The sequence below is a fragment of the Polyodon spathula genome, chromosome 1, assembly GCF_017654505.1.
Source record: "Polyodon spathula isolate WHYD16114869_AA chromosome 1, ASM1765450v1, whole genome shotgun sequence".
NCBI classification, from domain to species: domain Eukaryota; kingdom Metazoa; phylum Chordata; class Actinopteri; order Acipenseriformes; family Polyodontidae; genus Polyodon; species Polyodon spathula.
Window position 1 is genome coordinate 16,906,547 of NC_054534.1, and position 138,984 is coordinate 17,045,530.

Here is a 138,984-nt window from a genome sequence, read left to right on the forward strand (position 1 = left end):
GTACTTTATTTAGCTAAGATCACACACAGATGAATGACACATTTACAGTAGCAATATGACATACATTCAAAACATTAAAAACAGAAACAACCAACATTAGCAAAAATCTCATGCATGTAGTGTTTTCAAAAACATCTTTCAGACCCTCCCTGAATAAGACTGTGTTCCCCTAAACTTCGAAAAGCCTCTATTGTGTTTCAATGCTTCATTGCTAACAGCAGCTGGTTATTGTTTGCTAGTTGCTGTTTTGCAAGTATTAAACAGATAACACAAAATCATAGGTAGGCAGCCACATAAACACACAGGCCTAACAAAATTAAAGCTTTATTAATATAAATTCAATACATATACATACACACACACACACACACACACACACACACACACACACACACACATATATATATATATATATATATATATATATTTATATATATATCAGTCACATCGTAAAACCACACAAACAGGCACGTGGTATTATGCAGCAATGCAGCGTCTTCTCTGGTTTCATATATTAGCCCTGTGACAGAGTACAAGTGCTGAAGATAAATGCAAATTCAAGACTTTAATTCATTTGCATTACTGCACAGCAACTAACCCTGAGATTACATTTGAATTATGGCACCACCATCATTACGGCAGCTTTTAAAAAAACACCAAATTACAAAATCTATGATGACTTGTGGGCAATTATTTAACACTAACACTTAAAAGTCTCTATTAGGATAGAGGCACCATAATTTAAATTGAATCCTGAAGTAAACTGTGATAGCTAAAATTGCAAGTGGAATACTAATTAATCTTCACTTGCTCTTGAACTAAAATTGTGTCTCACAGGGGCACCCTCTACCCCTTTTTGAGCTACAGTATGTGAAAAAATATATTTTTCATTGGTAAGAAGCTTCAATCATGTTCACGCCATTTTTGACTTTCATTGTGCTCTATCTGGATCCAGTCACTTGAAATAGCAATTCTGAATACCAGCATCGTGCCTGCAACTAAGTACATTTTTATTACAAAGTGACCTGTAAATGACCTACACTATCCAAAAATAACACATTGCTAACTGTTTATTGCAGGAGGAACAACAGTCCTGTAAATGATGTAATACCGTTGTTAAGCTAATTCATATAATGAACGCATTGATCCGTATGCGTGTTGGTCATCCAACTTGTATTTACATTTCTAAAAAGATACTTGGTCTATTTTAACAATCTAATCGGAGTTGAAGCTAAATAATGCTGCCTTAACTCTATATCAACCCTGCTGGGGTTTTTATGGATGATTTATTGACCACCATATAAACCGAACTAAAGACAATAACAAAAGTGGTTTAGAAAAAAAGGTTTATAGATTTTAGAGTAGCAGTATTCAACTCCGCTGTTGCTTTGTAATTTAAATAGACCCTACTGCAGCATTTAAAAAAAAAAAAAACACAAAAAAACTGCAACAAAACAATACAAAATGTTGAATATACGCCCTTTTAGATTGTATTTAAAACTCCCTCTTCATAACCCTTTAATGTTTGTTTGTTTTAGTTTTTTTAAAGAAAGATACAAGGCACAAATAGCGACTAATGTTTTGGCAACTGCAACCTCATGGAAGTACGTCTCTTTTTGGCCCATGTTGAGTCTTCAGTGGTGGGATCAGGTAATGACAGTAGGTCCTTTGCGGCCTGTTCGCTCATGGATCTCAGAAATTTTCAGTGCGATTGCTATTAGAGGGCCCAGCACAGCCTAAAGGAAATAAACAGACAGGTTAAGTTCTGCTTCAAAAGCATCAAACAGAGAGCTTGAGACACCATTCCTGTACAGTAAAACTTTCATTATTTTAATTTTAATTTTACAAACACCTCTGAACAGCCCCCTGGCAACCTGTTTTTTTTAGTTTTTTTTATCCATGTCCTCACAATTAGTCACTTTAGTAGATACATACACTTTAGTAGACACGTATGCATAGTTAAGAAAAAAATATACCACAGCCCCACACTCCCTTTCTATAGTGAAATGCAGAGTGTGCCTTATTCAAGCTGCCTTAAAAATGCTTAAAATACTAAAAATGAACAACATGTAGTTATTTCTCTGATTTATATAATTTTGTTCTATTTCAAATGAAGGGATTTTTTTTTTAAATTCTCTTTTGGAAAGTAGGATATCCGTATTGATATATAGATAAGATTTATAAAAGTACAAGGTTCAATATACTTGAACTTTGAGCTATCTGAAGAAAACCAGAAAATGATTGCACTAAGCTTATCAAATCCATGAAGCCTACTTTAAAGGTGCCTTAAACAGTGCTCAGTGCTACAATCTGAAGTTGTTGTAAAATATGAAGTTCATTCTGGAACAATCAGGGTTCAAACAGGATCAGGAGGGAATGTTTATTACTCTTTATTATTCCACCACAGTGTATGAAACATTTGCTGAAGCAGGTAACAATAAAACAATATTTTAAACCTGTCATAAAATATTTTTTGAGCAATCCTTGTTTGTAGAAAGAAGTCTGCAAATGACTAAAAAGGCTACACTACCACTGTTAGTATATATCTGATGAGCACACTAATCCTTTTAAACATGTCCTTAAACCAAGGATTGAAATCTATTTTGTTGATTTCCATGTTCACTATTGCATATATATATATATATATATATATATATATATATATATATATATATATATATATATATATATATAATATATAAATAAAATAATACAATATACATTTATCTACCAGTTAAAACCAGGCTGTGAGGGGCTTCCTAGAAAACATCACAACCCATTATTTCTCTTTAGATAATCTACCTTTGCTTCATGTTACTAAAAGACTTTTGCTTTCTGAAAAGCGAAACACTCTTGAGCTATCAAGTTTTCACACATATATATGTTTTTTAATTTCCCTCAAAGAGGTGAGCATGGAAATATGTGTAATTGGCTCTATAGTGAAGAGCATTGCTTCCGAGTAGGTAGCACTCCTGTTTTTTTTGTGTTTATTTGTGAGAAATGTTGAGTTTATTTTTGCAACATGTTGCAGGGGATTTATTACTTCACGTAACACCTCTCAATTCATTCTTTACCAGCTGAAACACTGTGAGTGGGGTCACGCTAACCTGGTGGTGTATCTGGTGTCTGTGTTCTGATGAGAAAAGGTCTGACTTGTCTGAAGGGTAGAGTAGCAAAAATGAGAAGGGTCAGGCAAACCCCAGATTTTAAACAAGGTAATATGCTTTCACTAGGCTTGATTGGTAAACTTTTAGAAAAGAAGAGTAAGGCTGGGGTTTCATTTTTTTTTATTATGGTGCCATCCTTGTTAAAATGTAAATTGCTAAATCTGGAGATGCAAAATGTTGAAATATAACCTTTTTTTTTTTTTTGTCTGATTATTCAAACAAGTCATTTTCTTCCAGTCACTACCGCATAATATATGAATCTGAGCAGGTCATCTCAAATTTAATTCCAGAGAATAAAAACTGGCAATTAAATCTATAACAAATAATAAATAATGGAAAAAATGAATATAAATATTGAAAAAATGGTACATGTACTGTATAAATGTAGACAGATAACTTTGTAACAATTTGTAGAATTCTTCAGTCCACACATTTACAAGCCAGCACAATGACTGAATTGACCACGCAATGCAGTATAATACCTGAGTCTGTCTATTGAGTTTTTCAGGGTCACGCTCATAGCTCTCTGCATAGATTCTGATGGTGGTGCCAGCACAGCCTGTTCTACTCAGTCTGAAAATAATTCTTGATCCGTCCGTAAAAATGATGCGCAGCCCCTGTAGGAAGATAAAGAAGGGTGGTTAAAAGAAAATGGCAGTGCCAAGGGTTCAAGACGGTCAGTGGGGAAGGGAATCAATGTAGTAAGCAAGTCATTTCTTGAAATTGCAAATCAATTCTGGCAATAACACTGAACATTGAGGCATTAGATTTTTGTTTGTAATTGCCTTTGTATTTAAACAGGTTATATATTTTACAAAGTGGAAAATAATTAAGATGACCATATTCACCCATATTTTGCATTTTTGTAACATATTATTTATTCCTGAAACAATACTGTATAGTACCTCACTTTAAATGTGAAAATAGGAATGTGACTATGAAAATGTTTCTTGCTTAATGAAATCGTTTATTTAAATAAACGTCTAATGTACCGGTAAATGACCCAATTGTTATTTTTTCAATACCTATTTGTTGCCAAGTATTTAAACATCAGTGAGATGAAATTTTAAATCTCATAATTCTGGTCCAAATCTAGGATATACCTGTACAGTAAGGGGAATTAGACAGCCATTCCATAACCCTGACACTCTACTTCATTCACAGCAATAAATAAAAGTACAACAGTGACCTCTGGCTCTGATTCCAGGTCCTGCTCCATTTGCCACTCATTAAAAGAGGTTGCACAATAGTAAGAATAAATCAGCACTTTATTGGTGGTGATTCTATCCATGTACCTCCACATTCTAATGGAGAAGACGTAGACCAAACCCTGAGTGGACCCTGACACAGCCCTGACTCTCATTCTAAGAAAGTGAACCTTAACTCAAAGCACAGTTTTATGCATTTCTTCACACCAAAGTAACAAATTCTTCTTCTTCTTCTTCTTCTTCTTCTTCTTCTTCTTCTTCTTCTTCTTCTTCTTCTTCTTCTTCTTCTTCTTCTTCTTCTTCTTCTTCTTCAGAAAACTAATATAATGTACATACATTCATTCATACATAAATATACTTTACATACGTAATGCTACTAATACTAGGATGAGTAAAAACAAGCTATTGCAATCAAGGGATGGGAAAATAGAGAACAACATCTAGCCATTTCTTTTCTGTTTTGGCTCATGTTTCTAATAATTACATGGTCACTTTTGCTTCATTAGAGCTTAATAAAATTGTTTCCAAATGTCTAATGAGATTAAAAATCACTTGCTGTACATTTAGCAGACACAAAAAAAAGTTTATTGAGTTGCACTCACTAAAACCAGGCACAAAGAAGGCAGGCATACATACAGTTCAGTATAACCCCTTTATCAAATGTACATTGCCAGCAATAGGTGTCACTGTGGTGTCAGTTAAAAGTACAGTCTGAATTTATTGTGGAAGCACCATCAAAAACATACCCTTGGAATATTCCTGCATCAGGCTAGATGTGATTTGTCCACTCTAAATCTAAACCTTGCTCCAGGGAGGAGATTGTATGAAACATAATAACAGTAACTAAAAGGTAACCACGTCAGCTTCTTGTTTGGAAGCATATGAGTCAATGTTCAAAAGAACTTCTGAGGCATGTTTCCGTAATCCTTTTGCCAACTACTCATGAGATTCAGCTCCAAGACCTATGGGATTGCCGGAGTCGAGGGCAGCTGCTGCCCCTCCAGACTGGCACTGGAGAAGGTACCATAGCTGACACAATCCCTACTGTCTAGAATTTCTGAACATTGTGGTATAGCTGAGAAAATATCGGACAAAAGTGCTTCCGGAGAGCAAAGCTACATTTTCAACTCAATACATGATTTGACTAAAATAATTTGAAGTTTAATGATTAAGACACATGTAAGCTGTACATGAGACAGTTAAATTTGGTGTGTAGCACCAGAGTGAAGTTGGGAGTTATCACTAGTGTGTATAGAGCGTGCACTAATGCATTTTCATGACAACCTTTTCATATGCCCTTTGTTTATTTCCTAATGGATTATGTTGTTTTTGTAATTTTTATTTCATTTTTTGCTTTGCCAAAAAAAAAAAAAAAAAAAAAAAAAGAAAATATGTCAGTCTTATCCATTGGAGCCAAGACATCATACATAATTAATCATCCTTACTTTAGATTTTAAATATAAGCAGTGAGACTGTACACTGCAAACCAGATGTTTGCATTGTTTGACCTCAAGCCATTATGACATACATATACTGTATATACAGTTTACAGTGCTGTTACGTCTTGCAACAAATGGGATCAATCTGCACAGCATCCTGCATCTAACACCTTTAGGGCTTACTCATAAAGCACAGGGTGGCTTTTATCAATGAGGCGCCTGCAGTGTCTATGTATTTAAAGAATTGTTTAACTGATTGTTGTTTTATTGTTTTGTACAGAGACACCTAGGTGTGAAAGACACTATAATAAATTAAAGTTATTATTATTATTATTATTATTATATTATTATTATTATTATTATTATTAATTTATATATTCCAAATGCTAATAAAGCTCAATTGATACCCCCCTATTCTAAAATATAGATTTTTGCAGTGCCGTAGTGTACCTGCGCAGTCAGTTGCTGGGAATATTTTGTAGAGAGTTATGGAAGTCTATCTGATATCAAATAACACATCTAATACATCTACAATTAACTGCATCATGCATGGCGACCTCATATGGGGACAGAGATATAAAAAAACTGTTCTAGATGCATATAAAGCAATGAAAGCATCTTCAATGAAAAATACATTTATTATCTATCCAGAAATTACTTATTGATGTATTTCTATATTACAGTATAATGAAGAAGGCCTACTTTGGGGGGGGTATCAAAACCACTTAGAGAGCCACAAACTTAACAGCATAAAAAACATTGAATGGAAACCGAAAAGGAAAAGGGAATGTGCTTCAGAGCCAGTGTCTCTGAAACTGCTGTCAGGTTTTTTTTTCACTTCTTCATTTAGTCAGCACTATATTTTGTATTAATTGTTGTTACAAAAAAGACTGCCGAGAGTTCAGTACTGTACTTGTGTTTTTCTGAGGTATTTAAAACAGAGGGGTTGTGATGATTCCAATCCATGTGATTGTCTCTGTTCTGCTTGTGGATTTTAGAAGTGGACACATGCATTAATAACCACTGAAGGACACCACCCAACTGGACTAAAATCAACACAGTATCTTTACTTGAGTGGGTCAGTGCCAATTGACTGTCCCAGCTCCCAGCAAACATTCTTCATATTGTGTTCATCGCTAAGATTTTAACCACTGATAGTCCGTGTTACGATTCAGTTTTAATGGTGACTTGATCCTTGTATTTAGAAAGTACTAAATAAGAGAAACTCTGAAAACCTGTACTTAAAGCTGTGTACAATTACTTAATGCTAACACTGCCTAAGATGCCAAAAACAATCAGTTATCTTTTGTTTTGTTATATGGTCCTTTTTTTTTTTAAAGCTGTTTGACTCTAATTAAGTTTTAGATTAAACACATTCAAATTTGACTCCATATCACCACTTGTGGTATTACTGATTAAAACCTTTTATATTATTATTATTGAAACAGGTAACTAGAAATGAACACTTCTTTTCTTATGGTTTTTCTTTTTTTTTAAATCAAATCATTCTTGCTCACTGTTATTGAGAAAAAAAAGATGAAACCAAAGGTAGCTGTAATTCTCAGAAAAAAATATAAATGCGTCATTAACCTGGAATGCTGTATTAACATTCTCCATCATGCTACTGGAAAAGTCTTGCGATAGAATTCAATAAAAGCCTTTGACTGTCTGACCTGGTTTTTGGTCACGCTGCCATCCACAGGGTCTGTGTACTCAAAGTTGTCTGTTTTCTCCACACTGTACACACTGTTCCCAACGGCGAACTTCTGACTAGTGAATGCCTTGTCAGTGATCATAGCTTCCAGGTCTCTCATCATGAAAAAGGCGGCTTTCTGGTCAACCCCTTCATAATCAAACCTGATACAGGACAGAGTATGAAACAAATACTGCTAAACAGTAGAACTCAAAGGGTTTATATATTTTAATGTACGTTCTGTAAGGGTATATATATATATATATATATATATATATATATATATATATATATATATATATATATATATATATTTTGTTATATAAAGATAATTGCTATTCATTTGAACTCTGCACATGATTAAATCAGAAAGCATATGAACTCCTTCAGCACTAAGTAACTTTATATATAGATTACAGTGAGGATAACTCATTTCAGTGTTAGGAATGCATTTATATGGACATACACAAGATTCATTTACTGGTCTATTACTGAGTGGTGCCTTTCCTAGAACATGCATCATGGGTATAAAATCCCAGAAAGAATATTTTTTATATGACTACCTGCAGTAGTAGTTGCGTCCCAGTCTTGCCCAGTGGTCCCTCACAATCTCCTCCACACTCTGCTTCCGTGCAGCCATTATAGACAGCCAGGTCAACACTGCCCAGAGTCCATCCTTCTCACGGATGTGATCCGAACCTAGAACAGAGAAAGCATAATACAGTTGCTGTATACAAAAGAAAATTACTTTGTCTGAGTACAGAGAATTTAAATCAGCGCATTTAGTAGTGTATGTTTGTGGGAACTATAAGAACAACCACAAGACCATTTTCAAAAATAAAGTCAGCCAGGACAGCAGATGCCTTGTTTCTCATAACACACAGGTTTTTTTTTTTGTTTTGTTTTTTAAGAACAAGTCCCATAATTGAGCCTTAATACATGAGGGGCGTTTTTCATACCACTGTAAAGGGGGCCTTTCAACATTAAAACCTTAATAACACTGATTTCAGAGGAGCCAGTGAGTTTGCCGACTACGTTTTTTTTCGGAGCTCAGTTTCCCTTGCAAAATTACATATGACAGTACATGGTTGGTAATGTCATGATTAAAGGTGATTACACTGATGTGAATCTAGAACCCCCCCCCCCCCCTCATTCCATGGACAGGCCAACTTGGCAAGCTGAGCATTAAGCACAGCACCAGCTCTTAAGGCATGCATCAGTTACAATCCACAAGCAATAAACATCAAGTAAATACTACCTTGTAAGGCCAATATGGAAAATGAACCCACTGAAGCAACAGGTCAATATTAAGGATCTAAACAGAAGGGGATCTAAACACCAAATTAATTCCACTGATGTTTTCACCCAGGAGTAATTTTTTGACCCTCATTATTAACACCACAAAGTGCAATAAAACGTTGAAAAGATGTCCTATGCTTAGGACACTGGTTTGAAGATTTGGTGTTGAAAGTTAGGCAGGGAGATGCATATAGAAGATTAAATGTCATGTTTAGTAGCATCACATCCAAATTATTGCTGTATAGGGAGCAGATCAAGTGGGTATTTCTCTCCTAGCATCAATTTTATTAAAGATTCCAGTTTAATTTCACTTACATTTTTATGATGTTTGCAATCATTCAGAGTGCTTCAAATTACAGTTTCTCATTAAGTTTGTGTAAGGTGCTTTGACCGGAGCTCAAGAGTTGCTCTTCAGGTATAGTTTCTTGGCAGAGATACATGTAGCATTGGCTAGATCAGTGTGTAGTGATCTGCTACTTTTAAAACATGTTTGTCTTTAGTTTTGCTGGCAATACACTGCTGTGCACTAGATGGTGCTGGTGACACTTTGGCTGATCTAGCCTACCATACATATGTCTAGGGCAGGCAACTAGAACTAAAGAGCAGGAACTAAATTCATGGTCAAATTCATGGTCCCCTAGTTGGGTAGTGCACTCAAAGCAAAGAAGACTAAGGAGCTTTCAAAACGTCTCTGGGATAAAGTTGTGGAAAGGCAGATTTCAAAAGCATTGAATATCCCTTGGTGCACAGTCACATTGATCATTAAGAAGTGGAAGGTATACAGCACCACCCAGAATCTGCTTAGAGCAGGCCGTCCTCCCAAACTGAGCAACCGGGTAAGAAGAGCATTGGTTAGAGAAGTCACCAAGAGGCCAATGACAACTGTGAAAGACTGTGGCAAAGTGCCCACCCCTGTGTATATTTTGTGTTATGTGTTGTGTTTTAATGTTGGTGTTTAGTCATCGGTACAAGGGATATAAACAGGTCTGTGTAACACGAGTGTTTAAAATGTATATTTGTATTTAGGCACGAGGATTGCACAGCACTTCACGTGCAAGTAAAAAGTAATAATATATGAGCACAGGGAATTGCACTTTATTAATTCACGTGCAGCTGTACCGCGACTCCAATTGAATGATTGATTAGCAATCGAGTCTTGGTACAGCTGCGCAAATGTGCCGTGTCCTGTTTTTGTTTGTTGCAACCGTTTATTTTCTGTGTCTGTTCATTCATTAAATGCTGAGCGTGACCATTCACTCGGCTCCACCAAACTCCACCTCTCTTGTTGTTTATTTCCTGTTTCTGGTCTGACGTCACCCACTCCGGCCGTCTTTGTGACAAAGACCTACAGCGTTCCATGGCTGAGATGGGAGAAACTGTCCATGTGTCAACAATAGCTCAGGTACTCCACAAATCTGGCCTGTATGGAAGAGTGGCAAGAAGGAAGCCATTTCTGAAAAAAACATGTAAAATCTTGCTTGCAAAAAGGCATGTGGGAGACTCTGAAAAGATGTGGCAAAAAGATCCTGTGGTCTGTTGAAACAAAAATTGAACTACTTGGCCTAAATGCAAAGTGTTATGTCTGGTGCAAAGCCAACACAGCACATCACCCAGATAACACCATCCCTACTGTGAAGCATGGTGGTGGCAGCATGCTATGGGGGTGCTTTTCATCGGCAGGGACTGGGAAGCTTGTCAGGGTAGAGGGCAAAATGGATGGAGCTAAATACAGGCAAATCCTTCAGGAAAACCTGCTTCAGTCTGCAAAAGACCTCAGACTGGGATGGAGATTCACCTTTCTGCATGACAATTAACCCAAGCACATAGCCAAAGCGACACTGGAGTGGCTTAAAAACAAGAAAGTGAATGTTGTGGCCTGATCATAGCCTGGACTTGAATCTTCTTTGGTCTTCTTTGCTTTGAATGCACTACCCAACTGTGGGACTTTACAGAGACAGGTGCATTTAATCTGAAATCATGTGAACCACTTTTATTGCACACAGATGGACTCCATTTAACTTATTGTGTGAATTCTGAAGGCAATTGGTTGCACCTGAGCTTATTTAGGAGTGTCACAGCAAAGGGGGTGAATACTTAACTAATGAAGACTTTTCAGGCTTTTATTTTTAATTGAAAGTGTTGAGTAGGTTGTGTAAATCAAAGAAAAAAAAAATCCAATTTAAATGCATCAAGATTTCAGGTTGTAACACAACAAATTGTGAAAACATCCAAGGGGGGTGAATACTTCCTACAGACACTGTGTGTGTATATATATATATATAATATATATATATATATATATATATATATATATATATATATATATATATATATAACTTCTAGATTATAATTGTAAAAGCACCATTAATCTCCATTTTCTACATTCCACTTTCAGCAGCCATGTATAATTACACCTCTTTCAATCAAATTTTAGGACAGAAAGAGCTGTACTTAATTAAATAATTCTGATTAAAGAAAAACAAAATCTTGTGTTTGACTGAGACTGTGAGTTCTGACATCTCTGCACACTGAACAGTCAAGTCTCATTTCCTATCATAATTAAAAGCACATGTTTTTTCACTTTTAACTAATTTGGCTAATTACAAGTAATATTCACGCAGGAGGGGGGTTGTTGTTTTTATAACGCTTGCTCGGAACTCCAACCCTCAGGATATGGAGAACTTGCTATTCCAGTCCCAGTGAGAGATGTAAGGTAATGGTAAATGTACAGTTACTCTTAATTCAAATCAAAGCTGCAGAAATTAACGTTAAGGATTCTGGCCACTGTTTTCCTGATGTTGTATCTATGAGGAAAACAATGGAAACTCCTGCCATACCACTGTCAACAGGATGAACTGTAGTGCTTTGACATGGATACAAGTAAGCAAGATGTTTAAATTGTTCCGGATGTGACCATTTCAAAAAACTTCTAATTCTGTCAAGGACATTTCATATCACAGTTCATTATTGATCCTGTGGACAAGTGTTATGCTCCTCGCACACCTAAACACAAACATGCATTTTTTTGGTGCAGCAAGAGGCTAGCATTTTATTCTTACAGTTTTGATCTTAACTGCTTTCCGCTGTACCATGCTGAGCTCTGCACACAATTTGGTTATTGTGGTTTTCCAATTTCATTTCCATGCTTTCATCACTTTTGAGGCAGACACCCTATAGCTATTACCTTTCATATTAAGTTATTTCTTTTTTTTTTACATTTTTCGGAATATGGTACACTTCTAAGGTTCAATATAGAATGTACTTATATTAAATGCTACTTGCTGTTTTTTTAATCAGTCTCTCCTACGAAACATTGTTCTGCTAGTTGCCGTGAAGGAGTTGCGTGGCATACAGATGACATTTTCCATAAAATCAACAGCATGCTATTTCCAATTGAGCACTGCTACGAAAATGGAAGGATTTTTAAACTGCGCCACTCCCATTCCTTGACCACCTGCCAAGAAATCAGTCTGGGATGTGGAGCCTTTCAAGGGACGTTCCACATGTTTTATCCTTTTATAGCAGAAGAATGGCTTTTATTTAGAATAGGGAGCTCGGATAAGACATGATACATGCTTTACAAAGCAAGGTAAGTGTACCATTTAAATAAGGGATGAGAAAAGGAGTACAAGTATGAACTTATTATTTACAATAGCATTGTTGTTGCACTTTATAGTAGTGTTATACACTTGACAGGATTCCGGCTGCCTGACAGTAAGCTCTGTTAAATTGTTGACAATTGTACTACTTGGCAGCCCAGAAAAGGGTAAGAACAACCTTAACGGGAACAGTAACTTCCAGATTTACCAAGGTAGGCCTACTGCAGCATATTAGCCTAGCCGGGTCGGGCTAGGGGGGAGGAGGGGGGGGGGGGGGGGGGGGGTTCAAACAATTATTACACATAGCGTCAATATGTAAAGATTACAATTTATGAAAGTAAAATAAAACTGCCAATGTTACTAAATTACTCTACGTATAATGGTGTTGGCAGAGCAGTATTAAATAAGCAATATTCAACCTTCCAGGAGGTAGTGGAGTGGTGAAGTATTTTCAGTGATGTGACGATTTAGCGGTCTGCCATTAGGTGGCAGCACTTAGCACTCCTATTAAAGTCGACGACCCATAGTCGATGTATGGATATTGGCGAGATGTGGATTTTAGTAATGGACCAAAATGAGTTAAGTAATTAGTTAATTAAATGGTTAAATGTGCAGTGCAATTGCTAGCTATCACACGGAACTGAAGCTAGGTCTTGGGATGGGTGTTATTTTGTGAACTGCTGTGTACAGTATGTGATCTCTGTATTGAGTGCCTTGCTCTAGTGCTGTCAATGCTGTCACCTGCCATGCTAATAAAGACAGCTGTTTCGACTGTGAGCTTTCCTAGTATTTTCTTTACCATAGAATTATAATGATTGTCAATTTTTATTTGTTCTGAATATTCCTAGATATATATTTTTTTTATGATTGATTTTAAAGAAAAATGAGCACATATTACAATTACTAAAAAAACTACAATTGCTTTTGAGAACTAGTTTTCAGGTGTACAACAGTGTGAAAGGAAATGTGTGTCTAACTTGCATTCAAACTTGTGGCCTCATAATAATAACATGCATTACATTACACTTATAATCAGATACCAGACTCAATTTAGAATTTTATCACCATATTTCTCAAACAAGTGAAACTGCTTCCTGATTTTCAGTCAGTACCTCAATACTTAAGGCTGCCACACACCCGACGTTTTAATTGACGACAATCGCACCGACATGACCACACACACCAGAAGCGACAGAGGTGATGAGACAGTTCTGACAACTGCCAGATCTATACAACTGTTAAAAATGGCTATATTCGTCAACACGATGTGGAAATTATGAGTGTCTTCTCTGATGGTATCTCAACACAAATGTCAATAAATCTTACATGCCAGGATTATCCAGTTTCTGTGTCACGATAATTATTGTATTAGCTGTTTATTGACTGAGATTATTGTTTTGGTCACCAGACCTGGATTATAATTAAACCTCCTTGCACTTGGATTTTTGTCTGCCTTTGCATTGATCACTCCTGCACACTGCAAGCCACTTTGCCACAGCGACAAATTGCAAAAAATAGGATTCAATCCTATTTATTTCTCGTCAATCCAGTGCCGCCTGTCACGTCGCCTATGGTGTGAAAGATCAGAAGTACATGTTCTATTCATTTTGACACATCACGTCTGGTGGGCAGCAGCCTTACAGACTCCAAGACTGTATTGCTTCTCGTGTTTTTAAATCCCAAATTTTTGATCCAATAAAAAGAACCATGCATATTATTTTTCTCATCCACTGCTCTTCAAACCATTTTAGTCAGTGGTTTTAGTCGAGGGTATTCACAGGTAAACAGTGTTTACCCACTTTTAATTTGGGCAATATAGCATTTATCCACTTCTTATATAACGGATACAGAATTTGCTCACTTGCACTTTCCTGTGATATGCAAATCCTTGGTTAAAGATATTTTTAACGGTGAGCGCCTGTGTTGTGTTGCTGCCCGCCACACTGACAGCTGAGAGCTTGTGTTCTGTGATTGGTTGTATATTTTGTTAATGTTCTGTTAGGCACACTGGACCTGCAGGGCGGTGCTAGCAGCCTTCGTCCTAGCCCTTGAACAGAACTGTTCATGTGAAGCGCACCATCGGGTCTGTGATTTCACACTTGAACAGAACCTGAGAGAAAAAATAACTGAATGGGCGGGCTCTGGCTGGCTGAGGGCCAATAACAATGTTATTGTTCTGTTCATATTTATCTGGAATTCAATCTGTTCATGTTTATCTGGTCAATCTATCTGTTCAACAGGGGAGTTTACCCACTTTCATATTTACCACAACATCACTGGTTTTAGTCACTCTGGGCTCCACTTTGCATATACAGTATGGAATTTAAACTCAAACCCAATTTCTGGCATAATTATCACATTAGTAATAATCATGGGGCTTTGATGAGCGGATCTGTTACTTTAGTAGTTGACATAATTATATTTCGATTTAAACTAAAAAAATTGTTGTCAGTAGTGAAAAACTCCTTTTGAACTGAATGCATTCCACCAGCTACTCCTTCAAAGCCAATGTGCACCAATATAAACCAATGTTATATGCACTTGTTATACTGCCCGCTATCTGCTGATGCACCAAACAAACCTTTGACACATTGTCATTCATGTTGTGCACGGCACTGTACACAACACACTAATGTAATTGTTGCACTGAAATGTAAAACACTTATGTTGCCATCGTAGCCATATTGTCAGTTTGGCATCTATCACTTATAACAAGGCAGCACTGCCATCTGAAACCCTGTTCCAGAATCATATTTTACACCATTTGGATCTGGTTAATTTTAAATGAAACACAAACACTATGGGACAGGTACATGAAAACCATATAGTCAATTCTACTAGCCACTAGACATAATTGTGCACAACCAGCGTTACTTACCAGCGCCAAAACTTTCTTCTCCACAAAGCGAGCATCTCCCAGAATCCATCAGATTCCCAAAGAATTTACAGCCGGTGGGGGTTTCATACAGTGTGACTTTCATTGCTTTTGCTACCCTGGGGAAACAGAAGAGAGATCGTATAAAAAAAAAAAAAAACAGATACAGCTCTCAGGTTTGATAACCTCAACAGGCTTTGCAAACAAAAACCTTCTGGAACTTTTCCCAGATTTAATGCTCATAATGAAGTATACTAAAGAAAAAATAATTACCAGCGCCAAGTGCTGTTTCCAGTTTTGAAAGCAGAGGGAGGTCATTAAACTTGTTTTGTCAAACAAAATGTGTTGATTTGTCTTTTATTGTGATTTTATAACTCGCCATTTGCAATGTATGAACAGACTTTGATGACAACCATCAATTAACTGAAAATTGTTATGCTTGTATGCTTACCTACAGTGGTATGTAATGATATTATTTTCTTCATTTAAAAATGCAGCCTGCAATTACTTTACATCAACCACGATCAAGCATTCCTAAAATTAGTAAAGCACAATTTCAAGGGTCTCTATCCCCAAAACTGGGTAAAAGTAATCAAACATTGAAAGGTAGTGTAGATATATAGTACATCGTGTATTTCTTTTTATCAAGCAGCAGCATTTTAATGAATTTTTCATTAAAATCGTTAATCGTTCCTTTATCGTTAATGCTGCTAACAATCACTCAGTGTGGTTCTGGCTCATTATAAATTTTCATTTTTTTACCTGTTTTTTCAGTTTGCTGGCTACACCTACTCTACATATTACAGCCAGCATACATTTAGATTGAGTTAGACTAGATGGGGATACCAAGGTTAAAAGGTTTGTCTCATTGTCACATGATAAAAATGGGATGTTAAAAAAGGATAAGGTACTGTAAATTGAATGGCTCTTTCCTTTTTAACATTGTTATTGACTAAATTGAACTTAATTTTTAAGTTAAAATAATTATAAAATTGGATTTAATCTTAAAAGACTGTGCTGTTTTTCTTCTGATTAATGTACTTAGTACATGTTCTTACTAAGATACCATGGAAACTACAATCCACTCTTCTGTTTTCGGAAAATCAGTATCAGTGCTTGCTCTATAAAGTATGAAGTGGTTTACCAAGAACAAATTGCACACTACAGCATGTGATATAATTCATTTTAAAAAGCCTATCAGATTTCTTCAAACCAACAGTAATGTTGCTGTGAAAGGTCACTTTTAGAGGGGAAATTTATACTTGCCACATTTGGCACCTTATTTGCACCAGAATGTTACAGGATCACTGCCAAAACTGATTTCAAGTTTTTATGTTTCGAGATACATTGGGCAGTGCCAAATTACAACAGTAATACAGATGAAGCAAAGAACATTAAGCATAGCTAATGCTACATTCCAGTCTAAAAAAGCTCATGGCACACACCACATTTCAACCAAATTCGCATCCCACATGGTATTCAAGCATACATGTGCTGTCCTATTTTTAAACAGATACTCTCTTTTTAAAAAGTTTAAAAAAAAAAAAAATCTGTGTACTGTAGCTATAGACATATTTGAACTGCCTGTGTACTGTAGCTATAGACATACTTGAACTATAGACATAAATGAACTGTCAGGCCAGCCCTTACAGATACTTCTCCTCCTGTTCTTTAGCGCCCTCACAGGTCTACAGGACTATTATTTCGGGACCAACCCGTGGATTACAACGGAGCAACACACTCCGCTGTATTACCTGTTCTCATTATTATTTACTGTGTTTTGTCATCAGATTTTGGAATATAAAACTAAAACATCATTGCACCTGGATTATCATTGTCTGTCTGTTTATTAATCACCGCAGCACTCCTGCATCTGCACATTGTTAAGCACTTTGCCACAGGGAGCCGTGAGTGATTTGGGTCTAACACAAAGCACAGTAGTAGTATCAAACCTTTTTCATATGGATAACGAATAATGCTCCATTAGCATTCATAGTACCCATAAAGTATAACATCAAAGATTTTACTGAGTTACAAATAGGAAATCAGTCATTAAACACATTCATTGAACAAAAATATGACCACCATTTGCCTCATGCAGCGTGACACATCTCCTTCGCATAGAGTTGATCAGGCTGTTGATTGTGGCCTGTGGAATGTTGTCCCACTCCTCTTCAATGGCTGTGCGAAGTTGCTGGATATTGGCGGGAACTGGAACAACTGTCGTACACGTCGATCCAGAGCATCCCAAACATGCTCAATGGGTGACATGTCTGGTGAGTATGCAGGCCATGGAAGAACTGGGACATTTTCAGCTTCCAGGAATTGTGTACAGATCCTTGCGACAAATGGCGGCGGATGAATGGCACGACAATGGGCCTCAGGATCTCGTCACGGTATCTCTGTGCATTCAAATTGCCATGTTGGTCCATACCATAACCCCACCGCCACCATCTCTTTCATGAGCTGCTGTCTGCCATCTGCCCGGTACAGTTGAAAAATTCATCCGTGAAGAGCAGTGACACAGAAGTCTGACATTTTGTGCAGAAATTCTTCGGTTGTGCAAACCCACAGTTTCATCAGTTGTCTGAGTAGCTGGTCTCAGATGATCCTGCAGGTGAAGAAGTTACACGTGGTCTGTGGTTGTGAGGCCGGTTGGATGTATTGCCAAATTCTCTAAACGACGTTGGAGGCGGCTTATGGTAGAGAAATGAACACTCAATTCTCTGGCAACAGCTCTGGTGGACATTCCTGCAGTCAGCATGCCAATTGCACGCTCCATCAAAACTTGAGACATCTGTGGCATTTTGTTGTGTGACAAAACTGCACATTTTAGAGTGGCCTTTTATTGTCCCCAGCACAAGGTACACCTGTGTAATGATCATACTATTTAATCAGCTTCTTGATATGCAACACCTGTCAGGTGGATGGCTTATCTTGGCAAAGGAGAAATGCTCACTAACAGCGATGTAAACAAATTTGTGCACAAAATTTGAGAGAAATAAGCTTTTTGTGTGCATGGAAAATTTCTGGGATCTTTTATTTCAGCTCATGAAAGATAGGACCAACATTTTACATGTTGCGTTTATATTTTTGTTCAGTGTATTTTATGTTCTTTATGGGTACTATGAATGCTAATGGAGCATTATTCGTTATCCATATGAAAAAGGTTTGATACTACTACTGTGCTTTGTGTTAGACCCAAATCACTCACGGCTCCCTGTGGCAAAGTGCTTAACAATGTGCAGATGCAGGAGTGCTGCGGTGATTAATAAACAGACAGACAATGATAATCCAGGTGCAATGATGTTTTAGTTTTATATTCCAAAATCTGATGACAAAACACAGTAAATAATAATGAGAACAGGTAATACAGCGGAGTGTGTTGCTCCGTTGTAATCCACGGGTTGGTCCCGAAATAATAGTCCTGATCTTTAAACACCCACACTTAACACAAAACACAATCACAAGTCCACAGTGAGTGCTATAGTGCTAAAGGAACAGATCACTTCGCTACGTCCCCTTTTGTACAGTCAGTCATGACCTCTTGGTTAACGAGTGCAACTGCTCCTGCAATCCGAGGCTGCCACAGTGTTTCTCTTCCAGGTTGATGATTTAGTGTACCGTAGCTCCACCCACTTTCCAGATGGCCATGGAATGAGTTGTCTGGCCATCCAGACCAGGGCACTCTGTTTCCTTTACACAGCACCCTCACAGGTCAGGAGGGGATTTATCACCAAGAATCCTTCTGTCTCTGTCACACTCTCTCACTTAACTCATTTTAGATCAACATGAGACATATGCATGACTCAGTGCCAGCTTCCAATCAGCAGAGTAGCTTCCTATCACCTCACACATTGTCTTTTATTCAGCTCTATGTCTTGTGTTTCTCAGTCTGACTTTCCAAAGCCTTTTAAACAGCCCAATACCAAAACTGTGTTCTGTACAATATACTAGAGTTAGCAGAATGAGCTTCCATAAACATTAATATATTAATATTCATATATTTAGAACATTAAGCTATTTCTTTCTTTACTATTTTTATTTATTTATTTATTTTTTGTAATGTTTCCACAGGAAAGTCTCTTGAGCTGCAGCTGTGCTGACAATTGGAAAACCCTTTAAAAAAAAACTCCTGGCACATATCAAGGATTATGAGAAGCCATGAATTGCATCTGTCAATGTGGACCACATAGGATTAGCAATCAAGAACAACAACAATTCAAATGTGATGGGGTTAAATGTTTGTGTTTGTGTGCGTGGGAGCGGGTGGGGTGGATGTGCCAGAAATTCTTACAAATTTTTTTTAAGACTTGTAAAGGTTACTAGTGAACAACTGATACTTAAATTGTACATGTCAAGCCTTCACTTTGATGTATGTTCAAAGTGGGATGTAGTCAATTTACTTGCAAAGACATTACTTGAAATATTTATTGATAGCTGTAGAGCCAGTCAGCTTAACTTTTAATGCTACTACACATTGTATTTTATACCTTTCCTTCCTTGGCGTGTTCAGTGCTTTTGCTACTACTTACTTCAGCAAAGTTAAACTAAAACCATAGAAGCAATCTCATTGGCACTCCCTTACAGTTTTGTAGCTGTTTTGTACCTAAGTGCATTATGTAGCAGGAGCTGCAGCAATCTTTAACATGCTTCGTGATGTTCTTAAGGAAACTGGCTGCAGTTGTTGGCAACTGAACTTGGATCTGAACTTTGTGATGCTATAGGTGATGATACGGGTGATGCTTAGAGACTTATGTTGCATTCTGACATTCCTTAGAACAGGAGACAAAATGAGTCAGCCATGGCATTTCATGCAGAGGTCAAAAAGTGAATGAACCATCTGAAACCAGTTCGAATGTATTTTCCGGCTTTGATTTTGGCAGCGCTGAGCATGGCAAAGAGGAGATTGTTAATGCCAGATTCCTGGCATTAACCAGATGAATCCACTAGTCCTGATCTAGTTGAATTGATTTATTTTAAGTTATTTCTTCAGGATTAGTCCACTGAGCTGTATGCAGCCTCACAAGGACACATGGATAACAACAGCAGCCAGACATGTTACACAAAAATAAATAAATAAATAAATAAAATAACAGGTATGCAGGCAAGTATTTTACACTTTTAAACTTGATGTCTCATGCTCAGAATAGGCCAGTTTAAACATTGCAGCATCAATGAAGTGGATCACAAGGGCAACCTAACACAAAGCAAGCTAAACTATTGCAATAGTAATAGAGCTATTTCCTTGGCAACGATGCAAACAGTATCACCATAAACCAATAGAAGAAACTAAATTTATAAGAACTTGGTAAAACATGATCTATACAGTATATGTACATTCAACTTATGTATGATTCTGACTGAGCTACACAAGTAGTGAAGCCATCAAACAGAGAACTTTTGGGAATTCAAGTACAACAAGACTATTCTTGCACAGCTTAGAGCAGGCCCAAAGGCATAGATAAGTAACCTAATTATTGTCTGATTAGATATGTCAACAGCACTGAATTTTATGTTTTTTTGTTTGTTTGCAACAGTAAGACAAATGTTACTTCAACTGACACTTCTTTTAACCATGGCCACATAAGTGGCATTAAGCAACATGCAAATAGTTTGGATAATGGCATATTCATTTTGAAGGCAGATGTAAGTGCTGCACTTGAGGGAGTAGATGGCAGAAACTGACAATTTTGTCAAACCGTGGGAACTTTTCAAATCCGAAGAAGCTATGATAAAGGCCAGTTCTGGAAAGGGGACAATGCCTTCTATGTCAGATGAGCAAGTCTCAGCAGACTCTCTAGCTGACATAGCTGATCTTTTCAATATGTTTTTTTTGTTTCTTGTTTTAATTGAGTTGATGCTCTATTTTATTCCAGTACACCTTTGCTAATATCTTTTATAGAGACTATTTACTGATCCCCAGCTGAGGTTATGGATATATTATTTAAACATTCAACCACTGGTCCAGGTGGCATCTCTGCTACAGTTTTAAGGCATACTGCTCAAACCCTTGCTCCACATCTGTCTTTGCTGTTTAATTTGTCCCTAAGTCAGGGAGTGGTTCCTCTGCAATGGAAATACTCATGGGTCACTCCGATTCACAAAGGAGGAGATTCAGGATAGGTTTCTAATTATAGTCCATTGTCCCTTTTACCTACTGTCTCTATGGTTCTGGAGAGGATATTGTACCCGTTCTTGTAAAAATTACCTTTCTTTTAACAAGATTTTAATGAAATTGCAGTTTGGCTTTCAAACTAATTCTGGAACAGGGGACGCACTTCTAACATTTCTTGGTCCGTGCTATAAAAGCTTGGATTCCAGTTACGGTACAGCTGCTGTATTTTCTGACCTCTGCAGAGCCTTCGACACAGTTCACATAAAGCTTTTTTTTATGAAAACTTTCTAAATATGGGTTTGGTGAAGGCCTTTTAGGCTGGTTTTCTTCTGACCTTATGGGGTGTTGTCAAAACGTTGTGGTCCAGGGACAACTTTCTTCTAAGCTACCAGTGCTATCTGGTGTTCCTCAGTGGTTTGTTTTGGGCCCTTTTTTGTTTAACTTGTGTGTCAATGACTTGGCAACTATGAATTCTTCAGAATATACCAGTATTATTGGGTTTGCAGAGGACACTATGTTATATAAACAATTATAAATCCAGAGACAGATACAATAGCTTTTTAACATGATATTAATCTTGTTTATTGTTTTTTTAATTAATTATTTGAAACTCCAATAAAAAGAAGCGAGACTCTGTTGTAAGACTGTATTGACCTGAAAGGTAAACGAGGGGCAGCTGCAAGTAATAAGGCAGCTGCAACCGTTTACCTAGATGTCATGTGGGATTATGTATAGGGGCCAGGGTAACGCTGATCTTTTCCTTTGTTTGGGTTAAACGGTTGGAGAGAGAAGGATTGAGAGAGGAGCTCTCAGTGTGTAAAAATAATGCGTGTTGTGTGTTATTGTGCCTGTCCTGTTAATTGTCTGTTTTCACTTTTAGACAGTTAAAGCACACCTCCGGTGCTGTCGCCAAGGGTCAGCACTATCCGGAGCACCACTACACCACATTACCTGTGTTTGCACTGAGCACCAGCACGACTGCTCTCACCCAGTACTGGTGACCGTGTGTTTGTTTTTGTTCGGGACTGTGCCCTGTTTTCGTTATCCCCTTGCTTTACACATAGTTGTGTATTGCCGGGGATTTATTATTTTACGGTCACCAGATCTGGAAAAGAAATAAAACACTTTTCACTGGATTACCGTTGTCTGCCTGTCACTCCTGCACCGCATCACCGCTACACCTGTTCCCCTTTCCAGCCACTTTGCCACAGACCCATTATAACTCAGGCTTCCAGAGAGGAAAAGGCATGATCAATTATTAAATTAGCTGTGGTACATGGAGAGCATTTAAGAGATTCCAAATGCTTTTCCTTTTAGTATTCAGCATAGAACAAAACAGAACAAAATGCTCTGTTTCAGTGCCAACTTCATAACATTTCTGTGAATACTTACTTTAATATGTAATAACTTCAACGATAACAACCACCTTGATCATTGAATGCCTTTTTAGGACATGGACTCTCTTAACCAAAAGCTGTGATAGATCTACAATGGTAATGTGTCCAGAACTGAAGGGGTCACTCTGTGTAGATTTGTGTGGATATTTTGAGTTAAATTCCAATTGCTGGGGTATCCTAAACATTCAGTTTAGCTACTTCACCATAACATGTTTTGTATTCTAAATTGAAACTTATAGAAACTATTTAATTTGTTCTCTGTATCTTCTACTAAATTAGGTACTATGTCTACATGTATATGTTATTTGTGCCCAATCAGCACACAGTCACAAAGTAGTAACCCTATTAGAAACGTATCTGCTGTGTTTTCCTTTATTGGAATTCTTTCTGTTTACAGTAAAATACACTTCTTTGGCCCACCTTCAGACATCAGATCAAATGTACTTTTTGTGCTTCACCAGTTTTTGAAGATGCTCATGGGCCAGTATTTTTATCTCTGGGCTCTGAATGACAATGGTATAATAGAGATATCACTTTTGATTATAGAAGCCTAATAAACAATATATTACTGCACTGAGCTCTGCAAAACTCCTCTCTGGCCCCGTGTTAACATACGTAGTAGATTTAATGATGTTTGCAATAAAATAAAATATAAAATCATATTTTTATTCTAACTTCAAAAAAGGCTGATAAACATTTTATAAACATTATATGTTCAATCACAAGTTACAAATGTGTTAATTGATTTTCGCAAACAATTATAAATGGCATAAGTCAAGGTTACATGTTTTCCCTCTAGGAGTCTGGGTGAGTAATTTGTGACAACTGACTGTTTTTGTAATGATGGATCACATATTACATGCACCCCTCCCCCACAACCACCACCACCCCTTTACAAAAAGTTGGACCCCTGACATTGCCAGGATGTAAAACACTTGCTGTACTCATATAATTACTTAATAAGGCAAAAGCAGAGAACAAAGGAAACTAACCATCACTGGGTTTGGCAAATGTTTCTGAGACAGTGCCACATACTCTAATGGAATTAACTAAAGCCAAGATTTAGTGTCTGTGATGCGGTCCATTCCTTGAATGTGGCGCAGCCAATATAGAACATGGTACAAAAACCTGTAGTACAGCAAGCAAAATAAAAAAGCATACTACAGTAAAAGCATAACGTTGTGTTTATGTTTTAATACAGAAGTATGCTTGGTAGATGGCTACAAACTGAACACCAAAGACAACCATCCAATACAGCACAGGGAAAATACAGGTATTAGCTTTGTTTTCCAGAATGATACAGCTTAAGAGACAACACAGAGAAAGCCTGGGAGGAATAATGTAGCCTACAGTATATGAACTTGCAGAAAATTAAGATTTAAAAAAAAAAAAAAACCCTTTAAAAAGCTTAAAAAGCAACACGATACTGGTATGAAATATCAAAGTTATCTTAATGTATTCATCTTCTTGTTTAGAATCACTTTGTATCTCATTTTCTGTTTCAGTCTGAGGGGATCAGTTGTATTTGAAATGATGAACAATCACTGGTTTGTCAATGCTGAGAACACCTTCTCAAAATTAGTATTAAATCATCTGACAACTTTGTATGGTGGCAACTGCTGTATGGCATGGCTATGTTGGTTCTACGCCTATTCAGGCCTATCAAGAAAACTAAAAGAATGACCTGGTTCCAATAAGTGTCTGAAACTAAAAGCTAAATGATTCAGATCATTATTTTCAGCCCATTACCAAATATGAATAGTTTGTGTGTGTGTGTGTTGTTACACATTAGGGGATGTGGTTCTGATGAATCTTGGCATATTAACAAGGAAATGGAAATTGTGACCTTAAGACATTTTGTTTATGTTTTCTGACTACAGGCCAAAATAAGTAATGGGCCAGCTAATCTCACACAAACAGAGTTCAGAACAGACCTTGAAGCATCGTTATTCCATGATTGGTAATGCTGTATAGTGCAATATCCTCTTTCATTATGACCTATTACATTTTGAAGACACGGAAATGTTATACACAGAATGCACAGGGGTTTGGTTTCTTCTTGGCGTTTCTTAGGATTCACAGTTTTTATGGAGCCACTTATCTGCATGTTAAATCAAATGTTCAGAGAAGGGTTCTATTCCCCAGCTCACAATGCAGGATTGTAAAGACTGAATGACATTAAGAATGGCTACACCTTTTTTAGTTTATCAAATATGAACTGATTCGGGTACATTTTGTGATCTCATTAATATATTAGATTTCCATTTGCTTAACATTTACAAACATAAAAAAAATATTAAACCTAGTGCCATGCCACTGAGAATCAAGTTAGTGCGACTACACGGTAGCAATGCACTAGATGACGCTATCACTAACCACTCTACTAAACCTTTTGTTGTCCTAGATCTTATTATTTGTAGGGTTACTCATTTTAGGTTTAATCAATATATACTGTTAAAACACCCTGAAAAGAGAATAAAGTAGAGACTACAGCTTATTTTGTGTTCTCTTAGGACTTTCATGCATGTTACAGAGGTATAGAACACACTGTAATTCCTATCTTTTTGGTTATTTGACTTGAGCAGCTCACAGGATGTCTCAACATGTAAAAACTAGAGAACAGCACAACACTTTGCAGTAGCAAAAAATAACTTTTTGTACAATATGAAAAAAATAAAAGCCCCAATGAACATAGAACTTTGGGCATCAAACAATTTTACATAAAAAAAAACCAAAACAAAACAAAACAAAAAAAAAAAACCACAGAAGACCTTAATATATGGCTATAGGGAGCAATAAGAAGAGGTGCAGTTATAACTAAACATCAATATCAGCTCAAAACATCTTAACAGAGCATATCCAAAAATGATTTAAGCTACTTTTCAATGAAGCCAACAACTGCAGAACCTCAGAAATACAGCTTTAGATCTGTTATACTAGTAGATATGATGGAACACCATATTCTGCACATAACTCATTTAATAGCGTCAGAAATCTAGTTTCAATTGCAACAACACTCCCTCATGGCTCTTGGCAGTAACGAAATGGCAGATATGTCCGTTTGGCGCAGACCACAGTATAAAGCAGCCCTGTGCAATAATGTTTCCAACAAACCAGCAAGAAGCTCTAATTGAAGTACACATCAAATATCATGATAATTTTACTTAATAATCAGTAATCTCACTGACACCGAAAAAGAGTTTAAAATTTACGGTCCTAAATAAAAAAAAATGGAACCTTAAGTAAATGTTTGAACTGTCTTCTACATACAGCAATAACAGGCAATGTAAAAGGCATTATATGGTAGACAATGGATCAGGCCTGTCATGCTCTGATGTACTTAGAACTTGGTTTGCTGAGCCAATCTATATTTTATTATACTTCGTGCCAAGTTCCTCAGCCAGTCAGCTTACAAATAGCAATGCTGTTCCCCACATCTTTTATGACGCCAAACAACTGTTTTATTTAGGCAGTTGTTAAGATGTGCAAATGACGTGCAGGGAAAGGATGCCTAGCAACTAGGTAAACACCCCATAGAAGGAAGCTGAATCTCCTGAAACAAGGGGAAGATAAAGGGTATTGATACCACTTAAAACATGTTCTGATCATTTATCCTCGGGTCAAACACAACGAACTTGCCTCGTTCACTTGCTAACCTCAGGGAAAATGATTTGCTGACAATGAAACCTTGGAGGGTTTTATCCTTTTAATAAACCATCAATAAACAATAATACCCATAGTTTTTTTGGAATTAGTATTTATTAAATACCAGTATTCTTTGCCGGAAAAACAAACCCTTAAAAGTATAAACCACAGGTACATTACATTCAAAACCATCAATCCTGTACATCTCATTCTACCAACTATGAGGTTTATAATATAACAATGCGAATAACTTTTTAACAGTATCCAACTGGGTCTTTGAAGCCGACGGGGGTTAACGACTTCATATGTTTTAACAATCGTGCAGCACAGCCAAAAGCAGTAATCTCGAGTCCTTCCTAATTGCAAACTGCGTTCTTGAGGGAGCTGATCAGGAGGATGTTTTCCAAGCATTGTGTTCCCAAAGGGCCTATTGCTGCATGTTGTTGCCTGGAGCTCCATATACACTGCATAGTTTCATATGTGCTTTAGAGGTTGTTTCTGTAATCAGTTGATCATTTTAAAATGTTCTTGCAGCTAAATTATGGGTTTACTAAGGACAATTTAACACTAATGATCTATTCCTAGCAGGAGCGATTGTTATGGGAGAAGTATACGTTTTGTGATACAGTAATTTATTGTATTGCTGTATGTGACTGTGCTATAAGGGAGTAACCATTGTTATCCAAGTTATGAAAAATGAATGTAATTATGCTAGAATGGAACAACTGACAGAAACAACTATTTTTCAACGCTGCTAAAAATAAAAAAATCTGTGTAACAGGGCGAGCAGCCCTGTTCAGTATTTATTTTAGAACAGGGTTTCCCCCTCCACCCCTGTACAGTATTTTGTTATTTGTTTTGGTTCATGAGTTATTGTATCTATGACGGCGAAGTGTTTTGTTATTGTTTTGGTGCAGGTTTTGTTTCTGCAGCGTGGATGGTAAGCCCCATCCACATTAAAAACTCGTGCAGTAGGTGGCCATCTCCCGAATTAATTAAATGATTAATTTGTTGCTAATCGGGAGATGGTCATAAATACCTCCAGCTCTCTGCACTGGGTGATGTGTTCTGAAGTAGAGAGTACGAGAGCGAGCGAGGAGCGAGAGAGATTAATTTAAAAACCAAAAAGGTCTAGGAACATTGAAGGCGATTTGCCCAGCCTGACCTGGACTGTATTTGTAGTATTTTGTGTTCGAGATTTGTTTTGTTTAATTATTTGTTTTGCTCTGTAAGCAGTGTTTATTTTTGTTTGAATATTTCATTTATTTTTGTTATTTAATAAACGGTGCACGTCACGCCTTTTGAACTGCAGTTACCTTGCCTTTGTTGTTCTTCCTTCTTCTGGCCTGACGTCACCGCAACGCCATTTCCTGCCACAATCTGTCATCAGAGCATTTGCTGAGACCATTACATTTTCACCTTGTCTCACATTAAAAAAAAAAAAATACAGTTTCACTACAGAAGAAAACTTAAACTTAAACTTTTCATATAAAAAACAAACAGAAAACCAGTTTACAAAAGTTTAGATTTTCATTTCTTAAATTCTGAGACGCAGTTTGCAAGACATAGGGAGCTATTAACTTTAAACACCTATGTATATAAATACAGAACTCTTTAGATTACAATTCTTTCACATGGTTAGGAAAATCCAACATTTAACCATTTTTGTACTGCATCTCTGTCTGAAATAAATATGTAAAACACTAGGGAAAGTTCTATTTAGGGATTACAAAAGGGTTTAGATTCAACACCATTTCAGACCAATTCAGACCCTGTTGTTTTCAATAGTGCAAATTTGCTAAAAAAAACAATAGTTTGGCACTGTTACCCACATAAGTAGGGTTGTGTTCTTATCCCACCTGAATATAAACATAACTACCCACTCTTGAAGCAGATGTTTCCTCCTCAATACTGTGCCACCCAAACAAGCTTTCTAGCCAGATCCATGCAATTCAGCAGCTGTCAGAACATTTCCCTCATACTGTTCTATTTCAGTTCTACAACAGCACTTTTTCTCTCTGTCTGACCATGCACATGACTACCCCCAACTTATTGATTTTCTTTATTTGTATTAAGCGTGTTGTAATCTTTTGCATATTACACAATTAGACTTTCACTAACTTGATTACGCTTTGACAACAAAGATTAGTCAAGAGAGAGATTCAACAGATGCTTAAACTTTATTCGAAAACATAGTCAGACAATAGCCAGGCCCAATGTATCAACAAAAGAAAACATGACTGTTTGCATAGTGCTGTTGAGGCTGCACTTAAATAAAAATACTTTTGTCAGGCCTTGGGATGAAATGAACAAAGTATCTGTAGTTTTTGTTTCCTGGTATAGAAATTTAAAAAAATCTGAGAAAAGGTAAATAGTAGAAATCCATCACAATGTGTCTTCACATAACACATTTTAAAAATTGCACCTTTAAAATATACTTTTTTTCAATTATGGTGTTTCACATGATTTCAGGTTAAATACACCTGTCTCTGGGAGGTCCCACAGTTGGTTAGTACATTTTCTAACAAAAACTACATCATGAAGACAAAGGAACATTCAAAGCAAATCCGGAATACGGCTCTTCAAAAGCACCAATCAGGGGTAGGAAATAAGAACATTTCCAAGGCACTGAATATCCCCCGGAGCACAGTAAAGTCCATTATTAAGAAATAGAACAGGAATTCCTCAAAAATTGAGTATCCGGGCAAGAAGGAAGTTACAGTTTTCCAAGGCTGAGCTGGGAGACACTGTGCATATGGCAACAATAGCTCAGGTGCTTCACAAAACTGGCCTTTATGGGAGAGTGGCAAAAAGAAAGCCATTGTTGAAAAAAACTCACATCAAATCTCAGCTAGAGTTTGCCAGAAGGCATGTGGGAGACACTGAGACCAAGTGGAAAAAGATTCTATGGTCTGATGAGACCAAAATATAGCTTTTTGGCCTCAACTCTAAGCGCTATGTTTGGCGCAAGAACACTATCCCTACCATGAACCATGGTGATGGCAGCATCATACTATGGGGATGCTTCTCTGCATCTGGGCCTGGAAAGCTCATGAAGATGAGGGCAAAATGGATGCATCAAAGTACAGAGAAATCCTGGAGGAAAACCTGCTGAAGTCTGCAAGAGACCTGGGACTTAGGAGAAGATTTATCTTCCAACAGGACAATGACCCCAAACATACAGCCAAAGCTACACTGGGGTGGCTTAAAAACAAAAAGGTCAATGACCTGGAGTGTCCCAGTCAAAGCCTGGACCTCAATCCAATTGAGAATATGTGGAAAGAGTTAAAAATTGCTGTTCACCAAAGGTCCCCATCCAACTTGACGGAGCTTGAGCAATTTTACAAAGAAGAATGGGCAAAAATTGCAGTGTCCAGATGTGCAAAGTTGGTAGAGACTTATTTAAATAGATTCATGGCTGTAATTGCTGCCAAAGGTGCCTCTAACAAATATTGACTCAAGGGGGTGAACACTTATGCAATCAATTATTTTCTGTATGGTATTTTTAACTAATTTAGAACAATTTGTAGATTTTATTTTTCACTTTGACATATGGACTTTTTTTGTGTTGATCAGTGGCAAAAACGCCTAATTAAATCCATTTTGATTCCATGTTGTAACACAATAAAATGTGGAAAAGTCCAAGGGGGGTGAATACTTTTGAGAGCCACTGTAAAGTGTTTCTATTGAAAGTTAACAGTACCTTAGTATTATTCCAATTCATTTTGACCTCAAAGGGATGCCAAAATCTTGTGATGTGCCAAAATCACTGAAGATTTTGGCATCACCAGTTCTGAATTAAAAAAAAAAAAGTAAAGTAACATTTACTAAACTTGATATGGATTGGCTTTATAATTGCTCTTATTTGAAATCATTCTCATCAATTTATCATACTTACTATCTGTTCTTACTGGACTTTACTCATTTAAGCAACTATTAACTATGTTTTAACTTCTCAGTCAAACTTGCTCTTACTTATAATTTAATGTATTCTATGTATTCTAACTGCTCTTATCTGTATTATGATATTCTGTACTGTGATATTTTATAATGTGATAACTTGTAATGTGATATTTTATAATGTGACACTTTGTACTATTTTACTTTGTAACAATTGTATGTTGCCCTGGATAAGGGTGACTGCTAAGAAATAAATAATAATAACCAACAAGACATGTTTTAAGTGGGGCTAACTAAAATGGATGGGTTTTAAGACTGTAAAGGTCCTACAAGATTCTACTGTATATTGTATCTGTACGTAAAATATTTGAATACTGTACATGGATAGTTGTACTGGTAATGGCAGCCTGGCCCATGCAAAAGTCAAAATCGTGATTCGAAATCGAAAAACCAGAGCAGACCTTTCTGGTATCTTTCCCTGTCACCAGCTGTCCCTTATCCTTCTGTGAGCTGGTAAATATGTATGGCTGTGGTGGGTGACGTATGTTGCTAGCATACTTGTTCTGCGTGTGTATAGGTACAGTTTTTTACATATTCCCAATACATCAAAAGGAGTCTTTTTTAAAAAACACTATGTAACCACTGTGTTATATTCCAACTGTGTTCCAGTCTTTTCAACTACTTTTACAACTGGCTCTATCCCAAATCCACCAGTGAGTGCAGATGTTTTCTATCAACACAAAGTTCAGGCATTGGTGGTCTCCTGTTATGCTGCGTTAGTATAGTACAATTTATCTAACCATAGATAGCAGATACATTATATTGGCTTATTTGCTGAAGGAGAGTCATATCACATTAATTCTGTGCACAAGAAAGCGATCTCCAGAACCCTGAGATGCAAGTTACACTCTAGAGTAATCATCATTTGTTATTCGTTTTTAGTATATAAAACAACTTTTGATTTTAAAAACAGAGTAAAATACCTGTTCTAGCTATAAGTACTCAAGGTGATGACAAAATAAGCATCAATTTCCGATGCAGTGGTCATTACGACTGAGATAACTGACCTTGGTAACAGTGATGCTACATTATAGAATTGTAACGCATTATACAAACAAGTAAATATTAGATTTACATTTAAATGACTTTACGCTATGTAAGTATGATTCCCCATCGTTTTCTTATATCGCAACATTTCTATTACACTTTCATCTTTCTTTTCACTATAAAGGTAAAGTAACAGCACATGTCTGTGTGCGACTCAGTTTAAACTGCTGGGAACATACAGTAAGAAACATGACATGACATAGAAAGCCTTTTCAGAAAGGCAGGTATTAGATCATTTCCTTAACCACTGCCAGCTTGAATATAAGCGGTGCAGTCTTTAATTACCACAACTTTCCTAGCAAAACTCTGTGCTGATAAACAGTTTTATTATAGGAAAACTGGATCGCAGTCCAGGGTCAGACTATAGCCTGAAAACACACATGGCATGGGGGTCATATGGGAGAACCAGCGATTATTCTAAGCACACATGCTTTTAAACAATTAAAGAGAGCCATATCCACTTAATCCATCGAAATCCACTGATACAAATAAAAGATATCTTCAAATATGTTGAGATATCTGGAAATTATTTAGAAATATCTTCAAATATTTAGAGATATCTATAAATTAATTTGAGATATCTCTAAATGATAATTTGGCTTGCCATAGATTTTGCCTGCCTAACCTGTGGGTCCAGCACAGCCAATGTGACTTCCTACAGATATGAGTTAGACCTAAACTCTCCTAACTGTATGACTCAACCTGCACACCATGAAACCATTTCACTGATTTGGGGCATCTTGGCTTTTAAAAGAAGGTACTGCATAATTGAATAATTATGAATAATATAATAATTCTAGAATAATATATTTAACCATAGGGTTAGAAAGCCACTTGTTCGATTCTACATAAGAATTTGTTTATGTGTTTCTATATGTTTAAGTACTCATAGGACCCATGTTTTTAACTGGGAGCCACATTATCAGATTCCACAGGCATGTGCTACAATACAGAAGGACCGAAGTTCTCATTTGCATTTACTAGAAGTTTGCTGGAAGCCATCCAAATAACGCTCTGTGTGTTATGCTATCTGACATTAAGGTGGAAAAAGATTAAAAACAATGAAAATAGCTCCATGTCAACTGACATTATTTTTTTAACTCTCTTAACTGACATGCCAAATTTCCTAAGCATTTACTCCCTAAGCAAAGTTTGTCCAAGTCATGACTGTAGCAAAACAACTGAGGTCTATTCATAACATTAACATTTTGCAACTTGAAGCTTCACACTGGAGTAAATGCTAAATGTACTGTATTAAATGTAATTTACAGCATTAAAGCCATGTCAGAGAGCTGTATGAAAATGTCATGGTACTCCTGTACAAAACTTGTACAGTACATCAGTGTTTATAATGTCCTTTATCACTGTTAAAAAGCTCAAAAGAGCTCCCGAGTGGCGCATCCAGTAAAGGCGCTCCATGTGGAGTGCAGGATGCACCCTATAGTCAGGACGTCACCGGTTCAAGTCCAGGCTATTTCTTTGCCGACTGAGGACTGGAGCTCCTAAGGGATGCTCCAAGCATCGCCCTGGGGGGTAGGGAGGGCTAGGTCAACCAGGGTGTCGTCATCTCGCATCAGCGACCCCTGTGGTCTAGTCGGGAGCCTGTGGGCTTGCCTGTAAGCTGCCCACGGCTGCGTTGTCTTCCAACAGTATAACATTACAATGCTACAGTGTTTTACTGTTGAAATATCTCAGATAGGCAGGGCAGTCCACACTTTACTTACTTGTCCAGGGCTGTACTGGTGGGCATACTCCTCGCAAATCCTCTAACCCCCATCTGCTGGAAGTAAGGAATGCATGGCAGATTGGCTGCAATAATGGCCACTGAGTCAGAGGGATTCACAAAAAATCCATTCTGGCCAAGGATCATGTACCGATCCTAAAAGAAAGAGAAAAATGCATATTAAATATAATATCTTTAAAGGCATGCATGGTTCACATGTGTGGTGCACTATTTTTTGTTCTAAAGGCAATCTACAGAGTCAATACAAAGCCTATTTTTTTTTGGACTGTGCAAACAAAGAACTGCAATCACCCAGCTTTCTGTACTGTTGATACACAGGGAATGAAAACCAACTGTATATCTGAATAAAGTAACTGCAAATTACATGAAATACAACTGCAGTAATACAGCAGGATTACAGCTAAAAAGATTTTATTTCACATGGTGAGATGAGTTTCCTTCTATCTGGAACCAGCGACGATGGTAAGTAATGTTTACCCCGTCTCCATCGAAAGCTGCTCCGAAGCCAAACTCCCCTCCCTTCATGGCCTCCACTAGAGAGGCAGCGTAGGTCAGGTTGGGATCAGGGTGCTGCCCTCCAAAGTCCTCCAGGGGGATGCAGTTAACAGCCGAGTTTGCAGGGGCTCCAAGCTCATCACACAGAATTCTTCTCACATAGGGACCCATCACTAAAACAACATGTCAAAGTATCAATGTCCAGTTACCTAAAAACACTTAATTTATCCTTTTCAAATACATATTACAATACAAGATTGTTTTCACTGTGATGGAATCCAAATAAAATGATTGCATTTTAATGTAAACCATTCCCAAAAATGTTTATATATTGATGTAGTTTTTTATCAGTAAAATGTATATTTTTGGAACACAAAATAAGTGATATTCTTTGGTGTTCTTCATTTTTTGGATATCAGTTTGCTTAAGTTCTAAAAATACAGTATATTAAAATGTATTGCATATTCCTGTGCTGTTTCTTATCTTCCTGAATCACTTGAAATAACTTCTAGTATTTTTTTGTAATTATGAACTGATTATAAACTGTACCCTTAAGCTTGGTGACATTATTTACATCTTTGGCTGCAGTCCTGGAATTAGTATCTTCATTCCTTCTGACAGGTAGCAATACAGCTAACCTTTACAAATGTTTAATCTATTGAAATATCAAACAACTCTGAAAAGTTCCCTAAACTTCTAGTAATCTTTCTGTATAGTGTGGCAGCAAGATATAGAACAAGAACATTTCACTTGAATGTCGTTCCACTGACAACGTGGCAGTATTTCAATGACTGGTGAAGCTCTTGAATTAAGTTCCAGATGAGCAGATGAATCTGGACTCCTGCAGTCTTTAGTTTGCAGACACAGCCCAACTCTTGCAGTTACTTTTTAAAACAAGTCACATTATTTCAAGTCGCACTTTGATGGCTGTAATTTTATTTAGTTTATTTTTATTTTTTAATTAATAAATACACAAACCACTCACACAGGTAACCCTGCAGAAGGCGGTCACGGTAAAATAGCAAAACAAGAGAACAGCAAACCAAAACATGAAAACTTTTTCAGGTTAGGTAAAATTGTTTATAATTTATGTATAATACTATGAAGGTTAAACTATGATACTGGGTCTTTAATCAGATTTACCAGTTAAAACCAAAAATCCTAAACATACAGTAAGTTGTACTTATAGTAAAACTTAACAAGATGTAAGAGATGACATTCTGCATAAAGTATTAATTATGCAATTGATTATAAGTTTCTTTACTTCTATGTTAAAGTTTTATTTTCATATTTTGATACAGCTTAAAGCACATGTATCTAGCTAAGCAAGACATTTGCAGTCTCTCTTATCTTGACATCTGGGCAGAGAGCCAAAGTTAGCAGGTGTCTAATTAAGATGTGTGGAGGAGTGGAAACACCAGGTGAAAACAGACCACCACAAACAAAAGACTAGTTTGAAACAGTTTCTAACAGATTAGGTTAAGAATGTTATAGATTTGGGCGAGTTTCCCCCCATACCAGGAGGTGTGTTGAAGGTGTGTGATAACAGGGTGGATCCGTACTAATTGGAAGAGAGTATAGGAAATGGGGTGGAAATGTTAATATATTCATAGTATTTAATGTAATGTTTTTGTTTGAATCATCAGTCAATTCTTTGATTTGACTCCACGGACGTCTGTCTGTGACCTGCGTGGCTTTGCTTACTTGTATCTAATGTTTATACAATTGTATTAACATTATTTTCTTTTATACACTTTATCTAAGTTAATACAATTTGTTAAAAAAATTGTTTCACATTTCATAAACACTAATTTTTTTTTTGTGTAAACAGTGTTAACACATTGTGTTTCCAGAACACGAAATATATATAATATATATCTATATATATATATATATATATATATATATATATATATATATATATATATATATATATATATATATATATTAACAGGCTCCCAGATTACCTCCATTCATGGCATCTATTCTTATTTTCAGTTGATTCGACCCAGTCAGGAGTCCCTTGATAGCGCTGAAATCAAAAATACTGCGAAGCAAGTTGAGGTAAACATCCACTGAATCCACAATTTCCACTGAAACCAAATAGATTGATATACATTTATTAGTTCCAAATCTGTTTAAGCTACAGAACTATATTGAATAAAACATTAGGTTTTTGTGGTGTTCCATTTTAATAAACATTTTTAGTAAACCTTTTTACTCTATGGTTCAATTTACTGGAACTGTTTTCATGAAAAAAAAAAAACTGGCAATGTTATAAAACTACAGTATGTTATTTACAGCCATCTAAACTAATTAGGGTTTCTTTCTTTCAAGGCAAACGTATCAGAGAGTTAATCTCTTTCAATTTCTGGAGTTCTTTCACAGGATCAGTAGAACTTCAATTACAAATACCTTGCGAATGGAGGTTGTTTGTAAGTCTGAAATAACCATAACTCTGAATATGAGTTTGAAATGGCTTTAATAAACATGTACACCTGCTATCTACACCCTTAATCTAGCAAATCATGTAAAGATATAACATAGTAATGCAATGCTCATATTGTTTGCGTTTGAAGGGCTTTAAAAATGTACTAAACCAGGAAAAAGACTAAATGCAACTTAGCAAAAACATAGATTTCAACATCCAGGAAAACATTAGTTAATGTAATGTTTGTTTTTAATGTAATGCAAAATGCATTTGTGCAGCTTGCCTAGTCATTCAGCCCCTTTGGATTGAAAAAAAAAAAAACTGAGTTTTGTTTAAACTAAAAAGTTCTTGGTAAAATTGCCAGTACTTGCATTGAAATCTGCCTCACTTTGTCTGGATACATTTGTTGGTTCAGTAATTTTGTCTTCTTCATGACCAGCCTCCCCCCCCCCCCCCCCCCCCCCCCCCCCATTTATAGGAATGTCTTTCTGGTTGCATTGTACACATAGTTGTATGACTGCTTACTTCTGGCTAAAAGTGGGGTGTTCGGTTGAGCGGTCAGTTTGTAATTCTAAGGTTCAACTGTACTGTGAAAACTACTCTACACATCCTTACATTTAGTATACATCCTTGATAAATGGGGGACCATGTGTCTCAGTTTGCAAAAAATAATCTAACATTACAATGCATTTGAAAATGTAGTGGAAATGTTTAAAGATAGAGTACCTCTGAAGGGTTTAAACTTGTTTTCCAGGTCAAAGTCCTGTCTGCCCAGCCTGGAGAGGTCTACTTGGAGGTCAGGGCAGATGGCAAACTCTTCCAGAGTCCTGCTGATCTGGTGGATCTTATCATTTACAATGTCTGGGGCTGGACCTGTCGGGTGGGAAATGTAGGCACAATTATTATTGTTATTGCCCCCGCTTACCTCGTGATACAGTGTCAATGCATTGACAGTGCATTGTAGTGGCAGCATTAAAGTAATTTGTTTAAACACGAAATAAAGGAATAGGATGATACATTGTATGCTTGCTCAAGGATTTCCTCATTGCTTACTGTGGTGGTTGGCAGGGATGGGGTTAATTCCTCCCTGTCAAAAATATGTGAGAATCTGGCACGAGCCTTAATTAGATAATCACTCATTATTGATTAATTAGGCTCCAGTCACATCCCATAAAAGGACAGTCCATTTAAAGAGAGGAGTTTGGTGAGTGAAGCTGTGTTTTTTTTTTTTTTTGTGGCTCTGTATTGTCTTTAAAAGTTCAGTGAAGATTCTGCCCAGCCTGAACAGTTTGTGCATGTTTGTTTAAATCTTTATTTTGCTTTTGTACTTGTAGTTTTATGTTATTTTTGTTTATTAAAGTGCTCTTTAGCGCTTGTACTTCAGTTTCCTGCCTCTGAGTCTCTGTCTCACCGCTACCCTGTCACACTTACATGAATCAGTTTTAAACAAGGGATTATTTCCAAAAATGTTTTATTTGGTTTGCAATTATGTGCTGATACTGTCTTTGAAACTACTGAATCTTTAGTGATTCCTAACAATTACAATTCCTGTTGTACTGCAGACTTTTTTGTATTAGGGTAAATATGCAGTAATATCTGGACCAATGGTTCAATATGAACCTCTATTTACATATGGCAATTTTAGAACATTGTTCTGCCCTCTGATTGGGTGCAGCTTGTGACTGAATTGAATCACAATACAAGGAGCTTCTAGCTGCATAAGTAATAAGATATGCATACTGACAACTAATCCTATTAATCACTGTAACAGCAGACAGGGTACAAAGATGGTGGTATCAGAAATCACTCTGTGATCAATGTTGCCTCTTTCTTAAAATACGTTTTAAACCCAAACCATGTCAACTTAAAGTGCTGGAAAGTTTATCAGAGGGATTTTTTCCCTTGCATTTAACAGACCCACAATGTCTGGTTACACAGTTTGTACTATGACACTGCTTTGGCTGAATTCATAAGCTAAAGTGTCAGCAGAATTTTTGGTCTACAGACTTTGTTGTAAATACATGAGGAGGTAAGCCTTAATCAAATAAGTAGGCAGGAGAGAGAGGGTAAATGATAGGCACATCCTAAATTGCTAATCAAAGTAAGATCACAACAAAATAAAGGCATTGTTTAAAAAAAAAAAAAGGTGGGAAATTCCTTACATACCAAAATATTTTAATGGCAGTCCTAAGTAACAGCCTGTAAAAGATTAGGTGATGAATGTCCTACTCCTGAAGATCAGAGAAGGTCACAACAGGTGTTTCTACAGTCTTGGCTGATGTGCGACCGAAGTGGGGTCTGGATAAATGTGCCCTCTGAGGGGTTTCTGGAGAATTCAGTCCCTCAGTCAAATGCTGCTGAGACTTAGAATAGCATGATCTGGACTTCAACCACTGAGCTAGATTTAGAATAAAATTAAAAGGACAAAGAACTAATAGTGCTTTAGTTTGGGTGTGATACTTGGTGTGCTTACATTGTTTATGTGAAAAACATCAGTTCAAATAAAAAAGGCCACCAGGAAACTGTGGAGTTGAGAATCACTAGGACTATATACTGTATAAGAATTCTTCAATTCCACAAATCCTACAAATACTGTTAGGACATAACTCAGAAGAACATAAGAACATAAGAAAGTTTACAAACGAGAAGAGGCCATTCAGTCCATCTTGCTCGTTTGGTTGTTAGAGCTTATTGATCCCAGAATCTCATCAAGCAGGTTCTTGAAGGATCCCAGGGTGTCAGCTTCAAAACAGCATTACTGGGGAGTTAATTCCAGACCCTCACGATTCTCTGTCTAAAAAAGTGCCTCCTATTTTCTGTTCTGAATGCCACCTAATCTCCGTTTTTGGCCCCTGGTCCTTGCTTTTTTTCAGGTCAAAAAAGTCCCCTGGGTTGACATTGTCAATACCTTTTAGAATTTTGAATGTTTGAATTAGGTCGCGGTGTAGTCTTCTTTGTTCAAGAAGGAATAGATTAAATACTTTTAGCCTGTTTGTATATGACATGCCTTTTAAATCCAGAATAATTCTGGTCGCTCTTCTTTGCACTCTTTCTAGAGCAGCAATATCTTTTTTGTAGTGAGGTGACCAGAACTGCACACAATGTTCAAGACAAGGTCTTACTAATGCATTGTACAGTTTTAACATTACTTTCCTTATTTAAATTCAACACTTTTCACAATATATCCGAGTATCTTTTTGGCCTTTTTATATAGCTTCCCCAAATTGTCTAGATAAAGACATTTCTGAGTCAACAACAAGACTCCTAGGTCTTTTTCATAGATTCCTTCTTCAATTTCTTCAATTTCTTCAATTTCAGTATCTCCCATATGATATTTAAAATGCACATTTTTATTTCCTGCATCAGTACCCTTACCATATGATATTCAATGGCAATGTAATAGACATGGTGGAAACATTTTGATTCACATACCAATGGTGTCACAATGGTATGAATGACCCCAGAATAGTAACCCATTCACCTATTTTATCAGTACTGGTATACTGCAATATTTCAGGGCTGCTGTGCAATGTGTGTTCCAAATCCCTTGCCTTTGCTGCAGTCAGCTAATGGTAATACTTCAATATAATATGCTGGTATTATACTTCTATCCCAGTGGTATTTTTAAAGCATTTCAGTAAAGTCAGACCTATGCTGTTTACCTGTCATTCTGATGACACTTGAATGAATGTAATGCATGTATCCTCTCAACACAGGCACCCACCTCCATTTGCCACGTTGAATTTGATCCCAAAATCCCCTCCTGGTCCCCCGGGGTTGTGACTGGCTGTGAGAATGATTCCACAGATGGCCTTTATCTTTCTAATAATACACGAGACAGCTGGAGTCGACAGAATCCCATTGTGTCCAATAACCAGACGGCCGATCTGAACGACAGCATTGAAAAGAGAGCATGTACAACTCAGTTTCCCTCTGTGTCCCTCACTGTGACTAGATACCTGCTGCAGCGCAAATACAGACTGCATTGAATCCATCTGACATATTCACAGGTTATATTATACCAGAGCAAAAGATTAGAAACATGAAGTAAAGCATATGAAATTATTGTGAAATCATGGTAAATCAAAGCATGGCAATTTACAAATACATGTACTGTAATGGTTGACCATGGTAAAGCACAGTAAACATGGGGAAAGCATGGGAAACTTCATAATCACAGGCAAATAAATTGCAGTAAACCTTTATAAGGAAGTCTCTGTTAAATTGGAATTATGGGAGTCACAGCAAGGACCCGTGGAGCACACAGGTCAGAATGACTCATGATGATGACATTGGAAAGTCAACGTCTGGTTTATAAAATGCAGACACTGACAGCTGTAAGCTGTGACAAATTTTTTTTTTCTTTAATAACCTACTCAAGCGAATGCCATATAACTTTACCTGTTATATATTAGGACTGATGATCAATTGTCAATGACATTCCATTATACTTTATTCTTATATTTCAGCTAGTAGTAAAAATAACTTGATGTCCAATGCAGCATTCATTACATGCTAGATAATTGACCGTGGCAACAGCTATGTGTCCTGAGTGTCCTGAGTCTAAGACCTTAAACAGAAACCCTGTCTGCTTTGTGAACTGGTTTGTGGAATTCCATGGAAGAAGAACAGGGGTTGAACCCAAGTGCATTGGTATCCATGGAAACAGTAAGTTACTTCACTGATTGATCCAAAAGCAATATCTTAACTTCAAAACCCCAACATATAAAACACAATATTAATTAATTATTATTATTATTATTATTATTATTATTATTATTATTATTATTATTATTATTATTATTATTATTATTATTACTTGTTTGAGACATTTTTTTAAATTGTTTAAAACAGCACTCACATACTGACCAGGTGCTGAATGTGTAACTTTCTTTTTTAAACCAAATCATGCTCATTGACAAAGAATGTTCAGGACTCTCCACTCATTTGCGATCCATTTCTCATTTCATTTACATGACTCATAAAGTTTGGTAAGTTTCATTCCTTTTTAATATCAGTATGTGCATTACTTCATCCCCCCTCCATCCTCACTTGGGCCAAATGATTACAAAAGCAGCACTCCTTCATTGTTGACATACTCTAACCATCTATAAAGAGTCATATACTTTACAATTAAACCATTACATTAACGCATAATACAGTATGAATACCATAGGGCCACTATGCTGAAAGCCATATTTAAAATGAAAAGGGTATTTGTGTGTGTGTGTGTGTGTGTGTGTGTGTGTGTGTGTGCATCTGTGTGGGGGGCAGTCTAATTGGATCAGTGAAATATCCTTATAAGGCTCCACAGATATCCTTTAGCAATCCTTATAAAGCATTCCTCAACTCCCTGGATCACTGTCCTGGTCCAGCTACTTAAGAAAACACCATCCAAACTTAATCTGTGTGAAAATGCAGACTAAACTTGATGGCAAAGTTCAGCAGCTACACTGGGAAGTCTCAAACGAGTTTACTTGTCATAGTTTAAGCAGTGCACATGCTTTGTCTTACGGCAATTTGCTAAAGAGAAAGAAAGCTTCCCAATAAACTGAGAATCAGGGTAGCTCTGATGTTCAGTCACAACTGCCAAAGTCAAGGTAACCGTTTTTAGATGAAATGCTATTAAGTCATTTCCTGTACCAGCTGCTACAAGTTGTTGACACTTTGGATAGCAAGTATTAACTCCTTCCACGTCATATGCTACATGTTTGCTTTGACTACTAGAAGATAATCTTACATAAGGGACAAACAACAATAAATGGTTAATTGAGGAAAATAATTCACTGTTTTATTTGTGGATTATTCGAGATGGAGATTCACCATTTTGAATGATTTATAAACTGATATTCATCCAAAAGGCCAGTGCCGAATACCACTGATAATATACAAAATATATTTAATATATCACAAAATAATTACGAAAAAAAGTATTGACTGCTACTTGTCACACATACATACTCAAAACGCTGGAGTTTGTAACAAGTGTTATAAAATGTGTTATGAATACAGTGCAATTTTTTACAGTGATTGACTGTCAAGAAATGAAGCCATTAAACACAGTTCTTTGTGTTCTCTGTCATGAATTCAGTTTTCAGTTTAATTGTAATGAATCAATTATACGATCAAAGGATGGTGTCATGTAAATGCTTTAAACTTGGATGAAGGCAATTGAAGTAGTATGGGTTACAGTATCTCCCAGCTCTCCAAACACATGGCAGCAGTCCTAAATGGACAATATATTATAATGTATCATATTTCCTTTATTATCTTATTATCTCTGCAGGGTTATAAAGACAAGTGGTGTATACTTTTTGTAAAATTTACTGGTCCAATTTTATTTTAGTTCATCCATTTTTTTTTTGTAATGCAGTTTGTAAAGCAGGAAATGTGGTGGTGAAATGTTATAACATAATTACATTTATTTATTTAACAATTTGCATCTATTGTATAAATGATTGGGAATAGTTATTGGCACTACATTATATAATACTATAAATATAAACTTGAAGGCCTCTGTGATTGGAACAGACCACACCATAACCTAGATGGGTTACCCTGTAATTGAATGTACTGATATTTAACAAATAAATATATAACTTCTTGTAGAAATACCTCACAATATGAAAATAATAATAATAATAATTTTGAAAGGTGCATGATTAACTGTAATTTTGTCTATGGCATGTCTATAGACATGCCATGCACTTTACATCACAGGCAATGTTTGAGATTCTCTGTTCTCCCTAGCCAATGTACAGTACCTCAGTCTCTATGTCAACCTACTGTAATTCGATGCCACTGGGATACTGCTTGTGCCAAATGTGATGGTGTTGTTGTGATTTGACACCTAACTACATGTAACTGGATTGAGACATTTCAACACATTTCACAAATGTCCTTAAAATGCCACCACATCAAAAAAACAAAAAAAAAACAAACATTAGAGCACTTTCAACTGGGCTCCTGTTGGGAGTTGTCCTGTAAAGAACCGAGCTAACAATATACCCTCTATGGCCAAAAGTTTTGCCTCACCTAGAATTATATAGGGTGATGAAAAACTTTTGGCCATAGCTGAAAAGTGATTGTATCTAATATTCCATAAATCTTACCACTGTGAACTTGTACTTGCTTTATAGGTTTCAAATAAGCAGTTTTTAAATAAACACAGGTTACAGTGCAGGTATTGTCCTGATGTCTGGTTCTACTTTAAATAACTTTTTTTTGTTGCTGTCAAGTACTTTTGTATTTCCACCAGGAGTGTGAAATTGTCCCCACACCAACACCTATTATCCTATCATTAACCAACCAGCTGCTTCCCCTATTGACTGACCTACAGCCAGCAACATACCTTGACCCCAAGACACTACTGAGGTGAAATAGCACAGGAAGTGGCTTCCTGAATGGAAGGAAAGCAATTGTTTTGTACCTTGTGCAGTACCAGATATCATGCTATAAAGTGAAATTAAATTTTTACTATAAAGTGCCATTTTTAAACTGCAAATTTTAGACCTATATACAAGAAATAGCAGTAAACCCACATCACATTTGACATATTGGGTTGGATTCACCCCGCGCACATTTTGAACGTTTTTTTTTTTCATAATTCGAATGGCATGAAACCTTAAAAAAAACTGAATCCAAACATGTATTTGGTTCATAATAGATACGTAACCTTAATCGATACCGCAAAAAGCGGGACAAATTTATTGTAAGAGAAGCTTTACAATAGCCACATGTCACACACACACACACACACACACACACACACACACACACACACACACACACACGAAACATTGAGACTAAAAAAACGTATAGATGCTTACCCCATTGGCAGCTGCCATTTGAACAATAACCTCAATTGCTGTCCGGCTGAAGTACCTCCCGTCGCTGCCTACCACCATAGTGCACCCCTGCCTGTCCCGGAGGTCGATGGACGAGAGAACACTTTGGATGAAATTCTGCAGGTAATTCCTCTTACTCTCAAAAACCATTGTCTTCATCCTCAACCCACTGGTGCCGGGTTTCTGGTCATCATAGGGCACAGTCTGGACCGTAACAACGGGTATAGGGCAAACCTCCATGATCTATCCTTAGAACCTACAACCTAATACAACTCACGGTTATCTAACGCCGGTAGCAAACAAGTATACTCTTCTTCGGTTACGTGTTAGCTTCAATATAATGTCGCGTGCAAATTTGTATCCTTCGGGTTAAAACGAAAAATCCCCAGTTCACGACCTATAGCGTTCGTTATTCAACAGACTTGAAACCCCTAGAAAAAAAAAGGAATCAGTGCAGCTATGCCAATCGCAGTGGTTTCTCAAGCAGTAGTAAATGTAATATAACTTTCCCTTGATCTCACTTGTTTATACAGTAATGCTCTGCGGTTAAACAAAGACGAAATTTTGTGGCAGAAACTTGTTCTTTTAATTATTATTGTTATTGCTGATGTAAATGATCCTGACAAGTCCTCGTTTTACAACTCCACTTCCTCAAATAAGTCTTTGAACAAGGGCAGGAGCCTGCCAGAAATTCTGGGAGGGCCAAAAAAACATTGCAATCAGCTGCAACTGATGTCAAAAATAGCCCAGTGGACAGAGACTTGTGTGTGTTCTTCCAGTGTTGTAATTGGACGCTTTTTGTACGCACCGACACTTGTTCCAGAGAATCAAATGCTGTCAGCATAAACAGTTACCTCTGCCTGCACTGGTTTCGGAACAGCACAAAGAACCTCAGATATTTATGTGGACTATTTTAGATTGGTGTTTTGGTGTTTATGGATTGATTATATAAGCCAAAACTACTCGAATGTATATCGAATTCATAAGTAAAATGCAATTAATAGTAAAACCTTTAACATTAATAACCAAGAACAAACACGTACTCATGTTAGTGGCACTTGAAAGCAAGCTAAGAGTGGGATGTAGCATATATTTAAGCTGCCTCATATCGAGTCAAGGGCATCATTATTTTAGTTCATAATTCCATTTTAATCATTGTCACATAATACAAAGTTATTACACATTCTAGAAGCACAATAGACTCGATTACTTTTATTTATAGAAGACATGTAATATATAAAAAAGCTTTCTCCCTGGTGCAAGTCAGTTTCAGTCATGATGGACAAGACAGCAACTATAACACACGTTGCATGAGGACTGATTGGCCTTAGCATCCTTATTCAAGACACAAATTATTGATTGACCACAAAAGAAAACAGTTTATTCAGGGTATTTCATGTAATTTTGCAGATGTATCGTCCCTAGCTTTCTTGAAGTAATTAGAGACTCTAACTATTGAGGAATTTTCAGGCACCCCCTGTTGACAGTGGTATGATAGGCGTTTCTAATACTTTTTTGTTATTAACATTAAGCAAAAAGTGATACAACTGTCACCATTACTCCAGTTTTAAATTAAACAAATTGCTGCATTTACACCCCTGAATTTTCACTGCTTTCACTGTTGTATGGTAATCGTTACATAATCACCATAGAAAACAAACCAACACTATGAACTAAGGATTACAGTAACGGTACAACTCCAGCAAGTCTGCTTCAGCTTGTTTCTTGAAAGTTATTAAAGCGTTGTGAAACAGCACCACCGTGTGTCATATAACACTATTGCAACTGGTATCACAGTACAGTGGAAAGTTAGGGTTGGAGACCCCGACTCTTGAGGGTCAAATTTCTATCCACCCTATATCCTTACAAATAGTTCCTTTGCCTCTGGTATAACACTGTCAAACATTTTTTCACTTGCATGATAATGGTATCTCACCAAAGCTTGCAAGGACAGTGAAATCATTGCAGGAAGCCAAAACAAGTTTTGCAACTTGTTCTTTCCCTTTCCTGAAAGGATAACTGACAGTGTCACAGCCAGCAAAAATGCAAGCACTAAGCAGCAGGACTGTTAGAGCGGATTCCGAAATCTTAAATTTAGAACTTAGTTGCTTGGAAATCAGATGGGCTGGACTATACCTTTCTTTCTTCTGAACCCATAATTCCTGTAGGCCAGGTATTCTTGATGAAAGATAAAGGCAGAGGAGGATTACGTCTGTGTCGTTTGTCTGCACAATTGCTCTCTCATAGCCCATTTCTGAAACAGCATGATTAATGTGAGCAATAATATTTCAGTTAAATATTTACTTAAGATTTTAATAATTATTTAGCAAAACACAGAATTAGGACTTAACGTATATTTCAGTTAAATATGTATTTAAAATCATAATCATTATTTTGGAAAACCCAGAATTAGGATTTAACTTAACTGTTTATTTAAAAGTTAAAAATTGTTAAATATTTTCAGATTTATAAATTATATCTGAAAGTATGCATTATTCACAAGATTTATTGGGGGGGGGGGGCATGGTTAAATCTGGGAATAAAGGGAACAAATATTTGTTCTATTGTCTACATTTGGCACCTCATATGGCACTGGCCTATACAGACTTTACTAAACAAACTGAATACTGGTATATAACTCTATGTAGTTTGATTCAGATAAAGAGAAGCCAATAGTATTCCAGTTAAGAACCAACACTGAAGTAGATCATCACAAGGGGTAACCCAAAGCCGCTGGTCTGCTTTGATATATAATTTATATTTAGATAATAAACACCCCCGAAAGAGCTCAGATCTGTCTGTCAATGAATCATTACACATGTTTTAAGTGACATTAGGAATTTGTAAATGCACATTAAACCTGGAAGAACTGCAAACAATGTACAACTGTATTCTTTTGTTAAAAAAAAAAAAAAAAAGTATAATTTTAAGAACTTTTGCAATCCATATTTTTGAGCAGACCTGTTATTTATTTCTGAGAAAAGTAGTTTACAGAAATGGATATTAAAATGTTTGTCACGTTAGGCACTATTAAGTCAATTTTTAGAGCACTTGTGCAATGTTGGCTCCCGGAGTAAATTATATGCACAGAGACACCATTACTTGTATGTGTGTGAGGTCGGTTTACAAATGAAATGTATTGTTGTTCTTTTACACACCTGTCATTTTCACAAACAAAGGTCATGCACTGCAGCACCCTGACTCCCCGCCCCCTTAATGGGGAGACGACCTTTGTTGATGGCTGTATACTTTAACCTGCCGGTGCATTTGAAAAGGTGTTAACAATATTTATGTTCGTCACAGTCTAATGCCTGTCCTGCTGTGCACTCGAAACATGAAATGAGCATTCTCTAGTCTTTCTAGCTCTTAGTCACCTATTCATTTTATTTTGGGGGGGGCAGGGTTTTTTTTTTATTTCTGGTGTTCCATGTTTACTGTTGATGTTCATATACATTTTCCCCAAATAAGAAGGTAAGTACATAACAATATTTATAAATGAGAGGAGGCCACTAAATCGTTCATCAACAGCATCACTTTGTAACCAACTATACACTGAATTGTTTCCTACGGTCCGTTCTAAGTCTAACTCCATTACCTGTCTTCTGGTCCTGGTTGACTAGTACCTCAGACTTGGTTCATATAATATGTCACAAACACTCGATTGTGGAACGTGATTCCTATTAGCCTTGCCAGCTCAATCTTACAGTTAAAGCACATTTGATTTTGAACTGACCTAGACTGTAGATAATTGTAGTGCTTTGGGATGTTAGCACGGAAGTTGCTTTAGAAATGCATATTATATTATGGTATTACTTGTGTTAATAAACGTAGTAGCGTAAATGTAAATCAGTGAATCAATCACCAATAATAAGAGGTTTTAGTGTTTTTAATTGATTAATCAAAGAACATGAATACATAATACATCAATTTATATTATAAACTTGAATTGGGTATTTCATAACCAAATTAGGTTAAAATTATACTGATTCAATAATAGATAAAAACAACCAAAATTCTTACACTGCACAGTAACGAGTAACTATTTGTTATAAAGAAGCAAATTTATATATAATCCTACTTACTGATATGCTTTGTAATCATTTAAAAACGAGTCCCTCAGAGCAATACCTTAAATGTTGCTTCTTCCTGCAAGTACCTGTATTGCCTCATACACTGTATTCTAATATAGATACCAAGCCCTTTTCCACTGTAATAACAGTTTCATTCAAGTTTTATTTAGAATTTTTTCAAACTTATGTAGCCCACCAATGTAAAGCATGCCAATTAGACAGGTATTCTTAAACATTTTCTAAACCCGATGTTTTTTTTGTTTTTGTTTTAATGTGTATCCGTAAACGTGGTTGATATTGAAATGCAACTGCTTTTTATTCTAAAAATGTACTTATTGCACTGCCTTAGGATTTGGAGTCCTTGGTGTTTAAACAAAACCGCTTAAACAATAGCATGCCTTAATGTGGAAATAAATAACATCTTGGAAAGTGTACACCTATTCTGTGCCTCAGAGAAACGAAACACACAAAATACGCCAAGGAGTCCTATAATGATCTTATATTGTCTTGAAAATAAAACACTCAAGTAAAATGTTTAAGAATTGACCATACATTTTATGGAACATCTTATAAACACAATGTTGTTTATTTTATTGTTTAGGGCTATTCTTTTTAAGCACACACACACACACACAAAAAAAAAAACAAGTGTTACAAAATTAATCATTACAGTGAATATAACTATTAAAATGTGTCCTTAAACGTATGTGTTTATTCTTAAACACTTGATTTACTGTGTATGTCATCAGATATAACAGCACATTTAATCACGTTAAAGTATTCCTTTTTTAAAATACAGTTTATATTATTAATTATAATATTGCCTAATTATGCATTTAATGTAGGTCTATGATACAAGGATAACAATTGAAATGCATGAAGATAGAGATTAATAATATTGTTTTAAATTAAATAAAAAATGTAAATGTATAAATATTTCAGTGTTTTTAAGAAGTAAACAATGAGCAATTAACAACTGTATTAACATCCATTGATAATGGGTAACATTTCTAATATGCGTAAGTAATAAAAAATAGTTTGACTAGACTTGGGTTTTCCAGTTGAATTTATGTTGAAGTCATATAGAATAATCATTTGTCTATATTGCATCTTGCCTATTGCTTAAAGGCATATTTGAATGTAACACATTTTACTCTAAATTAATTTGATGCAAATTGAATATGAAAACGTGTTCGTATATACATTTAAATTAATTTATGTATTTATTTATTTGCTCATGTTGCACCATGTTCTTTTAATTTTAAGATAAAAAACAAGTAATGTATTATATTTACATCCTTAAAATATGACCAAAGAAATAAGGCCAAGGCAGTTTTTAAGTGAGTTTTTATGTATTGAAACTCCATAAACCCAGAAAAGTACAGTATTTACGTCAGTTATATTTAGGATACTTTAAAATACATTCATATGGCTTAACCAAAAAGAACATTAGGGTAACAAAAAAAATTAAGGTTGTATACAAACTCAGTATTGCAACATTCAAAGATTAACAAGCAGTGTTTAAACAATACAGCTGGGTGGGGAACCTAACAGGATAGGTCTAACTGGTATGTCTGTTACTATAGAGCAAGGCTGTGTTTTTTTATTTTTTTATTTTTTTATTTAACCTTCCCTATTGAATTTACTAGAATTGTTTTTGTTTGTTTTAATAAAGAATACAACTTTTAAAGTACCCTTTATGAGATAAGGAATTTGGTAGTCAAACGAAATTAACCATTAGTTTCTTAAAATGACAATTCAAATTGTATGTCGTGATCTCACTGATAGATAGATAGATAGATAGATAGATAGATAGATAGATAGATAGATAGCTATGAATGACCCATTGTAAACATACAAATTAATGAAAAGACAGAACTGTTTCTTCCCAAATATATTTTAATTGGCACTGGCATTCTACAATACACCAGCAAACAAAAACAGTTTGTACATGAAACACGAAATACTTTTGTCAGTTCATATAACACACAGTACAAGTACTCTTGACGATTAATAAATATTTTAATAGACTATTTATTTACATCAAAAATGATATTCATAAAAACAAGCGACTGTTGTTTGAAACATAGTTTTTAGACAAATGCGCATTTGTGAGGTCCCTTTTGTACTCACATCCTTCTGTTCCACACTCCGTAAAGAACACAAATATATGCTAATAGATAGTTGTGATAAGCATTTTTAAGTTTTAAGAGTATTACTTTGTCCATATCCTCATCTGAAGCAACTTTGTACATTTTATGTTTGGAAAATTTGCTTCAGCTAATCCCTGTGTTGTTGTTGTTGTTGTTATTTACCAGTTTAGCAATTCGGGTACGAGAGTTGTACCTGGTCCCTGGACGGGATTGCGCCTATCACAGTAGCAGTGGGGTTAAACACAGTTCTTGGCGCGGGAGACAATATTGTTGGAAGGAAGCAACTCACAGATCTTTGCAGGAGATGGGAATAATTCAAAGACGCCTGCAAATGAGTAGTTTGCACGAAAGAGGGAGACGTCTTGCCTATTATACTGTCGATGCTGAAGGAGCATTTGGTTTGGGTGGTATTGGTCGGTTTAAGTTCCGACGCGGGCGCACCCAGCTGCAGGTGGAGTGCACTGGTGCTGGGCGCCCTTCTGAGGTTTAAATCCCGGTACGGCAATTGAGGGTGCGACAGCATGACTCTTTCTTGAAAGGGCAAATATTTCATTGAAGTTTGTTGAACTGGTGCTTGGGTGTTCTGTATAGCATATGGTCGTCCATATGGTCGATAACAACTAAAATTAGGATAAAACATAAGTCCGTCTTTGACAAACTCTGGCTGGTGCCTCTTAAATCGTTTTCTTCTCCTGAGAAAGCTACCGTTGTCAAACATGTCTTCTGATGCGGGGTCCAATGACCAGTAGTTGCCTTTACCTGGGTTGCCGGGTTCCCTTGGAATCTTTATGAAGCAGTCATTGAGTGATAAGTTGTGCCTGATTGAGTTTTGCCAAGCGGGGAACTTTTCCTTATAGTAAGGGAATTTGTTGCTGATAAAGTCACAGATTCCACTCAGTGTCAACTTCTTCTGTGGGCTTTGCAGGATAGCCATGGTTATCAAAGCGATGTACGAGTAGGGAGGCTTCACCAAGTTGTTTTTTACTCTGCTACCTGATTGGATTTCAACGCTAAAACTGCTCTCGCTTTCTCCAGAGGAATCGATCTCACAACCTTCCAACTCGCCGCTAAACTCCGCTGAAGCATTCTCCTCAGCGCAGCTCTGTTGAAGTAAGTATGCCTCCCGAAGCAGACAATTGTGCAGGTCATCTTCCCCGATAATGTCAATTTCATCCTCCACAAGAGGCATGAATTCTTGAGGTACGGAACAATCTTCTGACAGGGTCATGGTGGTGGCGCTTCACAGCTTTCTTGGATAAAACCAATAGCAAATAGCGGACCAAAACTGTCCTCTTGTAGTGCCTCTATAATTGTCTTTTTATAGCTGTTTCAGATCCAAAATAGAGAATGCCAGGTCCTTGCGTGGCACATGTTTTTTTATAAGGGGTTGGTCTTCAGTCCCTGCCTCTGCAAAGGTGTCCAGGGCCAATCAGACTGTAAACTCAGAAACGAAAAGGTAATGAGAGACGATGGGCAGCGTGAAGGAAACACCAACTCATCCGGTCACAAACTAGAAGGCGCTAAATACACATACTAATGATGGTGCTCCGTGTTTTCCATTTATGTTAAAATGGAAGGTCATTTTCGATATAATACCAATTAGATAGGAAATGTTACATTTCTAATTACATATTTAATTTAGAAAGGAGAGCAATATTACTCAACTCCAACGTGCTTTTTGAATGACCGTTTCATTAACGTTTGTTCTGTAACTACAGCATAGCCTACATGTTACACAACTAAAGTAGTGTGCGAGTCTGTATGTAGCCTGGCAGCCTATTATAATTGAATTATATCAGCTGTAAACCTATTTAAAAATAATAATAATAATAAAAAAAAAAAAAAAAACATTAATAGATTATTTTCAATTCACAGCAACAGCATCTTCATTAAAATGTAATAAATCAGTAAGAATGTGGGAAAAGTAATTTAGACATAACATTTACCATCTGCACTATCTTGCAATACATTGTGTGTGTGTGAGTTTACGTTACACTACATACACGTTTATCGTTATCATTAGAAAAATACAACATACAGTACTTGCTCTGTGGGCGCTTAACAACGGGACTCCATTGTGAATATGAACACCACTCCTACGATTAAAACTCTGTGTTGCTGTTTCTTTCCCTAGACCCCCTACTGTTCAGTTTAGCCTTCTATGTTTAGGTAGCTCGCAGGTGGTTTGGCCATGAAAATGGCCTTGGAACTCCCCGCTTGCATTAGAAAAAGGTGCTAGATAGCCCATTAACTAAAGCAATCGGCATCTGAATGAAATAGGAAATGTCACAGCAGCAACAGGCTTAAAAACACATTATGGGCATTTTTTTTTTTATTAAACCGCATGAATAGATATACAAATCCTCAAAGCAACCAGGGACTTGCATATTTATTTAAACAGTGCTACATCATGTTCATCTCAATTGCAAGGCATAGCCCTACCCCACTTCCCTATCCTGCTCATATAACCAGTTTAAAAGCTTGGATAATCCCTACCAGTTGTTCTGTACAATTCTCAAAAGCGCCAAAATACCCTTTGAGACAATCCGATTAAAAAAAAAAAATTAAAAACCATTCGGTTTGTAAACTTGACGGCTTCTGTTTTTTATAATAAGCGCCTTTAATCAAGTAGGATATTTTTTTTATTGTTTATTTGCTGTAAAAGCTATGCATTTTACAAAACTGTAGATAATTTAATATTTGTTTTAAGTTGACATTTTTCTAACGTTTGATGGTGTGAAATGTATTACACTTCAGATAGCTTATGTGTGAAGTAGGCTATGATTTACATTTTTTTTTTTAAATTATTTTGTATTAAAATAACGTAATTATTTACTTATTTTAATACACGTATTTTCTTTATTTAAGGTTAGTGGCACTACAGCGTTTATATAATGTATCTAAATCTTATTTCTCCTTCAAGTCTAAGTTTGATTTCTATAATACAATGTATTTAATTGCATGCAAGTCTCTCATCCAATGATAATTACCCCGAATCGTTTACAGCGCATACACTTCCTGGCCATTCAGAATAGGAATGACCACCAGAAGAGAATCCATCTACTTACCGAAACATAAACATATACGTGCTAATCTGCCGCGATTTAAAAGACAATTGTATTGTGAGAAAATATACCTGAGATGGTGAAATTTGGCATTCACTGACTGGTGTTAGTTAACATACAGGATGGGCAACTAAAACAACACCACTTCAACAATGTGCAGTGTCGCGATCGGCTTTTTCTCTGAGATCGAGTCGTGCTTTTTAAATAGCACCCAAATGTAAAACACGCTGCTTGCATTACAAAGATGTTAGAGCGAATATAATGTATTATATTTCAACATTACTTTTAAAATCATATTATTTCTTTTTTTTTTTTTTTTTTTTTTTTTTTTAGTTATCACCGAAAATTTTAAATAAGCTTTCCAGTGTTTATTTAACATCATGCAATATTAAAAAAAAAAAAAAAAAGAAAAAAAAATAATATCTCAAAATTCTACCGGAAGCCATAAAGATGTTCAAATATATAAGCATATGGAAAACTACAAAGTGGTATGTAATTCAATATGTTAACGTAACATTATTTAGGAGTTTTCATTCGACTTTATGAAGCAAAATTAGTTCATGTTATAGGGTTATGCAAAACCTTTGTCCATAGCTGTACATGCACATGTGCCATTAATTACACTAGATAAGACAACATCGTCAACCACTACTTTTAGGACAAAACAACAACATGAACCAAGGCAGGGCAATGGTTTTTATTTTTAATTTTTTTTTTTTTTAACGTCCTGGTAAGTGTAATTTAGGTGGTCTGGTCTGTTTTGCACAATCTTTAGGTGGCATGCACCCCCATCTCATTAAAAACATACTATAACGTCAGTCAGACGTCAGATGCTGTTATGCAATATAGATACAGAAACAAAAAGTCTGATAAATTCAGATTAAACCAAGGTCTTTCTCATCACTGGTTTACAGGGCAGCTTCGTTTGCAAGGCATTTAGCCAGGCATGCCATTATAATGATACTAATATGTCATACTGTGTGGGTCTTAATAGTGTCAGAATAGTAAGTGCATCACTACCGGTCCAGTCCTGTATTTCCAAGTTAAAACATGGATTTTAGTCAATTGTTTAAATATTCCCCCCACCCCTTCACAAGAGCGTACATGAAAAGCAAAAGATCATATTGGTATAATGGTATGCTTTTTGCAATGCTTAAACATATTGCAGCAATTCTCAATGTGTTCTTTCCAATGCCCTGAAATAATAAAAACAAACAAAAATAAATAAATAAATATACAAAACATTAAGATTACCAGCAGTTTGTATTTAAGCTGACAGTTTAGCAAACATTGGGTCTGTGAATGTGTGGTTTATATATTATATATATATATATATATATATTATATATATATATATATATATATATATATATATATATATATATATATATATATATATATATATATATATATATATATATATATATATATATATAGATATATATAATATATATATATCATGACAAAAGCTTTTTTTAAATTATTACTTAATCACTGTTTTAAGTTTTTTAGCATGTTAATTTTACAAAACTTGGACCAACTAAATGGAATTGTGAATGGGGAAAAAAACATGTGTGGTACTTAACTGGTAGTTATGGACATAATGAGATGGTTATAGAGCTCCAGGCATTCTATATGGAACTGTGACGGGTGGGTTTTTTTTGTTTTTGTTCACATTAGCAGACCTTTGTTAAAAGTTAGTGACTCATGAGGTTCTGTATGGATGTTAACTATGGCTTACAAGGATGCCTTATTATTTATTCCTGTAAACTGTAGTTCATTTGACAACCTATAATGAACAACTAAAAGAGACACTTTAAACGACTTATTCTTTACTGATTTAACTCCTGTATAATTTAAAATTAATTTCTTTAATGTATTACATATGAGGCAACATTCAATAGAAAACACATGTGTTTATTTTTTATTGGAATTTAAAATGAAAACTTAAAAATGAGAATCAACAGGGAATGTCTTTAAGCACTATTTTCTTGGTTTAGCACAGTTGCAATAAACAGTTGCTCCATGACATCTTTATCCAGATTTTTGCCTGAAAAAAAAAAAAAAAATTGCATTCTCAGATTTTAAACAGCCCTACTATATAACTCATTAAATAGTTTGTGTTTTATATTTAAATAACCACCCAAAGCCTACCTGTGAACTCAAGACGTACCTCTTCAACGCCTGGCACCTGCTAAACAAAAACAAGTCAACACATCTCCTGCTGTGAGGATCGACGCATCATTTGGGATAACAATTTGACTGTGAATATACATGCTAAGAAGTAGCAAGTACCCGTAAGCACCTGGAAGAACCAGAGTTGTGAAGAGGAGGACTGGCATAAAGAACTTTACAACGTATCTGAAGCAGCCATCTGTCTTGGGTGGAACTACTGTTCTAATCCTAGACAGCAGCCTAGGCCAACACCAGCGCAACCTGCCAGCGGAACTGAAGGAAGGACTGAGAATTCCCCCTGGACACAGCCAGTGGCAGTTCAAATTGGATTTTTTTTTTTAACTAGAAAATTGTCTAGGTTTTACGGTATGGTAAAGCAGAAACACAACTTGCTTATCTACAGTATGCTGTGATTGAGTATAATCATTCTGAGTACTGGTAATTACAACTACAAAAAGAAGGGTTGCAACGAGATCCGTTTAAACTTTTGCATTCTAGTTAATATTTACCTTTCCTGTTTCCTTTTTTCAGTGCAATACATTAGATACATCACCTTGTTGATGCTACACAGAAAACTTTGTAATAAATCAGTAATAATCTAAATATTTAAGACATTTACCTATAAATACCAGCCTGTTTGCTTTTTGTTCTCCAGCATCCCACACCACTCAAGTCTCCGAAAAGATCATACAGCTCAAGAACGCCCTGGATGATCATCTGCTGTGGTTTATCCTTTATTGATACTAGCCCCTGTTAAAGAAAGAGAAGGATTACAAATTCAGATTATTTTTAAAATGACCTATAAAATGTAAAAACCCATTATTTTCTCTTTCACTTTACTTTCAAGATTTAACTACCACAGACGATTTAACTATTTGATCTTCAAAAGTTTAAAAATGTGAGGAAGTCTACAGTAGAAAGAATAAAGAAACAGCTGCATTGCTCACTAAGACCAACAACAACTCTACTGAAACTACAGTACAGGGTGTAACTAATAATGCTACTTATCTTCTTAAAGACCACTACAATTCAAAAATATTTATGAAATTTACATTACAAATTAAACAAGTTCCTTAAACATATTTCTTAATACTCTTGTGCTCACAAATTAAAGCCATATTTTGGTATATTTGACTTAGGTTTTTACATTATTTGGTGTGTGGAAAATACAGTTTCCCCAATTTGAAGAACCACCTGGTACGTACTCACTAATCACAAGTGGTCCATGGGTTCCTATATGCTCATTAGATTTACCTTAAGTCGTATCACATTCATTGCGCTGCCTGTGTTGTCTTTAACATTCTTTTCCCACAGAAGGTTCTGTAAAGAAAGAAAATACATGTTCTTTTAGTTTAGTGCCGTAATTGCATAAGAGTGATTTACAAGGTAGAATAAATGACACACCTGAATAAACACATTTAAACATTCTTCTGAAATGCTCCCTGGTACTTCAAATGTAACAGTAACGATAATCTGAAAAACAGCAAATAAAGTCTGTCAGTGGGCACAAAAAATATGCTGCAAATATAACAACATTTTACATTAAACAAGCAAGCTGTGAATTCAAAGCCGTCAGTTACATGAGAAACTATTGCACTGACCTATATCCACCATGTAAGTGTGACATACAGGCAATGTAACAGATGACTCCAAATAACCCCAGATTCTGAAAATGCATACCCACATCGTTTAATGGCGTTGAGGTGGCATGAGATATGCTTTTCTTTATTGTTCTGAACAAGTACAGTATGTCAGGAACATACCTGCTAGTATGTAAAAAGCCACAGACATCAATAAAGGTGGCATTCACTCAGGCAGATGGTGCTTCTAGGATTCTGTATATGCAAAACATTTCTGGCAAAATGCCAAGGTGCTGTTTGTGAAGGTGTGTGGGATTTACTTGGGTTTATAATACAAAACAAAAACGTTGTAGAAAATACTTGAATACTGTAAAAACCGTCATTTGTCCATACATGAAAATCCATTATATCAACAATTACCACTGCTATAAAGTTGTTAAACTTGTAAGAGTCACCTTTATGTTTTCATCTACAGTTAAAAAATGAAGGTGGTTGGAAAATTCTTTGAGTGTGAAAGCCATCAAGGCTAACAAGAACCCATGATCTGGTGTGGAGGTGAGCAGGCTCTCGTTCGCTCCTCATCTGTCTGACCAGCATCACTCGACACACTGCAGCTACACAACTTGGTAGCATCAGTGCAAAAAGTAAACAAATAAGCAAGTAAAGGACTTTATATTGGAGTAAACAGTTCACGCAAATAATGGAATAGACTTCAATATCTGCTTAAATATAAAATGCGAGGTGTATGGAAATCCACATTATTTATGTATTCTTTCTGTTGTGAATACAATAATTTACAATTTACAAAAAAAAAAAAAAACACAGCAAGTTGTCTCTAATCTCATCACCAACCCAAATATTAGCAAAATAATAAACATGAGTTTCATTTTGCACATCTCCTTTTGACAATTAACATAAATCACTAATTTGACACTGTTATTCCTATTGCCTATTTGAACTTCACCCCCCCCCCCAAAAAAAAATCCCAAAACAAGCAAAACAAACAAAAAAAAAAAATCACTGTTTAACAGAATAATTTTTGCATGAATTCACTGTATCCAGTTGCTTTTTAAACTACTTGTGCTTGAATACTTGAAATGGAAACCTTTGTACTGTTAACAAAACACAGTTATTGATACACAACATAAAAGTATGATATTGTTAACAACAGCTTTACCTTTACAATAGGCCTTGTAAAAGGGCTAGGGAATGGGGGTACTAAAACTCAGCGATTAAAGCTTCTCACGTTTCATTTTGAATTGGTGTCGCCCCAATGGAGAACTTACAACTTACTAATTATCTCTGCACAACTTTCATGTGTGCAGCTTGTGCTGAGTATATGCAAAAACATTACATTGTGTGTCCATGCTACTTGCCTTTCTTTCCCTGTGACTTTGCACTCAGCTAGGAAAGGCATTTTGCAGGTATGAGGTATTGTGTGTAAGTGTTAAAGTTAAACACTTCCTTTTTATTTAGTATAACAACAGAAACTAGGAGAGCCATTTGCATGAAAAGAGCATCTGGCTCTGTCTCGGTAGGGGGTTCTTCTATTGCTAAAAGTGGCTGCAGAAAACAGATGACAATACAAACATTTAACCCCCTCCCATGAGTGTATTAAAGCTAACACAGAAGCAACTATCTTACTGGGGCACCCACCGCTCAGCAGAGAACAAAGTAATGAAAATAATTGTGGAACAACACTTCTTTCAGCAGAAACAGCAGGCAACAAGTGTGAGAGGAATTCAGTTAAAACAATATGCAGCACGTTTAAGACCTTGAAATGTGTCCTTATTAAGCTAACCTGACAGTAATTATAAACTGCCTGACAACAAACTTGGACAGTGGATTGGTTAAGCTAGCTCATTACTTAGTCATTTCCTTGTGTGGTCAGTTGTTGGTAAGTATTTCAGGTTCTGTAGCAACAGCCAACACAGATACTGATTTTACGAACCATTTCCTCTGGATCCCTTGAAATCACATAGAGCATATTTTAATGATTTCAAACTGTACATGGAAATGAATACAAGCCAAATAAAAGTTAATATGAATCTTTAGGGATTGACGCACAGTTAACTGTCCAAAGCACAACATCCTCTGTTCAGAAAACCAACTTTGAAAATGCGAATAAATGCACTTATCTTATTTCAATACCACACATTGCTTAAATGCGCTCTTGTCAGAGCCCTTAAGTCAACACAGTGCATCTGAGGACCAGGACCCAGGAGATCTTATGTTTGATTCTATCTTAACCATCTGACCTAGTGAATGAATGACCTTGGGCAAGTTACTGGACCTGCTTGTGTTTCAGTCCCACACAGGTGCAAAATCCTGCAAAACCAGGTCCCTCCTATGAGTGAGATGGCGCATCACAATTGAATCACATTAGAATATAAATGTAACAGTGACGTGTTATATTTTCAAGAGTCAAAGTTGCACATCTTGTTGAATAAAAAAAAAAAAAAAAAAAACATAATAAAAAAACATAATAAAAGCATAATAAAAGAGATTTTTTTTTTTTTTTTATAAAGGGTTGAATGACAAAACCCTGCTTCTACTGTGGAGATAAACTGGTTTTGACTCGGAAATATGTTCATGTTTTGAGGGTTTATTCCCGTAGTTTGAGTAGTACAGATGCGAATCTGAGACAACTGGCGTGAATATGAAAATTCAAGTCCAATGTCGGTTGCATGGGCAAATCAGGTTTCTTCCTTAACCTGATAACAACCAAATGTACGATGTTCGCAGATATTGAAAATAAACTAATTATATCAATTTACAAACATTTAGACAAGTACAGTCATTTGGTGTACAGTCACCTATTTTTTTTTTTTTTTAATTGATCGCATATTCATCTCAACACTACACAAATATCTACTTCTGTAGTAGATATAAAGTCACGATAAACTATTTTGTCCAAGAGACAAATCTAGGCAATTCATAAGGCAAACACACTATAATTAGGCTTGCTACTATTCAATGTATTTATTTTTTTTGCCAAATCCACAATTCTTCAGCACAGCTGGAGTCACAGGAAGGTAAGGCAGACCAGCCGCTTCGTCCTGCCGCGGGGACGTCGTCAGGGGGCTTGTGCTGGCAAATATAAAACCCGCTAATTTGCACAGTCTGTACAGGTCCTGATGATTGACAATCACTTAAGAGAATGAGAGCATTCTGGCGCTGTTACAGTCAACGAGATCTGGGTGAAATGACAGTGACAGTGAATCTACACTAACAGATCACGGAGATGATTGACAGCGACCCCTAGCTAGACAGTAAGTATAAAAACTAAAACAAACCATAGACGATTTCTAAATTGTTATTTTTTTTTATACGAAAATAAAAAAATGGGGAGCTTTACCGATGTTTAGCCTATATAAATATAATTCAGTGAACGCTCATTTTGGGGGAATTCGACGTTTAACGAGCTTTACGGATTAATATTGAAAAGTAGCAAGCCTAAATATAACACATCCCGGTACTATTACCATAGAATGCATTTTTTTAAATGTGTGGTTAATTATTACTGACACAATTCTGTCTAAACTACGATAGTTAAAAATTGCAGTGAGAACTACTGCAATTATACTCAGATTAAACCTCAAAAACTAATGTATCTTAATATTCTGTCCTAAAGGTGCACCCTTGTACTTAGTGTCGGAGCTCTGCTCCAAACTGTCAGCAATACCAAATTCTGTAGTGGTTTGATTACACGGGCTGCCGCCAACTTGAGATCCACACATGCAAATAATTATCTTGCAACTGACTGACCACATCACAAGAGCATACGCACCGAACAAAGACTTGAAACGCATCATTCCAGTGTTATCGGGCTAGGGGAGGTTTGCAGCAAGCTATTCTTATAATGCATATTTTAACATTACTTGGTTGTGGCCCTAATAAAACATTTAAAACTTAAGTATAACAGTAAAATGTTACTGAAGAACTGGAAATAAAATACATATAGCAATAAAAATAAAAATAATTAAGTTAGGCTGACACAAATATTCTCGTTTTCAAAGAAACCGTTTGAAATGTATCAAAATGATACCATGCAATGGAACGAATAGTCAGGCACATTACATGGGATAATGTGATTTTTTTTTTTTTTTTTACTGTAGTATGAAATATACTTCTGTTTTCAAGGTTATTCCCAATTTAAAAAACTGTCATAGTTTTGTAAAAGTTTAGTACAATATACAAACACTGAAAAACTGCGTTCGCCCCAGCGCTACAATGAAGTAACAGTGGTGTACATTAACTGGTTACCTTATTTAGATGCGGTCAAACTAGAAAACTAGAAAACTAGCATTGATCACATTTGAGCTCCAAAACACACTGTTACATGAAGCTTGTTTTCACGCTAAGACATTTTGACAATAGGCATGAAATTCCCAACACAGAATATCCATTCGCTTGAGACAAGGTGTTAGTCACTGAGATAATAGGTCAAATGCTATGAAAACAGTATAGCCCATAGATTCGTAAAAATAATTACTAAAACACATCGCAATGAAGCTAAAAATGAGACCAAGAGACAACCAGCTTTAAGTGACAAGAACAATTTCCCATTTTGCCATTTGTAGTTCTTTTATCTATATATATATATATATATATATATATATATATATATATATATATATATATATATATATATATATATATATATATAATGGAAGTAGAGAATCTAAATTCTACAAAGGAAAGGGATAAAAAAAAAGAACTACAAGTGGCAAAATGGGAAGGCATTTCACAACTCCTATGTTTAATCTGACATGCAGGGTGCTTAAATCGACTGCAAATGCAAGTCATCAACCCACCTCCCCCACCCCAAGCTCGCATATGTTTTGGTTTAGAAACTTCTTAGGAAAGTTTAACTTCTCTTCCTTAATCCAGACGCCAGTAGGCAAGGCTGAATAATAATAATAAAACACACACACAAGCTAGCAAGCATTTTGGTGCCAGTTAGCTGCAGTGTTCTGGCATGCTGAGAGATGACACGCAGGCAAACATTGTCCAGCAGATTACACGATTTACAATCGTGGCACAGTCAGTCACAGGGGGCAACTTCAAACAAACTGTCTGGATGGCTTAAAGAAGGGCTGCAAAGGGGGTAAATTGGTAACAGTAGGTTTAAAAGAAGGAACGGAAAGTGTCCATGTAGACAAGTTTGTAAAGAGAAGGCATCTCTTTGCTACCAAAAACAATAAACTTAATCCCTCGCAGCTGGTTGGCTTTTGAATAACCTAGAATTCCTTTCAGATTACCTGCCTATTCTGCGCTTGCATTATAAACCACAGTCAAGGAAGTCAATTTTAAAAATATTATTCTGAAAAATCAGCTGGGCAGAAGTTAATCTTTTTTTAATGCCCACTGTAAATGTGTTGCTTCTGTAAGACCAAAGCTTTCAATATAATACCTGGCTCCAGTTTTACTATCAAATGAGTGCAGATCTAATACATTGGGGTCAACCCTGGGGAGAAAATGAACACAGTATGACCAGAGCAACACATTAAAAACAGAGTTAAAAAGCTAAGCACTGTGTTTAACACCCCAAGAAAGTAGGTTAGCCTTGAAACTATTACTAGTGGAAACAACACCATTTTTATTTTAATTTTAAAAGAAAAACAAAATAAGAAAATTGCAGACCTTAGTATTCAGATTTTACACAAATGTACATCAATTTTTCATTATCACCCACCACAGTAACAAATTAAAAATTGTATTCTTTAAATTGACTCTGGTAAAAATTTGTATTTACAAAATGGGCATGCTCACTGCTGCATATCTGCATATTATCTGTTACTTGCACAAATCTGTTACTTCTACAACCTGACTAGAGAAATAAGTGTACTACATGTAAAACGGTAGATGCAGGGTCTTTCCAAAATAACTTTAAATCTTCTAGTGAAACCCCTTTTTATCAGTGTAAAGTTCTTATGGTACCGTGCATTGCACATAAATCCCACTTTTCCTTTGTAACAAGCTGTGCCTATATTGTCTGCTCTCAGCGGTCCACCAAAAACTCATACTTGGATTCAATAACAGACATATAGGTTTTGAAAGGCAGCTCTTAATAAAAAAAAATACTGACTGGCAGGGAACACCAGCAAATCTCTTATTTAATGAAAGAACCAAGCAGCAACAGAATCTCCAGTGTTTAAGCAATGACATCACACCTAGAATATATAATCCTTCAAACCTCTAAAGCTAAAGCTCATGGGGCTGTAACAACGATCAAAAGATCTTATAAATGTTAATATAGAAATAATAAAGTGTATAAAGCTTTGTATGTTCTCTCACACTTCCACTTCTATTGTATGATGTTTGTGAGTGGCTCTAGGTTTTGTTGCTCCAGTATTGAGTTATCAGTTCTCTAAATCTGCCTTGACCAATCTTTGAGCTTGTTTGTCTGGAGAATTCAAAGTGCCGGCACAGCACTGCAAAAAAGCAACCAAAAATACATTTGAAGCTGCTTTCTCTCTAAAGCAGACATAGGGTTGGACTAGAATGACACTTTAGTTCTTAATAAATCGAAGCTTATAAATTTAACAATAATTAATTGTAACTTTCTCCCTAATGGTTTTTAATTTCTTTCACATCTTTATTTTTCCTTTTTCTCTCTGTCAGAATCATCTTCATCATCAAGTTATTTGGCAAAGAGCAATTTGTTCAGCACTTTTTTTCTTTTCATCTTACACACGATTACAGATAATTATTTTTTTAGTACAATCAATAAATTGAGAAATAATAATAACCCTGTGTACATGATAAGGTAGGTCACCATGCTCAAACATACGTGGAATAAAATCTCATAAAAACACCCCTGCATAACAGACAGATAACACATCGACCAACCAGCTACCAGTAACATGAAAAAGCAGGTCACAATCACCTACAGCCATAAGTTTGTCATGTTTTTTTTGTTTGTTTGTTTCAACATCCCAACAAGTACATGCTTGACCACACACTAAATTACGACAACACAATTTTTTTTCTAATCCACAACTACCTTAGTGAATATGGTGGAGTTTCTTTTTGTAATGTAAACACTTCTTAACATGTTTGTGTGGAGGTGCTAGACTTCCACAATTCAGTTTTCAGACACCTGCAGGGCTCTCTAGAAATATAACCGGAGTGTCTTTCTAGCAACAGAATGAACATAGGAAGAATAAAAACTATCTGTCCAGTGGGAAAAGTATAATGGCAAAACTTGTTGTCCCTCACACAAATGTTGTTGCCCCGAGCGTCAGTCAATATGAATTGCACACTGCTGCATACTGATAGGACTGTACATAGGATAAATATACATCACAACCCATAAGCGCGGACATGCACACACTGTGCAGACCAACGGCAAGCTGTTGTTCTTGTCAAAAGTTGACACTGCCTTACAGAATGAGCAATGGTAAGCTCATTTAGGAGATTTTCTGTGTATCTACTTTTATCTTATTTCCAGTAAAAAAAAAAAAAAAAAAAAAAGCAAAAGGAAAACTAAACTACTGCAAGAGCGCAGTACATCTGACCCTGTGAGTGTTAAAGCCTTTGATTGTGCAAAAAACAAACAAAAAAGCACTCGAGCAAAAGTTGGGTCTTTCCAATGCATCTTAGTTCAAAGGTCTCTCTGTCCCCCCTGCTGCTCCCACCCACACACTTCAGAACAGAGCTCTGGTGGCTTTTGATGCGTTCGGATCGTAATCAATAATGATCACTTTCGACGGGCTGCAAATCAACCCTCAAGTGAAATATCTGACAGCTCTACAAAGCAGCTCTCAAAAATGACTTCTTGTTACGGATTTTTTTTTGTTTGTCATGCACTTGTATCCAATTGTAAACAGTGTTAGTTTTATCACTGTTTGATTCAGTGATTTCCAAGAGTGAAAGGGTTAAAAACGAACACTTATTTAAACAGGAACATTACAACTATTACCAGATTCTTTACATTCAATTCCATACGACTCGGTTATCACCACATACTCTTACTTTAATGATGTTACCACAGGTGAACCCAGTCACTTCCTTAAACGCACTAATTATTTCCAGGAAAATGCCGTGAAGGCAATCAGATAGCAGGATTGCCTGTTGCATTTAAGTCCAAGGAAGATTAATTTTTTTTACATAATTTTATCTCACTCAAAACTTCCGACTACAAATGGGAATTCAGGCTTTTTTGGGGCAAATTAAATATAGAAGACAGAAAAAAAATACCTCGACTTCTGCGTTTCTTGAATTCTGACAAGCCCATTTATTGATCTGCAAAATGACATGAAGCAAGTTATCTTTTAAAAACTGTGTGCAGTGTAACGTTCAAAATATGACATCACAAACCTTACCGGAAACTTCCTTCAGCTGATTCAGCACTTCCTCTTCCACCAAGTCTGTTTTATTGATGATAGCAAGATCTGCCAGTGCAACCTGCCTGTATACCAAATCAACATACTAAGAGGTTATTATATAAGTTACTTTAAATAAACTAGTCATGTATTCCAATATAAAAATCACTATATCACTGTTTACAAATCTGCACTGTAGCTTATATATATATAGCTATATATATATATATATATATATATATATATATATATATATATATATATATATATATATATATATATATACACACACACACACACACACAAACAAAGTGAAACATGAAGAATATAGCTAACTGAATATATGCACTGTTATAGCAGGCTACATATACAAAATGTAATTGTTGTTTAGTATGTTTGCTGTAAAACATGAAACAGCACAACACACTGTTACTGGTACCTTTCTGCTTCATTGATAAGTCTGTCCTGTTTTGCTAATAAAGAAAATAAATGCAACGCAGATATCACGACTTTCATTTGGCTTCATTGATAAGTCCTGTCCTTTTTTGCTAATAAAGAAATAAATGCAACGCAGATATCACGACTTTCATTCGACATCACCCAGGAAACTAGATGATTTTATATAGGACTTCAGACAGTGGGAACACCTTATTGCAGCTCTATATATATATATATTATATATAGATATATATATTATATATATATATATATATATATAGGCTTGGTTTATATTGCATAGAGTGCTGTACATTTAGCGTAATGATAAACCTAGATGACCAAATCTTACTTATCAAGAAATGCATTTTCTTAGCTCTGAGGAACACAACAGTACATTCCCTGATTTTAAAATGGTAGGTGCCACTTTTTTACAACAGTACACATACATAACCTCAATTTGCAGTGCTTCCCTCAAGTATATACATGTGCAAACTAAATCTATATTTCAATACAACGTGGATCACCGTTCACATGATAAAGTTAATAGCAAATGCAACTAGAAAGACAATTGAAATAAAACTAAATTTGTCATGGATCTATGTTTTATTTACTTATCTATTTAGATACTAAAACAAAACATTAAAATACATTTCATTATGTGGTGTTTAACTTTTGACACTATTAGCCCAGCTAAGTGTGTAGTAAAATTGCACAATAAAAGTCAAAGTTTATATCAACTTAGTGAGTAAAAAAAAAGGTATGTTTGTAAAGTTTTTATAATCTTTCACGCCTTACAAAAATCTATCAAAAAACAATTTTTTGTTTTCTTATATGTTGTGATTTGTGAAATTAGCAGGAGTGACACTTTCAGAATTAAAAAGACTGACGGATAAAAAACATTTAAAATAATCTGACCCTAAAAGATAACCCAATTTCCTTTCTAATATAACCTCATCCCTTCATGGATTTCAAATCTGCGTCTTTTTATTGTCAACGTTAAATCTGTAATAACAGAGAGAATAAAAACGCAACCCTTACTCTGACCTTTTCTTTGTAACTCGTTACCCATTTATTCAGATACTGAAAGATGCCAGGTTTGTAGATCCACATAACAAAAAGAACAATGTCTACGACCGAGGTGTCAGCCCCTCGGTCTAAGAACTGGCATTTCAACTTGTCCCATCATTTGTCCATGATTAGGAAATGAATATTTCAGATCACTAGGTGACAATCCCATTACAGTGATAGGCTCTGATATCAATTACCCCTTCAGTTTCAATTTGGCTCCTGGGCCATGCACAGCTCTCACAGCTACAGCTGTGAAGGGCTTGATCTGTGAAGCATGACACCCTTAAATTGCTGCCTATTATCCAGGTGTCATTACAACTACTGGCCTTGCAATTGTTTAAATCACAAGTTGATGGCTCAGAACTGGTTGTGGGGGTGGGGGGTTCAAACACTAACTGGATGTTGGTATACTTTCAAAAATAAAATGAAATAAAATCCTTCTGTTTTCACACACGCCTTTGCATATTTGCACCTCAGTAGAATCTTCTTTGAAGGACCCCATGTAACTGCTTTATAAGATTATTATGAGACTGCTTAGAAAAACACATGAAATAACAACAAGGACAATAGACATTCATTTTCAATTTTAAAGTACCTGAACTTCAAACCCTCATATCCTCAAAAACACGACCAACGTAAACAGACAGGACATGCATAATAAATATGCCCTTTCGTAGTGTTGTTGAATTACACATACATGTATGTAATACAAACTCCTAGCATTAGCTATATTAAAATTATGCCAAAAATATAATAAAAAATATTTTGCATCTATAACTGTTACAATACCTGAAAAAAAAAACACATTTGAAAAAAAAAGCATTTTATATATATATAATATATATATATACTATTATATATATATTAGATATATATATTATATATATATAATAATATTTAAAGTTTCGTCTTTAAAAGTCAAAGCAGAGTATCTGCTGGCATGTTTCGCCCTGTTTGGGGCTCATTAGTGCAGCACAACTGTAGTTTGACTTTCGAAAAGTTGCTTTAATTCCCCATTATTTTATATATACACACACACACACACACACACACACACACACACACACAGATGAACCCACTATATATCATGATTGCCATGCAGGCATAATTCATGATATAAACCAGGTTACACATTTGCCTATGACAGCACATTACAAATGCAAGGAAAAAAAAAGTAAGAACGGTGAATTTAAGCAGTGTTTTAATACTTTGTTCTTTACATTTAAACAAATGCTTATAGTTTATTACAGGACAAATAGGTTTTGTATCATTAACTGGAATGAAACAGTTTGTGTCATTATCTAAAAAAGGCAAGAATTGTCTACTGGTGAAAGCTATCAATTAGGTGTTTCACTTGGTAGGTGTTTTGTAACTGAACTGTATCCTGTTAAAACCGCCCATGCAGCATATGACAGCCTGCACGAACGTGACAATAAGCGGGTTTGTGAAATGATATTAAGCGAGGTCATTTCTCACAGAACCGATTGTGCATGGCAAAGTGTGTTTTTTTTTTTTTTTTTAAATTAAAGATATATATATTTAAACATATTTTAAATTAAAGACAAAACCAGAATGTACATATATGTAGTGTAATATATTCCAAATGTAATTTAATTTATTGTTCACTTATTAAAAATAAAATTGCACGTGTCTGTTTATTGGGATTTTCTGCATCGAAAGTGGCAGAGAACTGAGCACATGCTGATGATGGGCAGAGTTTCAAATGACACTGAGAAAGGCAGGGGAGCAGCTGTGATGGATGCTGACACCGGATCTTTAGGTGAGTTTGTGTCCTCGTTATATTTTGGATCGCTAAAGATATTTTTGTTAGTTGTCGGACACCTTCTCGACCACATCAGATTAAGCTGAAGATCGAACCAGACTTTACGCACCAATCTGGTGCTTAAAATCCAGGCAGGTAATTCAGGGGTGGTGTCTGGCCTTGTCTTTCCAAAGGTTTTCATGATTGACAGAAATACATTGCTGGTTTTAAGCTCGCTTTCTGCAGAGATGTTAAAACTTCTACTGTTAAAATATCTATTTATCCAGCTCAGCGTTATAAAACTGGACCCTGAACACTGGTCCCCAGTTGAACTTCTTGCACTGGCATAAAATTCCCCTAATGTTAAGATTTTTTGGACATATTTCCTTAAAATGAATGTCCAAGTACATTAACAGCCCATGGTGTGTTTTTTCCAACCTTTGTTTTCTTCTATTTCATTTAGCTGTTCCTCATCTACTGTTGTGCGTCTACTTTTCATAGTTGCTGGTGCACTTACTTCATTTGTATTTTTTTTCAGGTGGACTGCTGTCTTCACTCAAAGTTGGTGTTGTACCAGCTACCTGGAGTTTCATCCACAAATCTATTGCAGGAAATGGGTGGAATATCACTCATTTTTGGCAGTGGTTTTGTAATGAAAATGAAATGGCAGTTTGTCATGGAATTTAGAATGTAGCGGTGTACAGTGATTTATTCAGTGTGAATCAGTCATGTGATGCTGGGGGGGTAATCAGAGGTTGTTATCTCCAACATATACTATATATATAATATATATATATAGTATAATATATATATATCTATATATATATATATATATATATATATATAATATATTCTGGGCATCCGCAGAGCTGGGCATCTGTATACGTCAAATATAAGGATGCCTCTGTTCATATATTCAACGTATACAGACCCTAAATGGCCTTATTGCATTTATAATCCAAGTAAAACGGTGAATTTGTTAGTTTTTTTCTTCCTGTCGGTGCAGACATACTGAGCAGAACAGACATGAGGAATTAAAAATAAATTTAACGTCTCGGATTTCAGTAATTTGTTCAATGTTTGTGTCAGAGAGGGATGGATAATGTTCTCAAGTGTCTTTTTGTGTTTTTCTTTACTGTTTACAAACTGCTAAAAGTGTTTTTTTTTTTTTTTTTTTTTTGTATGGTATTTTTTCTGTTTTGCTATCTTCCAGTTCATTATTCTTCATTCAAATTGGCATGTTTATTTACTACTTTGAGAGTTTTTGCAGGTAATTGGTCAGTCACTTTCATAGTTACAGCTGTACATCTACAAGTGAATGTAAGCAAGATGGCTACTGATACTTTAGTTTAAATTCTGTGAGGCAGCGCAGTGATTTCGAATATGTGACAAGGCTCCAACTGTCCGTATCCATCTAATATATGGACAGCTGGAATCTTGCTCGACCAATCACATTGCTTGTTTCACGTTCCATTACAAGCCCTGGATTATATATATATATATATATATATATATATATATATATATATATATATATATATACACACACACACACACACACACACACACACACACACACGCACACAGTTAAATAAAACTGTCGTAGAATTTTTTTGAACATGACCCAATTCCTTTTAACAGATTAAAAACATGATTTATAGCAAAGTTTATAATTAACTATGTATTCCAAATCAGATCACAGATTTCTACTCCTTGAGAATCGGAGAGGACACTGACATGAGACGGTAATGGAACTGAATTTCGGAGATGTAAGATTTGATTGTGGAAGTGGAGAGGTGTACAATGCTTTGTGCATGGATGATAAAGACTACGATCCAGTCTTGATTAAATGGAATTGGCTGAACTTGTTTAGAGTAGGATGATCTTGTTGATGGAGCTAGAGCAGCAGACATGTAATTTATAGCAGATTGAAGAAGGCTGAAGACAGGAGAGCTCACAGGAATACTACGTGCTGGTATTGCGGAACTTGGAGAGGTGCTGGAGATGCTGTGAGAACCAAGTGCTGAAATCTGGCGATCTGTATGTAGACGAGAAAGAGCATCAGCTGCATTATGTGAACCGGGAATGTAACAGGCTTGAATGAAGAAATTGAAAGACACTGAAATCGAAATGAGGCGATGTAGTAACTGTGTTATAAGAGTAGAGGATGAGCTTCCTTTATTGATGAGATGGACTGTAGATTTATTGTCGCTAAAGAATGTGATAGATTTTCTTGACCACTGGTGGCCCCAGATCTGAGCAGCTGCGATCTGTAGATTTGAGGTAGGAAGAAAGATTCTAAATTTCAGGGGGCCATTTGCTAGAGAACCATTCAGTCCCTAGGTAACCCCCGAATCCTAAGAATGAAGCGCCAGTAAAGAGATTCAAATCACGAGGAGCCGAAATCAGGTCTTCATAGAATAAGGACAGACTGTTCCAGTGACAAATTAAAGCAGCCCACATCCTAATATCCTTTCTTGCTTCGTTGAGAGCAGAGATCTGCTGAAGCAGTGATCTGTAGAAGTGAATGAAAATATTCTCATTGTGAGATATGAGCAAATTTAAGCTGCATGAAGTGCCTCCTTGGGATTGCAGGAGGTTGTTGCACAATTGTCTGCCAACCAGAATTTTGATAGGATATCAATATTGGTCTAAATGTTAAGGCGCTTTAGAAGGAGCCAAAGATGAGGCTGCTTTCTGGAAAGATAGTAGAATGCATTGCTCTGAGGCCGCTGCAAAATCTATTGATTTGATCAGGAGCAGTCTACGAGTGTATTGTCCATTGCAAGGTAGGAGGCTGGATTAACTGAAACACTGATAAATCGAAGGACATGGTTTCTGTACCTGACTGGCACCTCACATTGAATGAAAAACTAACTGGATTTGAAAATACATGACTTTCACAGTGAAAGGACAACCTAAAATATAAAACACTGCCATCTGGACGTTATGATTAGAATAAAACCATTGGCTTTAGAAAATGCTGCAAGGTAGAATAGATTTGATTATTGTGATCAATAGTCCATGTGATTGGAATGTTTATCCTAAATGCTCTGATGCTGTATCATGCCAATAACTGTAATCTAGTGATCTTCTATAATATTGTGGTGAATCTATGTAGAAAGACAATGACTGTGGATTGCATATGTACTGAGGAAAAGTGGAATGGGCTGTGGATACGCAGAGTCTACAGACATTGGCTCACAAACTGCTGAAAACATGGTTAAAAGAAGTCTAAAATCAGGGTAAGAACCATCGACAAAATGGTTATCAGCTGATAAGATGGTGCTGGCTTTAGTGGCGCATGGTTTATGGTACTCGTAAAACACAGTACCCCCATATCTAACAGAGCTCCACAATGTAGAATCAAGTATTGCTCCAGCTCTTGATGGCGGTGTGGAAGTTAATGTTGTATGACTTGAGTGTAACATTTTTACCTTCAATTATTGATTTTCTGATGCTGGAGTTTACGTTTTAATTATTATTATTTTTTTTTTTTTTTTAAAGAAATGGTTTGTTTTGAAAGTGATGTTATGCGAGTAGGCGTTACATAATATGCTACAAAGCACGAAATTAGCAGTGAATTGCTAAACCTGGAATCCACATGGGGCACAGAGGCAAGCAAGATGATTGACAAATCTACTGCTGAGACAGGCATTGAGATAGCAAAGGCTGCAAAGGCTGCAAAGGCTGAGTGCGATTCCAACTTAAACAGGAAATAGGAGAATATTGACAGGGAAAGCAGGGTGGCGCACACTGGACTTTACTTGTATAAACAAATATATTTTATACGTTATGTAATTATTTATTGTATTCTCTATTTTCTGCTCTTATTTGAATGTGATCTTTTGCTACTGATTTTATTGTACTTTGCAACTGCTCTTACCTGTAATGTGATATTCTGTAATGTGATACTTTACAATATGTCGACCAAGAAATAAATATTATTATTATTTTTTATTTTTGTATTTTATTTTTTTTTTGTTTTAGAAAAAGTAAATGCAAACACACACATACAGGTAGGGCTTGAAGTTTTGTGATTTTACTTTTAATCAGGTGACATCCCTTTATGTTTCATAATTCTGTTAATTACAAAACAATCTTTGCTTTTACCTTCATATCTTGCCTGAGCCTGTGGTCCCCTTAATTTTATTTCAGAGCTGACAAATTACATGAACTGTTCATCCCCAGTCCTACTTCTAACTCACATTTAGAGGAGGCTGTGTGGTCCAGTGGTTAAAGAAAAGGGCTTATTAATGAAGCTAACCAGAGTTTTAAGTTTAGGTGAGATGTCTCAAATTCAAATCCCAAGCTCACCACCACTAACTCACTGTGTGACCCTGAGCAAGTCACTTAACCTCCTTGTGTCTTTCCGGTTAGACGTTGTTGTAACTTACACTGCAGCTGATGCATCGTTCAACACGTAGCACAGTGTGTGGATCTTGTGATAGGGCGCTATATTATATAATAATATTAATAAAAAACGTTTTTGCAATCGACCTAATGTAATGCTGTGCTTTTGTATCTTCCCCACTAGTTTAACAGAGATGTAGAGATGTCACATATATATATATATATATATATATATATATATATATATATATATATATATATATATATAGGAAGCAATGAAAGCAAAAAGCAAGTCCTTCGGGTTACTGTTCTGAGTATTTAACCAAACATATCACAAAGCATTATGGGATATTGTAGGGCACACAAAAAAAACGTAGTTTGGTATTCCAGCATCCACACTTCCGACAAACCGCAATACCTGATGCGATCTATTTCAGAACCGGACTTGAGTCTGCGTAGTGTGGACGCTAACCGTATTTACACTTTTAAGCCAGTTTAAAGGAAACTAATACAGTTTAAAGGCATACTGTGGACATGACCTTATTCTATACTCACACAGCAGGTCAGGTACGAGAGCATGTGTTTGTTTTAAACACGTTTTTGTTTGCTTTATCATGATTTGATGCAGCACTAGTTTTTGTTGCTAAGGAATACAAATGTTTTCCCCATTAGTCCTGAGTAGCGGGGTTTGGTGGACGCTTCGTGGGTATTTCCAATTGCCAAATAATGCCGCAATACTAAAAAAACACTGTTACTTACAGGGAGCTGTTCTTCAGTTCAGGTACCTCGTACAGAAAAGCAAACATGGTTTGTGAACTGTTTGTAAAACATGTAAAAGAGTAAAAGTACTGCTAACTTTTTTTTTTAATCAGGATTTGAGGACACATTCGTGTATTTGTTAAAAGAGCTTTGAAACAGGCTTTAAAGTTAGATGTGTAAAAAGTTGTCAGGATGTTAATAATGAAAAGAGAAATTACAGGTATATTATTTAAACAGTTGTAGCAACACGTGGGGACCAGCAACACTATTATTCGCTACTTACTCTAATGTGTGTGAATTAAGACAAAGAACTGTGTCTAATGCTTATTTTTAACTGAACTGAAACTCGACCACTGATGTTATAATGTTATTGTTATTTTGCATTTTTTCTTTAAAATTGTTCCAGTTAAAATTGAATCCTTAAGCGATTTCTTTAGTTTCTTATACTTTTAAATTTTGACAGTGCCTGAAGGAAACAGTCTGATGAGCAAAGGCAATGTAAATATTTGATGTGAAAATAACATTTTATTTTGACACAAAACTGATTTAACATGTACGCTGCAATTGATTTTCGGCAAAAAAGGTAGTTTTTTTTTTTTTTTACTGTTCTCGGTCTCTGTGGAGCCGTTAATGACAGGCTTGTCTCAGCGCATGAAACTCAAGGGAAAAGGAAGGATAACTAAACTCATTCTGCTACTGTCCAGAGCCGTCTTCCCAAACTGACGAGGAGAGGCTGCCCTGGACTGCCACTCACGTCAGCGCTCAAACACCTGCCACTTATTTTACACTGCTTACTCATCCAGGATACTGCAGCCTTGTAATCAAACCAGGTCCTGATTTCTATTGATTTTTTTTCAAAAACGCTTAATAGTTTTCTGATTTGGATGAAATAGGATTTCCCTTGCAGTACGGGCTGAATCTATTTTTTTTTTTTTCAAAAAAAAAAAAAAAAAAAAAAAAAAAAAAAATACTATACCATGACAATTACGTAGTTTTGAATTTAGCATTGTCAGTCCTTTAAATTTGAAATATCTGATCTCTAGGGATAAACTTCAATAGTATTTAAAAGCACACTATTTATGCAATGTTTATTGTGCTATAAACAGCTTTGTGTGTGACTATTGGTTATACTTGCAGTAAAGCATAAAATTAGTATTATCAAAAATATGTAAACCACACTTCTCATATCATGAATTCCCCAGATTCTCATACACTCAACTTGCAAACACATTTCCTCAGTTCAATCTGAAATGGACAAGAGGCTTTCTTACATTTTTTCTATGTAAAAATGTAAGTGTGACATCAAAGACATATAAAAGGACAGACAAACAGACTCTATATACAACCAGATTCTGGACGTCTTCAGCAAGTTTAATCACAATTGAGTAAACAATTATCATACTGTAAAGCGGGTGATAAGGTGAGGCTGTTTGACTAGCGGCACCAAAACAGATCTGGAACCCAATAGGGCTAAACATGACATTGGCTGAACAATCGACTACACACATGGAGTATATTACAGGTGATCAAAGTTATGCAGAAATAAATTAGTAACATTTTAACTATGCTTTCCCAGTACCATTTTAGGCTTTTAAAAAAAAAAAAAAAAAAAAGCACAGGACTAAAATTGGCAGTGTGCAAGAGAGTTTACTCTACTCTTGCATCGTACAGGCAATTGCATTATTTGCTTGAACACTATTTCACGGCATGTTTTACCCTACCAATCACTGCCACAGGCCTCTTGTGGACACAACACTCAAAAACCGATAGGCACAAACAAATAAATGCAGAACTGGGTGGGAGGCATCTGTTGTCTGTTTTTGCCACTCAGACTTCTTGCTTTCCAAGTATTTTCATTTCTAAGATAATCATCTTATCTATCTTTTAATACGTGTTGTAAATGGGCCATCTCTCTAACAACTGAAACATTAATCCAGTTATTAGCCATAGTCCAAATTTGTCCTGTGAGCTGAAATGGAGGTTGGATCAAACAGCTCAATTCTAAAGTATTTGTTGTTGAAGAAGAAGGGTTAAGCTTCAGTTCTTGCATCGGCTGCCCTGCAGGTTCACAGGGCTGGCAGCCTGCAGAAAGTGCTACATGACTTTGTGGGAGGAAGGGTTCACTTAAGCCAGTGATATCTTTTTTTCTGTTGGAAGCCTTGTAAGAAGTGTTAAAATAATACTACCATTATTTTTGTAGGTCATTCTCACAAGGAGAAAAATAACACTGAACCCCAGAAAAATTATCTTAGATTAATTACTAATTTCTGCAATTTAAATGACATATTCTCACCATGTGGGGCACAAGTTACTGTACACGCACATATCAGATGTATTGGACTGTAACCTTCTATTTGAACTCCCAGCTCCAAAAACATTAATCAACTCCACGTCACAGACATGGAGGGTGAAATGTCATTTTTTTCTTTCAATTAAATAATGTCACTTTGGATTCCTGATGTTTTCAGCTTTAAATTGATCATATTATGAGGCATTGCTTATGAGGCATTGAGCACACTCCCATATTTGATCACCCAGATAAATTAAATTAAATCCTAGTTTACATCAGCAGCCTATTGTGAGTAAACAAAAACACAACCTTTGAGTAGAAAAGTACAAAAAACTAAACAAACAGAACAAAATAAATTGGACTTGCACCAACGTACCAGTTTTGAAAATCCATTTTCCCTAGAGACAAACACAAAATTCTAACTTTATTCTCTGAACAAATGTTTAAGTATGATTAACAGGACTCAATAACACTAACAGATGGCTGCTACCGAGTGTTATTTTTTATTCTTTTGTAAATCTGACACATGCAAAAACTTGCAAATCAAACAGCTTTCAATAGGGTTCTGAACCTCTACATATTCAGTGAGATGGATGTTCATCCTTTTGAAAATAAAAATGGCCACACAGAACCGTGTAAGCAACAGGCTACTTTATAGACACTCTACAGTGGTCAGCGATACAGTAAGGGTGTACAAGACAACATAAACTTCAGCTGTTTACGGAATGCACTGGTTTTAGACCAAACTTTCAGTACAGCAAAAGATTGTTGTTTATACACCCCCTTGTGGAAATAGGTGGAATTACAACATCAATACAAATTCTTCTCAAATAAACTTTACTGATACAGGTCAGGAGGCAAGTGAGCAAAATGAACCCCTGTCCTTTACTCCAAGGGCTCACATTCTAATAGTGAAGCAAATCATTTTTTCTTCTTCTTAATCTTCAAAATTATACTTACTTTACAGAACAGCAAAGACACCCATTTCTGAGCTCCAGCCACTCTTCATAAAGTTCTCCTGCTCGGCTTATTGCTAATGGTTTCTCCAGGGCACTTCCTGAAACAAGCCACACGGAAACAAGCATGGACTAAACCCTTTGTGGAAAACAGGCACAACAAACTTGAATGAATGTAATTACAAAGTTTCTGCAGGACTTCAAGAGGAGTGGCTTGAGCTCGGCACATACAACAGCTACACGTCACTGCTTGACTGGATTCGTAGCATTTTCCATCTAATCCCCTAGAACAGTGAATAGTCAACAGACACAAGCTACAGAGTTAAGTTGACATTTTAATCAATTTAATTGCAGGCTAAAATGCCCATTTAGTGGACAACATACCTTCTCCAAATTCATTCAGAATAACTGCAATACTCTTGTTGTGCTGCTCTGTCAATATGTAATTCAAAAGAGTCGTCTTTCCAGCACCTGAAAAGTAATCATATATTATGTTAATTGGTAAATTACAAAATTAAATGGAGAATACTTATTTAAAAGTGTTCCAAGCTTGGAGTTTTACATTAAATAAACTGTTTGGATCATTGTTTCTATGAAAGGCTTGTGAGGCGTGTAACTTCTGAACATCTCACTGGGTTTATTTGAAAATTGTAATAACTTGGGATAAATTTGACAACAAACTCTTGCAAAACAAGACCGCGTTAATAATATTATTGAACAGATTTGCAATAAAATGTTTAGGGTATAACTGTTGTGTATTTTAGTGACTTTGGCGACACCTGGCTGGACTTATTGTAATAATCAAACCAGGTTAAACACCTGGATTTTTTGTTTACTATCAAAAAGCCTTTTATTCTCTGTGGTAGGCTTGAAATAACAACTGTTTATCATGATGTTATCAGTAATTAGATTAGTCTTGATCATTTATTGTACAAAAAAAATGACTATCCTGTTTCTGACTCATCTACTGTAAAGTTAAAAAGGATCAGCACCCCATTGCCCCCCCCCCCAAAAAAAAAACTAACAACATGGACCCTATTTTAAAGTGAGAGCAAAGGCAATCGTTCATTCAACAGTAATAAAATTAATTAATAAATAAAAAGGGGGTTTCTTGCTAGTTTTACTCATTAAGTACCAAATTAAATTTTCTTTGAAAACATCACAACATAATCTGCATTTATGTAGTATGATACATTCTAAATAAATAAAGATATATGCAATTTAAATCATCAGTTTTGTTCAGGAAAAACCTGTGGCGATAGCAAACGTACTGATCCTAAAGCTCTACAGCTTTTCTTAAAGAACGACGATCAGCAAAACCCTTGTCAGTGTGTAAGTGAACCCCATCCATCCAGGACGAGCATGCCCTGCTTGTCTTGTTTGTGATCATGCTTGTTTCACCGCGTTGTTGGGCCAGCAAGGCAAAGCAAAACAGCTAAAGTCAAGTACATCTAACTATTTAAATTATCCAAAGGGGATCAGGTTGACTCCATGATTAAAATCTATGTACAATATTAGGTGGGCTTTAATAACACGTTTATGCTGTTGCATATTACTATTTTGTTGTGAATGTTGCCCCCTGCCCAAACCATAAAAAAGACAAAAAAGTCTCAGAAGGTGATACATACCTAAATATCCAGTAATTACAGACACCGGTATTTGATCGGCCTGCACAATAGCAACCAGCTCCGGACAGTCACCCTCGTCTTCTAATAAAACGTTTTCCATGACTGCTTTACAACATCAGTATTCATTTCCACCCAGCTGTTTACCTATAATTGGTTTCCACTGAAATAGTGTAGCAGAACAAATAACAATATTATAAACACAATAATACCAAAAAAAAAAAAAATTAAATTGCCGGTACTTTTTTAGCTTGCCAAGTACATCGTTTTATAAGCCACCTGCAGTTTCTTTAAATATTGGAAAGCTGCTTAAAATATAACACGCTAAGGGGTTGATTTGAGCAAGCTACAGTCTGTATTTTTACACAGTACTGGGGAATAACCCTGGGTTTGGATTAACCACCGATCCTTAGAATTCTGCACGGAGTCAGAACCCTGCTGTATGTGGGATTGTCTACTTAACATTCGACTGCTGTTTAATTTACACGCCATGCTTTAATTCATTATAATTTTAAAACGTATTTGTAAAATCATCAGGTAATCACCAGGAGTAAATCGTTGTCTTTCACTAATAATATTGCAACAACGTAAACTGAATAATTTGAAGAATGCATTCAAACATGAAACCGTGACAGTCTTTGGTTACCATTTCAACGCCACCATACTATATCACAACTAGCAATAAACTATGACACCGCTATCAAAAAAATAAATAAAGATGCAACATTGCAACTGCAACACTCACAGCAGTGAAATGCGTTTGCTGACACATAAAAATACAAAACTTAACAGGAGCAAAACCAATAGCGTCATACGAGAATACATCAGGCTGTACATCACCCTGCTTTGTGTTGCCTGTGTGTACATTGACGTTACGCTTCTTCCTGTGTTTCGTTAAATAATTTTCTCCGGCACTGAATGGGTAATGTGCACGATTCCACTTCGAGATAAAATAATAAAACATGCTCTCATCAATGAAAAGAAAGCCAACACCTGTCAAGATCTGAAAAGCTTATTTGATAACATTCAGAGTACACTTTATTTTGCTCAGGACACGTGCTAGGTAATTTGTATAATCGTAAATTAGCAAATCAAATACATTTCTGGCTGTTGCAATTAATAGGGCTAGTTTTTTCCAACAGAGGGCGTTAGAGAATAATTCTCATTCGAAGAGCAGGTGCAGTACGTGCCTTCAGCAGTAGCAGAATATATCAAACAGAATAAACAAAACAACCAAAGCATGTAGTTTTCAGATTTTTTCATTATATGGTGTTTATATATCATGTTATATTAGTTGTATTTGTTTATTTTTGGTTCACGATGATCAAACACAATTAAATAGTTTGATAACCGAGAGAGAAAGAGAGAGAGAGAGAGAGAGAGAGAGAGAGAGAGAGAGAGAGAGAGAGAGAGAGAGAATTACATTCAATTCATCGTATAACTATTGAATTTACTAGTGTTAAAGATGTTTTATTTTACAGTTTGACCAATTACTAACACATTGATCAAATTTATTTCAATTGATTCTTCGCCTCCAACCGTCCCCGCCATTTACGTTTCTTATTGGAAATGAATCGGAGCTGTTAACAGTAGTTACTACACGAATAAAACAGCTTATCTTGCATAGAATGCGTGCAATGCTGACCCCTCCCATTGCTATCCTTACTTCAGTAGGGAAAGTGAAAATGCGGAAGTTTCCACCCAGAAACAAATATAGCCAGCAGAGAAGGCTCACACTCAACCACATGACATTTATTCCAGTACGAGTAAAATTGGAGCTGTCCAGGATTATTGCAACATTATATATATATAGTTAAAACTTCTATGGCCACCCTGCCAATAGCAGATAGGAGAGCGTTTGCTCTCAAAATTAACAGGTAAGACTTTTTTCTCTTCATCGTATGTTTATATATTTTCTGACTGTAAAATTGACGGCGCTGCGGCCGCGACAGTTTTTTCTTCAGAGGGTAGCATCGTTCTGGAAGCGGAAGACGGGCACATGTACAACACAAGAACACGAGAGGCGTGCAAACAGTCACAATCTTTACCCGGTTTTCAAATTGTGTTGTGTTTGTGTGGATGTTAAAATACACTATTTTATGTTTATCCAATAGGTTACTAATGATTTATATATATATATATATACATATATATATATATATATATATATATATATATATATATTATATATATATGTTTTATATGTGTATTTTATATGTAGTTAAAATTGAACGCGTAAGGGCTAATGCGCATGTTTACAATTTGTTAAATTGAAACGGAGTCTATTCCAGAAAGGAAAACTTACATTTTGTCAAACCTGTCTTCATTAATAACACCATTTGTGTTACATTTAACATGAACAATTTTATTTTATCTGAACACATAATATTAACGCATCCTTTTTGGTGTATAAAATAATGAAATAGCGAAGTATTCTTTACACTTCAGTGAGCTTTAGTATACAGAAACTCAAATTTGCATTAATATTTCAAGGTGCAGAAGGAAATTGGTGTAAAACTGAACTGAAACTCGCTGCCAGTAGATGTGCATGTTATTCAAGCCAGACGAGTATCAACGTTAATTTTAACACAGAAAATAGAAAATGAATGAACTACGTGTGCTACAGTTCAGGGGTGATAATTATAAATACGTCATGTGTATATTTCGAAGCACCAAGGGCTCTGTTAAAAGAGGTAACACGGTCTTCATTGATTATAAACTTTCATGACTATCAAACTTTATGTAATGAACACAAATAAAAACTAAAAATAATAAAAACTTTAAATAAGGTATACCTCAAAACTTTATTCATAGCTAGAGTCCATCATTTTCAAAATGTTGGTTTGTCGGATCCAAGTAAAACTAAACATGTAGTTTCTGTACCTTTAAAACATGTTGTGCCCAGCCCCTTGCAGTTATTGTTGTAATTGTTGTGTGCAAAGCCACTATTTACAGAACAAAGAAGTGCTGGGTGTACATGTAGCATTGGGCATGTTTTATTGGCCTGTGTGTCATTCTTTGTCTTTGCATTTCCTTTTTGTGCAACTGGCCTATTTCTCATTTCTCAACTTCTCATTTCATTGTTTTATTTTTTCTTCAGTTTTGTTGGTTTTTCAGTATAATGTATTGACCAAATGTCCCCATGAAGGGAGTTATGGATAGTTGTGGATGATGAAGTGAAGGTTTTAATTGAAGTCTTCCTAGGTAAAATGATTTATGTGTAATGTTATAGATAAGTAAATATATCCATGATTACTCAAAGTATGATATAAGTTAGCTGAATAAGTCAGCAGTGTTTTAAAAAGTATATATCTGATGTAAACTGATGGTTAAATATATAACCTGTGGCGAAACATTTTTAAGTTTTGTTTTGTTCCTGAGCTCCAGAATAAAATATATTGCAGATCACCAACAACCTTTTTCATAAAGCTTATTCAGGTTAAGAATAGTTTCACGTTCTTTTTTAATACTTGAATAATATTGTTAATGTAACAGACACCAAGGCACCATGGAAGATTAAACTTTAACATTTTCTTCCAGGACCCCATTAACAATGACTTATATCAAGATGTTTTTTTTTTTTTTTTTTTTTATTCTGGAAACATTGACATTTTGTTTAGTGTAGATATTAAACAACACCCCCCCCCCCCCATCACTAATATCAGTTTCACTGCATTTAAGTTTACACTTGTATACCTGTTTTTCTTTGTGGACAATTTTTATAGCAATTGTGCAATTAAACCGTTTGAGGTTACAGTTTGTTTTACACAACTATGGTCTTACTCTTTGTAGGGAGACAGGATATTTAGACCACAATCAGTTTTGGGATTGCATGGTTTATCTTTCTGAGCTATCACTTCATGCAGCTTGTCACCCCTGCACTGTAATAGGGTGACCTACAAGGCAGTTTACAGAAGCTGTTTACTGATACTAGTTTCCACAATGCTCTATAAAAAAAAAACAGTGACAAATATGTGCCACATTTTTAGCTAAAGACAGAAAATCAGTAAGGGTAATCATCTACACATTTTTAAGTATCATAAAATACTGTTTGTGGATTAAGAATAGAGAATATTAATCCATTTCATAGATACCGAAATACAACTAAATTCTGAAGTATGTTTAAATTCCAGGTAAAATGAGTTTCTACGTGAAAGTGTTTTTTTTAACAGGCACAATTTAACAGAAATTTCAAAGAATGCCAAGTTACATAGACTGGCGACACACTGGTAATTACCAGTATTAATACTCCTTGGAACTCTGAGATTATTGACATTCTTCCTAAATACCTATATTTTGTGTAGATTGAAGTATTGAGTATTTTTATATATGGTATGGATTTATTGTTGGAAATGGAACAGTTTAACACTGCTAATAGGGTTATTATAGACATACATTATTTAATCCTACTGTCCCTATTAGGGTTCTGTTGTCATTGCACAAATACTTCATTTGAATTTGCTTTGTTCCATATACTAATTACTGTGGTTCACATACTCTGGCACCTGTTTGCTTTATCGTGGTTTCATGACTATGCTTGGCTTTGGTAAAATTGTTCAAATATTTAAAATAATTACAGCCCCTTCTTACAGCTGTAAAAGAAAACTTTCTCCAAACTGTGTAACGTGGCAGACAGGGTACAAAATACTAGACAGACCATGTGATTCTTACTGTTTAGTTTGTCCTTTGTGGTTTTCTGCTTTTGTTGTTTAGAATAAGGAAGCAGGCTTGGCATGACCAAATGACTACATTCAACCTAATGATACGATGATGCTCTTATTAGTAGTATACTGTAGCATTCATAGTATGACTGTTTTTACACCCTTATAAATGAATCCTATAATAAAAGCAAAGTTCAATAAAGCTTAGTGAAAGTAGGTAAGAACATCTGGAAAATTGTTTGACCTAGTAAACCTTATAAAAGATAGTATGGTTTCCAGCCTCTAATATATCAGCATTACAGTTAAAACAGAAGCAGCAAGTAACAGGTATGTGTGCAGTGTGCATTAATAGCATACAGCTGAGAATAGAGGAGCCTTAATTGTAGTAGTCTAGAACTACACTTGGTGACCCAAGAGGAGTAACATATAATGAGTACTGGAATGAACATGGGTTATTCATGTGTTTTCAATTTAACAAATTAATAATCTTTCATTTTAAATTTGCTGGAAGAAACAAACAAACAGGTAAAACAGGTAGCAACACTGTTCCATACAGTGCAATGTCTGTGATTTGTTTTAAGCGTCATTTATGCTTTAGTTTTCTTTGCATAATATCTTTTTTTTTAATTTCCGGTTATTTTACCCCTGCTTTTCTGCCCAATTTCAAATGTCCAGTTATGTTCTCCCTCACCACATCGATTCCCCCACAACAGCCTAGGAGAAATGAAGGTTCAGTGGGCATCCTCCAATCCCACCATGAAGCCAGTATCATTTATAACCAGGAACTCAAAAGCGGATGTCAGCTAGCTGCAGGCTTCTGGAGGACAAAGATGAGCCCTGCAGGTGTCTGATTGAGTTCACCAGGCTCCTGGCCAGTAGGGTCTGCTGTAGCACGATGAGCAGAAAGAATCCCTGCCCTAACCCACGGGAGCGACTGAGCCAGTGCAGTGCACCCTCCAGAATCCCCAGCAAAGACAGTCGACTTCGCACAGCAAGGACGCAAACCTGTGCTCCCCTGACTGTGTGACCCACCCTGCACACCACGTATCCGTGCTTTTACCAGGGGAGCCACTCGAAGACCCCCTTTGCATGATATTTTTTTGATAGTCATTGTGGCAAGATAGCGAGTAGTGTGATGTCAGGCAGGCCAGAAAGTGAACAAAGGCCAGGCAGCAAAGGTAGGTACGGGGAACGAGATGCGATTGCGCTCTGCTTTTAATAATAAATGAAATAATACACAAAACAAAAAGGCTCAGTGGCCAAAATAAACCAGCAAACAAATGCCATGTGGTACAGCGGTAGCAGCTGCTTCTCTTATATTCTCCAGCTCAACACAGTACTCCCGTCTCTGGCTCAAAAATGCCTCGATCAGCCTGGAGCAGGTTCTTTTAAGCCATGGCTGGAGCCTTAATTAATTATCAGTAAAACAATAAACCTTGTTGAGGCTCCAGCCATTTTCTCACAGGTTTTAATTAAAAACAAACAACAAAATACAGCTTTTTTGTCGTCACAAATACAAATATATAAAAATACAAATCATAATACAGGGGCGGCGGTGTATCCCGTCACAGTCAGTTATAAATTATTTTATAGGAGTGAATATGAACATGGTCAGCTTTGCCTGTTTACTTTAATATTCGACTATTTTCCCAGCACTGTAAAGGTTTTAAAACAGGAAGCTGTACAGAGCAATAATGTAATAGCTCGAAATTGGTTCCATACTGTTTTATTTCTCTTAGAATATTTACCTTTACACCGTCTTCCTAGTGGCTGATTAATCTCAACATTTTGTCAAGGTTGGTCATAAATTATCTGAATGATTTAGCATCAACAACATGGCTGGGTAACCCATTCCATATCCTCACGTATCTCTACTTCATTTGCAATTGCATCCTGTGGTCCTGAATTTTGCGCTGTGATTAAACTATTGGTTTGGGTTAAATTCTTTCCAGAAGTAATATTCCATACACTGTGAATGTAGATTACAGCTAACTACTTTCTGTATGAAGCCGCTACACAGATTACAGCATTGTGTTCATGCTCATAACAACAAGTGACATCTTTACACAGATCATTTAAGCACTGCACTGACTGCAAAGAGAATAAAAACTGAACCACATGGGGCTGCAGATCATATTTGTTTCTATACTTCTGCACTGTAACATATTTAATCAAAAAAGGCTTGGGAAAATAAAATATAGAGCCGTGGAGAGCCATCACGGTATTGATTTTAACATTCCTTGATGATCAATGCCTCACAGTCCTTCATGGAAGTTGGAGGTGGAAACTGCCCATAACCTTTTTTATCTGGAATGGTCCATCACTTTATGAAACATCAGTAATTTGTGCAGTCTCAGAGTGCATACTATCAAGGTCGCAAAACTGACTTGCAACAGGGAGAGGAAACTTCTATATACCAATATGACAGAATATGTGAAGGGTGCCATTTGCATAACAAACTAATAAATCGTATGAGACAGTCCAGGTACATAAAAGTATGTGCTACATATGGGATGTCTTTTCTAAATTTGTACAAAATGAATTGAGCTCTGTTAGAAGCTTGGGTGCCTCTCATTGAGTTGGTTTGATGGTTGTCTCTTTTGTTGTTTCAGGTAAGTTAAATCTGTTAGTAGGCACCTTGAATGAGAAGGACAATAACCCTGGCTAGGATCAAAACAAACAAACAGGTTTTTTCTTGGGCCTCTCTGCTGGCTGCTGGGGCTAGTGCCCACCTGCTAATGAGACATCTCCCATCATTTTCATATTTATGTATTTGTTTTCGCTTGAATGTTACCCTCCTCTCTCAGCCTCTGCTTCCTTGCCTCCATTCTATCTTCCTCAAAAACTATGATCTAGAATTTAATATATACATGTTATTTTTACAATTTTATTATTATTTCTTTTTTAGCGTACAGGTACCTTTTTTCCAATAGTAAAATTACCTGTTTGTACCTTCCGCTTCTGGCTTATTGTGTGTCCGTGGTTCACTCGGCTTCACTCCCAGTTCATGCACAAACATGACGAAGTCAGGATTCCTGGCAGGGAGGCGGGAAAAAAATGGTGCTTTTCTGTGGCAAAGTGGTGTGCAGGTGTAGCAGTGATGCAGTGCTGAGCAATGATTTGCAACAACACAGAGCACAGTTAAACAGCTTTTTATTTGGCTGGTTTGCTTATTTTGCAACCAGAAATAATAATACCTGGCTGTACACAACAGTGTGTATCACGTAGGTAAATCACAGGGTTCAGTCCTGAAATAATAATAGACACTAAACAAAACACACACAAACACAACACGGTCACAAGACCAGAGTGAGTGAAAGTGGTGATGTACAGGTTTATTCGTGCACGATGGTGAAGTGTAGTCTGGGTTTAATTGCTGGCCCTTTTAGCTACAGCTCCCAGATATTAGCCTTCTATAAACGACAAATGTAGCAGTTTCATGGAGAAACAAAACAGCACACAAAAACTCACGGTTTCTTTATAACACAGTACTCCTTCACTGTTCTTTTCATAACCATAACAAAGGAACAGATTACTTTGTCACATCCCCTGCTATACCCTCAGTCACGTCCCCTTTGGTAGCGATTGCAATCATGTATCCCGCAATCAATGACAGACACATTGCCTACTACATTAAGGAGATGACTTCTGGTATTGTGACTCCGCCCCCTTTCTGGATGGCCGACTTCTAACTAACCCTGGAATGAACTGCCAAACCATCCAGTCCGGGGCACACTGTTCCTGTTGTACCGCGCCCTCACAGGCATGGAGGGAGATTGTTGACTAGGATTCATTCGCTATCTGTCGCACTTTCCTATTATCATTATTATTTCCATTGGGGATTGCCTGTGGGTCTGAGACAGGTCAAGTTTGGGGGGAGGGGGCCTTAGACCCCCAAGCCGTCTGCACATGGTTGAATCTGACTAAGGGTACTGACAATCTTGTTGTACTGGGGGCCAAACCCAGTTTCCAGACTTACAAGCTCAAATATTAACATTATGCAAGTGCTACTTCAAGGTGTAGGTTATGCCATTACTAACGTGTACCTTCAGAACTTTGCAAGGATCTGCACTTTTGCCTGCCTTGTTGTTGCAAAACATTGACAATAAGGTAGTGATGTGTGTAATCTTAGTGTGAGATTCTGGACACATACAGGTGCATGGGCACTTTACCTTTATAGGAACTTTACATGCATAGACTTGAAAAACTGCAAAATGACCATGCAAATAATGAGAACAACTTAATAACGTTATTTTTACAACAGTTATTTATGACAGTTCTTCTAGAGATCTACGAACTAATCTTTCAATGCAAGTCTTATTTTGTCCAAGATTCCTCCCTGGGTTTTTTGACACTGTGTTTACTACAGTAGAGTACTTAAATCTCAAGTCTGTCTCAAAACAGGTTGACAGTATAGCGTAATGTATTAAAGCCTCTTGAGAAATTCTACTTCTATATATCAAGTTAAAAGAACAGTTTTTCACCCTCTTAGTTAGCCCTATTAAAAAGCTTCACACTTGTAATATGGAATCTTGAGGATTATAAAATAAAACTGAGGAGTGCATGGCTTGTTGTGATAATATTCAGTCTCTACAGAGCCCTGAGCTGCTATGATAATGCAGCCTTTCAAGTGACTGTTAATACAGTCTGCTTATTGTTTTGTGAATGTGTGTGCTGTGTTGTTGCAGTTTAGTTTAAAGTTTGCTTTTCAGTAATTTGACACCCCTCCCACCTTTCTAACCATGTCTAAGCATGACAATCCAGTTATAGAACAGTAAATACAAGTGGCAAACTCAAAATAGCACATGAGTAAGAACCATCAACTATGTGTGAAAAGCATATTTAACTCAGCATATTGGTTACAGATACATTTAACACACGCTAAACAAACATAACTTACTGGTATGCAGTGGTGCAAGGCATTTAACTTACCTGAAATTTATTTTTGTGGTGGTGGCAATCCTAAGCGGTTACAAATTGTACTTTTTGTTCTAAGTTGCCAGTAGAAATGACCTATTATAACCACTAATTTAAGTGTTAGATGGGACACAGATAACAGCTAGGTTGTACTCAGTGTATCATTAACATTTCATTACAGTAGGGGGAGTTTGCATGAAAAACACTTTGCCTCCATTAGCACAGTGTACACTTGCTGCAACACAGACACAAATTGGTGCAAAAAAGACCAGACAACGCAGTGTATTGTGGAGTTCGAAATAAACAACAACCCTTGATTTGGATTTGAAATAAAATAAAAAAAGAACATTAAAGTGTATTTTTCCCATTTGTTTTTACGTAATATCTGTGGCTTTCAGTTTTCTGTTTGCATTGGAAAACATGCAAGTATTTTAACATGAAGGCCAGATTGTGTTTATGGCCCTGCTGTGAGGGGGAAGTCCAGCCCACCTCCTGCTGAAGAGAGATATCCTCAGAGTAGCACATCGCCATTTTCTCTCTCATCTCTCTGAGACAGGTCGTGAATTGCTTTGGCATTTGCGTCCGAATTTGTCTGGTTTATTTGGTGCTCCAACTAAATTTTAAACCACGGTATCACACTTTCGAGCGTTAGTAACAGTGCTCTTGCTATAGTCCCCCATCAGTTTTCTGGCTAGAGCTGGTTTCGACCCCTCTTCACGGATTAGCAAGCAGCCATTATTTTCACTACACGAGGCTTCGTGTAGCTGATACACCGTGTGAGAGCTGTTGTGGTGCTGTAGGAGACCCCTTGGGCCCGTGGCATCGTCCTCTGCGCCGATTTAATTGGACTGCAAACCGAGAAGAAAAAAAAAAAAAAAAACAGCTTTGGCCTAGCACCCCTCTCACGCCTCGGGATATCCTAGCGTGGCTGCGCTTGCCCTCGACGACCACAGCGATTGAATCGGCTGCTTACCTCAGCACCGACCGCGGTTTCCCGCCGCCTTGCGAGGCCGAGAGAAACAGCACCCAGTCAGCCCCGGTTGACCCAGAGTCGGCGTGAACATCTTCGGCGCTACCTACAGCTCGGCCTCAACCGTGCCTACCATCGGCACTGGCCTTGGAACGGGACCATCCGGCACCGACTGTTCGACACCGACAGCGCGTTCTCTCAACGCCGATCTTGACACCGATTGATTCGGCAGCAGGGAGTAGCTTCTAAACTGTCTACAACCCGGCACCGACCGTGCTACACATCGGCATCGACCTCGGCGCTGATTGACTCGACTCCACCCCCTCGGCACCAATGGCGCTTTTCTCGGCACCGATTGATTGGGCGGCGGGGAATAGCTTCGAGGCCGTCTACAGCCCGGCACCGACCACGCTACACGTCAGCATTGACCGCTGCGCCGATTGACTCGGCACTGACCTCGCGGCACCAACCGCGCGCATCTCGACGCCAACCTCGGCACCGCCAGCACTCGCCTCGACGCCGATCCCGGCACCAACTGATTCGGCACTGGTAAATCATTGGAAAAAAAAAAAAAAAAAAAAAAAACACGTCTGCAGGCTGCTTGCTCAATGAGCATAGCAGTTTAAACAACAGCTGCAAACATGTTGGTGCAGTCAACTGGATCAGCGGGCTTCCACCAGTGTGACCGGTGCTCAGCCAAGCTGCCCAAGCAGGATGAACACAGATTCTGCGCCAGGTGCCTCGGGTCAGAACACGCGGCCAAGGCACTGGGAGGTGAGCTGGACTGCTCTCCCTGTAGGAAGTTCTCCAGCAGAACAAAGAGACGGAGAGCAGCCCTTTCCCCAGCAGAATCTCTCTCCAAGCCAGGGGAGAATGAGATCGGTGGTCCAAGGGTCTCCGCAGTGGTCTTCCAGGACCCCCCCACTACAGTGACCAGGGAACTCTCCCGAACAACCAGGTCACCCTCCCCTTCCCCACCACCGGTACAGAGGCGCGGGCACCTCTCAGGGGAGGTGAATTGGTGCCCACCAAGGTGGTACCACTCAAGGGGACTGTGGCAGGCTGGCGAGTGGATAGAGGCCCAGAGACAGACTGCAGTTCAAAAAAATAACTATTTTATTATAAATAAACACAAAATGAAAGGGCACAAGGGCCAAAACAAAACAATTTAAACACAAAGAAAGACAAAAAGCAAAATTTACAAAAATAACAGTTTCCAGGCTGGGCAATGCCTTCACTGGATTCAAGCTCTCCAAACAACCAAAAAAAACCAACCTGCTTCCTCAGCTCCCTCTCCCCCAAATGAGAAGCAGAGGCCTCCTTTTATATCAGGTGGCTGGGCGCTGATTGATCGTTAATCAACCTAATCAACTAATCAACCCCAGCCACCTGAACATAATAAACCCAGGCAGGTAGGGGAAGTTAACCCCATCCCTGCCAATTTAAAGGGCAGAGCTTTGCTCTGCCACAGGGACGCTTACCAGGGGACAGACGGTCACCGCGCAGGTACCGCTCCCCTTCCCCAGGGGGCAGGAGGTCGCCACGCAGGTGCCTCTCCCCTTCTCCACGCAGGCGCAGACGTTCTCCGTCGCTGTCGCCTTGGAGGTGCTCAAGCTCGGCCGAGCGGCGCTTCGCCGAGCTGGCGGAGACTGTCAGGGCTCAGCAAACTATGCTGGAGACCCTATTAAAATCCCAGGGCAGGCTGCCCCCTACCACCGGGGGATATCAAGGGGGATAAGGACCCAACATGCCCGTCAAAGCCCTGCAGAACAACGGACGCAATGCTAAAAAAGGCGTCCGAGCAGCAAACGTCATGGCCATACTGGTGCTGTACCAGAGCCAGTTGGTGGAGAGGCTGCAGGACAGAGCCACAAAGGCAGACACAGGGGAGCTCCAGGTGGTGGCTAAGGCGATGACTGACCTAATAGGAGAGTTAGGTCAGGCATCAGGGAGGTCGCTGGTGGCGATGGTGGCCGTGCGCCGGCATTTGTGGCTGACACAAGCTAAGGTTGTGGAGACCGAGAAGGTGGCGCTGCTGGATGCCCCTATTACACTGTGGCAGACTTTTGGGGCGACAATTGATATGAGCCTTGAGAGGTCCCACAAGACCACGGAGGTCGCCTCAAAGTTCTCCAGCAAACAGCCAGCATGCAAGGTGGCATGCACAGCCTGCTGGGGTAAAAGGGCCCTCCACCCCAGAATAGACAATCAGGCAAAGGCAGAGGCAGGGCCAGCAATAGGGGACCACCTCAGGCCAGGGGTAACCGGTTCTCTGGCTGGAGACCGAGGCCAGGGCCTAAGAAAGACCCGCCCTCTCCCAAGCCCAAACCCCCCACACATCCAGACTGACCAACGGCAACAACCCTTGGCAGGGCTGCACCCAGGACTCCTGGGTGCTATCGACTATGAGACTCGGATACGCTCTACAATTCCACATAGGTCCGCTACCCTTCAAGGTTGTGCTCCTCACCACCGTTGAACCAGCGAGGGTGATACTCCTTCAACAGGAGATCGCCAGTCTTCAAAGGAAGAATGCTATACACTTGGTAAGTCCAAGCGATGACCACAGCGGCTTTTACCACAGGTACTTCCTGGTGCCCGAAAGGGACGACTGTTTCAGACCAATTATGGACCTCGGGGTCCTCAACTTGTTCCTCAAACAGAGGAAGTTGAACATGTTGACAGCACAGCGTATCCTCCAGTCCGTCCAACCGGGCGACTGGTTCACATCGATCGACCTGCAAGACGCCTATTTTCACATCCCTATCCGCCCCGTGCACAGAAAATATCTGCGCTTCGCCTTTCAAGGCAAGGCGTACGAATTCTGCATGCTGCCATTTGGCCTCTCGCTGGCACCCCGCACATTTTCAAAGTGCATGATTGCAACACGGCTCCACTCAGGCTGCGGGGTATTTGGATCCTAAACTATCTGGACGATTGGTTGATTTGCGTGCAGTCAAAAGCACGCCAGAGGCGCACACAAAACAGGTCATAGATCATGTGGTGAAGTTGGGGCTCTCAATACATCAACAGAAGAGCAACTTCGTCTCGTCTCAGTCCACAGTGTTCCTGGGAATCAAACTGAACTCTGTGAGCATACTTGCCTCACTGTCGGAAGACAGGATTCAGTCGTTGGAGACCACACTCTCCCTATTCAGAGAGGACGCTGTCCTACTGCCGGAAGACACTAGAGTGGTGGCTTCGTCCTGGCAATCTGCGCCTCGGATCTCCCCTCGGATCCCCTCACAGAAGTGAAGTGATCACTACAGACGCCTCCAGTCTGGGCTGGGGAGCGGTCTGGAACGGGAGAGGAATAAGAGGTCAGTGGAAGGGACATTGGCAGCAAATGCACATAAATGCACAAGAGCTGCAAGCAGTGAGTCTGGTGTTATTACATTTTCACCAGCAATTGGCGCACAAACATGTTCTAGTCTGGACGGACAACACCACAGTGGTAGCATACATAAATCACCAAGGTGGTCTGCGCTCACCGGGCCTTCACCATGCAGCGCACAGACTCCTGTCCTGGACACACAGAAACTTGCTTTCCATCAGGGCAGTTCACCTCCCTGGTGTGTACAACAAGGCAGCAGACCTCCTGTCCAGAGGAGCTCCAGACAGCTCAGAGTGGAGGCTGCATCTTCAAGTGGTGGAACAGATTTGGGAGAGGTTTCAGCCGACACGAGTCGACCTCTTTGCCACAGCCGAGTCCACTCATTGCCCCCTATGGTTCTCCATGGAGAGAGACGGGGGTCCCCTGGGAGTGGATGCGCTAGCTCACCCCTGGTCACAGGGGCTGTTGTATGCATTCCCTCCATTACCATTGATACCCCTGACACTAGAGAGGATTAGGGTGGAGAGAGCACAGGTTCTGCTGGTTGCACCCAGGTGGCTGAGACGCTCCTGCTTTGCTGTCCTCTCCGACATGATATCGCATCAGCCTTGTCAGCTCCCGCTGCACAAGGACCTCCTGAGCCAAGTGGAGGGGATATTATGGCACCCGAACTCAGCCCAGCTCCAACTCTGGGTCTGGCCGTTGAATGGAGCCGTCTATTCAGACGAGGTTTGCCAGATGCAGTAGTAGAAACACTACAGTCTGGTAGGGCACCAAGCACTAGAGCCCAGTGCTCATTAAATGGAAAGTCTTCTAAGACTGGTGCCTTGCTGAAGGTCACGATCCGGTGACTTGCTCGATTGAGACGAAATTAACCTTTTTACAACACCTGTTTGACGCAGGAAAATCAATGTCCACTTTGAAGATATACCTGGCAGCAATATCAGTGTGCCATGACAAAATTGACTCTGTGTCCCGTGGGGCACATTTCCTGGCAGTGCAGTTTCTTAAAGGGGCTCGAAGGCTTCATCCTCCCATGAAAAGTATGGTCCCCAAGTGAGATCTAGAACTGGTACTGCGGGCCCTTATGGGTCCTCCATTTGAGCCCATGGCGTCAGCAGAACTGAGCCCTGTTTCATTAAAAGTGGCATTTTTAATAGCCGTTACATGAGTAAGTGAGCTTCATGCATTGTCCATCGATGACACATGTATGGCTTTCACTGGAAGTGACTCGTGGGTAACATTAAGAACAAATCCATCCTTTTTGCCAAAGGTGGTATCTTCATTCCATATTAACCAATCAGTGGTTTTGGAAACTTTCAAACCTCCCCCACACGAGACAGAGGAGGACCGTTTTTACCGCCTTGATGTGACAAACTGAACGAGACCCTCTCTGGGCTCTAGAGTTTTGCAGGCGGCATGCCCTTAGGCGTCATATGGGCTCTATTGCTGTTGCCGTGGGGCTGTACTGTTGGTAATCTGGAGCCATGACTTTGGTACAGCCTTGGTACAATGTGGATGGGCCTTCCCATCCACGCTGCAAAACAATAACAAAACTAAAACACAGCTACACCGTCATACAATAAATAATAAACAAACAAAACACACGGCGGTTCGTCGTCAACTATAAACAAAATAAAACACAATACAATAAACAAATACAAAATAACACGGGCGGAGGGGGAGACCCCATTCTAAAAATAAACAAACAATACAATTAAACAGCAGGGCTTTCCTAATGCCCTGCTACATAGGTATAGTTTGTTTACATTACTTTCTTATGAGTTTTACCAGAGTGGCATGAATGAATGTAATCTCTCTTCACCTACTATCTTAGAGTTTAAATGTTGAGTGGACTGTCTGTCTATGCCAGGTTAGTAACATATCAGTCATCTGTAGCAGGGTTTTTTTATTTGTTTAGATGTTCTGTCCGATAAATATACAATTTATTGTATTAGTTTTTACAGAAAAAATATGATATTTGCAATTTAATAAAATGGGCATTATATGAGTTTATTTTCCTTGTTTTGCACTAGAAAACTAATTTAACCTGAAATCAAGAAATATTGTCTTCCACTGGGGCAAGAAATCATTCCATAGTCTTTCTGTTCGTATTTGTGATGCTAATGAGTAGGGATGCGTGTTTATTCAAAACACTGTCCTGAGGCTGACTCATTTACATATGGGTGTTTTCAGTGCTTGTAGAACAGGAAGGGTATTTAGAATGGATGGATTTTGAACTTTCAGTTTCCAAATAGCAAGTTTTAAGATGTTTTATTTCAGTATTAGAAACAGGCAGAGAATGAATGAAAACATTGGGAAGAGTGTTTCTTATCTTCTAAGTCCCTACAGTACAGTAGCTCCCCTGCCACCCACACAAAGTCTGTAAGGACAGACAGCACTGACAGTTGCCCAGTAGGTCAATAAGGATAAACCTACAGTATTGCCGTTATTAAAGTTCACCTTGACAAAAAACATAGCAACTTGTAGTAAGGCAAGGGGAAGAATGTCGAGGCATTGGCAAGCACAGTGCAGCGAAACATGTGACACTGCTAAATGACTGCGAATACTGTATCTTTTATGGCAAACTTTTATAAAGGAATCCAAGTGCAGTGGTAACCCAAATGTTATTTATGTGCATTGAGTGGGATAGTTGTTGTTATTTGTTTATGTGTTTATTTATTTATTTATTTATGTATTTATTTATTTATTACAGTGGTGACTGCCAAGAATGGTATCACAATAAAGTTCCTATGGGGTAACATGGACAAAACATTAACATTAATGGAAAACCCTTTTCAGGGCCAGTCATTTGGCCTACATGCAGTACCCACAGTTAGTTGGATCCAAGCATGATATTTGCCTACCCAAGGCTTTCAAATCAGTTTGTTCAGTTATTAACAATAGCAGCATTATGACTTTAATGTGTTGAAGATGTGTTCTTGGCTTTACTTTCCTAACAGTACTTTAACTGGAGTTATGCACATTTGTTGTAGGTTTAGAAAGTTAAAAACTGCTTTTCTTTATTTTGAAGGATGGCCTGGGTAGACAAAAACAGTAGTTACCCCTGTATGCATGTAAAAATGCCTCAAATTAAGATAAAGTAACCTCAACTGAAGTTACCATACAGCTGTCTTTTGAAGGTCATTTTCTAACATTAGGTAAATAAAAGGAGGGGATGGCCATTTGGAATCAAGGTTTTTGGAGCCAAGATCACATTTTTTATAAAGCATGGCAAATATTCCAAGTGTATGCCGATCAACAAGACTCCCTTGGCCTCTTCAAGGACACAACTAAAGTCTATTTCACCCTTGCTACTTTTTGTCACTCCTTTGTACTTTAAATATGGAAATTATGTTATTAAATTAGGGTTATTGTTGTCTTTTTTTATGATTTTTTATTTGTTATTATATACTGTTCATTCTCGATTGCAATTAGTATTTGAAAAACACTTCCCCAGTAACAGTAATATATGTTCTTTCTACTTTAACAGATATTCGTCAGCAGAAATAAGGAAACAGTTTGTCGGACAATATGGGGCGGGGCCGTACCATCAACGCCAGAGTTCAACAGCGTCTGGTGCTTCTGTCTCACTACAGATAGTGAGTAACTTTCACAGCACTTTATTAATAGATGGACGTGGGTTATTTCCAATGTATTTAAACAAGAAGAACATGCATTTGTATTTTTGCATATTTTTGGTGCTGGGTTTTTCCTCAGAGAATCAGTGGCAGAGACAGTGGCACTGTGAGCTTCCCCACATGCCCGAAGGCAACTCTAGGGACCACCCTCATAGGGCTTAGGGGGGAGTTCAGCCTCCATGTGCACCTAATTCCCAGCCAATCCTTGGCCTCTCATTTTGAAACTGTCACTGGTGTCCAGTAGTATTTGTCCCACATTGTGTTGTGGTTTTGGGATGCTGACTACTTATCAAAATCAGATACCTGGGCTGCCAGAGATAAAGGCTTTTTTTGCATGTGTTGCTTAATCACATTTTATACAACAGTCTGGAATTGGTACTGTTTACCTTAAAGCTTATGATTAACTTTTGAATTCTAGCATATGGTCATGTTTAGTCCTCTATTTCATTTAGAGATCGCCACCCTTTAGAGTTAAGCCTTTTTTTGATTGTACAGTACTGGGTGTTTGACATTGTTAGTGGAAGACTATTTCAATTCTAATGACATCACCAGGTAGCAAACTGTTATTGGTAACCTTCATCTATTTAAAGAGAGCCTCTGTTTAGCAGCAAGTTAGTATAAAAGGTAGCATTGAAAATACTTAAAAAATATCCAAAATGATTAAAACTAGTACTACTTAGCCCATTTAAAAACCAATACAGGTTAACTGCTTCCAAGGTGCAGCAAAGTATTGCTGCACATACAATACCTTTTGATAAAGGCATTGTGTGTACAATAATAACTGTTTCTTCTCTACAGACCTTAGTTTTGAATAATGACTGATAATGGTCTTTCAGGATGAAAGTCTAAAGATGGAGCAACTTTACTTTTAGCAACTAACCGCAAGTGAGGTCACTTCCTGAGTTTGCATCTGACTTTCGAATCTGTATGGCTTCTCTGGTTCAGTGGTTTTTACTTGAAGAGGAAGGGTTTCAGAAAAAAAATCTTCTTGTAGACATTAACTGGAGGTTTCATTTCCGGAAGACGCCATTTTGTCAGTCACAGTTGTACAGAATTTGAAGACTCAAACGGGTAAGCCTAATTTTGGTTACCTGAAGGAAACTATGTATATGCAAAATAGCAATGATTTCTTTATACCATGCTAGGAAGTTGCAGTGGTGTACCCTACTGCTGTGTTTGTATCAGATTCTAGTTTTCTCATTCAAATTACATTTGTTTAGATATATACATTTTAAATGTGTACATATTTTTCAGTCATCAATTAGTAATAGCCATTTTATATTGCATATTTGTATCTGTACTTTCTTGCCTGTTTAAGAGAGTTAATGCTACAAGGTGGTCATTCCTGAGGCCTCCTGCTTTAAAGGAGCAGTGAAGTGCTGCACAGGGGGATTAATAGGCTGCTCGTGTTCAAATATCATCTTGTTGTTATTGATTAGATTTAGATATTTGTGTATATGGCTCAATTTGTATACTGCAACCTATAATACAAAATACATAAAAACATAAAAGGTGTTAGAGAATTAGTTATTTAAATGGTGAAGTCAGTTCTAGCTCTGTGACAGATAGCCTGCTTTGGCTTGTATGCTGATCTGGTTTGTAGTTTAGTTTTCTGTCAGAATGCAAGTAAACATAATGATTGCGCTACACCATCCAGAACAAGTGTTATGTAAGAACAATTGATTATCTAATATTTCTTTATTATAGCGGTTATAGAGTTTAATAGGGGTGTAACCTTTAAGGTGCAAGTACCACAGGACACCCCGTCAGAAGAAACAGACGTACAGGTATTACTGTACAACTACATGACAAAGAAACACAGCAAAATAGGTTGTAAACAGATTAATACAATTTAAAACCTTTCCAAAGCAGACTGGAATGATTCTGAGTGGCTTATTTAAAAGACTACTATATTTGCTTTCTGCCCAATCCCTGTATAATAAATGGGTAGGGAGATCTTTTGTGGCTTTCGTAGTCGTAGCACACATGTTTGTGTAGATAGGCTTTTATTCACATGACTCATTGATTAGGTTAGCAAATACAGTATCTAACCTGACCACTGCTGTGTAAAATATACAATCTGCATCTTGTGTTGCAATTTCAGTCACAACCGGACAAGAAAGCATGCTTGACACACTGCTGTATCCCTTTCTAACAAATTAAATGTTTTGCAGTCACATTGAATGAGTGCCATCCTGGCTGCCCACGATTGTTATTTGAAGGTTTTTCAGTTTTTTTTTTCTGTGTAGCAAACACAACTCTTTTTATGGGAGTGTCTGTAAATACATGCTGTGTGTGTGTGTGTGTGTGTGTGTGTGTGTGTGTGTGTGTGTGTGTGTGTGTGTGTGTGTGTGTGTGTGTGTGTGTGTGTGTGTGTGTGTGTGTGTGTGTGTGTGTGTGTGTGTGTGTGTGTGTGTGTGTGGTGTGTGTGTGTGTGTGTGTGTGTGTGTGTGTGTCTTGTTGCTGTGTTGATGGTGGGTGGTGGAGAATGGAAATAGCCAGCTTCATTTTCTGAGCACAGTTTAATTTAGAGCCTGGGGAGATATTGTTCATGGAATGCTCTGGTAGTCTCTACGTTACATTCCATCATTGTTTCTGTCATTCAGGTAAGCTTAGCCAACATGCAGTCTCTTGTTGAGATATTTTAGTGTCTTTTTTGTTTTGTTTTGTTTTGCTTTAGATTAGAGATTTTATGGGACTGAACTTACAGAAAGAAATAGATTTTATTTTTCATTCTGTACCAAATAAAGGGCAATGCTAATAAAGTAATTAGTAGACTATCAACCTGTTGGAGGAATTAAATTAATCATTCTAGCCCATTCTGCACATTGCAAAGTATGCAGAAACTGAAAGGAGTTAAAATGTATTTGATTCCTAAAGAATGTGAACTGTGTTCATCCCTGAGGCTACACAGTGGATACAGGACAAATAGCAACTGCATGATGTTTCACTGCAGTTTGAAATGTGCATAACCATATCGTGACAGGACATGCCTCACTCTTTCACACATTTTCAGTTACTTTTAGTGTGACTGGTAAGATTCCTTATTTTAGTTTTAGAGTGGGGCTCTGTTTTTCCCTTGTAATTATTTATTTGAAAGTGTTACAGTAGACTACGTGTCATTTTTCGTGTTCATCGTCAGGTGCCTTCCCAGATGATTATAGTACTTAAAGGATTTAGTGAGCACCTAACCCAGCAGACTACATTCAGCTTTCTCTGTAGAAAAAGGAACCCTTTAGTTGCAATCTCTGTATTTTTATTGTCCTTCATTTCTCCTTTTTTCCATTTTGTAATTGAAACTTTCATTGTGATTCCAAATCCTGTTATCTGATGATAAAACATTAGGAACAAACAAACCAGAGTCTGTTGACAGCACAGCAACAGTAGCCCGTTGCCGAGTCGAATGACCGATTTTGAAAGTCAAACTCACAAATGAAGCAACACTTTTTTAAAAGAAAACCAGGACCTCAAAACAGGGAAAGACGAAAAACTCTTACCTTATAATCATTATAACACCAAAGTGCATATAGTGTATGTGGAAACAACACTATGCTCGTACACTCAGTGGATTTTGTAGTTATGTACAGACTAAATTCAAAGCGAAAGTGATGTTCATTATGACATCACTGAAGTGATTAGGGCTTTGAAGTGTGACTGATTTCAATTATTATACCAACACAGTCAGCCCACAAAATAAACTAAATGAATTACTGAATACTATAAAACCAGCAAAACAAAATGTTAGAAATCAGCCAAATATCATGTGCAACTAACTATTAGAGGAACGTCATGCATTAAAACAATAAACACATAACCTAACCGCCCATAAAACAAAATTGAAAATAGGGGTGAAAAGCTGTAAACTCTAGTCAGCCAATGTAGGTGACAGAGTGTGTCTGCTGGAGATTTAAATCAAGGCAGAGGAACAGTGATGTCAGGGGCAACCTTGCTCCCTCAAGAGTTCCCCAACATAGACTTGTGCGATAACATACTCTGTTCAGGAGGAATGAACTGTAGTGAAAAAAGCGGTCTCTATGGGTCAGCCATGTGACTTTCTTTGAAAACTGGTACACACTTTCAGTTCAGGTGCTAAAATTGCTTTTTTATTCTTGTTTGTCTCTCAGCCTCAGTTTTATGAAGCAGTGGAGCCGCTGGACTTTGAAGAATTCCTGATAACTCAGATGAATAGTGCAGGCTCAGACTTAATGCAGGAGCTGGGGGACTTTCCTGAAGATGACTTAAATGTTGAGCTTGCCCCCAGGGAGTGCCGGACGGAGCAGCACTCGGTCCCAGAGAACGGGTATGTTGTAAAAAGGATAGGTAGGGGGCTCATTATGAAAGTGTTCATTCCAGCCCAAGTTCATAGGTGGTCTCAGTCCAGTCAGGTCATCAGTTTCCACATCACAAAACGACATCATTACAGGTGGCACTAATGTCCAATAACAGGATTGCATGGATTTCCTAAAAAGGGTTGTCTCTTTGGGGAAGGTTTGAGGCATGTTGATGTACCTGCTCTGTGGATAACTAGATTACTTCCATTTCCAGTGCCATCAATCCTGTACCTTCAAAAGCACAAAAAATTCAATTTGAAAACACCTTCCCACCCCTTTGTACATGGTGAATCAAGAACAGCACATGATCTTTCACATGAACCTTTTGCTTTATCCACATATAGTGGGTCTTTGATTTGAAGTCTTCTTATCATGAGCATTACATTTATCAAGTATTTATTTTTGTCAAGTGTGAATCACGATCACACGGTGCATTCATCTGAAGATCTTCAACAATCTGTCTGAAACTGAGGTTACATTTCCGTTCAACTCCCAGGGGAGAAAACAAAACCCACAAACACATTCTCCGGTTTTACAGTGTTTACAGAGAGAGGGATGTTGTGCAACTGGAGCTTTCATACATGTGCTATTTAGTTTAGTCTCCTTTACATTGGATATCAGACTGAAAGGTATAAGAGCTTTCAGTTGTGGAACTGACTGTAGGTTCATTTTCATTAGAGGTCACCCATTGTGTTGGTTGAATGTGCTGCTCTTGTTCAAGGCAATGTAGCCTTATAGTGGAAACGGGGGACTGGGAGCCACAAGCCTCTGAATTTCATTCACTGTGTAGCCACTGAATCACTAGGCCAAGTGAGTTAACTGACTCACAGGGCACGTCATTTAAAGTAATTGTAGCTAACAAAATAGTTCCCTAATTGCTTTCCATCAAGCACATCCTTTCATTGTATAGGTCTTAAATGTGCAGTTTTTTAAATAAACACATGTTTTAGCAAACATGTGTTTTTAATTTAAAATAGGATATCTGGAACTGCACTAGGCTAAAGAAATATCTGGTAGAAAGTAAGGCTTTAGACTATATTGCATTTGGCCTGGAAGGTGAAATTGTCCCTACCTCGTCACTGGCTTCTTAACAGCTGCTTCACCAATTGACAACAGCATACTTCCTTGAAGGCCTGGCTTGAAACAGATTTTTCTTTAAACTGGTATAGGACCACTGCACCAGATACATGTTTTAGTGTAACATTTGTTACAAACTGCACATTTGAGACCTACCGGTATGTCATGGAAGTGCAAAATGGGCATGGTTTATGTAATAATTTTGTTAGCAACAATTACTTTAACGTCACTGTGCCTTTTTGCTGCAGTATCATTGTACCACCTGCTGAGTGACTTCACCCCCAAAATGAATAACTAACTAGAGCATCAAACACTCCACCCATAAGTATGTTACTTATGCAGTAACACAGGACATGGTGTGCGGTAGTTATACATTTACTGCACGCCCTGAGTGTGTTGTGAAATGTGTCATTGTGCTTAGAAAATGTCTTTATGTTTTTTATTAACATAAAGTTTCTAAGCACAATAACGCACTTCCCAACGCACCCAGGGCATACAGTTACTGTATAATGACTGCAGACCCTGTTGTGTGTTATGAATTACCTAACGTGCATGTGGGAGGAGTGTTTGGTGCACATTGATATTGATCTGCTGCCAACGGAAATGAACAGGATCGATTTCATCTCAATACCAGTGGCACATGGACAGAGTGCATAAGTATATGAATGATTAGAAAGAATGATTCATTGAAATTACCTGATAGATATGTTGTGCTGTGATGTCAAATAGCCTATTAAACTCATCCATTTTAAAGTCTAGCTTTACTAAAGTGAAATATAAGAAGAGGCTTAGATTATAATTTGGTTTGTAATTTACTGGGGAGGAGTATTCAAAAGAAGAGCAAAGAATTCAAAAATATATACCAGGCCAATTTTATCGTAGCACTTTGCAATGGCCCCCCCCCCCCCCATTGCTGGCATTAGAGTCATTCTTTTATATAGTATTCAATACAAAGTCTTTGTTAAATTTCCTCCCAGTTTTCTTAATTTCCATGGGTTTAATAATAATGCTCTAACATTGACCGCTTTTCAAAAAAAAATAAAGCCAACTGAAGGCAGAAATCAGTCTATACAATATTGCTGTAGCTGTAATGTTTTGACCTGTTTATTATTATTTGTATATTGGACTTCAGACAGCATTGAAGCTGTTTTGATAAGAATAAAGGGATACATATTTTAGTTTTGATATGCAACAAAGCAGTCTTGTGGGAAGAGAGCCAGTAGTATGTGTGCGGCTCATAGATGACTTGTTTTGTTTCTTTGTCTCCAGGGAGGAGCTGGATCCACATGTCAGGGACTGTATTCAGACTTACACTCAACCCTGGCTTGTTGTCAGCAGAAAGTAAGTCAAGCACCTTTTCATTCCAGACGAAGGTCACATCAGTTTTTCTTCAGAAATCCCTATAGTTTAACTCTCTGTAACATAACTGAATAACTTCCGTTTGAGATTCAAACCACTGCAAATCAGGCAAAATCTGAATTCCTCAAGCAGTATTCAGTAGGCAATAAACCATATCACAAGGAAATCATAAGCATCTTAATGCCCTTATTCTTATTCACTTTTAAATTTCCTTTTTTTTTTACTGTTAATCCAGTAATACCTCTGTATGCTTTAATGCTTTGATTTCACATCACATCACATTGTGTTTCACTTCTTTCCTTGTCTAAGATCACCGGGTTACAGGGGCTGCAGACGGGTTGATCCGTCAAGCCAAGCTCACTATGCTCTGTTATTATAAAATATCTTTTTATCATTTCCAGGTATCAGGGAGATGGAGGGAGCATATATTCTGATAGAATGGGCCTGCACAAAACCTTGCAGAAACAGATCTTTGAATCTGATGAACAGCGAGATTCCAGTAGTCAAGAACACCAGGTTGGTAAAAAGCATATTTCAGTGTCGGTTTACTCCAAAAGCTGTACTTCAAACAATATTAATGGAATCATTTCAGCGATCTCAGAAATCACTTTCAAGCTGCGGTGGTCAATATTCATGTTCAGTATATTTTCTTGCAGTCTTTTTGACATCTGTATCCACTCTCATTGTTTAGCCTCCTGTACTCACTACTTTTTTCAGAAAGCAGTTCTGCTTGTTTAAACTCCTCCTCCTTATTCTGGGAAACACAGGGTCATTTATTTTCCACAAATCCTGGAAGAGGTTTGTGTTTTTGGGTTAAATATGTTTAGTCAAAACTTCTTGGACCTTGACCTGTGTTAATTGCTGCTCTGCAGCAGCATTGAACAGCTGCCAGGCTGTCTCAGTGACTGACAGAGTTCCAACTGCAATGAGAGAAGACAAGCTGAAACTAGGACTGACATTCAGAAGAGGGAATACACCCAATTTTCTTCCAGAGGAGATTGAATTCCCTTTAACTATGTCATTACCCTGATGCAATCTGGTCGAAAATTCATGTCCTTTCTCTTTGCCTTTCCTACCCTACTTATGGGGCCAGTTTGAGCAAAACTATCTTTTACGTGTCTGGGATGAGAGTACTGGTCACACTTTTTTGTGTGTTTCTATCATTTTTGTCACATAACACCCTTAGTATGTACAACAAAATACTACTTTACCTACCTGTGTTGTACATATTATTGAGGTATAACATACTGTAAATCAAATCATTCTCACAATGAAGTGACAGTGACCATCAACACACCCTGTATTTGTATCTACATCAATGCTCCCTCCTTCAACAAAGCTAGAAAAATTGAATCTGTTGTAGAAAAACATATTTATGTTTCTACATAAATCAAACTCCCAGTTCGCAACATGATTACTTGTTCTAATATCTGTTTTTTTGTTTGTCTGTTTCCACTGCTCATCTTTGGCATCTTCTGTGAATATTTTTTTTTTCTCAAGTTCAGTGAAATTCCTGACATGAACCTTTTTTTTTACATGTACAAGAATTTGTTGTTAACAAATACCCTGTTGTTCCAAGGAAGGTCTCATTTAGCTAGCAATCTTCTTCAGTTGCTAGGGAACCACTGGCTATTGGTTTGACCAATTCTGTTACACTTCACTAACTTAATAAGGCAGTGGAGTCCCTGAAGCGTGAAAATGTGTAGCAGTGCAATGATGCACAGTTGGATAAACAAGACAACGGACATCAGTTCGGTGACACTGGGAATTGAACGGGCTTCATAATCCTTACTAACAACAACAATAACAGCTAAACAAAAGGAACAGCGACTATTATGTCAATGCTGGACATTATCAGAATGCATCATTTCAAGTATATTCATATGGGGAAAAAAAGTAAAAACAGATCTTAATACTTCATTTGGAAAGTATTTATTTTGTGAAAATTGTAGCATTTTGGGATCATACACATCCATGAAACTGTAACTGATTATATAATTCATTTGTAGTACCAGTATTGACAATAACTGGAGCAGTAACACGTTTAATATACAGTGCAACTATCTGTTACTGTTATTGAAGAAAAAAGTAGAAGCAGGGCCCAGCTGTTTTGTGCTTTCTGTAAATAATATGTACTGTTATTAACATGGCATTTGGGTAACAGTAAGACACAAAGCACAGTTGAGTGGTTTTATTGCCCAGAGCATGCCCAGAGTTTTATTGCAAGATAATATTCTAACCCTGTAAGGGACAAAGTCAGTTGTATAATATCAACTTCTGCACACTATATAATTAACTACATTACATTTAAACAAGTTTGAGCATTTGATAAAATGTAATCTACTTCTGACACAGGAAATGACATCATCCCTGAAAAGGTAAAAGTAGGAATCACTATACAGGTTGCTTACCCTTTATTAAGCACTATAAAAGATATTTTGGACATTTTCACAAATTAATCTGAGTGTGGCCACTAATAAAAGGATTCAAATAAATTTGAAGTGACAAATACATGGGAGAAAAGGGCCAAGGTTGCCTGGACATAAGTGGTTGCGTATGACAGAATTATTTTCGTGGAGATATTTTGATTAAAACCCTCACGTGTGCTTTGCTGGCAGGTCAAATCCCAAAAGCTGCCTGTTTTGTGTGACTCCGGGCGGCCGACTCTCACCTCCATTGACTTTGACCTGCGGGGTCTCCAGCCAGACAGCCGCGTGGAGACCCTCCTGCGGTTCAGCAGCCCCGAGGACCTTGACAGGCAGAACGGGGAGGCCCGCAAGGCCGGCCGGCTGCCAGAGCTCTTCGCACTTTACCCACCCGCCGATGAGGTGAGTACAGCAGTCCGTTCAGTCAAAGCGGTCAAACATGATTTGGTTCGGCTGTTTGAGGCGAATGCCCTTTATGCATTAGAGAAATCACTAGAACTTTAACTTTAACATGTACTTTTAAGTTTTGTATTCCAGACTGTTTTGTTGTGTTTTTTCTATGTGATCGTAAACTGGAAAAACACTCTTTGGCCTTTTTTTTATGTGTATAGCAGGCTGTTTACTATTGTGTAATGATTAGGAATAGGAGGATATTTTCAACACAAGATAAAAAGGGAAAGTGGAAAATACAATACAAAGAAATACAATACAATACAAAGAAATGTAACTAAACACTTCACAGAACTGGAGTTATGAGCCATCAATGTCTTGAAAAGCTTTAGAAAAAAAATAGGTTGAACACAATTACAGTTAGTATTTTTTTTTTTTGATTTACTGTGCTTTTTTCACATGGTAATTATCTTGCTAGTTTCATTTATGTATTTATTTGTGTATTTTAGTATTTCAGGGGGTATAGTTTACTGCAACATGCATGTAATACCTTACCCCTTCAACAGAAAATAACTGGTATACAGAAACTTAACCCTTGCAAGACTTAAAATTCAAAGTACAAGTTAGCTTCTAAAAGTGTCTACCCCTCCTGTATTTTTTCCGTTCCAAGAAGACATTTAAACTTTATAGAGGTATTTGCAAGGAGAAAGAAGAAAGACAGCTGTGGGTCACATTAGGCCAAGAACTCCACTGGTCAGCTTCTCATTATCAGGAGGGTAGCAGCCTATGAAGTGGACTTTTGTCAAATTGTGATTCCGTCTATAACTGTGAACCTGAGATGGTTTTGCAAAGCAGGGATTTCAGAATTTGCCATAATGCAGACTTAATCCTCAGGTTTTATGCTGTGGAGATTTAAGAAGGAGCATTGCAAATTCTCTTTTCTAATATGTATACAGAACTTGTTTCACTGGGGCATTGCGGCATTTTAAAATTCCTTTTTATGTCACTTTAAATGCGACTTTCCCCAGCTGTCCAAATAGATGGAGGTGAACCCTACCACAACATTCCCTGGTCCTGAGGCTCCAAACTGCTGGAACTTTCTAGAGTGGACCATTGTGGCACTGTGCCTCTTTGTGTCCCTATAAAGGAGAACACAGAATTGACTGAATAGGGCTTGATTTAAATTTCTGTCATGTCACTCTTCACCTACCTATGTTTAATCCCAATCTGCTTTACCATATTACTGCATTATAGTACAGTATGTATACAGGTTCTTGCAAAAGTATTCAGACCCCTGACAAATTCTCTCATATTACCAAATTACAAATGGTACATTGAAATTTCATTCTGTTTGATATTTTATTTTTAAACACTGAAACTCAGAATCAATTATTGTAAGGTGACATTGGTTTTACGTTGGGAAATATTTTTAAGAAAAATTAAAAACTGAAATATCTTGCTTGCATAAGTATTCAACCCCTGTGCTGTGGAAGCTCCCAGTTTGCACCGATGAAAGAAATTGCCCTAACAAGGACACAATTACCTTACCATTGGCCTCTGCCTGTGAACCATTAAAGTTGCTGTCACATTTTCTGGATAAAAACCCCACTGTTGAAGGATCATTGGTAAGGCTATGAATCTGAAGGAAAATGAAGACCAAAGAGCATTCTACAGAAGTTAGAGATAAAGTAATACAAATGCATAGATTAGGGAAAGGGTACAAAATAATATCCAAGTATTTGGATATCCCAGTGAGCACAGTTGGATCAATAATCAGGAAGTGGAAGCTGCATCACACCACCCAGGCACTACCAAGAAAAGGCCGTCCCTCAAAACTCAGCGCTCAAACAAGGAGGAGACTTGTGAGAGAAGCCACAGAGAGGCCAACAATCACTTTGAAGGAGCTACAGAGTTCAGTGGCTGGGAGTGGAGTAATGGGGCATCAGTCAACCATATCAAGAGCTCTGCATAACGCTGGCCTGTATGGGAGGGTGGCAAGAAAGAAGCCGTTATTCAAAAAGTACCATCTGAAAGCATATCTGGAGTTTGCCAGAAAGCATGAGAGTGACCCAGTTGCGATGTGGTTAAAGGTTTTGTGGTCAGATGAGACCAAGATAGAGCTTTTTGGCCAAAACTCAAAGCGCTATGTGTGGCGCAAACCTAACAGTGTCCATGCCTCAAGACACACCATCCCTACAGTGAAGTATGGTGGTGGCAGTGCCATGCTGTGGGGATGCTTCTCATCAGCAGGGACTGGGCATCTTGTTACAATTGAAGGAAGAATGGATGGAGCAAAATACAGGAAAATACTGCAAGAGAATCTGCTTCAGTCCGCTAAAAAACTGAAGCTTGGGAGGCACAAGGCCAAAGCAACACTGGAGTGGCTCAAGAACAAAAAGGTGAATGTCCTACAGTGGCCCAGTCAAAATCCTGATCTCAATTCCATTGAGAATCTGTGGCACTATTTGAAATTTGCAGACCACAAGCGTTGTCCAACCAACCTGAACAACCTGGAGCAAATCTGCCAAGAAGAACGGGCCAAAATCACTCCGACACTGTGTGCAAAGCTGGTACATACTTACCCCAAAAGACTTAAAGCTGTTATTGCAGCGAAAGGTGGCTCTACCAAATATTAATGTGTGGGTGTTGAATACTTATGCAAGCAAGATATTTCAGTTTTTTATTTTTCTTAAAAATATTTCCCAACATAAAACCAATGTCACCTTACAATAATTGATTCTGAGTTTCAGTGCTTTAAAATAAAATATCGAACAGAACGAAATTTCAATGTACCATTTGTAATTCATTAATATGAGAGAACTGGTCAGGAGTCTGAATACTTTTGCAAGGCACTGTGTGTGTGTGTGTGTGTGTGTGTGTGTGTGTGTGTGTGTGTGTGTGTGTGTGTGTGGTATATAGATATATATATCTATATATATAGATATATAATATATATATATATGTGTGTACTATGTAATGTGTATGTATTTATCTAGTTAAATGCACACTCTTAACAAACACTCACAGTAACACTAGTAAAACTATTTCCTGAAAATATTCACGTTCAGTTTACTTATAATTCCTTTCTGAAGATGTTTATCAAAATGTTTCTGTTTTAAGGTTGCATACAATGTATTTAGACAAGGAGTGTTGTATTCAGTATTCACTCACCATTAAATCAAGTCATCTGTCTTTCCATTCAGAATCCTGTTAGCTGTGAGGAATAATACAGTTTTTCTCTTGTTTGCTGACAGGAGGATGCTGTGGAAATACGGCCAGTTCCAGACTGCCCGAAGGAACACATTGGCCACAGGATTCAAATCAGATGCCAAGTCATAAAGTAATGTTGCACATAATCATGCTTTTAATTGCATCCACTGTGTGAACAGCTGAACAGTTGACTATTTTCCTTCACATGTAAATCCTCCACCAAATACATTATAATTACTATATCATATTTGAAAATAGAAAACTGTAATGTTAAGGTTATTTCAATCAGGGGCTTCTACTGATATATTGTTAATGGTTGAGTGACATATAAATTATGCCTTTTTTAATGTGCTTCACCTCCAGGTCAAGTTTATACTTTGGCAACTAACTGTAAGTCAGTGAATGGAAAATCTCTGCAGAAATTCACAGCTACAGTGCAAAGAGAACAGAAACTACAGTACTGGAAACACATTCACGTGTCAGTTGAATTGCTCTGCAGAAACTACAGTACTGGAAACACGTTCCCGTGTCAGTTGAATTGCTCTGCAGAAACTACAGTACTGGAAACACGTTCCCGTGTCAGTTGAATTGCTCTGCAGAAACTACAGTACTGGAAACACGTTCACGTGTCAGTTGAATTGCTCTGCAGAAACTACAGTACTGGAAACACGTTCCCGTGTCAGTTGAATTGCTCTGCAGAAACTACAGTACTGGAAACACGTTCCCGTGTCAGTTGAATTGCTCTGCAGAAACTACAGTACTGGAAACACGTTCACGTGTCAGTTGAATTGCTCTGCACATTTTGTTGTAGTGTTATGGTATTTACAGTCATTCTGAGTGGTTCTGGGTTAGTTTCATCCAATATTGGGTTATTACCAATGTCTTGAAATCTGCTTTGAGCTTGTCAAGAGAATCCAAGTGCATTCCATTCAAATCTTACAACAATGTAACCTTTAAGCTCTGTGAGCCCCACCTACTCTCTCCACTGTAGCAGAGTTGAACAGTCACATTGTATACAAAAAAAAAAAAACAATTACAATGGCATTTGAAGCTACTTGCGCTAAGAAAGTGTCTGCTTTTAGGAGAAAGATAGATATGTGATGTGTTTGCCTCTTTCCGTTCTGCAGGTGTGAGATAGAAGTAGAGCCTCTTTTTGCAAGCTTAGCCCTGTATGATTTGAAGGAAAAGAAGAAGGTGAGTAGCAGATCAGCAATTGAATTACTTCATGAAATCTAAATGTTTCAGGTTTTAAAAATCTAGATTCCATGGCTTTATGTATCAGCTGTGGATCCTAAAGCACACATTTGTTTTTTTGGTCGTTTTCAGAGCATACATTTTGTACATTTTATCTTGAGCCTGTTGTGAATAAAGGGACCAGGTGTGAATTCAACCCATAGCAGCCAGTCACTCTAAATTGCACCTATTACTGTATATGAATATTCCAAGTATACGACCTACATAAATAATATTCAGCAAACATACTACAGTATATTAATAGTTACTGTAGATTAACTACATTAAGACAGCCCACAAGATAATTCATCCTCCAATCTGGAAGTGTTTTTTTCAATCCTAGCCAGGTATCTTATTACTCTTTAATGTTTTTGTTTATTCTGAGTTTTTTGACAAACCCATTTGTTCCTTATATGATTCATTATGCTGATTTCTCTTTTGAGATCATTTAAAAAATCAATATAATACGGTACAATAACATCACATGTTACTGTCTAAATAAGCTTTTGTCAATATGGAAAAATAAGTGTAACAAGCAATGACTTGCAAACAGCTATTCTTTAAAAAATGCGTGGTGTTTTCCAGCAGTATTCTGAAAGCATATACTCGATAATGCTAATTTGAGTATGAAATTGGTGGCTTTGGGCAGTTATGAGATGATCATTCATGACACATTCAGAAAGTGCTCCTTTGATGTGGGTTAAGGAGAGTGTGCACACTTTAGCACACACCTGTCCAATTTTTCATTACTTTAGGACATGTACATCCACTGTAGTGCTAAAAGAAACTTAAGCAATTCATGGTTTCTTTTTAATAAGTTTCTATATATCAGTGTGTAGCAGGATAGTGTCAAGAATTAGACAAGCTGCAGTTTAAAGCACTGTTGTGCACGTTTATTAAACAAGACACAGTGACCAATATAAAAGGTGTAACCAGAACAATACTGTACACTCACTGTTGTCATTGCACATTGGGCATTTACCTTCACTGACCACCTGCTCACCTACGGAGTGCCACCTCGCCTCCAGCATGCCACCTCGCCTCCAGCGTGCCACCTCACCTCCAGCATGCCACCTCACCTACAGCATGCCACCTCGCCTCCAGCATGCCACCTCACCTCCAGCATGCCACCTCACCTACAGCGTGCCACCTCACCTACAGCGTGCCACCTCACCTACTGCCTCCACCAGACAAAGGATTTCCTTATATACATTAAAGCACGTTGTGATGGTGGTCCACTAAGAAAGGCGCTATGTGAAATAAAGATTGATTGATTGACTGACGTGGCCACTCCCCATTTAGCACTCATTTACCTATTTAGAGAAGGGCCACATTTGTGATTGCTGGCAGGGACATATTTAACACCAGCCCTGCCAACCTTACAGTCCCACACACACACTATTTACATTAAGGGCTTTCACCGTGCCGCACAGGGACTACAAGACCTAAATTCAAAGAGAACTCGTTGTTTGCACTCATTTAGTGGGCTGCTGCTGTTGTTGTTGTACAGCCCATGGCCAAAATGTGCTAAATTAATTCAGTTGTTTACCAGGAAAAAGACCTTGAGACCAAAGTCACGTATTCAAGGGCATCCTAGCTAAGGGAGCACCATCACATTTAGAGTCATCATACTGAGTTCATATTGATATTATAATATAGGATACTCATTTTTTTCTCAGACAAGCCAGCTACATATATCTACAATATCTTTCTATAAGGTGGGGGGTGTTTAAAAACAAGCAGTGGATGTATGTGTAGTGACAGGTGTGTTCAATGACTGTCATCTGAACTGCCTGAATTATCTGCAAGATACAGAGTTTAGTAGTCGAAATCACATGGCTAGGGACAACTTAAAAGTAGAACAGTAAGCACTGCAATATTACAACAGTCTGAGTAACAACGTACTTGTTAATTGGGCTTTAGAGCTTGCTTCTATGCTGCAGAAGCTGCTGTTTGTTTTCTTTCATTGAATTAATACACAAAAATTAATTTGTTCCAGATTTCAGAGAACTTTTACTGTGACCTGAACTCAGATCAGTTCAGAGGGTTCCTTCGATGTCACACACCCCATATAGCACCGTCCAGCCAAGCAAGATCAGCTGTCTTCTCCATCACATACCCCTCTCCTGATATCTACCTCGTAATAAAGGTAATTTCTGTTCCTTTCATTACTTTCAAGTAAGACATTGTGTTGATATACTGCCACCTTGAGTTGTTTTGCAAGCTGCAGAAGTTTCTAAAGGATCTTAAAGTTGTTTTGCAGACTGGCAACGAGTTTCACTGTAATAATCAGCTAAGACCAGTGTGGTTACTGTTAGGAAATGGTTTTCAGTAAAAGACAGATTTCTTATCTACAGCTGTGGCTGAAAGTTTTGCATCACCTATAATTTTAGGTTTGAGACATAATTAAAAAAAAAAAAAAAAACACCTATATGAACATAATTTAGATCATTTATTTAACATCATGTAATCAAAAAACTACAAAAAGTCTACCAGAAGCCATAATAGTATTTTTTAATTTGTCAGTTTTTTGTTAAGTATATGGAAAACTACAAAGTGGCATGTAATTCAGTATGTTAACATAATGTTATTCAGCAGGTTTCATTTGACTTTATGAAGCAAAATTAGACCATTCTATAGAGAGGGTGATGCAAGACTTTTGGCCATGACTGTACACGCCTAGATTAATCAATTTGCTGTAAACCGTATCTGGAATTCTATATAAGTGCTGGTTTGCTGGTTACCCAGTAACCTATTTTTCATTTAACGTTTTGTTTTAGATTGAGAAGGTCCTTCAGCAGGGTGAAATCGGTGAATGTGCAGAGCCGTACATGGTGATGAAAGACAGTGATAATGCAAAGGTAAAAACAAGGAATAAACAGAATACAGTTTGCTATTTAATACTATTGATATGTGATGTGCAGGATTGCACTATGATGACACCTTAGGACAGCTCACTTATCCTGGTTACACTGTCATCATCGATAGTGTTGGGGTCATCTTAAGACCATATACATAGTCATGTTGGACATATCAAAGTGAGAGCTTGTTATTTAGATTTATTACAATTTCATAATCAATACCTCCATTCATTCATGTCGCCTCCTTAGTCATTTTGAAAGGAACATCCTCCCCCTAGTGGTTAGGAAGAACACCACACGTTCCTGTTAAATTCACACAACTCACATTAGTCAAATACCTAAGCTGTGCTTCTCTTCATTTTCTAAATTATAATTGTGGATACGATTATGTAAATGTAACTGTATAAACACAAGACCATACTAACTTTGCGCTTTACTGTGTAGTTCATGTTCTACTCTGACTGGGTAACAAAAATGTCAGTTTACTGAAGTAATCAACTTCCAGAAGAGATTAAAAAAAAATAAAAATACCATAAATTTTCTGTATAACTTACTGTACTGTTTAACCAGATAATTAGTTTGATATACCCATTAAATACAATTCACCAAATGTTGTCATTTTCAGAACAAAGACAAACTTGAAAAGTTAAGAATTCAAGCTGAATCGTTCTGCCAGAGACTTGGGAAATACAGGATGCCATTTGCCTGGGCCACTGTTAACATAATGAGTGTGATCAGCACAGCTACCCTTGACAGAGACATTGTCGAAACAGACAGCATGAATGGTAAGGTTGTCACCTCCTTGCAGGAGTAAAACCTGACCAGTTGGTAAGCAAGTTTTAACTGATCACTTAGCTGAAACTGCTGAATTATAACTGGTATCATATGTGTTTGGCAATAAGAAATGTGTAGGATTCCCCAGTCACTGCTCCAGTAAAGGGAGTCCTGTGTGGAAGTGCCGGGTAAGTCATGTGACCAGGAGCTTGCTGATCCTTGTCATGGTTATTAGCCGATCTTGCCCAGTGGACCCACAGGTAGCGCTACATTGGTCATGGCAAGTCTCCTGCTGGTCAGGTGCCTGTCCTACAGTTTATTTTTGGCAATTCATCTTTAATTTGAATTTCAGGTTATATAATACTGATACACTGGCTACTATGACTCGGGAGCTCCAGCTGTGCAGCCTGTAGACAGAACACACCTTTGAATTCCATGAGTGAAAAATAATTTGGATGGTTGACAACATTAAGACTCCCTTGAGTAAATGTAAATATAGTGCTGAAATAGAACTGGTTCGCCCTAAGAGACATATTTCAAATCTTCGACCTTGCATTATCATAGTCAAGATGAATAATGATTTGTTTTGTTTTCTTGGCACCGTCTCTGAGTTCTGTTCTGGCTCCAGCCTTCCCTCTGAAATATATAAATAATCAGTTGGACTAGACATGCACATGATTCATATCTACTTTTCTAGGTAAAGCTGCAGGAGATAGAAGGACTCTTGGACTAAGCAGAAGGAATTCAGAAAAGTTTAACTCTCTAGAAGACCAGTATAACTTGTCAGGCTTCAAACCTGCAACTATTACCATAAGCACTTTCTGTAAACAGGTACAGCATTTTTATACGTCCTTTTTTTCTTAATCAGACTGGTTTCTCATGAATAACTGGACAGTCTGCAGCACTTCTATGTATTTAATCAAGTAAGTACTGTAAGTATTGTCACTGTAACACTTTCATGTGTCAAACGTCTGAGATACAGACAGGTTTAAAGAAACCTCATGAGCAAAATGCTCCATTGACCTAATATGAGTGCCATAATACAGCCATAAAAATATACTAATATGATGCCATAGTACAGCCATAAAAAATATGCTAATATTTTTGGATGGTAAAGACCCAACACTTTGGATACTTCAAGTGCAAGGGCAAATGTATTGTTTTAAAGAATAAGACCAAATTTAGCAAGAAACTACTGTTTTGTGTAATATTTTATTGTCTGCTTCTGCCAATATTTGCCACACTTATTATTGCAGCAAAAAATTACTTCTCAAAAGTGCCTCAAGGTTGGAGTGAGGGAGTGCGGTGGGAAAGATTATTAAAGCTGCACTGTACAGCGAAGCTCAGAGAGAAGCATTTTGTTTTGATGCCTGTGCAATGCTGATATGCTTCACCACCTCCCTCTTGTTTGAACTTGATGAAACATGGCATAGAATTACATTATACAAAAAGTTATGCTCCTGTATAGCTGTAAATATTTTGGACACAGTATTGTTAAAATGAATTATATATGTTTAAAACTCAATGTGCCTATACAGTATATTGGCAAGTTAACAAAACATTTAATGTTGTGTCATTTACAGGAAGGAGACAAGCTAAGTGATGAAGATTTATTTAAGTTTTTAGCTGACCTTAAAAGAACGTCAACATTGCAGAGAAGAATTAAACCAATAACAGGTAAGTGGGCTAGCAACTACATGCTTATTTACTCTGCTTATGACAGTATAATGCAATACTGTGGGCCAAACTCAAGTTATCTTTCAAAACAGGCATACAGGTAAAGAAAGAATGTCCCAAGCATCTAATTATCCTTTACCTGTGTTTCAGGTACTATCAAGCTGGATATCATGCCAGCCCCAGACACTGTACTCGGTTGTCTCACCTCTGAACTGATACCAGTGAGGCCAGTACCTGAGAAGAATGTCCGTCCAGTCCGAGAAGTTCTAGAGTTCCCATCACAAGAGGTTTATGTTCCGCACACCATATACAGGTAGGAGATTAGGATTTAGCCTTCCTGTTATCCTTCATCTAATATATTGAAAAAAAAATCTTGTAAAAAGTTTAATGAAAAGCCACATTATCTTGCTGAAATCTTAGTGCTTTCATCGTGCTTGGTGCTTTCATCGAATCTGGTGCTTTCATCGATTTTCTTAAGCTTGGATCTGTCATCAATTTCCTAAGCTTGGATCTTTCATTGATATTCTTAAGCTTGGATCTTTCATTGATATCCTTAAGCTTGGTGTTTTTGTTGAATTTGGTGGATTGGCGGAGTTTGGTGGATTCATCGAGATTGTTGGAGTTTGGTGGATTCATCGAGATTGTTGGAGTTTGGTGGATTCATCGAGATTGTTGGAGTTTGGTGGATTCATCGAGATTGTTGGAGTTTGGTGGATTCATCGAGATTGGTGGATTCGTCAAGTTTGGCTTCTTCTAGTTTGTTTCTTTACCCATTTGTGCACCCTTTCCACTCTACTTTTTTCTTGCCATTTTCCATTCTCTCTTATCCCCCCCTGAATCCAGAACAACATACACATTTCATATTTTTTTATTTTTTTCATTTTTCACAAGTCTGGGGTCTTGTTGTGTTCAACCTTGCAGTTTTCAAATATAGAATGTATTTGTAGTTGTTGTTGTTTTTTTTGTTTGTTTGTTTTTGTCAATGGCGGTGTTTACATGCACAAGTTGTGACATTTTCCTGCAGCAGCTCAACCTGGATTCTGTGCTACGAGTGACACACACACAAGATAAATCATATTTTACTTTCATTTTAGATTAAAAACTACTTAAGTTTTTACAGTTTTGTATGTGCATATACCTGTTTACACCATAGTTTATTTTTAAATGTTTATTTTATTATAGTTTTTCATTTTTTTTAAGCAGTGCTTTATATGTGGCAAGTTAGAAAATAAACCTTTTTGTGTTTCATTGTTCATTTGAAAATGGCATTTTGGTTGTGCAGATGTTTGATATGATGTGCTTGAATAAAACTTTTAAGTTGTATCCGATAATTTGTCTTTCATTTTAATAGTGATGATGTTTAAAAAGCACCGTGATAATGACTGTCGTCAATGGTTCTGCCTTGTGTCCACTGCTAACAAAGCTGCAAATTATTTTTAGAATGTTCTACTTGGTTTCACTGTGGTCTCTTTATGACATCAGTAGCTTTGTGATGTGATAATAGAACTACCCAGTTATACTCGGACAACCCCCCCCCACATACACACACACACATATTTTTGTTTTGGTTTTCTAACTGTGGTAATCCATGTTATTATGTTTAATTGTTTTAGGATAGGTAAGTAAGGGAAAAGTCACTAGTCACTACCGCTACTCTATCCATTGTTGAGGATATAGACTTAAGACCAGCAGTTTAATTTGGAGGCTGTGTGGTACAGTGGTTAAAAAAACAGGCTTGTAAGCAGGAGGTCCCCTGGTTCAAATACCAGCTCACTCACTGACTCACTGTGTGACCCTGAGCAAGTCACTTAACCTCCTTGTGCTCCGTCTTTCGGGTGAGACTTTGTTGTAAGTGACTCTGCAGCTGATGCATAGTTCAGTCACTCTAGTCTTGTATCTTGTAAAGTGCTTTGTGATGGTGGTCCACTATGAAAGGTGCTATATAAAAATAAAGATTATTATTATTATTATTATTATTAATGCAGAGATTTACACTACTTCTTAAACTACTATCTACTATCTATAAAGTCATTCGGGTTCTGGCGTTTATCATCGCTTTTACAGCCTTGTGCAGCAAATAAGCTGGTTATGATATATAGTTAAATGTAAAGGCTATATCAATCACACAGTAGTAGTTTTGTTATTTTAAAATGTACCAGTTCACTGGGCTCATGATCAGTGAGCTGGTATTTCTTATTCCATAGTTGTTGAACTATTTCAATTTTACACATCACAGCTAAAACATGGTTTGTTTAGAAGAAATATACAAATACTGGGACCTGCAATTTAACCAAGACCAACAACAAGTAATTCTAAGAGTGTTTTACACAATGACTGGCAATAGAGCTTCTGGTTAAAACAGCTGACAAGCTTGAGGCCTTTTATTAAGCACTGTCTTCCAGGAACAGAAAAATAAGAAGTGGATAAATTGACATTTTAATCTCGTCACAGGATTGAGAGATCCTTTGATAACCAGGATCATACTGAATATCTTTTTTTTAATTTTTTTTTTTAAGAAATCTGCTATATGTCTACCCACAAAGGCTAAGTTTTGCGAATCGCCTGGCTTCAGCAAGGAACATCACCATCAAAATCCAGCTTATGTCTGGAGAGGATGCAAGCCACGCAATGCCGGTAAATAGCACAGTAAAAAAAAACTGCCTAATGTACAGATTACAACTAAAGGTTCTACTGAAAAACATTCATAATATGATCATGTAAATGAGAAAACCCACATTAAGTCTATTGTCATTAATATCCAAGATATGAATTCATTTTTCCAAATCTATGAATTTAAAGCAGGCATGACTTTTGAGGATTTTCTGCAGTAAAATGTTTCTCTTTGACTTTTTTCTATTATAAATACTTAGCCTACATGAGTATCAATTGCTGTTTTTTTTTTTTTTTTTAAATCTCTTTAGGTTATTTTTGGTAAATCCAGTGGTCCAGAGTTTGTACAGGAAGTATATACTACCATTACTTATCACAACAAGTAAGTATTCCAGAGCACATTTCTTTAATAATGGCATCTAGAAACCAGCTATATGGAATAGATCAGCACTCATAACTTCACATAAAGACTAGAATTACTAATTGAATAGTTGTAGTACCATATAGGGAAAAATAAAGAAACATGGAATTAGATATAAGCATATTATATTAGTTTACTGGTTAACTGCCCTATACTACTAGAGCAGTCTGCACTTTTAAGGTGAGTTATCTTTCCAAGACAAGTACATAGGCCTATTTCATCTTAGCAATTTAACATCAATGTTGGAGTTGTTTGAAAACAACCTAATAACTATTACTGAAAGCTCATTTGCGTTTAGCATTGATTGCACAAGCTGTTTTGTTGCTATTTAAAGATAACAGCAATAACTTTTGTCACTGCCACTTCTTGATAAATAACTATAATAACTGAGTATGTATACTTTGGGGCTGACCTTCATATTGCAGTTGATTTAATGTGTAATAAGGCAAAGGGTTGTGAAAACAGACATTTTCAGTGTATTTTTCTTCTGTAGGTCTCCAGATTTTTATGAAGAAGTGAAAATTAAACTCCCCGCCAAACTCACAGAGAGGCATCACCTTCTTTTCACCTTCTATCACATCAGCTGCCAACAGAAACAAAACCAGGCAGCCAGTGTGGAAACCCTCATTGGATACTCAGTAAGATGCACTGAAGATTGTGTGTCTTCTTATACTGTAGCTGTCGAGAGGACATTTTGAGTTGAACAAATTGTATGTTACGAAGGAAACATGGTGAAATATTTAAATAGAGTTGCATTGACCATTTGAACACACTACGGTTCTATCTTGTGCGTGCGTGTGTGCGTGTGAATACAAATAAACCGGTTTGTCTCTTTAAACAAAGATATGATAGATTTGTCATTAATGTGATTTATTCATAAAATGTTAATCAATATATCCATAGATTTTAACACGTATGTTCTTGGTTTTCAGTGGTTTCCAATTCTAGTCAATGAGCGGTTGCAGACTGGACAACATTGTCTTCCTGTAGCATTGGACAGACTGCCCAACAATTACTCATTACAATCTCCAGAGGTATGTTCAAGAATCTTTAATTTTCAGGTAATTGGTAGTCTTAGGTGAGGAGAAACCTCAAAGACTGAAGCTTAGAAGTAGAGGTTGTTTAGTGACAGCAGTAGAAGGGGTTGAAGAATGTATTTCTGCCCCTTAGTGGATGTAAGAAGTGCATCAGTAAGACATGCTTTACATTCACTAGGGGCAGAGTGTTGCAGGGGGCAGGTCACTGGTTTTACACTGGTGTATCAGAGGTTAGACATAATTCTATAGGTGAGCTTTAAACGTCTGAGTCTTAAAAAGTCCCTAATATGTAATAATTGAAACAAAACAATGATAATGTGACTCTAAACAAGAAAAATATTATGATAGTTAGGCTTTTAAGGGGATTTGCCTATACTATAATGATCATTTACTTACATAAAGCCTTCGTTCAATAAACTCTTTGACATCCACACTTCTGTGTGCTTTAGAAATGCCCTCCCCAGATACCTCCAATAAAATGGGTAGAAGGTCATAAGGGTGTCTTCAATCTCGAAGTGCAAGCTGTCTCTTCTGTGCACACACAGGTAAGCTCCATCTCAAATACCCACAATCCATGCTTGAATACTGTTTTCCTTTTCCCTCTTTTTTCTTCCTGTTTATTACAGATACATGGCAAGAGATTAAGATGAATTGTTGCACTTTTGATTTGCATACATTAATTCATGAAATAAATCAGAATAAAAAGTGTTTGAATGATAGATGGTACTCTTTTCTACTGTGGGCAAATTGCACCTGTCATACATTTACTACAGAGTAAGCAGTTTGCCCATAAAATCAGTAATTACTTAACTACACACAGTAAACCTTGAGTTATCTTGGGGATTACTCATTTTTCTATATTAAGATTTACAGCTTAAGATTTCTGTTGTTGTTATTTTAAGATATATTCAATTCCAACCAAGCGCTCCCATTTCTGTGCAGGATAACCACTTAGAGCGGTTCTTCACTCTGTGCCACGCTCTAGAGGGCCGGGTAACATTCCCTATCCGCGTTCTAGATGACAAGATCCCAGAGAGTAAACTGGAGCACGAGCTTAAAATGAGCATCATCTCCCTGTCCTCGTCTCGTCTGGAGCCGCTGGTCCTCTTCCTCTACCAAGTCCTGGATAAACTGTTTCACCTCATTGTGCAGCCAATGGTCATTGCAGGACAGGCAGGTATGAATCAGTGCAGGGGCATGACATCTGTGAAAATGAACCCCAGGTGCCCACTCAGCCCTTATAATAGATAAATGCAGTGTACCATGTCTAGGTCATCCTACCTCATCAGTCGTCGAGGTCCAAGCATATCACTGGCTGGAAATTGTGTCAGTCAACAAGTTCATATGGAATAGTAATTGGCTAGGAAAAGGAAAAAATATCCAATGAGGACTTTTTTTAAGTTGGAAAGAAACTCATATGAAATCAATAATGTGGTTTCTGTTCTACAGCAAATTTTGCCCAGATTGCTTTTGAGTCTGTGGTATCACTTGTGAACAGTCTCCACAACAGTCAAGAACTTGCCAAGGACCAACATGGAAGAAACTGCTTGCTGGCATCATATGTCTACTTTGTGTTCCGACTGCCAGACACACACAGAGAGCTCATGAATACAGGTAAATTATTGAGCGAATGAAAAATAAATAAATAAATGAGTACCCAGTTAAAAAAAAAGTATCCTTGACTCCACTAATTAGAATACAAAAGCACTCCTAAGACTTAACACTTCAATTTGTGTATTATTTTCTGATGCATGTTTTCTGAGGTGCAGCTCTAAATATCAAAACTTCATCGCCCTGTGTGTCGAGTGTTGCATTACTCCTGTTTTAAAGAAGGCAGATGTCAACGTCTGCTACTGTAATGGAATTTCAATAAAAGTAGATGTATCCTAGTGTGTACAAGGTCACCACTTCTTTAGGGTTTTACAGGGCCTGCTTTATCATAAAGGGCTGGTTTCTTCCTGCAGGTTCGGTGATGTCTTCTATTGTCCCCGAGGCTCGGTATTACACAATGGGGCGTGCCAGTGCTTCCGCTGTTGGTTCTAAGCTCCTTCAGTCACGGGTTCTAAGCAGCAGCAACCCCGACATCCCTGCCCTCCAGGCTGCAGCTGACCAGGAGGTCCAAGACATCATGACACCCAAGGTGGCACAGTTTTATTGCTGTATTTAATAACAAAAACTACTCAGAAAATGGTTTGCTTATCCAAAGAGATGGGGTTATAGTGTAGTCGCTTAAAGTTCAATTGATATGTATGTCACACACATTTTTATATATTTATGAAACATATCATCCCATGGTAATGAAACTACTGGGGCATTCAAAGATGTCTGCCTTGTGATGTTTAATGCTAATGATACTTTATTTTGGTAATTTCTTACCCCGTGTTTCAAAATCAAAATGCATATTGTAATATATTTGTATATATTTTGTGCTTCTTCAGGGTATGAATATCCCTGGAAATCGAATGTCTTCCTATGTAGAAGTTTCTAAGTACTTTCAAAATACTGCTGGTAGTTCAAGAGCTACACACAAAAAGGTAAACAAGGCGGTGTTATCAAACTGTTATTCATGCATGAAGTAAAAAGATACAATAATTGTATTTGTCTGTTTGTAGTTGGTCCAGTTTCGGTTTTACACTTTTTTGGTCCATTTGGTTTAAAGTTTTGCTGATTTTGGTGCCATTAATCAGCCAGATTTATGTTTGTTATATTTTAATATATCAAAACGATATGGGATGCCATTACGTCTTAATGCAGGTTGTTCCTGTGTGTTTATTCCCCTTGAACATTGCTTTCTGATGTTTTGATTCCTGATAGCAATTCCACGAGGAGCTGGCTCTTCAGATGGTGGTCAGTACTGGTGTATGTAGAGAAAACGCCTATAAATACGCCTGGTTCTTTTTTGAGCTTCTGGTAAGGTTCTCTTCTTTTCAGTCATACTCTATATTTAATGACAACTTTGATTAATTGTGTTTTATATTGGCATTGAACTAGTGAAAAGACCTGTTAATGTTGCAGGTTAAAAGCATGGCCCAGTATGTTTGCCAAATGGAGAAGCAGGATACCCCTCGCAAGAATCGTTTTTCAGATCGATTTAAGGATGACATCACCACTATTGTGAATGTAGTCACTGCAGAGATTGGAACAATTTTAGTAAAGCAGCAAAAGGTAAACTGAAGAATATAGAAGATATACTGTGATACATCATATGTTTATTTTCAAGATAAATGGGGCAAAAACTAAAATAAGTGTAAAATATCCTATTAAGCATTACCCATATTACTTAGTGCATCGTATAGCCTGAACTTTAGCTGCTTTACCTTAGCATTGATTGGTCAGGTTTAGCAGAATATTGCTACTATGCTAATTTGGATTTTGCTCTCATCAGACTTGTATTAACACCTTTGCATTGTGTTGTTTCTTAAAGGAAATTGAACAAGCAGAAAAGATCAACATTAGCCTGGCTTTTTTCTTGTATGATCTTCTGTCTCTCATGGACCGTGGCTTTGTCTTTCAGCTTGTACGGAACTACTGCAATCAGGTAACTACAGGGTTTAGGAATATGTAGGATAGTGGATAATGTTTTAAACGCATAGTGATAGCTTACAAAATAAAATAAAATCTAGACTTGGTTTCCTTTATTGTAACAAATGTCTTTACTCCCTATTTTAGAGTATGGTGACTAACATGGCCTCTAAAGGCCTATTAAACAAAACTAGATGTTTTGTACCATTCTGCTATAAAGTTTGCCACTGGTGCCCCCTACAGAACTCACCATCGCAACCTTAACAATCTGGCCCTCTTTATATACAAGTCGATTCAAACACTGGTGTTGGGAAAACGCCTGATTACTTGTTTAGTTTACTGGAGCTTTCTTCTTCATTGTACAACTTAAGATCCAGTAATTTTATTAAACTGGTTGTTCCCAGGATATCAACATTTTTTGGTCATCATTCATTTCAATTCGCAAAGGTTAAAATTAGAACGATTCATATCTGAGGTTACTTTTAGCTGTAAGATCTATTCATTGCTGACTGATCTGTGCCTGCTAAGTTGTATGTTTTATGTTTTATGATTGATTATGTGTTTTTTTTACTCCTAATTTATTGTGTTTTATGTTGTTTGCTGTGGTTGTGTGTCCCTTGCCAGGTTGTCAATGTAAAAGAGAATTTGTTATTAATTGGCTCATCTGGATAAATAAAGGTTTTGATTGATTTATTGGCTATTTCTATCTGTACCAAGCTATTTTGCAAGCTTGTCCATTAATTTAGTGCTTTAAAAGTCAAGTATTTTTTAAGACATCATAATTTGTTTTCTTTGGAGAACAATATTTCTTTTGAGTTTGATTAACCGCTGTTGTCCATTACCAGTGTTTGCTTAATCAGAATTTGGTTTTATAATACTGTTGCAGATGTGTGTCAAGCTGAATTCCATGCCCACTCTTATTTCAATGAGACTGGAGTTCCTGAGGATCCTGTGCAGCCATGAACATTATCTTAATCTCAACCTGTTCTTTGTGAATCCCACCTCTGCCCCAGCATCACCGTGCCCATCGCTGTCTTCCCAGGTAACATGCACTGCTGGTATAACACTTGTTAATGATTTACTATTCTATTACATGTACAGGCTGTTTTACCAGAATAAAATAGGCAGAGTCGCATTCTTAACTGGTGGCATTTCATAAAACATTTTACTCCTTTGAATGTTTTGTTTTAATTTTGTATATGAATCGGTTATAAAAGTTTACACCTGTATACCGTAGTAAAAGCACAGAAAACTGTATACAGTCTTGTCATTGTAGCTGGGTGTTTTAGTATCAGTCAGTTTAGCATGTTAACATTATGTCTTCATTTGACAGAACTCAAGCTCTTGCTCCAGCATTCAGGACCAGAAGATTGCAAACATGTTTGATCTCTCTCAAGAGTACAAACAGCAGCACTTCCTGACAGGGCTGCTCTTCACGGAGCTCAGTGCCGCCCTCGACCTGGAGACTGAGGGGTGCATACAGTTTTTTTTTATTGATCACAGAAACATGTAGAATTCAGCAAGTCATTGAATTACAAATCAGTAAAGATTATTAAGTTAATCCTAAGGTTCTGCCTGTAGAAAAAAGTACTGGAATGGTGTTCCGGCGTGTTCTGGCTCAACTACACCAGTGCATTGCAGAAATAAAAACCCTATACCCAACAGGGTTTATAACCTCCATCATAGGTTATGAAAAGTATTATCAGTGACAGTGGCTGAGGGGCTTGCAAGATTGTGTATGTTTCATTTATAGAACTCTTGAATAAAACAAATAGCCATTGGCTACTACCCATTTACTAACTACCTATGCATGCATGTGGATGAATTTCAAATTCTGTCAGTTTTATTATGGAGACCATGCTCTTTTTGGCACAAAGGACTTTCTTGTTTGTTGTCACAGAATCAGCAAGGTTCAGAAGAAGGCTATTAATGCCACTCACAGCTTGCTGTGTTCGCATGACTTGGACCAGAGATGCAGTCGCCCAGAAGTGAGGTCTAAAATAGCTGCACTCTACCTTCCTCTAATCAGCATTATTATGGATTCCTTGAGTCATTTGGATTTCACAGGTATAAAAAAAGGTTTGGTTGTAATTGTTTACATGCTGGTAGTGAAATACCCACTTGAAATCCTAATGCCTTCTTTGTCATCTAGTTGCAGAGACTCGAGGTGGCAAGGGAAAGCCAGAGGAGGAGCCAGAATCTGTAACACCAATCAGTCAAACGGTTGCTATGGCAATTGCAGGGAATCCATTTAATCCGCTGACAAGAAACACTCTAACATCAGTGACATCTGTGGTATGTGCAATACTCTTTACTGTATACAGATGACCTATAAATGCACATGAAAAGGCTTAAATGCACATGGATATTTGTTGGTTTAATTGAGCTAATTTTGTATATTCATATATAAAAAATTATGTATGCATTCCACAAAGTTGGTGGAATGCACATCACTTGAAAAAGTATAGTCTATTAATACTTTAGGATTATATGAGCACACAACCTGGGTGTATTTCAAATGTAGACAACATTCCCAGCTACTCAAAGTCTGTGGGGCAGTTTGACTGGACAAGTAGCATCTACAGTAAACAACTTACAAATCTGAAAATCAGGGAACGTGTGTTTTAAAGACCACTTAAGCTCTTCATAAGGCAACTTTATTTTTGTGTTCTTTTTCAGTCTGGAAAGTCAAGCGGGGTGTTAACAGCTGAAACCAGCCGGAACCTACTTATCTGTTTCTTGTGGATAATGAAGAACGCTGATCAAAATCTGGTTCAGAAATGGGCAATGGACCTACCCTCGTCCCAGCTGAACCGTCTTTTGGAACTGCTGTACATATGTGTCTCGTGTTTTGAGTACAAGGTCAGGAGCATGCTATATGTATATTGGATATAATCCCTACTATGCAGTTTAGCACGGGATGCAAAAGCATTCCGATTCATTTTACAAAACTAAATCCCAAAAAGATTGTTTATTCAATGGTTCTTAAGAAGATTTGGATTACTCATTTTTCAAAACTGAATTTAACTTCCTTGAAGAGAAAATGTCCCTTGAGTGATAGCCAATGATTTAAACAAAATGATTTCTGGGCCGCTAAGCTTATTCTTGTCAATCAATACTGGTGCATGTTAAGGCAGGAGATTCATGTTTTGCAGCACTGGGGGTGTCTTCTAAGGTTTACATTTAAACTTGCTAATGATTCCACACTCATGTCTCCAGGCTTCAGAAACATATTTCTTGTGTGTTTGTTTTTAGTTTTTTTTTTTTTAAGAGGAACTATAAGTCCCTATCTCCAGGGGCCGGTTTTTCAAAATTATTATTTTGTAATAATAATTTTGTAAAATTTTATTTTGTGATTGAGGTTACTTTTATCTGGATCATTGTGATCCGTTTTTTTCAGAAAATGTTACTGCTGGATTACATTTATCCAATTTACAAATAATTGCGATTACGAAATCAGGTTTTTTTTTTTTTTTTTTTTTTTTTTTTTTTTTAAAGTAATTTTGATCACAAAATATAGGATTACAAAAGGAGATTCAGCATGCAAGACATTATTACTCTTAATCATCATGTCCGTGTATTTCTGTTTGTGCTCTCCAGGGGAAGCAGGCGAACTCCGACAAAGTAAGCACCCAGGCTCTTCAGAAGTCCCAGCAAGCAAAAGCCCGACTAGAGGAGGCCTTACTGGGAGGGATGGGAGCGAGAGGAGAGATGATGAAACGCAGCAGAGGTACAGCAGGTACAGTAGGAATGGAAACCAAAAATGGTAACCAAACATATAAGCTGACAGTTTATGTACTATAACATGAAAAAAATAGTGTTATGTTTTTTGTATTATGCATAGAAAAAAAAGTATTTCAGTGTTCTTTAGTAGAAGATTTTGTATTTTGGCAAGCCATTATCGTTGTAATTCACACTGATATAATCAGTTCTGGTGCATGTTTATTTTAAACAGGGAATGAAAGGATTCAAGGACTAAATGAAAACTTGAGATGGAGAAAAGATTTGACACAATGGAGGCAAACTAATGACAGGCAGGACAAGTATGTAAAAAAACCTTTAAATGTGTGATTTCATACATATCGTTAGCTTAATATAATGATTTAGGGGTAGATGTACTAAGATGGGCCAGTCGCATTGCAAACATACCGCAATTTTCATTTTCATTACGAATGCACATTTTGTCATATGTACTAAGAAAAAATATGTTAATGAACAGAGCCGCAATATACTAATTTAAATATTATTTGCATCACCTTAGCAAGCTCTCTAGCGAGTTGTGCGTAATTTTTTCAGACAAAATAACGGCAATTTAGTTGTGGTTTGCTGCAGCAGTGGGTGCCCGAAGGATAACGTCTATACATGCAAGGGTGCAAGAATCAAAATAACATTTGTTTTTGTTAAATGTAAAAGTCATCTGTACAATGCATTCTGTTCTGTCTTCATTTTACCTATAATACTGTTTTCAAGGCTTGTAAATACACCCTGACTTCAGTGAAAATTAGGTACTTGGGTTTTTTTCTCAAATACATTGAGCTCAACTAGCAACACATGAGAAAAAAAGCAGACTGGGAAATACCAGCACTGTCTCCATCCTGTTTTTGTGAATTTCTGCAGGAATGCCCAGAATTACATAAGGCTAAAGTGCAAATAAGAAGAGCGACAGCAAAGCATTTGTTAAAATGATTCTAGCAGCATTGCGTTGTTTAATACATTTCACGCTACAATTCCGACTGGTTTGCATGTGGTTTGCAACGATTGCGACAGACGCAACACTTTAGTACATCTACCTCTAAATGTTAATATTTTGTTTCACTTTGACTGAGGTGTAGTCATTTTTTCTCCAGCCACAACACTATAATGTCACTTCCTGAGTTACAGGGAATAGGACTCTACCCTGGGGCTACGTGCTGCATTTGGTAACATGGGACACCAAAGAGGAAAGGGGTGAACCATTCATTCCACCTGCAGTAAGTTGCAGTGTGGTGGCAGACTTTGTAGTGTTTTTGGAAAGTCAGTGAAAATAAAACCCGCAAGACAAAATTCTTGCTGATTTTAGACTTTTAAGTAGAAAAAATAGCAGCATCTTTGTATCCCACAACATCTAAATAATGTTACTTCTAAATCATTCATTATTTTGAGTACTGATTGATATGCGATATTTATTTATTTATTTATTTTGTCTAGAACAAAGGATGAGCTTGAGCAAGAAGCTATCATCAGTGGCAATTTGGCCACAGAGTCTAATCTGATCATTTTAGACCTCTTAGAAATCATTATCCAGGTATGGCACCAAATTACTTTGTTCTAACTTCATTGTCACATGAATGTCTTTGTCTATACTTCAGTCATTAAAAAAAAAATAAAAATAAATAATTGTCTGTGTATGTTTTAAGTCTGCTGTGTGCAGAGTCCTGAAGCATCCGAAACATCCCTGGGGTTATGTGTTTTTAAAACTACTCCAGTGCTTCTGAATGCAGAAGTCTTGTTTGAGTCCAGTTGGTCTTATCCTCCAGGTCTGCTGCTGAGTAACTGTCCTTTACTTGTTCCTGCAGAGCATTTCTAACTCAGACTGCAAAGACAATGTGCTGGGTGGAGTCCTGAGGGTGCTGCTGCATTCCCTCAGCTGTAACCAGAGCACCCACTACCTGGCTCACTGCTTTAGCACACTCCGATCCCTCATTGTGAAGGTAGGGAGTGGAACTCACAGCCTTTACAGTATGTTCTTTATGTTAGCAACCCTACAGCATACAGGGCAGTTACATATTTCAGCTCCACTTTAAAAAGAGTGTCTGAAATAAATGTTAGTGTAGGGATATGATGCTGGTTGAGATAATCATTGAGCATATATACTACTGGATTTACCAAATGCTAAAACAAACAAAAACAGTTTTTTCAATTGAGCTAAACAGTGACATAATAGACCTAAATACTGCCATCGAGGTCATTAAAATCAAGCCTCTAATAGTGCACGTGGGTCTCTTTTTGTTCATGCATTTCTGTTTTTAAAAATATGTACTGCAAAATGCCAGACAGCGAGCAAGAATGTTTAACACAAAGTGGCTAACTGCCAGACGGCTGTGCTGAAGCTGTGGTTTTGTGCCAGAGCGTCGGCAGGTCATGTGTGAGGTGGCTTGTCTTGTGTATTCTAGTTTGGGGACCTGCTGTTTGAAGAAGAAGCTGAACAGTGTGCTGATCTGTGCCAGAAGGTGCTCCAGCACTGCAGCAGCAGCCTTGACAGCACAAGAAGCCAGGCCTGCGCCACCCTCTACCTCGTCATGAGACACAGCTACGGCTCCACCAGTGTAACACTTCCATTGGTTCAAATAAAGCATTTACCATTAAATCTGTCATTTGGATTGTGCAGTGTTTGGTGGTGTTGATACACATAGCAGAAAAAAATAGGAAACCTGAAATATCTTTGCAGATAAAACATATAATACTACAGTACAGTATACTGAAGCCACTAATGTTGATGTGCCTTTACCCCTTTCATGCACACAGCTGTTAAAATTCACTTTCATTACAGACTGATATGAGGACTTGTGCATCAAAGGGATAATAACCTATATTTCTGTGTAATGCTAAATTATGCTGACTTGTTAGAGATAAGCACATGCACCATATAAATGATCAATAAACTATAAAGTTTTCCATTTTCACTACAGTCAGTATATTCATAACAAAACAATTACAGCACAGTATTGAGAGATTGGTATGATATTTGTTTGTGTCATTTTAACGTTACCGTTTAACCTTGTGGAATATGATTTATTTCAAACCAAAGTGAAAAGCAAAACACGGGTTTGTCAACAATACCTATAGCCAGCTACATAATGTTTCTAGTGTTTAACACATGTTACAAACAAGTCTGGTATACTATACTGTATGTAAATATCAGATAAAAAAAAATAGTTTCAGGCTTTTTAGAGAATTTTGCGCTTAATAAAACATTTTGTATTTAGATATGTGAAAAGATGTTATACCAACTGAAATTCTCAGTACTGGGGATATCCTCAATATACAGTAGAGGGTTAGGAAGAGCTCCAGATCCCATCTTCTCCTGCAGAGGGTGCTATTGATAATGAAAGCGGCCCCTTTTTATTTAGTGATTAAAAAACAAGGAGACATGTGGAAAAGAAGTAAATGTCAGTAGTGGTGGAAATTGAAAGATATAGTTCACTAAAGTTATATTTTATCATTTCTTTTGTTATAGAATTTCTCCAGGGTGAAGATGCAGGTTACTATGTCGTTGGCATCCCTTGTGGGTAAATCTTCAGATTTCCATGAGGACTATCTGAGAAGGTCTTTACGAACCATCCTAGCATATGCTGAAGAAGATGTGGAGATGCAGCCAACACAATTACCTTGTCAGGTAATTTAACAAGCACTGCATATTTACATCCCACCAACCATACACTTGTTGTAAGATTGTCGTTTGTTATTCATATGACTCCTCAGACATTCCTTATACATATAAGTAGGGCATCTATAAGAACCTTATATTTCGAAATGTGCACCCTATTTATATGACATGTTGCTCTATACTGATAATGAATTGTGTAAATGTATGACTTTGTACTGACCTTTCCCTGAAATGTAGAGGTGGCAAGAGGACCAGGCTTTCTATCAACCCACATGTAAAAGAGAAAAAAACATTCTAGCACCCGTAATTCAATCTCCCATAGTAACAGAAGCAGGCTGACAAAAAACAAAGTACAACCTTGAGAGAAATAGGTCAGTGGGTGTTTACCGTAGGAATTGAGTTTTGTTTTAGACATTTCAAATCAAGTGGTTTATTTTAATGACCACTCATTGGATACAAAATGTGTGCAGTATTATCATTTTGATATTCCGCTGCCTGGGTCAAAGTCCATCTAAGTTCACCGTTTAAATACAGAAGTGGGATTGCTTTTTTTATCCAGGTTGAGGAGCTGCTGAGGAACCTGAACAGCATCCTGTCTGACACAGTGAAGATGAGGGAGTTTCAGGAGGACCCTGAGATGCTCATGGACCTCATGTACAGGTGAGAGCCTGCATTGTCAACATGGTAACATTCCTCTTAAAAATGTTACTATGTTAACATGCATTTGTGCCAACAGGATAGCCAAAGGGTATCAAACCTCCCCTGACCTGCGTCTAACCTGGCTTCAGAACATGGCAGAGAAGCACACCAAGAAGAAGTGCTACACCGAGGCGGCAATGTGCTTGGTCCACGCAGCTGCACTGGTGGCAGAATATCTGAGCATGCTGGAGGATCACAAGCACCTGCCCGTGGGTAGCATCAGCTTCCAGGTAACACAAGATCTTCGGTGTGGTGTGAGGAAGTCATTAGAACATTTTCTCAAGAAGAAAAAAAAAACTCTTCTTTGCTTTCAGAATGTCTCACCCAATGTCCTAGAAGAATCAGCTGTTTCTGATGACATTCTGTCCCCTGATGAAGATGGAATGTGTACAGGGAGGTACTTCACTGAAAATGGCCTGCTGGGACTGCTTGAACAGGCAGCTGAACTCTTCAATACTGTGAGCATCAAGTTGGTGTTATTCCCCCTACCCCTTATCACCAACAACTATCCAACAGTAAACAGATTTTTTTATGATAAAAAAATGGTTTGGTCTTTTTTTTTGTAACATTCAGAGCCTCTCCTCACCATCTTGTGCATCAAGGTCACGCCCACTCCTGTGGTGACATAATGCTGGATTAGCTTAGATCAACCCCTCAAAAACAGAAATGATCAATTCTAACTTCACTGACTGACACCTACATTTGTTAATGGACCTTCAGTAGTGCCCACTAGCGTGCCTCTTCTGAAGTCACTAAGATAATGTTGCTTTCCCTTGTTTGCTGAATAGTTGCACACAGGTTCCACACAGGTTATATAGCTCAAGTGGATCACAGCAAAGCAGTTTTCTGTATTTATCAGTCCGTTCCATTGTTTTCTGTTTTTACAGGCTGGGTTGTATGAGACCGTAAACGAGGTCTACAAAGTTGTCATCCCTATTCTTGAAGTTCACAGAGACTTCAGGAAACTGACCTCCACTCACGATAAATTGCAGAAAGCCTTTGAGAGCATCATAATGAAGGTGAGGATAGCACTTCATATAAACTACACTGGAATAAGGAACACTGATTTAGGTTGTCAAGTTACAAAACGTAAGTTATCCTGGAAATTGTGCATTTAAGATGTGTTTGAGGTTTTGAAGACTGTGGGAATTCAAATTGAAATGCTTTGCTTTGTCCACATTTTAGATCAAAAATTTGTTGTACTAGTGTGGCTGAATGAGTTAATCAGCTGCATTAATGCCTGGCTTTTAAAATTCTTGTTTCTGCAGGGTCACAAAAGAATGTTTGGAACCTATTTCCGTGTTGGTTTTTATGGATCCAAATTTGGAGATCTGGATGAACGTGAATTTGTCTACAAGGAGCCTACCATTACCAAACTGCCAGAGATCTCGCACAGATTAGAAGTACAGTATTAATAATTTAGAGCCTCACCCACCTTACCAGCAGCTCTTTCTGTACATTAACATGATTGTGTTTTATCGCTAGTCAGAGACACAGTACTGATACATTAACTGTTCAGTTAAAAAAACGACTTGTATTATTTGTCTTTTTAAGGGATTTTATGGACAGTGTTTTGGGCAAGATGCTGTGGAGGTGATTAAAGATTCCACTCCAGTTGACAAGTCTAAGTTGGATCCTAATAAGGTACATACTCATTCTATTTTTAGATATTTTATTTTAGGTCTTTATATATTATATAATTTAAAAAAGCAGAAATCGAAACAAGACACAGTAAACCCTGGTGCTTTCTTTTGATTTAAAACAACTAAAATGGGAAAAGGGCGAACCATGCCGTCAGTAAAGAGTCATATAACTAAATTGAATCGTTACAAAACTCAAACAACCTCATTTGTGTGGCTCATTCGCAGATTTGCTGTCTGGAGAGACAGTATTTGCTGGAGTAATTTGACGTTTAAAATGTAGAAAAGAGTGATTAACTTGTTTCACTTGTGCAAGCACTAACAGTAAAGGATACATTTGGGGATATGCAGATTTATTTCAAGACCCACTTGACTGTGGACTGCTCTTTGTGGTACACTTTGGTCTACAAGAGATCATTTAATTTGAAAAGTATGACATCCTTTTGCTACAGTGTGATGCTTGAAACATCTTCATATTCCCAATTAAAGTAAAACATTTTTTTTTAAAAATAAGCAAAATGGTCTCCAGCACAATAAGGGGAACTCTGATAATCTCATAAGAAAAAAAGGTATTTGACTTTAAAGTCCTTGGTGTCACTTCTTTAAATCTGTACTCATTGAAGCTTTTTTTCATGTGTCTTATTTGCAGAATCACACTCTACTTTAGAGCCAGCAACATAGTTTCCATGCTGTAGCCAAATTGAACTCTGGAGACGTATCTGCGAATACTACAGATTTAATTTAACAATTGGTTAGGATAATGATGCTACTTTACACTATTGCTTATTTCTTAGGCCTACATTCAAATTACGTTTGTGGAGGCATTCTTTGACGAGTACGAAATGAAAGACAGATTGACCTACTTTGAAAAGAATTTCAACCTGCGGCGGTTTATGTACACCACCCCATTTACAAAAAGTGGCCGTCCCCGAGGGGAACTCAATGAACAATACAAGAGGAAGACCATCCTTACCACTCTGCACGCCTTTCCATACATTAAGACCAGGATTAATGTGATTCAGAAGGAAGAGGTAAGAAAAATGTACATGTAGTGATGCTCTGCAGTAATTCAGCCAGCTTATCTTGCCTTGGCACGTACTGTATGTTATACAGCATACATCGGAGGTTTTGAAAAACTGACCAGCGCTACCAGGCAGTTTGTGTTAGTAATACCAGAGTCCAGAGATTAAGGGGTCAAACTTCATAAATGAGACAAGTAGTACTGGTGGTCTATAAGATGTGATTTTAAGTACACTTCTAATTCTGTAATATTTGCATCTGCAAGACCACGCAGTGTCCGACTGTCAACTTGCAGAGAGGCCGGGGGAGCAAACATATAATAGTATTATTCAAAGTCAGTAAATAACAGTCAAGTTAAATAAATAAATAAATAAATAAATACTTTGTAGGAAAAGTATTTTTTTTTGTACAAAATATTAAATATTTATTTGTTTAGCACTGTTTCTCAACATTTTTCCCCTCAGGTATGTCGCCAGTAATGGTTGTTTTTAACATGTTTAGAATGGTATCTGAGACGTTGTCATTTTGATCAGGCAGCAAAGGGCACTCTCTGTGAAAATAAAGCACTTGCCAATCGAGTACCAAATTTCCTTTCATCTGTTTTACTCCAGATTGACCTCACCCCCATTGAAGTTGCCATTGAAGACATGCAGAAGAAAACCCTGGAGTTGGCAGTGGCTACCCACCAGGAGCCCATTGATGCCAAGTTACTACAGATGGTCTTGCAGGGATCAGTGGGAGCAACTGTTAATCAGGTATCTCTATTGTGGTATACTGTATTATGTACAGACAGGTCATATGGTCTGATCTAGTAGCCAGAAACATACTGAAATATAGTTACAGAAATGTAAGCTGCTTTCATATACAATAGTTATGAATCCCTTGGGAATGGAGGTTGTTTATAAGCCTGAAATGTCTGAAACTCTGAAATGTTTTCAGTGGTTTTAGTAAATGTGTACACGTGTTATTTACACTCTCAATCTGGCGAATAATACAAGGATACAGCACAGTAATGCAATACTCCTATTGTTATAGTTTAAAGTCTTTAAAGCAGTACTACACATGGAAAAAGGCTCAATTTAAGTTACCACTGAAATTGTAACTAGCAAAAAGCCAGATTTAAGCATCCAGGAAAGCATGGGTTATGTAATGCTTGTTTCTATTATATTTTAAACTAAATTCATTCATGCAGCTTGTTCATTCAGACTCCTTTGGCCTGAAAAAAAACAACCTCTGCTTTGTTTTAAGCTAAAATCCTCCTTGTACAATTGCCCATACTTGCTTTGAATCTGCCTCACTTCTCTCTGGATACATTTGTCGATACAGTCATTTTGCCTCCTTCATAACTAGCACATCACTTATAAGTGTCTATCCGGTTGCATTGCACACATGATTGAGTGGTTGCATACTTCCATCTCAAAAGGGGGGTTCTGCTGACCGGTTAGTTCATAAGTTTTGTGTTCGTAACTCTGAGGTTCTACTGTACTGTGATTTAAAAAAAATGTTTTTTATGCATTTAGATTAAAACTGTAGGTGAATTTGTGAATGGCTGTTCTGAAATGATCCTAGTTGTTTTGGATACTGTGAGGCACCTGTGTGGGTATTAGGGTTGTGTGTAACTCTTGGTTGTGTGCTGGAGATGGTGTGAAAAGGTTCACAGGCTTCAGCCTGTCCACACACATAACTCCATACAGGGCTAAAGCACAAGGTAGTGCACATTTTATTTTCAAAAATAGAAAACAAAACTTGATGCTTTTACTTGTGTAAAGTAGCATCAGGAGTTTCTAGATCTGGGAGTAACTCATCTTTTTTTGGTTGTCTTCAAGGGACCACTGGAGGTAGCTCAGGTGTTTCTGAATGAAATCCCAGGAGACCCAAAGCTTTTCAGACATCATAACAAACTGAGGTTGTGCTTTAAAGAATTTATCATGCGGTGAGTTATGCAGCGTTATTAGTGCAAATACATGTCCAAATCCCTCAATATTTGTTTGAGTTCATAAAAATTTATTTTTCATTAGACAGTACAAGGTCCACAGTTACTGGGATACGGAACATATATTCTAAAATGTAGTGTAAATAAACATTTATTTGGAATTCTAAATGAATTATTGACTTAATAAGAATTGTTATTATTATAATATTGTTAGAATTGTACCTGGACCTCAGTAATGTATTTTAGATGTAAAGGTTAACATGTAAAGATTATCCAGCCAGGTATCAAAAAGGCTGCATTTTCAAATATATATATATATTTTTTTTGATTTTTTTTTTTATGTTATTCATATAGGTGTGGGGAGGCAGTAGAAAAGAATAAGCATCTGATTGCTAGTGACCAGCGGGAGTATCAGCAGGAACTGAAGAAGAACTATATTAAACTGAAGGAGAATCTGAGACCCATGCTTGAGAGAAAGATCCCAGAGCTGTACAAACCTTTAGTCAAACCTCGCGTTGAGACCAGGTGAGAGACAAAACTAAGCAGAAAAAAATGTGTTCAGCTTATCCCATAACTATTTCCACAGTAATTTGTACAGGTACAATTCTAACAATATTATAATATGTTTGTTTTTAATTAGAAATAATTGTGTTTATGCTATGATGTTCTGTATCAAGGCTGGGATCAGGACAATCAACAGCCCAAACACAATAAAGAGCTCAAGCAGTGTATGTAAGTGGGCCAATGAAGAAGATTGAAGGCTACTGTCAAACTTTAGAAAAAAATAATTGTGTGTCTAAAGCAAGCATATGATAATAGCAATTAAGAGCACTTTCATAACCACCATCTTTGGGGCTTATTTTAAAACAAAATTTATAAAACAACGTTAATGCTTTCAAATGAGAAACAGATATTTGCATCAGTGAAACAATATATTATTATTATTGAGTAGTTTTGCTTGCATAAAACCATTTAAACATTTATGTCCTATCTGTGAAACAACTCTGTGCCTTTGCACTTGCTTAAAAAAGGGCCCTTTTGATCTTTGTTTATTATCCAGGTGCAGACTGTATTGTTGACTACAGATAGAACAGGCAAACCCAAGTTTGATATTGGAACGAAATGGTGCTTACTGTTACAGCGAGATTTCATAGGGCAGATGGAAATGTAGCATCATATCTTTGTGTAACAGGGCCAGGAGCCCTGTACATGAAAAGGAGGCAGGGCAAATCCCTGCTTGTATATTTGTTTTGTATTATTATTTATTATATTATTATTATTATTATTATTATTATTATTATTATTATTATTATTATTATTATCATTATTTATTAGGACGAGCGAGATGCCATCCGCCATGATGTATTGTTTTTTTTAAATACCTCGTTTGAATGCGTGACAGTCAGCTAGTAATTACTGAATTAGCTGGCAGTCACACATAATAATTCTAACTGTGAAGACTATGACTATGACTAGACTATGGCTGAGGGGTAATGAGAGAATTAATAACTAGGAAACCCCTCGGCCATATAAAAGACCTGCAGCTTTGGCTGCAAGGGGTGGGTGTTTGAGAGGAGGAACGAGAGTAAGGGGGTAACCGAAAGAGAAACTAAAAGAATAGGGACAGTACAGCAATTTGCCCAGCCATTTGTTTTGTGTTTGTGTTTTTTTTATTTAAAACTTATATTTTGCTCTGTGAGCAGTGTGTTTTTGTTTCAAACTTTTTAATTTTATTTTTGTTTGAAAATAAACGGCGCCGCAGCGCCTTTTCACTGCAGTATTTTACTTGTTTGTTTTTCTTCCTGCATTCTGGCCTGACATCACCACTCAGCCATCCCTGTCACACTTGGATACTGTTATTTCGATGTATACTACATGTAGACTCAAAACATTTTCTAATTTTAAGATTTCTCATCTCTTGTGAATAGTGTCCCTGTTTGATACAGTAGATGCTTTGATAGAGTATCCCATGTTCATTAATCACAGATGTTAAAGTGTTCCTTTGTTTTTTTTATTAGGTCTTGGTGTTTCACCTTTGCTTTCTCTCTTCTTCTCTGTTACATAGGGAATCGTTTAAAAGACATAGTTTCCGAAGACCTGCTGATGAAAATTAATGAGGTGAAGAGCTGTTTCCCCCAGGTTCACTGTCTTAATTGAAATGACAACATCGGAGATGAGAACAATTTGATCCCTTACTTGCGAAAGCTTATGGCGGCAAAGGGAAAATGCAAGAAGTGCTTAATGTTTGACATTGAACTTTAATTCTGATGAAAGCCCATTACAAGCTGTTGCCACACACTTGATAATTTAATGGAAACTTTTATGAGCTGCCTACAAATTACACTAGCATAGCCTTGGTGTGAAGCAGCTTTTGATATAGCACATGCGGTTTATAGCTCCCTGGCCCTTAATTATCTGGTTTCAGAACTGTTTTCAATTGTAAGATTTAAGGTGTTTCACAGAAGGACCAGTGACTGGAAAGTACACATATGTAATAACACTGTACAGAGTTGTTTTTTTAGCTACATGTATATTTGCTCCTGTTTTGAGTTGACACAGTTGTGATGATTTTATTTCTGAAGTACTGTAGAATATAGTAGTCTTTTTTTTTTAAAATATTATAAAAAGAAAAACTTTTTTTTTTTTTTTTTTTTTTTTTAAAATAAATAACAGCAGTGATGTTAATCACAAGTTGTGCTTTAACCCTTTATATTTGGTTCACACACACAAGTTTTTCATAGAAAATTGTGACTTCTGTGTAAAGCAAAATACACATGCAAAAAAGATGCATTCTGATGAACTGTTTTCAAATGAGACCAAGCACCCACTCACCAATACATTCTAATAATACTGATAAATAATTAGTTTCATCCTATTTTTATACTTAGATTTACTACTTATTTTGAAGAAAAAACATCCTTAATTTATTGTTTGTGAGTGTTACCCTTCCATAGTTCCGGTAAAAGCCAGAACTATGGTTAAACATGCTTAATAGTTGTGGTTTTAACAAAAACACTTTCAAAATGCAAATTAGCAAATGTTCTGTTTTTCAACTCGTACTGTATATTACATTGATACAGAGATGTAGTTTTACTAGCTGTATTTGTATTATGACTGAAATGATGTCAGTACTGTTAACTGTGTAATTTTAGAGCCATATTACTGTTCTTAGAAGTGCCTTACAGAGCAAATACAGTTTTAACAACATTTTAGAATGGAACAGGTATTGACATGAAAAGATCCAGAATCATTATAGTTAGGTAACACAAATAATATGTTCTTACAGT

The 138,984-nt window shown here is 37.2% G+C and overlaps 3 protein-coding genes and 1 pseudogene across 6 annotated transcripts; 1 reads left to right on the forward strand and 3 right to left on the reverse strand.

Annotated features, from left to right (window-relative positions):
* Nucleotides 1–413: 413 nt before the first annotated feature.
* Nucleotides 414–44,693, reverse strand: LOC121314925 (phosphoglucomutase-like protein 5). The gene is made up of 11 exons (XM_041248694.1): nucleotides 43,947–44,693; nucleotides 39,842–40,004; nucleotides 36,844–36,990; nucleotides 35,654–35,779; nucleotides 33,669–33,859; nucleotides 33,172–33,326; nucleotides 15,284–15,399; nucleotides 8,071–8,206; nucleotides 7,488–7,671; nucleotides 3,650–3,784; nucleotides 414–1,736 (listed from the first exon to the last, which is right to left on the reverse strand). Exons 1-11 carry the CDS (start codon nucleotides 44,202–44,204, stop codon nucleotides 1,647–1,649), a joined length of 1,701 nt encoding a protein of 566 aa, XP_041104628.1. The 5' UTR covers nucleotides 44,205–44,693; the 3' UTR covers nucleotides 414–1,646.
* Nucleotides 44,694–50,353: 5,660 nt separating this feature from the next.
* On the reverse strand, nucleotides 50,354–51,415 carry LOC121316158 (forkhead box protein D5-A-like). Its single transcript, XM_041251052.1, has one exon. It carries the CDS (start codon nucleotides 51,413–51,415, stop codon nucleotides 50,354–50,356), a length of 1,062 nt encoding a protein of 353 aa, XP_041106986.1.
* A 3,783-nt stretch (nucleotides 51,416–55,198) lies between these two features.
* Nucleotides 55,199–65,287, reverse strand: LOC121316225 (annotated as a pseudogene).
* A 15,028-nt stretch (nucleotides 65,288–80,315) lies between these two features.
* LOC121314933 (dedicator of cytokinesis protein 8-like) lies at nucleotides 80,316–138,483 on the forward strand. Of its 4 annotated transcripts, none has more exons than XM_041248706.1 (48): nucleotides 80,316–80,465; nucleotides 95,964–96,072; nucleotides 100,236–100,411; nucleotides 102,789–102,860; nucleotides 103,280–103,394; nucleotides 105,497–105,706; nucleotides 108,949–109,034; nucleotides 110,032–110,098; nucleotides 112,137–112,286; nucleotides 112,918–112,998; nucleotides 113,624–113,783; nucleotides 114,470–114,603; nucleotides 115,356–115,449; nucleotides 115,600–115,762; nucleotides 117,966–118,083; nucleotides 118,371–118,441; nucleotides 118,974–119,118; nucleotides 119,413–119,514; nucleotides 119,967–120,062; nucleotides 120,460–120,694; nucleotides 120,967–121,131; nucleotides 121,482–121,657; nucleotides 121,956–122,051; nucleotides 122,332–122,427; nucleotides 122,533–122,682; nucleotides 122,942–123,055; nucleotides 123,926–124,081; nucleotides 124,373–124,512; nucleotides 124,940–125,106; nucleotides 125,192–125,334; nucleotides 125,719–125,901; nucleotides 126,640–126,778; nucleotides 126,995–127,082; nucleotides 128,227–128,323; nucleotides 128,595–128,729; nucleotides 129,192–129,344; nucleotides 130,256–130,414; nucleotides 130,965–131,065; nucleotides 131,142–131,334; nucleotides 131,419–131,562; nucleotides 131,992–132,123; nucleotides 132,373–132,507; nucleotides 132,659–132,748; nucleotides 133,539–133,775; nucleotides 134,376–134,519; nucleotides 135,591–135,697; nucleotides 136,052–136,222; nucleotides 137,763–138,483. In XM_041248706.1, exons 1-48 carry the CDS (start codon nucleotides 80,413–80,415, stop codon nucleotides 137,809–137,811), a joined length of 6,297 nt encoding a protein of 2,098 aa, XP_041104640.1. In that variant the 5' UTR covers nucleotides 80,316–80,412; the 3' UTR covers nucleotides 137,812–138,483. The 4 variants fall into 4 exon arrangements, with proteins under 4 accessions (XP_041104640.1, XP_041104650.1, XP_041104667.1 ...); XM_041248716.1 differs by having other exon boundaries at nucleotides 126,640–126,769; XM_041248733.1 differs by lacking the exon at nucleotides 95,964–96,072 and having other exon boundaries at nucleotides 80,391–80,465.
* Nucleotides 138,484–138,984: the final 501 nt, after the last annotated feature.

Bases quoted from the DNA above. Each gene is read 5' to 3' on its own strand.
- LOC121314925 (XM_041248694.1), bottom strand. From the start codon at position 44,204: ATGGAGGTTTGCCCTATACCCGTTGTTACGGTCCAGACTGTGCCCTAT. The intron at 40,005-43,946 runs GTAAGCATCTAT...GCTGTCGTTCAG, and splicing joins AAATGGCAGCTGCCAATGGG to ATCGGCCGTCTGGTTATTGG. The intron at 8,207-15,283 runs GTAAGTAACGCT...TCTCTGTTCTAG, and splicing joins AGAAGAAAGTTTTGGCGCTG to GTTCGGATCACATCCGTGAG.
- LOC121316158 (XM_041251052.1), bottom strand. From the start codon at position 51,415: ATGACCCTGTCAGAAGATTGTTCCGTACCTCAAGAATTCATGCCTCTT.
- LOC121314933 (XM_041248706.1), top strand. From the start codon at position 80,413: ATGGCCACCCTGCCAATAGCAGATAGGAGAGCGTTTGCTCTCAAAATT. The intron at 120,063-120,459 runs GTAAGCTCCATC...ATTTCTGTGCAG, and splicing joins TCTCTTCTGTGCACACACAG to GATAACCACTTAGAGCGGTT. The intron at 129,345-130,255 runs GTAACACTTCCA...CTTTTGTTATAG, and splicing joins ACAGCTACGGCTCCACCAGT to AATTTCTCCAGGGTGAAGAT.